The following is a 144,179-nucleotide window of genomic DNA, read 5'->3' on the forward strand; positions in this document are numbered from 1 at the left end:
AGCTTTTCACCCATTTTGGCAATCGATGCCAATGGGGGAGAAGTTTCAGAGAGTTTTGTGGAGGTTTCAGAGAGTTTTGTGGAGAAGTCTTTAGAGTTTTCTCCTTGCTTTGGTTTTGTTCCTAAGCATTTGCATCTCATACGCATGCTTTATTGGTTGTTGCATTGCATGGTGATGCATAATTCCTTGTATTAAACTCTCTTGAAAGTGATTGTCATCAATTACCAAAATGGGGGAGATTCAAAGAACATGCGGTGCCCCCATGTTTGGTTTTGGTAATTGATGACAATCTCTATGGACTAATGGTTGCCTTGAGTTATATTTGAAGGTTTTTGTCCATAGGCTTTTCTTGGAGTACATGTGTTGGTTTCAAGGAGAGTTTGTGTCGACCAAGGTGCTATTCAAGGAATTACCTAAAGATTGGTCTTGTGAGAGGTTGATCAAGACTAAGTCAAAGAGTGAATCAAGTTGACCAACCCACAAAGCGTAGAAGATGTACCGAGAGGGATCAAGTGATCCCATGGTATGGTAAGCATTGTCAATTACGCTTCGTGTACTAACCCATGGTCTTCATGAGGATTCTTTGTGAGGTTAGGTTGCGGTGTGCAAGTTCAAGTGGAGCATCACGAAGAGATCAAATGCTTGAAGCTTGCCGTCCTTTGTGGTGACAATGGACTTGTGAAGATGTGCGGAAGAGTGGCTCACCCATAGTGGAGTATGGGGGAGCAATCAACTAGTCTTCATCAAGTCAACCCAATCAAGAAAGGTGGTCCAACTTGAGGGAGTCAAGATCGTCTTCATCTAGCTCAAGTGGACCATGTGCAAGGCAAAGGTTTGCCCTTGATAGGTTTTCTATTTTACCGGTCTCATGATGGTAGTTGGGAGACTGGGTTATAGGATCGATTGCCGTACTATCAAGGGGGGCTCTCGATGAGTAGCTTGATCGTATCGTTCGCTGAGAGCTCAAACCATTGCATCCTTGCATCATCTTTCTTGGTTCTTGTTTGGTTCTCTTTGAGAGTCTTAGAGCTTTTGGTCATCTTGATGACAAGCTTAAGTTCATCGAAAACGGAGTTCGCTTGCATACTTTATGATGTTTTCGTTGTTGGAGGTTTTGCCGGTTCTTCTCGGTTGGAGGTTTCACTCCTCTATTTGTTGGCATACCTCCCCTGCCTCTTCTTACTATAACCAGTCGCTGTTTTGATGCTACTCGTCGTCTTATTTCCAACAAGCTTGAGTTTGCTCAATTCGGAGCTCATATGCAGAAGTTATGGCAGTTCTTGTTCTCTTGAGTGTGGTTTTGTCAGGGTCCGCGTTGTAAAGGTTTGGGTGGATTCATCACGTACACGTCTCCTTCTTTTCCCCTCCTTTCTTGGAGCTTCCTCCGTTTTCTTGCCTCCCTTGTGTGGCTGCCGCTGTTGGTTGCGGTAGTACTGCTCCCAGGAAAGCGGTAGTACCGTAGGCATCAGCGGTAGTACCGTGCAGTGGCACGGTAGTACCGCAGGTGCCCACGATAGTACCGCTCCCCTGGATCTGCACTACCGCTGCCCACCAGGCTAGTGCCGCCCCTTTGCGGTAGTAGGAGCGTATGTAATATTTTACATCCGCACCTACCGCGGTAGTACCGCTTTCGCCGTGCGGTAGTACCGCGCTATGTGGTCAGGCAGTAGTACCGCCCCTCGGCAGTACTACTGTGTCGGGTTTTTGCTACTTCCGTTTCTTTGCGGAAGTAGGCACGGAAGTTTCCCTTTTCCCCTGGCTGGGACTTTTGCCTCGCAGTAGTACCGCATGGGGGGCGCGGTAGTACCGCGCGTGCGGAAGTTCCGCCCCCAGCTCCTGTGCACCTGTTTATCGGTTCTGTGCTGGGGTTGCGGCAGTACCGTGGGTCGGTACGGTAGTACCGCACAACTGTGCGGTAGTACCGCTTGGATGCAAGCAGTAGTACCGCGCGGCCTTGCAGTAGTACCGCTGGCCAGGCGCGGTAGTACCGCTGGCCGCGGGCTGGTTGGTGGGTAACGGTTGGATTTTTTCCCACCTATAAAAGGGGGTCTTCTTCCCCAATGAACCTTATCCTTTTAGCTCGTGTTCTTCCCCCATTGTTGACCTTCTTCGAGCTTTCTAACTCTCAATCCCTCCAATGATTCTTGCTAGTTCTTGAGGGAAAAGAGAGAGGAGATCTAGATCCACGTTTCCACCAATCACTTTCTCCTCTTTGTGAGGGGAACACCTTGGATCTAGATCTTGGAGTTCTTGGTGTTCTCCTTCTTGTTCTTCCTCTCATTTTCCTCCCTAGCACTAGTTGCTTCCGTGGGATTTGAGCGAGAAGGACTTGGGCACTCTGTGTGCCCTTGCCATTGCATTTGGTGCATCGGTTTGAGTTCTCCACGGTGATACGTGGAAGTTTCAAGTTGAGAAGCTTATTACTCTTGGGTGCTTGGTATCCTTGAGCTTGTTCCTCTTGGGTGCTTGGGCGCCCTAGACGGTTGGTGGTGTTCGGAGCTCAATCATTGTGGTGTAAAGCTCCGGGCAAGCTTCGGGGTCTCCAATTAGGTTGTGGAGATCGCCCCGAGCAATTTGACGGGTACCGGTGACCGCCCCCAAGGGTTGCCAAAGTGTACGGGTTCGGTGACCGCCCCCAAGGGTTGCCATTTGTACGGGTTCGGTGACCGCCCTCAAGGGTCCCTTAGTGGAATCACGGCATCTTGCATTATGCGAGAGCGTGAGGAGATTACGGTGGCCCTAGTGGCTTCTTGTGGAGCATTGTGCCTCCACACCGCTCCAAACGAAGATTAGCATCCGCAAGGGTGTGAACTTCGGGATACATCGTCGTCTCCGCGTGCCTCGGTTATCTCTTACCCGAGCCCTTTACTTATGCACTTTACTTTGTAATAGCCATATTGTTTCTTGTCATATATCTTGCTATCACCTAAGTAGTTTATCTTGCTTAGCATAAGTTGTTGGTGCACATAGGTGAGCCTAGTTGTTTTAGGTTTTATGCTTGGCAAATTAACCGCTAGGTTTATTCCGCATTTGTTCAAGCCTAAATCGTAATTATTTTAAAGCGCCTATTCACCCCCCCTCTAGGCGACATCCACGATCTTTCACTCTTCCCTCTTGTTGCTATGCATCACCATGATCTTGCGTGTGCGTAGGATTTTTTTTTGAAATTATTACGTTCCCCAACAGATCAGGAATTGGTTTCAGTTGAAAATCCGACGATCCGGCCTAATTCTCCAACACACCTTTCGTTTCGCCGAACCAATGCCCATCAACCATGGCGTTCCAGAATTTCTAACTTGCCTTGTGTGATTGCCCATCCAATAACCTGTCCGGGTCTTCTCAAGTTTAGCTTGGGAATTCTTCTTTGCTCATAAAGAAAAAGATCTCCATTGCCAAAAAATGTCTGCAAGCACATTCCATCTCATGCAGCTCATTAAGTTCTTCTATTTTTCTTTCACAAACCTTCGGAAAACTTTTTTCTCCTTAAGATCAGAAGGTTCCTCCATGAAAGGATACTTGTTGAAATCCATCATGGCAGTATTTGCCTCACAATTGCTCTTGAACCATGCTTCAAGCTCAATAGAATTGGATCCATTCCAAATAGCGAGAATTAGGATTCTTGATCCCTCTCAATCTCTCTTTCAATTCGAGGATCCAGAGAGGTGTTTTCATAGTCATCTCCGAATATTTGCCATCTCGGAATATTTTCGATTTCATTTTTCTATGATATGTCCCCAAATAAGAATAGGATAGATATGTCAAAAGCAGGTCTGATTACACCTATTCCTAATCCTAAATAGAATGTAAGGACGTAGGGATTTCTATTTCCGCTTTCTCGGTCCGAGAAATGCATTGTTGGAACTGGATTGGAACGCCAAACAGCTCTAGATTCGAGGGTTTCCATTATAGCCGAACGCAAGGGAAAGATCATTTCTACTGATAGTCATAAGATACTTTTATCAAGTAGTGGGAAGCAGCCACCCTTTAAAGAGTGCGTAATAGCTCACTGATCGAGTGCCCTTGCGCTGAAGATGAACGGGGCTAAGCGATCTGCCGAAGCTGTGGGATGTCAAAATGCATCGGTAGGGGAGCGTTCCGCCTTAGAGGGAAGCAACCGCGAAAGCGGGGGTCGACGAAGCGGAAGCGAGAATGTCGGCTTGAGTAACGAAAACATTGGTGAGAATCCAATGCCCCGAAAACCCAAGGTTTCCTCCGCAAGGTTCGTCCACAGAGGGTGAGTCAGGGCCTAAGATCAGGCCGAAAGGCGTAGTCGATGGACAACAGGTCAATATTCCTGCCCACATTAGCTCCAAGACGCTGGTCTCTAACTAGAAAAGTAAATGCTTGAGCTTGAGAAGCTTCTGGCCCGGTGGGTCCATAAAACTCACTCGGATAAGCTGTATTATTGAACCATACAAAACAACAAGCGATAAAACCAAAGACAGATAAAGCAGCTAAACTATAAGATAAGTAAGCTTCTCCAGACCATACAACTGCACGGCGAAAATTCATGGGCGTTCTACTGGGCCCTACTCACTTGTTACACAACAACCGGTTAGAGGAAGAGCCAAGCAAGGGGGACAACGAGTAGGAGAAATGGAAGTTTGGGCTTTAGAAGGATTTGGTGTTGCTCATATTTTACAAGAGATACTTACTTATAAATCTGACCCTATAAATTCCTTTTTTCCTTTTCTTTTTTGTCCAGAATTGAACAAAAAAGAAATTATGGAAGATGTTTTCTTCCCCCATTAAGTCCGAGCCATAGAGTAAGAGTGAGATGAGTTTTCCAAATTCATCATAGACTTTCCCTATGGCTTGATAGAAGTAAGCAGCAAAGAGTCGTAACTTAAAGAAAAAAACGGACAGGGCCGACAGATTTACCTGATGTAAAGAAGATCCTAAAAGTCTCTGATTAGTCGACTCCAGCCCCCCCCCCCCCAAATAGTCCTATTTTTCCTCCACGTCGATAAGGAGCTAAAAGATCGACGACCTTAATACCTGTTTCAAAGATGGATAACTATAAATTATACGTCCCTTGCTTGAATCATAACGACTTACTTCAATTTTGACCCTATCCTCCATCAGTATTCGTATAGAACTAGACCGTATCTTTCCATTTCATTTTTAAAAAAGATAAAGAACCTATATTATAATTATAATATAATATGAGTTCTGTGATTAATTGTTTCGTCCATGAATGTGAAATCATAGATCGAACTGCCGAATTGGCAAAATTCTATTCTTTCTTAGCTAAACAGGTGGAAAATCTATCCAATTTGGTTATATTATATCATGGACTCGAAAAATGGATCTGAATTTGACTGAAATGCACGTGGATTGGCGGATTTCTAATAGTCGGTGCTGCTGCACATGCAGCAATTTTTATCCCGCAACGGAGCTTCCAAAAAATTTCTTTCCGAGTTAAATTTCTCAGTTTTATTAACCCGGGCGGCTCTTTATTATTGCTTTAAATTTGTAGTTCTTGTTTTAAGTTACAATTTTTAATTCTCTATTATTTTCTTGATACCAAGTTGTCGCTCCGCTACAATGTTCTCATGATGTACCGCCAAACTCATAGATGCAATGTCACAACACTTCTCATATGCTTTCTTCATCATCTTCGGGGTCCCGTTTTCCATGCTACATGAAATGGAACAAACCAAAACTCAACTCAAACCAAAACTCAATACAAACACAAAGCATAACTTATTTATAATGACCTAGGTTACATAATGTTTTCATTGGTTCAAATGACATAGGATACATAAATGATAAGGGTACATGCCATTACAGTCCAAATGACACTACATCACCATGTGTTTCAACCCCCTCTATTAGTCCATCAACAACACATCTTTGTCGTATGGCCCCGGGTTGCAACAAATGACATCATTTCTTTCACGGACCCAAGCCCAACGAGATGCCCGACTAGGTATCGCTGATGATGGTTGCCTAACTAGCCAGTCAATGATTTGGCCAGAGTTGTTAAAGTCCATCTCATTCACTTCATCCCTTGTGCCACACAATGCAATTTGCCTTGCAAAAGTGCGTCTATGAATTTTCTCTTCCTTCTTGAGATTGCTTATGTTTTTCTCTTTAGATTGGTATAACTTAACTTTGTCATCGTCGCACTTCGACACATAATATTTGAAAAATCTCTACAAGTCGCATTCAATGTATCGACGACTTTGACCCACAAGTCCATCTTTTCCTCAATGATTGCACGTTCACGCTTCACCGCCGCCTCCGCAGAAGTCTCAACAAAGATGACCGATCCCATCCTACAAGTCGAGGGATTACTATAACGGTCATCCAAGGCAAAAATCCTAACCGTCTCTTGCCAAAAACTATAACCCTAGGATTAGATCGAGCTACAATTCAAGAGGTAACTACTATAACGTTCGTGATATAGCCATTTACTGAAGCATAACCTTAACCCTAACCCTAACCTTAACCCTAACCATATCATTAAACCTAACCCTAACAAAACCCTAAATGATATTTCTTACTACCCAAACAATGCTAGTGACACAATACATTGCCAAAGCACAAACATTACCCTAAATGCTAATATACATTGATTTCACCACAACAAAATCATGGACTAGGGTTTCCAACAAAATGAGCAAAATGCATGATTTGAACCAACCAAATGAAGGGGGGATGGGAGAGGTACCTTGAGTGATGCAAATGCCCGCGATCCACCGGACGAATCTCAAGCAATGGAGGGGGATCTAGTGGGTGCTTGGGTGGGGGAGAAGAGGGGAGAGAGCTTGAGCTTGAAAGACGAATGGGTGAATGAGTGAGTGGGGAAGCAACACAACCCCAGTCCTCACAACCTTATCCAGGACCCTACCGCCAGACATCTCGACGGTATATTGCAATAGCCTGGCGGTAGGTCCCTTCATCACGTGTCCACGGCCGTTGCCTGGCAAACGATGTCAAGGAACCTACCGCCAGGAAGGGCGATGGTAGCATGTAGAACGCTACCGCCAGGTCCTCCAGCGGTAGTAAAAGAGTTAAATCTCGAAATTTCTCCAGACCAGGGTTAGATCCCGATTTTATACGCAAAAAGGTCAAACATTTGGAAGGCATATTGGAGGCGCGGAGATGCTTTTATAGGTTACAAAACAGAGCTCGGGACGGACCCCTTTTTGGCTTTGAACCCAGCCAAAAGGACCCCACCGGCCAGCGCCCCGTTCTGACCCCATCTCGTCCCCACTTCCACCCCCACCACTCCCACCATTTTCTCCGCCCCGCGTCACCTCCTCGCATCGTCGTCCTCCTCGCCACGGCGCGCCTCCTCTGGCTTTCCCGGAACCCTAGCCCCTTCGGTCCCGTCCATGAGATTTTCCCCGCCGGGCGTGCGGAGGCAACGGGTTCGCGCGCGTGCTGTCGCCTTAGTGCCCCCACCCCACCTCGCGCCCCGGACCCGGTCGTCGGCCGCCCCTCGACTTCGGCGATGTTCGAGGGCCACGTATGATCTCGATCTCTCTCCCTGTCCCGCTTCCCTCGTTTCTCTTCCGTCTTCGATTAGGACGAGGTTACGCACCATGCATGATCGAGCGGCAATTGGGTGCGTGCGTGTGCGTGCGTGTGTGTGTGTGTGTGGATTCCCACTGCAGCGGTGGTCATGTGCGATCGCGCTGCAGGTTTCGAGTAGTCGGACGCTGCGCAGTTGGTGCGGAACTATGGGGATTTCGGGTTGGTCTTGATGGGTTGCACGTTGTGTCCTTGGTGATCGGGACAGAGTTTGCGGTGACGGGGCAGGGGGGCCATATTTTTCCAAAAAATATTTCGTAGTTTTTGTCTGCTTAAGTTCCCATGGTGGAGATGCATTGCACTTATGTTGAACAAATCGATCGGATTGTCAGTTTGCCTGGCGCATTGTATCTCAAGTTATGGATGAAGAGTTTATAGTTATGGATTGATCGTACAACAGGGTGTTACATATGCTTAGCCTGTCTGTAATAAGTATAGTCACGAGTGTCACTTGAGCACCAGTACTTTTGTGGTCAAAGCTATGTTCTGGGCAATCATATTCTAAGTCTGCAACCATTCATTCTCCAAGGTTGCTCAGTGTCTTGACTTCTGCAACACTATGATATATAGTAGTAAACTAATAAACATTAGCAGTGCCAGTAAGAAAGTTATGCGGTGCTACAACCAGTTCTTGTCATGATCATCAGTTCTGCGAACCAGGCTAAATGGTTACAGACAATGGATAATATTCAATAAGGGAGAGAAAAATAACATACCAGCAATTTTAACCTGTCACATTGATGAGTGTCAGGACGTCTTGCTGATTCTGGAAATAGTCCACAGCTATTTGAAGCCCACCTGGCATATGTCGTAATTAATGAGATATATTGATGAATACAATCTTATTAAGTCCTTGCATAATTTTGTAACATTCCAAGTTTTTATCTGCCCTTTTGACGTATGACAAATATGCAAAGTAGCAGATTAGCACAACCATATCAATCCTGAATTTCTAAACCATTACTATTTTCTTATTCACTGAGTTTCATCCTTATATTAGTACTTAAAATTCTGAGGCATGAAGGAATTATATATTTTTAATTGCAGGTGCTGTTTTTGCTTCGCAAATATTTGGGTGAATATGTTGAAGGACTTTCTGTTGAAGCGCTTAGAATAAGTGTGTGGAAAGGTATATTTTTCTGACCATCTTTTTTGTTGTCTTTACCATCATCACTTGCTTGAATGAACTGCAGTTCTGATGTCTTTTGACTATTTCTTAGAATCTTACGTATGATGTTAGTTTTACCTTACTTACCGAATTCTCTGGTAGTGGCTTCGTATTCAGATCTAGATTGTTTGAGCTAGATTGGGGCTTGAATTCGCTCAGTTTGTTCGCCGAATTACGAACTCAAACAAACCTGATCAGAGCACAGCCACTGGCCAGTCTACACACAAATTGGGAGAGAAGTGACGTCTAACAGAGTTCTACGGTTGTACCTATGATGAGGGCCTATCGTGAGGGAAAGCTAACAGTAGCTTGACACTGGCGTCCAACGCCTGCCATGTCATGATGGGAACCTTACAGGGTCAGCTGGTGCGACCTGGCTGCATGCTTGGAGGACAGTCTCCTCCCCTCTGTGTGCCCGTGGGCTATCCTACACCAGGTGCACAAGTGGATACGTGTTCGGAGAGCTCTGCCATGGTGGATCTGGGGAGATTTTGGAGCAATACGAGTAGCTCTTTGAGGAATATGAGAGAAAGATGAGCAGCTCATGGAAAAGATGGCCTCCTGGGAAGCTGTGAGCAATGGGTTTTGGAGGCAGCATTAAGCTTTCGTGGATGTGTGAGGCACACATTTGGACTTTTGAGCATCAGTTTGGAATTTGTGATGTTTCAGTGGCTATTTCCTTCCTAATCATTTTGGAATTTGTTCCTGTAATCAATCTGCAGAACATGATGGGTCATGTGCTTTGCATTTTACCTGTCCAGTCCATAAAAAGTAAACCTTCTTTGCATTGGGGCAATTAGCAGCAGAAAAAAGGGCAGCCCGGTGCACGTAGCTCCCGCTTCCCAGGGTCTGAGGAAGGGTCCGACCACTTTGGGGTCTTCTGTATGCAGCCTTCCCGGACTCGAACCCGTGACCTCATGGTCACAAGGCAACAGCTTGACCGCTGCTCCAAGGGTCCCCTTTGGCAATTAGCAACAGAAATGATGGAAAATTTAATCAACTAAATACACAAACATAGATTTACAAATTGGGAACAATGATTGCTACTCGGAGTTTGCGAATCAGATTCATTGACATGAATCAGTCATCAGATTAACGAACCAGAGATGTATACCCCCCATCAAACTTGATTCACAAGTGGTGAATCGCGAACTGAATGAACAGCAGATCTTGCAACTATGATTCTTACATTGTACTTATAACCGTTGCAGTTGTGCTAATGCTTAAAATAACACCTATTCTTGTAATGCCAGTTGTATGTGATATCCTAGCACATCATCCTAAGGAGTAGTTTGTTATTGCAGTGCTAGGGCTCAGTAATCATAGAGAAAGCCGACTTCTTGTAAAGTATATCTCTTACATCTCCCAAGTGGAAAGCTGACAATCATTTAGCATGAAAAATACTAAAATAGCATGTGCAAGTGTTTTTGGGAAGCCATTGCAATGCCAAAATTACAGCCTAAGTCTAATTGAACAAAACAGTTGATAAAGTCAAGAGGCTGATGCTTCCCTACTCTGTTCAAAGAACACCCCACAAACACAACTTTCTGTGAACTAGGTATTTGCCAGTGCGTTGCTACGGGGTATAAATATTCTAGTCCATTAGCCCATAATTCTGTATTATATGATTGTGTAAATCAATATTTATCAAATTCTGTCATGTTTTTTAATCACTTATTGACTTGCCAAAGAAAATATAGTTTATTTGGTAAGTCAATAAAAGATGAGACAATTAAAGCGGTTTTCAAGGAATGATCATCAGAAAAAATATGGAATGTTGGACGAAGCACCCCGCCTGGCAGGAAAAGGAACACTATTCTTTTTTTAATTTAATAATAAAACAATGCCCATGTGTTGCAAAGGGATATAAATATTATAGTAAGTTAGCTTGTGATTTACCTGCCCATATTAATGTGATTGTGTAAATAACTGTTTATCAAATCCTACCCGTGATTTACCTCATGTTCTGGTGAGAAGTTTGGTAACTAAATTAAAGTGGAATTGGTTCAGAAGGTAAGTACATTAAGGTGATTGATTGTCATATGGGCAAGGTTGGATGAAGAAGTGGTGGGAATAAAGGTGAAACGGGAACCTTACATTCTCTTTAAGTAGTAGAGAAATAATAGGACAATGCCCGTGTGTTGCAATGGGATATACATATTCTAGTACCTTAACTTGCGATTACCTGCCTATATTAATGTGATTGCGTAAATAAATGTTTATCAAATCCTGTCCGTGATTTACCTTATGTTTTGATGAGAAGTTTGATAAGTAAATTAAAGTGGAATTGGTTCAGAAGGCAAGTAAATTAAGGTGATTGATTATCATATGGGGAAGGTTGGACGAGGAGGTGGTGGGAAGAAAGGTGAAATGGGAACCTTACATTCTTTTTAAGAAGTAGAGATATGCCTTCCAAAGCTTTGCTTTTGGCATCTGGATGTAAACAGTCGCTGAGGCAGTGTGACCAACCATTGGTAGCTCGTAGGTGTTGCAAAGCAGCACCCGTGTGAGCCCTTTGCTTTTCAGTCTAGTGTAGCTGGCCTTTGAGAGGTGTTGCATGCAGTTTATGCTGACACAATGTGATCAAGCTGCAACAGTTTGGCACATCAGAATCTGTAGGGGGTGCAATCACCATTTAATGACAATATTTGTGGTGTACATGATCCACGGTGCATGGTATCCTGCTTCAGAAATGCACAGTTGCCTGTAGCTTTCTACTATGGACACATGACATATAAGTTATCTTGTAGTTCATTATGCTATCATTTGTGTTGGAAATTTCAGCACATAACTGTGCCGTTGCACTACTGCTCTATGCATTGCTGTATTTACTCTGCTTGGATTTCTCTTTGAATAGGCGATGTCGTCCTTAAAGACTTGAAACTGAAGGCTGAAGCACTCAATTCTCTTCAGCTTCCAGTAACAGTGAAAGCTGGGTTTGTTGGCACCATAACATTGAAGGTATGTCTCTTGTTCCTTTTTGTTTATGAACTTGATTATTTTTGGGTAGAATGTTGTAGCACATTCGTACATTACATTACACATCTAATGTTTTCTTAAGCTATTGTGTCACAGTATTGTTACTTGAGCGTATCATATATTTTAGCACCTTATATATATTGGATAACTTGGCTCTTCAACAAAACCGTTTTTACTCCCCGCAAAAAATATGTTTATGAAATGTAAAATTATCTTCCGTGTCTGTCTAAGGTCAGAATGTATTATAGCAATCTCCCTGCTCATTCTCTCGAATGCATCACACCTAGCTAGTTGCTTAGTGTTTGACTAGTTCTACAGTCAGCAACTTTTTGTACTCCGTCCAGGTGCATAGGGCGCCTAAGGAAGGGCAGCGCAATCTAGGTGCGTGTAGATTGGACGCCGTGAAATTCTCCATGAAGAAAGCCAATCATCACGCGATTCTCTCCCTATAGTTAATCTCATATTAATTGCTGTGATGGTTGGACACCTATGTACTGGCTCACCACCCGTTTCTCCCTATTCTTCCAATCCTCTATGCATGCATGCAACAAGAATTAAATGCTAGAGGCAGATGATTGTCTTGTACGTGGAAAGGGGGGAGAGGGAAACTGAAAACGCTTCGTGTGGTGAGGAATGCATGTGAGCAATTAGTGCTAACAAACAAAAGGCGACTAATATATCTGGAATATTTGATTTTCGTAGGGCACCCTATGCACCTGGGTGGAGGGAGTGCATAGTTGAAATGTGTCCAAGAACTTGATGAAGTATATGTGGATTGCTCAACCTTCTCCATTAGTTTAGACTTTTGGTTCTACTGCTGGTGCATGAAACTAAATATGTATCAGAGCCAAGAGGTCTTGGGTTCAAGTCTTGGCTTTCGCAAATAATATAAAGAAATTGCTTGCCCTCTTTTTGTCCATGTTTAGGCCTTATCTAGCCACATGTGAGATGGAGTGTTGAATTATATGCAGATTGTCCAACCTTCTCCATTAGTTGGACTTTTGGTTCTACTGGTTGGTGCATGAATCTTAATAAAATAAGTACTCCCTCTGTTCTGTTTTTGTTATTGCCATTTGTATACCTGATTTGTACTACCGTAGTTCTTCCTCCGCGACAAGAAAAACGGGACAGAGGGAGTATATTTCTTTGGCATGAAGGTGCAGTGGCTGAGTGGTTGCTACAGGCTTTCAACTTATCAGTTGTGCAAACCGCTGTGCTAGGGTGTTTGTGTTCCATGTGTTGTGTGTATCGTCTGATCTTCAATCATAGCTCTTGTTGCCCAACTATGGAGCATCTCCTTCCGGGCCTGCCTTTGCTTTATGTCATATGTCTCAGTTGTTCATGCAAAATGTGATTTCTGATAGGTTCCATGGAAAAGCTTGGGTAAAGAACCAGTTATTGTTCTTATTGATCGTCTATTCATTCTTGCTCATCCTGCTCCTGATGGGCAAACTCTGAAGGTATTTTAAATTATATTGGCTGCAACCTTTTTATGCATGTCATTTTCTCATTGTTCCTTTATCTGAGTATATATTTGTGGTGGTTCTCTTTCTTTCATTAGGAAGAAGACAGAGAAAAGCTTTTTGAAGCCAAGCTTCAGCAGATTGAGGTTTGTTTCATTTTTCAACTTGCTAGTTCTCTTCTCCCGACACTCAAGACAATTATCTGTCAATTATACACCTGTACTCATATAAAGTTAACAAGGCAGTTCAAGACATGCTCCAGTTTCTCTTAGTTAAGATTTGAATTTTTTGCCTAAGTAAGAATGTGTGCTACCAGGCCTCTCATCTGATTTAGGTTGCCTATCTGTAGGATTTGGTCATGGTGATACGCTCCTAGTTTCTAATTTATGTCTTTATTAAGTTGTAGGGTATGTCTTTGCCATCTTCAGTTCCATGTGTATGTTACTTTCGATTTTATTCCATTCAATAAGACCATAATGCTCCTGAGGAAAAAATGCCATAACGAGCACCCGTCCGTAGTTGTAGAACAGGAGAACCAGAATTAGCTGTGAAGTACATATTATTGAGACCAGAATTATAGGGTCAATATTTGGAGATCATAGTTTTAGACAAACAAGAATATGTTAATAAATGCAATCTCATGTAATCAACATGGATGGAGGAAACAAATTGCACGGATATAGTGTATCTGTGTGGTTGTGGATGTTGCAATACTTGCTTTTAGTTGTGTTTTGTTTTTGGGAGTTGCTATATGTTTGTCGGATCACCTTTTTTTGAGCATGGATGCACCCAAGCTTCTAAGGCCTTGTACAATGCAGATGCCAGTCCGCCGGTGCTAGTTGTGCTGCTCCTCGGTAATTTTGTTGCTCCACAACGTAGAGTGCTTGGTGTGGGGTGCTAGCTGTGCTCTTCTTTTCCCTCCGCCGATGGATGCACTGATTTGAAGGGAGCAGTTATTATGCAAGCACCGGGCTGGCACCGAAGCAAAAGTTTGCTTCCGCCTCCTTTCTAAGCACCCGTGTAATCCAGTCTCAAGGAAAAAAACCAGGTTTTTTTCTCAGGCAGCTGTCTAAGCACCTGCCGTTGTACAGGGCCTAAGGAAACTTGGTCCCCCGCCAATCCCCTTGAAAGCACACCATAATCCTTTAAGTTGTGGCCTATTGAAACTAATCCCAGGTTATGGTGAATCGAGGTCCGCGAGCTGACAACCATGAGCCAACTATCAACTATGGTACTTACCCAGTGATGAGATAATGGGAACTGTTCCGGATCGAAAAAATTGGTTTTGAAGCAACATACATTATGTGAACTTATTGATGTTTTTCTTTCATTTTCTCTGCTGGTTTCTTGCATTCACGCATTTTTTGGACAATTTTTCTGCTGGTTTCTTGCATTCCTAAAGATTATAGCATAATAAGCTTCATGCGAGCAATTCAAATTCTAATGGATTTATCCGCAGGCTGCAGAGACAGCAACTCTTGAAGCGACAAGTAGGAGCTCAAAAGGAGGACCTGTAAGATCTCTTGTGCTTTTAACATGTCTGTTACTTTTATGTTTGTTGAATCGGGAGATGGGTACCTACAGACAGCAGCCTCGCTTCCTGTCTTGTTTCCTGCTTGAGTGTGTGTCTCAGATGTAGCGGCTCACACGGGAGAAGGGAAGAGGGGCTCCTCTTCTAGGTCAGCACCTCTCATGGGCTTGGGCCCAAGAGACAGATCTTGATGGGCTAGGGCCCATACCGGTTCAACACTCCCCCTCAAGATGGGTGGTAGATATCTATCATCCCCGTCTTGTCACACGCCAAGTTACAGTCCTTTGTTCCCAGTCCCTTTGTCAAGCAATCTGCAAACTGCTGCCCAGAGCTGACATGAGTAAAGCTGATGATCCCAGCATCTAGTTTCTCTTTAATGAAGAAGCGATCAATTTCCACATGCTTCGTCCTATCATGTTGAACTGGGTTATTAGCAATGGCTATAGCTGACTGATTGTCACACCACACTCTTAGGGGTCCCTTCCTCAAAAGTTTCAACTCGCATAGTAGGTGCTTCACCCAGAGCATATCACACAACCCTTGAGATAATGCTCTATATTCAGCTTCTGCTGTTGATCTAGACACAACAGTCTGTTTCTTGCTTCTCCATGACACCAAATTTCCTCCCACAAACACACAGTAGCCTGAAGTTGATCGTCTATCATCTTGACAGCTAGCCCAATCAGAGTCACTATAGCCATCCACCTCAAGATGTCCACTCTTCGCAAACCACAACCCTTTACCCGGAGTCCCCTTCAAGTATCTCAGGATTCTGTGAACAATATTAAGATGCCCACTCCTTGGTTCATGCATGTATCTGCTCACCACCCCCACGGCATACGTAATGTCAGGCCTGGTATGACACAAGTACAATAACCTTCCAACCAGCTTCTGATAATCTTCCTTATTCACTAGCTCACCTGATTGTGCTGTTATTTGATGATTTTGTTCAATCGGAGTAGGGGCTGCATGACATCCCATCATGCCCATGTCACTCAAAAGATCCAAGGTGTATTTTCGTTGGCACAAAGATATTCCCTTCTCTGTCCGAGCCACTTCTATGCCAAGGAAGTACTTTAGATTTCCCAAGTCTTTTACCTCAAACTCCTTGCTCAGACACCCCTTCACTCTCTTTATTTCCTCCTCATCATCTCCGGTGATGATGATATCATCAACATACACTGCAACAATGGTGATCTTCTTATCAATGTGTCTATAAAACACCGTGTGATCACCATTACATTGGCCATACCCCATATTCCAAACAGCTCGTCTGAACCTATCAAACCATGCCCTCGGCGATTGCTTCAGACCATACAAGGATTTCTTCAGCCTGCATACCTTCCACGTAGTCTGTTCTGTGCCAAAACCAGGCGGTATCTCCATGTATACCTCTTCTTTCAAGTCACCATGTAAGAAGGCATTCTTGACATCTAACTGGTGCAATTTCCACCCAAAGTTTGCAGCACACGGGACCAATACCCGTACCGTGTTCATCTTTGCAACTGGAGCAAATGTCTCATCATAGTCAATTCCATAAGTTTGACTATATCCTCTGGCGACCAATCTAGCCTTATACCGTTCCACCTTGCCCTCAGGATTCTGCTTCACAGTAAAAATCCACTTGCAACTCACTGCTTTCTTTCCTGCCGGCAATGTGGTCAGCACCCATGTCTTGTTTTTTTTCAATGCTTCTAACTCCTCTATCATCGATTCATGCCACTTCGGATCTTGCTTTGCAGCCTTCCAATCCTTAGGGATAGACACAGTTTGCAGAGAGGCAACAAACGCCTTATATGAAGGTGACAAAGCCTTGTAAGACACAAAATTGCCAATATCAAGGTCATCACAAGCATCATCCTTTGGCAGAGCCTTCCTTGCTACCTCACCCTTCCTTGCCGCTTCACGTGTAGGTTTTCGCAACGCAATGGGCAGCTCCACTGTGTCAGATGAGCTTGCCTCACTGCCTTGCTGCTCCCCCTGCACTCTTGCCTCACTGCCTTGCTGCTCCCCCTGCACTCTTGCCTCCCTGCCTTGCTGCTCCCCCTGCACTTGTGGTTGCCGTTGAGAGTACACCAGGGTATTCGTCTGCCATCGATCCCGAACAGGAACCTGGAGAGCACCAATCTTAAGTGTATCGACAGTTGGCTCGACATGAGCCTGCACATCATCATCAGTGATGGTACTAACCGGAATTGTACCCACTATTGGTTGAACTTGAGCGTGCACATCATTATCAGCGTTAATGTCCACAGAATCCCCGTGAGTATGAGACACATCCTTCTCCCCCTCTTGACCATCATGCACAGGGTGTAGGTGGTCAAGCTCTGCAAACAGCAGACTGAGATCAGTCGGCTCACCATAGAATGGCTCAGACTCCCTGAACGTAACGTCCATACTTCCAAACCTGCGTTTTTCAGAGGGACACCAACATTTATACCCCTGCTGACTAGACGAGTATCCCAAAAAAAACACACTTCACTGCCCGAGGATCAAGCTTGCCAACAGATGGTCGGTGATCATGAACAAAGCAGGTACTGCCAAACAACTTTGGCGGAACAACAAACTTATTATCTCCAACGATCAACTCAGACGGAGATTTCATGCCAAGTATCCTGGAAGGTGTCCGGTTGATCAAGTATGTGGCTGTCATAACTGCATCATCCCACAAGAACTTAGGCACATTCATGGTAAACATCAACGACCGAGCAACCTCAAGAACATGACGATTCTTTCGTTCGGCCACTCCATTCTGAGGGGGGGTGTCCGGACATGAAGTTTGATGAAGAATCCCATGGTCAGCCATGAAAGCCCCAAAAATGTTGTTCACATACTCCGTTCCATTGTCCGTCCTGAGCACCTTGACCTGTACCTGAAACTGGTTCTTTACAAGAGCATGGAAGTTCTGAAAACAGCTAAACACCTCATCCTTGTGACGCATCAAGTAAATCCAAGTCATGCGAGAATAGCAGTCAATAAAGGTAGCAAAATACTTCTTCCCATTCATTGACACCACTGGGCTAGTCCATACATCCGAATGAATAAGCATAAAGGAGATATGCTCCTGAGCCCCTTACTCACATATGAGGCCCGTGTGTGTTTTGCATATTCACAAGCATCACATGTCAGCTTGCCTTTGCCTATTCCACACATAACATCCGGAAATATTCTACTCATCTTATCAAAAGATACATGCCCCATCCTACAGTGATGGATCATCGCCTGCTTCTCCTTATCCTCCATGGTCGCAGCACACACCAAGTCCGGCTGCACCTCCTGGTCCATGTACCAGAGCCCCCTACGCCTGGTGCCAGTCCCAACCGTCTGGCTCGTCTGTCGCACCTGAATCAAGCAACCAAACTTGTCAAGGATCACACGACAGTCCATTTGATCAATGAGTGCACTGAAAGAGACCAAATTGACAGGAAAGGCTGGCACATGTAAAACTGACGATAGGTTAATGGTCGGAGTACACTTGACTGTACCAACCCCTATGACTGGTTGTTTTGTGCCATCAGCCGTTTGTATAGTGCCCGTGTGAGAGGGAGGATGCTTAGTGTAAGACTCGAACACACAGGAGTTACTAGCAACATGCTTAGATGCTCCAGAGTCAAGAACCCACTCTGGAGCACTCTCATTAGTAGCAAGAGATGCTCTTTCCGGATTACCTTCATCAGTGGAGGCCCAGTGAGCAAAGTCTCCATAGACAACATCATCTACATCTTTGCCTTTGGACGTCCCAGTGTCTCCTGCAACGGCCATGTGAGCCCTCTGACCCCCTGAGTGTCCTGAGTAGCCACCTCTGCCTCTAGAAGCCTGGCCCCATGAGGTCTCTGAGTATCCACCTCTGCCTCTAGCACTTCTACCTCTGCCTGTTCCCCCTCTGTTATATCCCCTGCCTCTGCCACGAGTTGGACATTCTCTCTTCCAGTGACCTACCTCCCCACAGATATGACATTTGGTGGGATCTCCCCACTCCATGCGCTCAGTGACTGCAAATGTCGAAGCTGGCACAACCTTCATGTCTGCATGCTCAAGGGATAGGCGCACCTCCTCTTGAGTCATCGCTGCAATAGCCTCGGGAATGGTAGGCAGACTAGGTTGGTGCAACAAGGAAGCCTTCCTGCCATCAAAACAACCTTTGAGGCCAGCCAAAAATTTCAGCACACGCCTGCGTGCCATCCACTTATGCCCTGACTCGATTGAAGCCGCGTCATAGAGTTCCAGGGGATCACAGTTATCCTGGTCAGCCCACAGAGCCTGCAGTTCTGCCACGTATGTCATCACTGACATGCCATCATCTTGGCGCAGCAACCTAATCTTGTCCTCAATCTGAGCAATGAGCATGACATTGCCCTTGCCAGAGTATTGAGTGGACAGAATCTTCCATATCTCAGCAGGTGAGGATAGCCCCTCCACAGAGCGTCCAATGGAGGGCATCACAGAGTTCAACAACCACACCATAAGTACAGAGTGGATGACCTTCCACCTCTTGCCCTCTGCACTACGCTTGTCCCCTGGTTCTACAACGGTGCCCAACAAATATCCATCAAGCTCCTTCTGCTCCACAGCCCACAAAGCCCTCCTGGACCAGCTCAAATAATTTGTTGCCCCCTCTAGCTTCATGTCCAGGAGCGACATTTCAAGCTTTTGAGCCACTTCCTGTCGAGGAACGATGGCCCCAGAGTTGGACTCCGCGAGGATCTTAGCGAGCTTCTCCAAAGCCTCGGCAAGACCAGTTGGTTCAGCCATCGTTTGACAGGATAAGCAGCAACAGCAAAACTCAGCCTCAGAGAGTCTTCTTTCCCAAGCAGCACCACCACCACCACCACAACACCAAGCTCACAACAGCAAGTCCACAGAGAAAAAAAAATCTCTGTAAAGCACACAAGTGGTCCAGCCCAGCCTCTTCCTGTTCCAGAATGAGCAGTCCAGCAGGCTGCACTTCTTTCTTCCTCTGCCGCAGCACCAAGAACCAGCCGCACAAGCACCAGCAGCTCAGCAAGCTTCCAGGAACAACACAAGGCAGCAGCAGCAGCTGCAGTTCCTCTTCTGTTCAGCAGCACCAACAGCAGCAGCTCCCCACCGCAGCCTGACTCGCACACAGCCCAAATCCGCCGCTGCCTTCTTCCTCCTCCTCTTCTTGCCGCAGCCGCCTGCACAGCCCGCAGCAGCCTTCCTCGGCCGCCCCCTCTGCAGCTAGCCACCCCAGGGACGCGAAGCAGGACAAGAGGAAGCAGCACCTTCCCGGCCGCGTCGCAGCTCCTCGAGCCCAGCCGCGCCGCCGCCGCACGCACCACAGCAGACCCGCCGCCCCGCGCACGCACGCAGCCTCCTTTCTCGCCTGACCCCGCTGGGCCCCACCGCCGCCTCTCCGGCGAGGGACTACGCCGTCACCGTCGTCGCCTGGCTCGATACCATGTTGAATCGGGAGATGGGTACCTACAGACAGCAGCCTCGCTTCCTGTCTTGTTTCCTGCGTGAGTGTGTGTCTCAGATGTAGCGGCTCACACGGGAGAAGGGAAGAGGGGCTCCTCTTCTAGGTCAGCACCTCTCATGGGCTTGGGCCCAAGAGACAGATCTTGATGGGCTAGGGCCCATACCGGTTCAACAATGTTACACAAGAGATGTTCTCTAATAGCGAACGGTTACAACAATTTGCAATAAATCATATTAGTGTAACATCTTGAAGCATATTGTCACCCCAGTTTTAGATGTCGAGGATGGATGTTTTTTTTCCTTCTCACAGTTGGAACGTTGCATCAGAGTGTATGATCGGTATGAGGACTTTATATAATAGTTCTTTCTCTGGAGGTGTTGCATCGGTCGGAGCATCTTATCTCAATGGACTATGTGCTAAGTCTGTCAATGACTTGCCGGCAGGCGACTGCACGACCACCTAATAACATTTAGATCATGAAAGGACGCCATTTTAGAGAATAGAAGTGTTGCCGATTTGTTTGTTACATTTTTCTCTTGAACATGAAATGCGATTACTGACATTTATCTGTCCTATTGTTTTGTACAGATTCCGTATATCTTTGTTGCTTGATTTTTGATAGTTGTCCTTGCATGCTGCAGATACCAGGTGGAAATTCATGGCTATACAATTTAATATCTACAATAATTGGAAATCTTAAAGTCACCATCAGCAACGTACACATCAGATATGAAGATTCTGTCAGGTTTGCTAAATCAGTGACAATTATTTTAGTTTTTGTTGTTCTGGATGTATTCTTTTTTTATTAATAGTTTATGTGTTTCTTCCTTCAGCAATGCTGGGCATCCATTTGCTTCTGGTTTCACTTTATCAAAACTTGCAGCTGTTACAGTTGATGAGGATGGTAATGAGACGTTTGATGCAGGTGTAGCATTAGATAAGCTGCGGAAGGTTAGAACAAATTTACATCGGAGAGTTTATCTTCTTTAAATCTTGGAATCTCGTTATACACTGTGTTGCAAGGTCTATAGTATGGTGATTGTTGAGACTAGATCTGGATTGTCCTTCACGAGCTTTAATTCATTATCATTGTTATGGTGCTCGCGCACAATTTTTTGTTGTTACGAGTGTGTCATCACTGTGGTACTTCTACAGCTAACAGGTGGCTGTCATTTCTGTGCGCTTATTTTGACATACTTTTTCACACAACTAGATGATACGCTGCGCGTTCCTGCAGGAACTTGTTAATAGAAATGTATAAATTGGTGTGTTAAAAACAATTAAAACTACTGCAAAAAGCAAACACAGGAGTGTTCTCAATTTATATTTAAATAAAAACAGTAAAACATACGAAGTATGTAACGAAATGGTGTTTAAAAAGATACTTCTGGACTGAAGGTATGCTCCAAGCGTCCAACACATATACCGTCCATGATAACAAAAAAAAAACTTATGACTAACATGCATGACTTGCTGATGTGGCATGGTTGCATGGATAGATTAATGCAAAAGATGTAACTTATCACTGACATGCAAGACTTGCTGTGTGGCATAGCTGCATGGCTAGGAAATATAGGTAGTAGGTTGCAACTATTTAGGAATGATTTAATCAGTTGATTTATACTCCCTCCGTCCCATAATATAAGAACGTTTTTGACACTAGTATAAGATAACGTGACATCCTACAAAGTTATTACCTATTTGGTTGGTTGCTTTTATTTTATTATTGTCTTAGTAGTTCAGACAATTATATTCTTGTGACATTAATTTTCACTCTATTTGGTCCATCTTTTAGTCGGTCGAACTGCATATGTTAGCCATCTACCACGATTCTGACAGCAATCCTTGGAAGCTCCCCAAGAAATGGGAGGATCTTAATCCTGGTGAATGGAGCGAGGTTGTTCCTTTTTTATATTAGAGCACAACCTTTCCTCGGTTCCTATTTGTTTCTTCTTTTCTCTAATGATCCTTCACAGGTATTTCAAGATGGCATCGATGATCGTCCTGGCAATTCTATTTGGGCGATGAATCGGAGATATTTGGTTTCCCCTATAAATGGAACCCTTAAATATAATCGACTTGGACAGCGGGAAAGAGGGGACCTGAACAATCCTCTAGAGAAAGCATCACTTGTCCTAAGTGATGTTTCTTTAACAGTTACTGAGGTAACCCTTCATTTATGCTTCATTGATATGTTTCAACTATGGTGTTGGCAAGTTACTTATCACTTGTAATCTGTTACTGTACCAGGCCCAGTATTATGATTGCATTAAACTGTTGGAAACATTTTCAAGATTCAGGACACGTGTTGATGTTTCTCACTTACGGCCTATTATGCCTGTTAAAGAGGATTGTCGTGCTTGGTGGCGTTATGCTGTGCTGGCTGGTCTGCGACAAAAGAAATTATGGTATATGTTACTCTTATAAGTTCTACATACATTTTCCCTGATACCATGAGATTTTGTATGTGCAAAGGAAGAAGTGAAAAAACAGAGCCTATATCTCTTATGCCACTAAACTCTTGAGATATGGATTGGATTTTTCACAAATTGAGATGGATTTGCATTTTATTATTACAGAAGATCAATTCCTCTATTCTGCACAATGAAGTACTTAGCTGTGTGGACTATCAAATGAGATACACACAGATGACTCAACACAATACATAGATCACTTCCTTTATGCAATGCGCATATTATGTGATAAATGCATATGTTTTGGTCATGGACATCAAGGCAATACATCTATTATGCACAATAACTCGGATGTTAATATGTTTTGATGCAATTTTTGTTTAAGCTTTCTATAAAGTTGAATTGTCATTCTGAAGTTTATTTCTCTTCTGTTCCCAGCTATTGGTTCTCATGGGAGAGAACTAGATATCTGTGCCAGCTTCGTCGTCGTTATGTTCAACTTTATGCCACCCTACTGCAGCAAGCACCTAGTGTTGATATTTATGAAATTCGGCAGATTGAGAAAATTCTAGACTCAAAAGTTATTATACTTTGGAGGTGTGCTAGTGCAGTATCTACTGAGGTTCTATGTTAGTTTGTCCTTAGTTTGAATTGATGTTCACTTGGTTATAATATTATGTATTTTCAGGTTGCTGGGTCATGCTAAAGTTGAAACCGTGAAATCTAAGGAAACATTGCATAAGAAGGGCTCCTCAAAGAGAAGATGGTGGCCTTTTGGATGGTCCGTAAAACAAATTGACACTAGTTAATCAAATCCATTAATATTCGTTGCTTCTGATTTTGAGATGCTAGGTAGCAAGGTTTTTAAGGTGGTAAGCCGTCTAAAGGTGGTCAACCCCCAGTGCGCTTAAGCGCTTGAGGCAGAAAAAGTGCCAGGGGTGTGCCTTACCGCTTAAGTGTGGCTTTATGAACACCTTAAAAACCACGCTAGCTAGTAGTCACTACCAAGTACTAACAAACACATCTTTTTTATGGCATCTTGTATTTTTTCTTCTGTAATGGTTTGCAGGTCTTCTGCATCATCTCTCCAACCGTCGCTCCCCTTTCTTTTAATATAAAAAGTGTTTGTTTTTCTTATCTTAAGGGTGAAAATAATGGTCTTCTCCTATTGGTCTAGGGTTTGGGCATGTCCTTGAGTCCTTTACTATTAAATAATACTCCCTCCGTTCCTAAATACAAGCCTTTTTAGAAATTTCAATATGGACTACGTACAGAGCAAAATGAGTGAATCTACACTCTAAAATATGTCTATATACATCCGTAAGTAGTCCGTATTGAAATCTCTAAAAAGGCTTATATTTAGAAACGGAGGGAGTATTACTTACCCCTAAGGGCTGTTTACAACAAGGCGGAGGAGATGCTGTGCCGTTGCTGCTATTTTTTTATATCCTTTCATCGCATTCATATTTTTCATCGCATTCACATTTTTCCAAGAAAACGCAAAAGCATTGCGTCTTGTTTAATTGTGTTGGTAGGAATAAAGTTAATCACACACCCAAGCATATCTTGTTCCTCAACCACTGTTCATCTGACAATCTTGCTCTTCCAACTCTGTGAACAGAAGAATATCCATATATATATAAACTAGTTTTAAACTCGTTGGAGCTTGTGTTATTGGCTGGCATTGCCTTTCTTTAGTTTGTGCTTGGTATCAAGGCCTAGTTGCAACCTACTTTTGTTGGAAGATGAAATCAAAACAGCTGGATGATATAGAGGATCAATATTCCTATTGTTAGCATGAGTTAATTCAGATCTGTACTATTGAATGCAAAAATAATAATCAATATCGTCCTCACATCTCAAGTATGCCTTTTTTCTTGTTCTAGGAACTCGGCTGGGTTGCCTTCTGAAGAAGGCGGCGGATTAGAACCACAGTTGGATGAGGAGCAGCTAACTAAAGAAGAGTGGCAGGCTATAAATAAATTGCTAAGTTACCAACCGGATGATGAACTATCATTTCCTGTTGAAAAGGTCTCACCAAACACAATCCGCTTCTTGGTGGATGTGTCTATTGGCCAAGCTGCTGCAAGGATCATCAATATTGGTCACACAGAGGTTATGTGTGGTAGATTTGAGCAGCTTCAAGTGGTCACCAGTTTGTATCCGAAGAGTACTCGATGTGATGTAACTTTAAGATATTGTGGTCTGTCATCCCCTGAAGGTTCTCTTGCTGAGGTCAGTGCATATCAAACTCTAACTACCCTAGGCCTTATATAGGAGGGGTATCTTGGCTGACAAGCCGACTCAAAGGAGATACCGTATGGACTCTCAAACTGATTCTAATATGGACTCTGCACGGCCGCACCTAATAGGAATTCGAACCTAATGAGGCAGTTTAGTAATAAAGGAATCCTAGCCATTTTGGGCCAGATCAGGGAGTGGTGCTGCCAGGCGGGGGCCTGCAGACCATATGTGGCTCCCCATGTAACAGCCTGTTTAAGTGCAAACTACAATTTGACACAATGCTCTATCTCATGTGAGGTGCTGGGCTGCTATCTGTCAGACAATTGCAAATTCTTGTCACATCACAGGCTTTTGTGGTTCTTAATTTTACTCATTTACTCATCAGCTTGTACGTCATTGGCTTTCATTAATGATATATGCTTTTACTTTGCATGACATCACATAGTCCTTATTATGTTGGATGAACCTCTTTATTCGAACATCTATGATATATGCCCTGCAGTGACACCTTGTTGGTTACTTTTTGCAGAGCGTCGTCTGTGAGGGGAAGACTAATGCTCTAGATGTCAGTTTTGTGCGCGCACCTATTGGCATGGATTTGGATTGGCAGTTTGTGGCAAAGATATCTCCATGCTATGTTACGGTACATATATGAACTTATGTTTTTGAATATTTCTGAAAGTAGACCCACCTCTTTATCATCGTCCCTTGTGAAGTCATGGTAAGGTTTTGAGTAAGCTCTAGATCTCAGCTTTGTGCAGGTGCACCTATTACCATGTGCTTCCTTTCAGGGGAGAGCATCCACATTGTATACATTTAGCTAGCCTAATATAAGGTACAAAAGTTCTTGGTAGGCACGAACCCTTGGACTGTCTTGACTCGAAAACTGAAACTCAGCGGTTATAGCCAGCTTCAACCCAATAGAATGTCATTTTCCATTTTTCTGCAACAACAACAACAACAACAACAACAACAACAACAACAACAAAGCCTTTAGTCCCAAACAAGTTGGGGTAGGCTATAGGTGAAACCCATAAGATCTCGCGACCAACTCATGTCTCTGGCACATGGATAGCAAGCTTCCACGCACCCCTGTCCTTAGCTAGTTCTTTGGTGATACTCCAATCCTCCAGGTCTCTCTTAACGGACTCCTCCCATGTCAAATTAGGTCTACCCCGACCTCTCTTGACATTCTCCGCACGCTTTAGCCGTCCGCTATGTACTGGAGCTTCTGGAGGTGCGCTGAATATGCCCAAACCATCTCAGACGATGTTGGACAAGCATCTCTTCAATTGGTGCTACCCCAACTCTATCTCGTATATCATCATTCTGGACTCGATCCTTCCTCGTGTGGCCACACATCCATCTCAACTACGCATCTCCGCCACACCTAACTGTTGAACATATCGCCTTTTAGTGGGCCACACTCAGCGCCATACAACATTGGGGGTCGAACTGCCGTCCTGTAGAACTTGCCTTTTAGGCCTCTTTTGGTTCATAGGATAGGATTATCGTAGGAATAGGAATTTTGTAGGAAATGAGATGGCATGTATCTCAAATCCTATGAGTAGGAATAGGAAACGAGATGTCATTTGGTTGATACCAAAGGAATTTTTCCATTGAGTCTAGGCTCATTTTTATTTTCCTATGAAATGTGGAGGATAGGAACCAATCCTATGTAGGAATAGGAATCTATTCCTATGAACCAAAGGGCTCTAAAGGAAAAAATCCTATAAGAATCCTATCCTCTAGGATTCCTATGAAATTCCTCCGAACCAAAGGAGGCCTTAGCTTTTGTGGCAGTCTCTTGTCACAGAGAATGCTAGAAGCTTGGTGCCACTTCATCCATCCGGCTTTGATTCGATGGTTCACATCTTCATCAATATCCCCATCCTCCTGCAGCATTGACCCCAAATATCGTAAGGTGTCCTTCTGAGGCACCACCTGCCCATCAAGGCTAACCTCCTCCTCACACCTAGTAGTACTGAACACATCATGTACTCGGTTTTAGTTCTACTAAGCCTAAACCCTTTCGATTCCAAGGTTTGTCTCCATAACTCGAACTTCCTATTTACCCCCGTCCAACTGTCGTCAACTAGCACCACATCATCCGCAAAGAGCATACACCATGGGATATCTCCTTGTATATCCCTTGTGACCTCATCCATCACCAAGGCAAAAAGATAAGGGCTCAAACCTGACCCCTGATCAACATCACTTGTTCGAACACTTGTCACAACATTATCGTACATGTCCTTGATGAGGGTAATGTACTTTGCTGGGACTTTGTGTTTCTCCAAGGCCCACCACATGATATTCCGCGGTATCTTATCATAGGCCTTCTCCAAGTCAATGAACACCATATACAAGTCCTTTTGCTTCCTATATCTTTCCATAAGTTGTCGTACTAAGAAAATGGCTTCCATGGTCGACCTCCCAGGCATGAAACCAAACTGATTTTTGGTCACGCTTGTCATTCTTCTTAAGCGGTGCTCAATGACTCTCTCCCATAGCTTCATTGTATGGCTCATCAGCTTAATTCCACGGTAATCAGTACAACTCTGCACATCCCCCTTGTTCTTGAAGATTGGTACTAATATGCTCCGTCTCCATTCTTTTGGCATCTTGTTTGCCCGAAAAATGAGGTTGAAAATCTTGGTTAGCCATACTATCGCTATGTCCCCGAGGCCTTTCCACACCTCAATGGGGATACAATCAGGGCCCATCGCCTTGCGTCCTTTCATCCTTTTTAAAGCCTCCTTGACTTCAGACTCCTGGATTCGCCGCACAAAACGCATGTTGGTCTCATCAAAGGAGTCGTCCAGTTCAATGGTAGAACTCTCATTCTCCCCATTGAACAGCTTGTCGAAGTACTCCCGCCATCTATGCTTAATCTCCTCGTCCTTCACTAGGAGTTGGTCTTCTCTGTCCTTGATGCATTTGACTTGCCTAATATCCCTCGTCTTCCTCTCTCGGATCTTGGCCATATTATAGATGTCCCTTTCGCCTTCCTTCGTGCCTTGTCGAAAAGAGCTGAAATTTTATTTGAATGCTCACGAAATTATGTGTTATTTACTAGCTGTGTGTGGAAACCCTAGTTCCCGTCTCCTTGTGTTGTCCGATGGATGGAGAATGGAGAGTGAGGAGTGAGGCTGGGGAGAGGAGAGATTTGTGGTTTGGGATTTATATATATATCCAGTGTTAGTTTCCCTGTAATTATATTTCCAACAACAGGGGTGGTCTGCTGATAGGGGGTGCATCCAGTGCTTCCAGTTTGGTAGCGACTATCAGCTTTTGGGTGTTTGTTGGTGCTTCTATTTCTAGGGGCAAAAACATAAGCTAAGGTCAAACAAATGCAACCCTAGGATGCCAAGACCCCCTTTTGGCCCAAGTGATCAGGCAGTGCCTGTCAGGCCATAAGCTGAATTTACCTGAAGAAGTTGACAGTACACCTGTTTCTGCGTTTCAGATCCAGTGCTGGTCGTTCATCTCGAATCCAACGGCTTTCCTGTCAATTTACCGGTTCGCCAAGTGTGATTCGCTCTCAGCCCTTGATCTCGCATCGGACGCCTCTCGGAAGTTGCCGCCTCGCTGTTCAACGTCCGGCAACCACTCTTCCTTTTCTGTTTTGCTTTTCACATGCTCCTTTGCTGTAATGGCTATAAAGCCCCTTTCCTCTTTCATTTGGGCTAATGTTTTGTTAATTGGGTTGTAACCCTAGCCGCCGTGGCGTGCTACAGCACTTCTCATCTCGAAACTCTAGCAAGTTTGCTTCGATTTACTCTTAAACTCTGCAATTCTTGCGTTTAGTTCAGTAGACCGACTCGGTTCCTGACAGTGCCCGCCATAGATTGTTGTTGTGCGTTACAAGAAATATGCTTTGCCGCATTTGCCGATGCCGTGATGAGTCAAAGAGGGATATCAAGTGGTAACATGTGGTAGAATGGCAGCACCGAAATGATTGTACGTAGGTATTTGAGGACATAATAGGTGGCATAGGACTAATAGGCACTTGGACTGTGGACAGACTTGCTCGTAGGGGTTTATCTCACCCGAGCTCTTGTCTACTATGCGATCGACAAGGAGGAGTTCATTGAACATGTCTTGAGCAGCTGTCTTCTCCAGGGAGAGCCCAGAAGTTGGTGCAGGCTGAGGTTGCTGTCAACTAGGGATGTAAATGGCGCAATAAAAGGCACCGCAGGACCGTTTGGTTAGCTCGATTGTTCATTTTCCTCAGAAAAAAAAATCTTTTTTGAACTGTTAGACCGATAATTGGACTTAAACAGGCTTAAACGGGACGCCGTTTACATCCCTACTGTCAACTGTCTTAGTTTAGTAGCTTTGGTTGTCGTTGTTGTTGCTGGCTCATATGTAATTTGGTGCTGTCTGTGTTAGTGTGTGGGGTTGTTCTTCTACAGTTATTCTTAATGCAATGATATGGAGCTCTCTTGTGTTTTGGAGAAAAAAAAAGTTATTTCTGGACTTTGTGGCTGGTAGTTGTTTGAAAGCCCTGCTTTCTTTCTGGCTGTTGATTTGCCTTTGATTTGTAACCCGATCGAATTTCAATTGTTTGGTAGGTTTTGAAGGGGAGTTACGAACGGTTTCTGGAGTTCATCAAACGGAGCAATGCTGTCAGCCCAACAGTGGCAATGGAGACAGCCACCGCTCTGCAAGTAAGTTCATATGTCCTTGTGACCCAGTTATGCAGTAGTAATATTTTGTTAGATGTTTTCTCCTTACTATTTGGATATAGTGGTAGGTGAAGTTGTAACGATTGCTTCAACCTTTTGAACTGCAGATTAAATTAGAGCAGGTTACACGTAGGGCTCAGGAGCAGCTTCAGATGGTACTGGAAGAGCAGAGCAGGTACATGTGTTGCCTTGTTGCCGTGCTCAGTCGTAATTACATTATAATACTCCCTCCGTTCCTATGCTTAAGGTTTATCTTTTTTGTGTTACTTCCGTTGGATAAGGGCGCATGCTGCGGTTTACCACCCTTTCTCCCCAAACTACCCCAAATCTTTTCGCTCATCTCTCTATCCTCGCGTACGAGTAACTGCATGCATGCAACATATCTTTTCCCGTCGTCTTCCTAGAAATCCCTGGAGTTCTCGCATGTTCCCGAGTGTGGTTGGAGGTGAAAAATTGAGCGCGGTAGGGGCATCTTTGGACAGTACAGTGAGGCAGGGCTCATTGTCCACCCTCCGGTCCATTGATGAGGCAGGGCGAGGAGGTGGCGTAGCTCGGTGGCGAGGCCAATGTTTTTAAGGCGGTAAGGCGACCGAAAGCAAGCATCCACCGCCCTGACGCCTAAGCGACGCCCAAGCGCCTTGACGCCTAGGCGGCACCTCAGTGCCTAAAGCGGGCATAATTGCAAGGCGCTGCCAGAGCGCTTTGCAGCCTAAGCGTCCAAGGCGGGACGCCTTAAAAACGATGCCGTGGACATCGGCACCGAGGACGCGCCCGAGCTGGCGGAGCTCGGCAGTCCATGGAGGTGGCAAATACTTGTACGAGGACGGAATTTTAATATAGAACTCAGTTCTCGCGTCAATTCGGTGAGGAGAAGAGAGCAGAAGGGGGGAATTGACCCTGCAGTTTGGTCTCTCCAATAGATGAACAGCTCCCAGCTCTCAGATTGGTCAAGCGTGGCCAAGGATGGATCAATCATAGTAATTACCATAATCCATCAGAGTGCATGGGCCATGCGAGAGCCACCGAGCGGAGTATGTGGTTTGGTCTAGGTGCATGGGGCGATGTGAGGGCGACGACTTGTGTGGCTTGCGAGGGAAAGGAGGGGGCACCTAAATTTGTTATTCTTTTTTATCTTTTGCTCATCATTTCCTGTGATATTTCTAGATTTGGACTTGAGATCGATTTGGATGCACCGAAAGTCAGGATTCCCTTAATCGGCAGTGAGCAATTTGTCCTGGATCTTGGTCATTTTACATTGCATACAAGAGTAAGTTTGAGCTTCAGTACTTGAATATAGCACACTCTTCTGCTGGTTTTTATGAACTGTTATGTTGAATTGTAGGATGGAACACGGGATGAAGAAAGACAGAGTTTGTATTCACGCTTTTATATTGCCGGCAGGGATATGGCTGCTTTTCTTGTTTGTGATGTAGCTGAAGGCATATATTCCGCACCAGAAAATCTGTCTCACAGTGTGCTCCCAGGTCCTACTGCTGATGCTAATCAGTTCTGTTCTCTTCTTGATCGCTGCGGAATGTCAGTGATAATTGACCAGGTAACATAGATGTCAGTCCTTTTGTTTTGAGTAGTTAACAATTTGGTAGACCCAATAATTCCAGTTTTTTCAATCTTACGCTGTCCCAATTAATGATCTGTTGACTTGAAATGTGGGAACCAATGTAGGTGGCGAATGACATGATTTCTTTATTCTATTTAAATGGAGCTATCTTTTGTTAACGCACTGCGGTTCTTTCATCAGATTGTCTTAGAATTTGTAGATGAGTTTATTGAAACTGACAACTGAGTTTATGAAGTTTGTTTAGGTGGTACATTAGAGATGACATAACTTTGTAAACACCCATTTGCCCTCGTTAAGTGGTGGTTACATGAGTAATGCGAGTAATTGCCGGACTAAACCTATTACTTGCTTTTCAAATTGAAGATGGCGGCAATGAATTCTTTGGGTACTTAAAAAGATATTTGCCAAGAAGCGCTGCTAGACAACAGGTATCATGCACTCAAATGGGGGTACAGGAAACCTTGCGCACCAACATTGGGCTATGGCTTAGATAAGCAAAGTTATCTTAGCTCGCTTTTCAGAAGTTAGTTGATTTGTTCGCAATAAATAAATTAGGTGGTTTGCTAAAATTATGTTAGTTTAGATTGAGTTTGCTAGGGGCAGCTCTATATGTGGGACTAGGAACATCTATATTTCCTTGGCAAGAAATAAACTATTATAAAAGAGAAGATCCGTCCCCACAAGACCTTACAAGTCCTACCGCACCTTCCCTGGATTTGGGCGTGATGCAGCTAAGGAGTGTGTCCTTTGTCCCATTACCAATTTCTACCTCATTCATTCGTTTTCTTGTGACACGTGTAGAGACTTTCTTGATATTTAGGTGTACATGGCTGTTCCAATATTAATGCAGTCTTTAGTCATTCACTAATTTTCTATGAAGCTAATATAAATGCATTCCCTGATGAATTCTGTATGCATGAAGATCAAAGTTCCACATCCGAGTTATCCATCGACCCGTGTTTCTTTTCAAGTACCCAATCTGGATATCCACTTCTCACCAAAAAGGTACTGCAAAATTGTCGAGCTGCTTGGTGTGGTTTACCAGTTGAAGGGGAACAATAATGAAGAATCGAGCAGCTATGAAAATGGTAATCTGGCGCCTTGGCATCCTGCTGATCTAACTGGTGATGCTAGAACTTTGGTTTGGAGGGTATGAAGTTACCCCTTTCTGTTTTAGTTCAGTGTTCTGCTACAATGGATTTATTCACTCAATTAACATGGCTTTTGTTTATTTTTTGGTGATGAAAAGGGTCTTGGCTATTCACTAGCTGAGTGGCATACCTGTTATGTTGTATTATCTGGGATGTATCTGTATATCTTGGAGTCAGAATTATCCCAAAATTACCAAAGGTGTTGTAGGTGCGTAATATCTTTTCCTAGTTTGTCCTCACACTGACAAACAAATGCATGATATTCCGTATATTTTTAGCATAGTAGAATGGATGTGTATTTGTTGGTGTTGGCCTTTCCGATAAATGAGTAGCAAATATTGTATTGTTGTTGTACTCCCTCCATTCCCAAATATAAGTATTTTTAGAGATTTCAACAAGGGACTACATACGGAGCAAAATGAGTGAATCTACACTCTAAAATATGTCTACATACATCCGTATGTTGTATGTACACTCTAAAATATGTCTACACTCTAAAATATGTCATGTTGTATTATCTGGGATGTATCTGTATATCTTGGAGTCAGAATTATCCCAAAATTACCAAAGGTGTTGTAGCTGCGTAATATCTTTTCCTAGTTTATCCTCACACTGACAAACAAATGCATGATATTCCGTATATTTTTAGCATAGTAGAATGGATGTGTATTTGTTGGTGTTGGCCTTTCCGATAAATGAGTAGCAAATATTGTATTGTTGTTGTACTCCCTCCGTTCCCAAATATAAGTATTTTTAGAGATTTCAACAAGGGACTATATACGGAGCAAAATGATTGAATCTACACTCTAAAATATGTCTACATACATCCGTATGTTGTAGTCCATTTGAAATGTCTAGAAAGACTTATATTTACGAGCGGAGGGAGTACTTCTTAAGTGGAATGAGATTTTAAGAGAAGTTCCGAAGGAATTGTAGAGGCAGGCAGGATTGTATTTCCTCGATTTTAGTATTTTTCTCCAATTTTGTTTTGGTAAAGTTAGAAGATAATATTATAAATGTAAGCTTTTGGTCCTATAATGGCATTGTTGCTCAAAATAGCACCCTTATTATTTTTTCAGGAACATTTTCACCTTTTTATTATTTACATGGGTAAAATATTTGATATTGCAGCATGGCAAGCCGGCAAGTATTTGACGTGCCATCAGCTAGTGTTGGTGGGTCTCTCTACAGTATTGCTGTGTGTTCTAGAGGTGCAGATATACAGAAGGTAATCTATTTAGCCTTCTCGCCGTTCTTTAACTTTGCGGACTTTTCTGTTACTACATATGATTGTTAGACTATCATGGGAATTCTGAAACAGCTTGTATTTTCTTGACTAAGAAACAGCTTGTAGTTGCAACAGAAAAAGAGCAAATGTTTAAGGCTCTGTAACAAAACAAAATACTCTATAATTTGCTTTGATATTGTAATATGTTCTATAACAGCCGGTTAGGTCAAAGGCTTGTCCTAACAAAACAAGAGTAGAGCCATCAGTAAGAATCTTATAGAATTTTGTATTTTTTAATCATAAACAGGACATTAGCACATATTCACTAATAAGATGACATGAAATCAATGGTTTTGTATTCGATTCTTTCTATTTCTTTTCTATCCTTCTATGCCAGCCCTAGCTTACCTTATTGAAGCCTCTCTGCCTACCCTAGCTTACCTTATTGAATGCCTTGCATTTGCTTTCTCGTCTCAATCCGATGAACGACGGATAGCCCAAATATTTATTTATGGTATCATGACATAAATCCTCCCTTCTTCCAATCTTCGGCCTTTACCTCTTTCCTTCTTTCGCTTGCATTGATGACTTCCATGACTTTCCAATCTTCATTCTAGTAGGTATCTAGCTTCATAGGTGAATAAAATTGGAATAGGGATGGAATTCTGTTCTAATGAGTTTGAATCATATTGACCAGGTCCAAAGAACACCTATCAACATCTACAACACCAAATAAGTTTCACTAGATTCACCATAAAATATGTTTTCATACTATACGTATTTGATGTTATAGATATTAGCACATTTTTCTATAGACTTGGTCAATCATAGATAAGTTTGACTTAGGACGAATTTAGAACTAAAATTAATTTGGATTGGAGAGAGTATTTGACAGATTAAGCAACTGGTATCTATAGCTTAAGCATTTGCGTTTTAAGTGATGAAGACAGTAGTTTCAGAACATGTTTAATATTAGTTACTAAGAGCATCTACAACAGGACTGGGCAGATCTGACCACGTGCCCGCGGATAGCGCTGGTGGATGCCTCCTCCATGGCAAAGCCACCGGGCTCAACCTCCATGCCCGGCGCGTACTCTGCCTCCTCCATGTCGTCCGACTCCTCCTTCGCCTCCTCCCATCATTTCCTCATCCTCCGGTACATCCTCCTGCTCCAGCGCAATTTAAGTGCATCTTGGCGGCGATCTCTGCTGGTGCTCGGGCGTGAGCATCTTGGAGTAGGTTATTTTCTTCTGGACCATGGCGACGACGAGGTCAGAGTGGAAGGGGAAGCAGACGGGGGGAGTGGTGTTGGTACAGACGAAAGGGAGGAGCGAAATGGGGGCGGCTAGGGTTTCCCTCGCAGTCCGGCTTAAATAGCCGGATTTCGGCCAGTTCTTTTGGCAGCTTAAAAAATAAGCCGCATCCTCCCCAGTTTTTTTTCATAAGCTGCCTCTTTTATTTATTGGAGCTTCTAAACTAGTTACGAATAACTAATTTAGAAGTCTGCACAAATTTAGGAGGCGGCTTATTTTTTAAGCTGCGGAGAGACAGATTTTTTAAGCCGCCCAAAAGAACTGACCCTTGGGCTCTCGGGCGGTGAGCCGGGGTGGCGACATGAATGCGTTCTCACAAAATCGGAGGAAGCTAGAGAAGTGGCGGACCGACGGGTTTTTTCGCGGGCCTGCCCATCAGCCTGACGTGCCTGGGCGTCCCCATATTCGTTTCACATATGGGCTGGGTTTGGGGGGGGGGGGGGGTGCCTGGACGTTTGGGCTGGGTATGGGCGATCCGGTTGGGTGGCCATTTTGTGACCGATCGGTGATTGGGCTGTTTGCCCGGACGTTTAGGGAGGGTTTGAGGGGTCTGGCTGTAGATGCTCTAAGTGCTTTTACTACCCTACTAGTAAAAGCGTACGTGCAATGCACCTTGATATCAGTTAGAAAATTAACTGCACATTGATATTGGACAGAAAATCAATTGCACGTTAATATTAGGCAGGATATCAATTTACGTGTTAATTACTTGGATAGTCTATATTTCGTATGTTATTAATTGCACGCTGAACATGTTGAGCGTCGCCATTGGAGCAATATAGGTCGTTGAATTGACACTGTTTCATGGCTGAGATTTGTTGGATCTGCCACTTTGGGTCTTTTTGTATTGGTATAGATATTCCATTATTTGTTAAGACTGTTGCCTTAATGTATTTTTCCAGTCCCTGTTCTCTTTTCATCTGAGCATTATTCCATTTGCAGGCACTAGAATCAACCAGCACACTGATAGTTGAATTTCATAATGAAATAGAGAAGGCCAATTGGATGAAAGTGCTTGTCCAAGCAACATATCGAGCTTCCGTAGGCCTTTCATTACTTAATAAATTTTGACATAACATGAGGTTTGTACTTGGTTTATCTTATGTTATTCCTCCTCTTTGCTTGTTGTAGGCACCTCCTGAGCTGAACATATTAGGAGATCCTTTCAGTTCTGCTCCAGAAACAAGCACTCCAAGGCTTAGCAGTTTGGGGTCAGTGGATCTCCTTGTGAATGGCTCTGTAATTGAAACAAAGTTTTCACTCTATGGAAAGGTAAACTTTTCATCCTTTTGCCACCTTAATGTGAAATGGGTGTCGTTTTTTAGTGGAAACAACTCTGGTGGAGGCTCCAACAAGTAAAATTTTGTTGTGAAAGGGAATATATTTACTCAGAGGGCAGCACACAGCTGAGGCTGAGGCTGTACCGTGGAGGAAAAGGAGGGGGGGGGGGGGGTACGAGGCTCTAGATAGAGCTGTATAAAGGAGTGAAGCCAGAACCAGAGTGGTGCCACAAGCCCGCAAGTGTCCATTCTCAGAAAGAGGTATATATTAAAAAGGAAAAGCCAAGAGTCTAGATTAGGCATGTTGAAGATTTTTGTGTTATGGGTGTGGTTAGTGCTCAGATCATTATGTGGATGGGAGAAGGATAGTTGGGTCTCTATAGAGACACCAGTTCGTAGATGAGAAGACCAAGAAGATAGGGAGGGAGTAAAAAATGCTGACTATTCACGTCTATGTGTAGCTGCTATTTTTGACTTTATATGTGCGCCACTAATGGCCACGACTGCAGATTCACATCGTGTTAATTCAGCTGTGTTTGTTCTGGTGCACTGATGTAGTTACTATTTAGGGTTAATTTGATAAATGCCATTCTTGCAGTTGAACAGAAAGAACAGAGATCCAGAAGAGCTTCTAATGTTAGAGCTCCTTGGGAATGGGGGAAAGGTATTTTGCTTCAGTCTTAGTCTTGCATTAAGAAACAAAGGCAAAACTAGAACTGTGCATCTTTAATCTACTCCGTCTGTTCTGTCCAAGCTTAACAACACTGACAAACGATAACTAGGGAAATGTTGTAACAATATTGTTGATTTTCAGACACACATTGTAAAGCAACAGTTCCTTTTAAAATCAACCTATATTGCGAAACAAAGAGTTACTTCCTCCGTCCCATAATATAAGAACGTTTTTGACACTAGTGTAGTGTTAAAAACATTCTTATATTTTGGGACAGAGGGAGTAGTATGCAGCATTCTTACTTTGATGTGTAAATTTTATGTCAATCACGTGCATAAAACATATTTTGTTATTGCTATTGGCCAGCAAGGTGTAGATTGTGCATTCTTTTTATATATTCTTGGATATCAGAGTCGATGTATCTATCGCTGAGAAACAGCCATTTTTGTCGAAGTTAATCCATAGTTACCTGATCTGCGATTCGTTCGGTTCACAATTCGAGTTTGCGGTTTGAATTCTCTACGTCATACGAATCGGGTTCGATATGGGGTATATACATCTCTGATTCACGAATTGGAGATCTGGTTCATGAACTTGCTCTCTCCGGTTTTGCATAGCTTACTGTAAGGTTCGCATGCAAATAGCCATCGAAGATCCTAGATCGATAATAAATGGAAAGTAGATAAAAATGTTGGTTGGTCCAGCCCAAACAGGCGTACGAGGCCATGACCTGCTGCTTCAGCTGCCTCTGATGACCTCCTTCTAACCTAATAATCCAGAGCTGCAGCCTCATGGGCTTTAGCATATCCTCGGTCGTTCTTTCTCCTGCTCATCCTCCATACGTGCATCTGCAGCAAGGAGGGGCTGCTGTTGCGCGACAACAACCAGCCTGCTGCCTGGTTTTTGCGACCATCTGTCGCGCCACCCACCGCGTTTATTCTGCCATCCAGTCGCCGCTCGCCAGCCACCACCTCTAGCCACCAAATCCATTTTCTGGTTCGATTAGAGTTCGACGAATCGGGCAGCGAATCCAGATCAAACAGAGCGAATTCGAACTCCGATCTGATTTGTTCGATCTAGATCGGAGTTCGAGGCCTCTCCCGGCGAGTCCGGTAACTATGAGTTAATCTCTCATACTTTACCAGCCTCTTCTTATTATGCTGGTTGGGACCGCTGCTTACAAGAAATCGGTTAATTGCACTTTGATGAATGTTCAAGGGAGTAAAATGGAACCATTACTAGAAAAACTATACGTTGTTTGTGTTGGCAAAAATATATTTCCTATTGTCAAAGGTTAGAGAACACAATAGCACTTAATAGTGTCTGGTAGAAAAACTGGAGTACTGTCGCTGTATCCATTGTTTTGAAACATTGCAGTACTCCCCTTTCAGTTCAGAGAGGAAGTGATATTGAAGTTATAAACCTGTTCCAGGTGAACTTTTTGAGACGGGAGACATCTAAAATATACCACTGCAAAACACAGTACCCGAAAGTGTACACCTGTTTTCTGTCCACTCATCTTGGCATTGCTGATCTGTTTGTGCTTCACATTTTTATGGTTCAGCAATTGTTGCACATTATGATTTACAAGTTTCCATCTTCATTTTGTCCCCAGCTCCAATACTTATTGTTTAGTTACTTTTGTAGGTTAATGTTGTTCAATCTTCTCGTGGTCTAAGTGTGAAAACAAAGCTGCATTCATTGAAGATAAAAGATGAGCTACATGGTCGTCTTTCAATGTCTACAAAGTATTTAGTATGTTCTGTTATCAATGAAGATTTGGAGTCCTTTCCTAAGAAAAATGAAGATTTGCCGCCTGAAGGTTCTTTTACACCTGACATGGAGGATCACCCCAAATCCTTCTCTGTGGAGGAAGATTCATTCATGGATGCATTGACAGATTTTACTTCTGACCAAAGTTTCAATCTCCCTGATCATGACATTCCATCAAACTCAATGTCTGATCTGAATGAGTACACTTTATGCTTTGATGGCGATCAGCAAAATTTGAAACCTACTGAAATTTTCTATGAGGCACAAGACAACAATGTCACTGATTTTGTTGTTCTTACATTTTTGAGTAGGACTCCAGACTCTTGCCTTTATGATGGTATAGATTCACAGGTAATTGGTTATTTCTGTGCTTTACAAAAGACATCTTCGTGTATTTGTCTTCTTATTATTCCAATGGTGCTGTAAGCAGGGTACCAGTTTTGCCTGGTAAAAGAATATTGGTCCATAAAGTTCCAATTTTAATTTGACTTTTCAGTCAGATTAATCGTCTTGCCCCAGAAAAGATTATCGGTCTAAACAATTCTTAATTCAATTTTGAATTTTCAAGTTGAAATTCTGAGAATATAGTTACTGTTCAATATATGTTCAAGCTAATGGCAGGAATATTGCCAAGCTAATTTATTTTTAGACAATGATTGCGAAGCTAATAAGGGCAGGTTGTATTGTGTAAAGTGAATTACCTTTTCACTATGGTAATAGATTACCTTTTCACCATGGTAAATAGATTGTAGAGCACAGAAAATATATATGCTAGCTATATTTGGGAGACTTTAAACAGGTTGCCAGTTGGTAACTAGTAACAGGCAGGGTCTGGGACGTATGCTTGGGTATCCTCTTTCTGTTTAATCCTTGGCTGTCAGTACCTTCCCTTCCACTAAAGCTTGTTGTTTACATGTTTTGCTCATTACAGATGAGTATCCGTATGTCTGCACTGGAGTTCTACTGTAACAGACCCACACTTGTTGCTCTTATCGAGTTTGGAGTTGATGTCAGCATGGTTAATTCTGTGCCAAAGAGTGACCCTGACATGGCAGGTGCAACACACAGTGCAATACCCACTGGGAAGGAACACACTGGCCGTACTGTTGTTAAAGGACTGTTAGGTTATGGAAAACGTCGAACTATTTTCAACATCAAAATGGATGTGGATCGGGTATCTATGTTTCTTAACAAGGAAGATGGTTCTCAGCTTGCGATGTTTGTGCAGGAGAAATTTCTGTTTGACCTGAAGGTGAGTTGAAGGTAGTATAGGGCCGAAGGATATTATTTATTTATCTTCTATATATCTCGGCATGCTATTTAGAATGTTTTCGATGGCTGGTGCTGTTTATAGGATGCTAGATTAATACAAAAACCAAAAATATTCCTTGAGATGACCATCCACGAGAACAGGAACAGGGGACATTCGTAGATTTCATACTTGACTGTTATTTCATTTACACATTTCTTTAATTGTCAGGTTCACCCGGGCTCATTTTCTATTGATGGTATGCTTGGTAATATGAGATTTTGTGACATGTCCCTCGGGCCAGATCATCGGTGGGGTTGGCTTTGTGATATACGGAAACCAGGTGTTGAGTCGCTTATAAAGGTAATATATATTGATGTACATGTCCAGTCATTTTCATGGCTTGGCGATAAATGTTCATCCCTGAATGGGGTACTCCTTCCATATTAATTTTCTGACTTTGTACTAAATCGGCGACAGTTAATATGGAACAGTGGGAGTACCAGATTAGCAGAGTAACAGTCTTCTCTTCAATCCTGAAGTACAGTGTGGCCATGTGTTACATATTTTACTTACAAACAAGATTCTAGCATGGTTGCCAGTATCAAAGCTCAATATGTTGTGTTCGCCGCCTGAAAAACTCGAGTCATAGTTTCTATTAGATTATGGAAGCGCCTAGGTTTATGTTAAGCATAGTTAGGTTAGCACTCTATTTCCTGCATTTTCACTGAGATGCAACCCAAATGCTAAGATCATTTGTCATTTTCATCTGCAAGCTTATAAAAGATGGAATTACATACTTAACCACACTTGGCCAGTAATTCACCTGCTAGGCCAAAGCACATTTACTTATTTATTACATGCATTAAGCAGAAGCTGGAGAAGTCCATGCATGAGCAAAGAAAGCAAAAAAAGAAAGAGACTTGAGGGATTGGAATGTACCTAAGGATTTGGCTCTTGATAGGACTATGGAAATCAGCAATCCATGTATCAGAACCTTAATTTACTTTCCTTCACTTTGTTTATGAAGCAGCACAAAGGTTGTGGAGGAGCAACTCCACCTTGCTGCTACAATGTGTACAGCACAAGTGTTGAAGGAACAACTTCAATGTGCTGCGCTAGATATCGCTCTAGAGGCGAATGTAGGCTGATAGGGCAGCAAGAGTTCAATCCAGAACTCCTAGGGCACAAGATCTACTCCAAGATCTTAGATAAGAATAACAAGTTCCATTATAGGTAGGGGTACATAGTCTGGGTACAAAGTAGAGGTGAGGACCTCTATTTGTAGGGCTTTGGGAATCCTTCACATACTTCTACTTATAGCTGGAATACTCTAGAAACATTATTTAAGGTTCACCATTCTACTCATAGCTACTCACAACTAGAAGACTCTAGAAAACAGTAGGTAGGATAAAGAAAAGAAAAGAAATACTAGACCACAACAGAAGTATCTAAAAGTAGCCAAACAGATTTGACATATGATTATATTTTCATGTTCCTCATCATTCTCCCCTGGTTGTTTGGAACTCGCCCTCGAGTTATCTTCATTGAGCGCTTCTTCTGGATGGTAGAGAGTCAAGTCCGCAACATTGAAAGTGTTGGAGATACCCATATCGCTTGGAAGATCTATCACATAAGCATTATCATTTATTTTCCTCACGATAGAGAAGGGTCCACACCTTCGCTGCCTAAGTTTCCCTTTAACACCTAAAGGCAGCCTCTCTTTTCGGAGGTAGACCATCACCTTATCACCGGCTTGGAATGATTTTGGCCTCCTTTTGCAATCAGCAAGCTGTTTATATTTCTGATTTTGTGCTTCCAAAGAACTGCGAATCTCTTCAAATAACTCGGTGTAATTATCAGCAAAGGACAATGCTGATTTTGAGTTTCCCCTTGATGGTAGCTTCACCAGGTCCACCACATGTGATGGAACTTTAGTGTAGACAATGGAAAAAGGGCTCCTTCCTGTGGATCTATGCTTGGAGTTATTGTAGGAGAATTCTGCAAGAGATAAAGCCAAATCCCATTGTCCCTTTCTTTCTCCACAAATGCAACGGATCAAATTACCCAAAAACTTGTTCACCACTTCCGTTTGTCCATCTGTTTGTGGATGAGCAGTGCTAGCAAATTTCAATTCAGTGTTGAATTGCTTCCACAAAGTGAGCCAAAATGCAGCAAGAAACTTGCTATCACGGTCTGAGACAATGGACCTTGGAACTCCATGAAGTCTGATCACTTCTCGAAAGAATAGGTTTGCCACATGATGAGCATCCGTTGTCTTGCGGCATGGGATGAAATGAGCCATCTTAGAGAATCTATCCACGACCACAAATACAACATCACTTCCTCGTCTTGTTCTTGGCAAGCCCAAGACGAAGTCCATAGAAATGTCCTCCCATGGAGCAACAGGAACAGGCAAAGGCATGTATAACCCTGTGTTCTGGACTTGGCCTTTGCAGGTCTGACATACGGGGCACCGTTGAATGAACTTTCCAGCATCTCTCTTTAGTTGTGGCCAAAAGTAGGGAGCTTCCAGGTTAGCGATAGTCTTGTCCCGTCCAACATGACCACTAAGATCACTTGAATGGAGCTCTCTAACCAGCTTGTCACGTAGAGAACTTCTTGGAATGCACAAATGATCATTTTTGAAGAGATATCCATCTTGCATCAAATAGTCATCACCTAATGGTTGGCCCCTTGCGTGCTTTACCCAAACATGGCGAAAGTCTTCGTCACCCTCATACAACTCCTTTATTTGATCCATGCCCGGAAGTTCAGCTTCAAAAGAAGTCAAGAGGCATGCACGACGACTCAAAGCATCGGCCACTCTGTTAGTTATTCCAGATTTATGCACGATGAGATAGTTAAATCTCTCCAGATATGCTGCCCATCTCGCTAGCATGTGGTCAACATGCTTTTGATTTCTAAAATGCTTCAAGGATTGATGGTCGCTATAAACAATGAAATCTTTAGGCAGCAAATAGACTTCCCAAGTTTTCAACGCTCTAAAAACGGCGTATAATTCTTGCTGATAGGTACTCCATTTCTGTCTAGCTTCACTTAACTTCTCACTAAAGAAAGCAATGGGCTTCCTTTCTTGAGATAGGAAGCTCCAATGCCCACTTGCATCACACTCCAACTCAAAAGTCTTGTTGAAATCAGGTAGTACCAAGACAGGAGCTTGTGATAGCTTTTGTTTAATCTCATTGAAACTAGCTTTAGCTGCTTCTATCCATTGGAACTTTCCTTTCTTCAAACACTCGGTAATTGGTGCCATGATAGTGCTGAAATTCTTCACAATTTGCCTATAGAAAGTTGCAAGGCCATGAAAGCTTCTTACCTCAGAAATGGTCTTAGGAGCTGGCCATTCTCTGATTGCTTCAACCTTAGAATCATCAACATGAATGCTGTCACATGTTATGACGAATCCTAGGAAAAGAAGTTGTGTTTGTAGGAAAACACATTTCTTCAAGTTGACGTAGAGCTCATTTTCCCTTAGTACTTCTAGCACCTTCCGAATGTGATCAAAGTGTTCATCCTCATCCTTGCTATAGATCAAGATGTCATCGAAATAGACCACAACAAAGTGGGATAAGAAGGGTCTAAGGACTTGATTCATTAAGTGCATAAAGGTACTTGGTGCATTTGAGAGTCCAAATGGCATGACTAGCCATTCAAACAACTCTTCCTTTGTCTTGAAGGCGGTCTTCCATTCATCCCCTGGTCTTATACGGATTTGATGATATCCACTTCTTAAATCTAGCTTTGTGAACACTCTTGCTCCACTAAGCTGATCCAACATATCATCCAGACGGGGAATAGGGAATCTATACCTTACGGTGATCTTGTTAACGGCTCTACTGTCCGTACACATGCGCCAAGATCCATCTTTCTTAGGCGCGAGCTGGGCTGGTACAGCACATGGGCTAATACTTTCTCGAATGTGCCCCTTTTGCAGCAATTCCTCCACTTTCTCCTTCAATATATCATGCTCCTTTGGGCTCATTCGATAGTGTGGAAGATTAGGAAGACTTGCTCCCGGAATTAAGTCAATTCTATGTTGAATTCCTCTCATCGGTGGCAAGCCATGTGGCTCCCCAAGTATGTTCTGAAGTTCTGCCAATAAACCACGTACCTTTGCTGGAATTTCAACAGTCAGGTGCTCTTCTCCTTTACAACAAGTGCAGCACACAAATCTGCCTCCTTCAAGTCTTCCCATAAACTCATGAGAGGTATGGGAGATAGTTAACATAGTTTTCCCCTCCTCCTTAGAGGTATTACCTTCGGTTTTGTTTGGTAAGATAATGATCTTTCTCTTGTTCCAAATGAAAGAGTAAGAATTTTCCTTGCCCTTGTGTGTAGTATCCACATCAAATTGCCAAGGCCTCCCAAGAAGAACATGGCTGACATCCATGTCAACCACATCACACAACACATTTGAGCGATAATGCTTACCCAAAGAAAGTGGCAGGTTGCATTGTTTGGTGATCCTCATATTAACTCCTTTCTTGATCCATCCAATAGTGTAGGGATTTGGATGATCATGGGTTTCAAGCTTTAAATGGTCCACCAACTTCTGGGAGATAAGATTCTCGCAGCTGCAACTATCAATCACTAGTTTGCATACCTTGCCATTCACCATGCATTTGCTCTCAAATATTTTCTTCCATTCTGTGTCATCGAGTTGTGGTGTGGAACATAGGAGACGCTGGATCACACATACCACTTCTTCACCTTCTTCTTGACAAACCTCTTGTCCGTCTACATCTTCACATTCGTATTCTTCCTCATCGCTTTCACCATCATGGATAGTCGTGTTAACAAATTTCCTTAGTGGGCAACCGCTGGATATGTGTCCCTCTTTACCACATTTATAGCACTTTGGGCCTTCATTTGCCTTACCCTTGCCTCTAGTTTGTTTCGGGATGGGCTGTTTTGTCTTTGGTGGAGTGGCCTTTTCTTCCACTCTATTAGGTTGGTTCCTAGATGAGCCTTCGGTATGAGGATATGGAGCCTTAGAGCATCTCCAGCCGTTCGTCCCCCCAGGACGCATAAAAATCGCCCCTGGGGGCGAGCCGGCGATACAATCGGCGCTGGGGGCGGTTTCGCGCCTAGTCGTCGCCCCCAGGTGCCGATATTGGCCCACTTTTCAGCCCCATTTCGGCGAATAAAGGGCCCATATGGGCGACAATAGGCCCATATTCGGCGTGGTTCGCCGTTGTTCGGCGTTCAATTATGCACATCAATTTTTTTATCACATATTTCATCACAGAAATATCAAATACTTTAACAAAGTAGTACAACAACAAATAGTTCAATACAAATTATATAGTTCAACAAATAAAAACTCATATTTCATCACACGTCGCGCCCGGCGTCGCCCTTGAGCCTCCATAGATGCTCTATCAGATCTTGCTGCAGTTGATGATGCACTTGTGGGTCTCGGATCTCCTGATGCATACTGAGATAGGCAATCCAGGTTGCCGGTAGCTGGTGATCAACTTCGGCTAGAGGACCCTGCCTGTAGTATGGTTCAGTGTCAAACACTGGGTCTTCTTGCTCGCTCTCGATGATCATGTTGTGTAAGATGACACAACAAGTCATAATCTCCCACATTTGATCTTTCGACCAGGTCTGAGCGGGGTACCGGACAACAGCAAATCGAGATTGGAGCACACCGAATGCCCACTCGACATCCTTCCTGCAAGCCTCCTGAACCTTCGCAAACCAGGCGTTCTTGCCTCCTGGCACAGGGTTTGAGATCGTCTTCACAAATGTCGACCATCTCGGATAGATGCCATCAGCTAGATAGTACCCCTTGTTGTAGTGCCGCCCATTGATCTCGAAGTTCATCGGAGGAGAATGACCTTCAACAAGCTTGGCAAAGACAGGAGAGCACTGCAGCACGTTGATGTCATTGTGAGTTCCTGGCATACCAAAGAAGGAGTGCCAAATCCAGAGGTCCTGTGTGGCCACTGCCTCAAGTACCACACTGCAACCGCCTTTGGCGCCTTTGTACATCCCCTGCCAAGCAAATGGGCAATTCTTCCATTTCCAATGCATGTAGTCGATGCTTCCAAGCATCCCAGGAAATCCTCTTGCTGCATTCTGTGCTAGGATCCGAGCAGTGTCTTCCGCATTGGGTGTTCTCAAGTATTGCGGTCCAAACACTGCCACCACTGCCTGACAGAACTTGTAGAAACACTCTATGCTGGTGGACTCGACCATGCGCCCATAGTCGTCGAGTGAATCACCGGGAGCTCCGTATGCAAGCATCCTCATCGCTGTCGTGCACTTCTGGATGGAGGTGAATCCAAGGGCGCCGGTGCAATCCATCTTGCACTTGAAGTAGTTGTCGAACTCCCGGATGGAATTCACAATCCTGAGGAAGAGCTTTCGGCTCATCCGATAACGGCGCCGAAATGTTTTCTCGCCGTGAAGTGGAGCATCGGCGAAGTAGTCGGAGTAGAGCATGCAGTAGCCTTCGAGACGATGCCGGTTCTTTGCTTTCACCCGCCCCGGCGCCAAGCCACCTCGCCGCGGCTTTTCATTGCTCGCCAGCAGCTGGGCGAGGGCGGCGAGCACCATGAGATGCTCTTCTTCCTGGACGTCGGCCTCGGCTTCCTCCTCCAGCAGTGCGGCGAGCGCTTCCTCGTCATCGGAGTCCATCGCCGAGGCAGGCAAATCGCCGAACACCTTGCGCCCGGTGGGCGTGTACCCGCTGCTAAACTGCCCCTCTGTGGTCGGAAACGGCGGCCGGAAACGCCCAGCTGCTGTTGGAGGGGCTGCCGCGGCGAAGCTTTGCTATTTTTCCGGCATGGAATGGCTATCTAGTGGTGAAAGGCGGCGGGCGGCGCTGGGATATAGCTACTGGCGGCCGAGGGCGCGGGGGTGGGAGGCGAGTCGGGGAAGAAAACCTTGACTTTTCCCCTGACGGCGTTGGCCAGCCGCGCTTTTCCCTTGCGCCGGAGCCCCCAACTTCCCCCCAGTGCGCCGGGTTCGGCCTGTGACCGCCGGGCGGAAAAAAGGGCCGAACCGGCGTTTTTCGGCGTCCTGGGGGCGCGACTGGGGCGTTTTTTTGGCGCCGGCGCCGAAAAAGTGGCCTGGGGGGGGGGCTGTTGGGGGCGCGGGTGGAGATGCTCTTAGTTGTCTTTCTCATCCTCACAAACCTCTCAAGCAGCACAAAGGTTGTGGAGGAGCAACTCCACCTTGCTGCTACAATGTGTACAGCACAAGTGTTGAAGGAACAGCTTCAACGTGCTGCGCTAGATATCGCTCTAGAGGCGAATGTAGGCTGATAGGGCAGCGAGAGTTCAATCCAGAACTCCTAGGGCACAAGATCTACTCCAAGATCTTAGATAAGAACAACAAGTTCTATTATAGGTAGGGGTACATAGTCTGGGTACAAAGTAGAGGTGAGGACCTCTATTTATAGGGCTTTGGGAAGCCTTCACATACTTCTACTTATAGCTGGAATACTCTAGAAACATTATTTAAGGTTCACCATTCTACTCATAGCTACTCACAACTAGAAGACTCTAGAAAACAGTAGGTAGGATAAAGAAAAGAAAAGAAATACTAGACCACAGCAGAAGTATCTAGAAGTAGCCAAACAGATTTGACATATGATTATATTTTTATGTTCCTCATCTATTGTTCCTCATCAGTTTACCTGTACTCTCTTCTTTTTGGGTTCTCACAGTTTTCTGTTGGGTTTCATCTCTAGGGTTACGTGGGGTATCCACTATAGCAGGCGTAAGCCCCAGCCTGTAGCAGGATAGGCTACGGCCAAGTAGGAGCAGCAGTACGGGTTACTTCCTTGCAGGATTGATTCCCTGATGGGAGGTATCAATTTGTAGTAGGAAGGTCTTTAGGAAGAGAAATAGAAGTTGGACTCTGAGAGGAGGCCTGTACGAGGAAACCCAAGCAATCAATAAAGTCAAGTCTATTTCCCCAAGCTATTCTTTTCCTCCTCTGTTACCCCCTCAACACCGGCAAGACACCTGCCCGGTGGATTTTCATCGGTCCTCAGGCACCTTCAGGCCATGGCTATGCGCTCCAACCCACGATCCTAACACCTAGCCTAACCCAACTTGCTTGGGACAAAAGGCTTCATTGTTGTTGTTGTTGTTGGTGGTGGTGGTGTTGTGACATCTGTTAATAACAGTATGGTAAATAGTTCTCTGTTATGTGGCTCGAATTACCTTTTAATCAAATGTGCAACTTTGAAATGGTTATGATTGCCACATATACTTGAAGTTCGATAATACATTTGTTTCTGGCAGCTGAAGCAGTAGAGTAATTTTTCTTTCCATTCTTTTGCAGTTTGCCTTCCAGTCTTATAGTGCCGACGATGATGACTATGAAGGTCATAATTACAGTCTGACTGGGCAGCTTTCTGCCGTCCGTATTGTCTTTCTTTATCGGTTTGTCCAGGAGGTATACATCACTAAGCCAAGTTGGATTATCTGATCTTCCATGATATGTATTTTTTGAAGTGCTTTTTTGTTTTGCAGTTTACTTCTTACTTCATGGAGCTTGCTACCCCTCACACTGAAGAAGCAATTAAGTTTATGGATAAAGTTGGAGGTTTTGAGTGGTTGATTCAGAAATATGAAATGGATGGTTCTTCTGCCATAAAGCTGGATCTTTCACTTGATACACCCATTATCATTGTCCCGAAGAATTCCCAGAGTGAAGAGTATGTCCATGCTTTACGTTCTTCAGTTTAATAATTCATTAGGACTGTTTCCATTAATTAATCTAATAGTCTAAAATAACTATGGCATACCACACTTGTGGGACAAAATTTTGGCAAACAGAAATGATGAGTCGTCGAGATAGCGACCTGTGAATTAGTCTAGACTAGCTAGGATTAGTCGTGGTTAATCGTTGACTACCATCATGTACCATGCGTTACAAATATTATCCTAGATACGAATATAGCACACACAAAATGCGTCAAGGGGACGCATGTACCATGAGTAAGGCAATGTTGACAAATAAAACAAAGGAGTTTAAACATATGAACCATCAGCCATGCCCATTAGCCATGAATGAATACTGAACAAGTCAACACATCATGTGTCACACAATGTTACAACAAATAGTTAAGTGGCATCAGCCTAAGTGCATAACAAATAAGTTCCTGACGGCATTATTCCCTAAGAAAAGTTCCTAAGGACATTATCAAAAGCAACAAAAGGCTGCACAATCCAGAAGTTTTCTCCAGTCCCCATTATTTCGCATCACATCCTTCGGCCTCGAGTCAAACATCTGGTTGCTCATCCAATCAAAATTCACCGGCTTCATGGCTTTGTCCAGCATCATTTTGTGTTTCTCCTCCTTTGTCGTCGTCGCTATCAATGTCCCAGTTGTCCATCTCATCTTTGCCCTCACCCATGATATCTTACTAGAAGGGTTAGGCGCGCTTCGCTGCACTGTTGGTGTTGTTGTGATTTCATAGTTTTTGTTTGTTATTTGGTTTGGCGCGTTGGGAAGATGATGGTGTTTTTTTTTATAATGCGGTGTCTTGGTGGGCTTTCTTGGCAGTGTGATTATGTGTTATCTGCTAACCAACCCATACTTGTGCGGTGAAGTTTCTTTACGCTGGTGGCCGCATGTATCATATTGGTGCTGCATTGTCACATGTTGGCGCCTTTTCTCATGGTAGTGCGAGGGTGCACAGGATTGATATGTTTTTTATAGGCTGCCTCTGCCGATTACTTCAACAAATCGTTTACCTGGTCAAAATCGTTAATCAAATCCAAAATTGAACACCTTAATTAATGGTGAACTAAATCCAAAATTGAACACCTCAATTGAATGGGAGGGATCCAAACATAGTGAATTAGAAGATTTTGCTACTACTCAACCTCTTCTTCAACAACTGTCTCCATCCTCTTCCTAAAACAAGTGATATGAGGGCCTATGGGTCTACTAGTATCACCACGAGCAGTCCTTGGGAAGTTCCGCCCTCTTAGGCGTCATTTGGTTTCACGGGATCCTGCCCGCTATTTCCCTGGTTAAGAAGCCCACATGGAAAGTTAGTCTCGATTTTCCTGCCGTAGCATTAGTTCATGCCCCGATCGATCCAATATCTCCGGGTTTCCCTCCCACGTCTCCCCACATCAGGAGAATTGTCCCCAGCCGCCGTTCGCGTTCTCTTCGCCTCCCACTTACGAAATCCGTAGGCTATGGCCCGACCTCCTCTGCCTTGGCCTTCCTGTTGGCAGTCTCCTCAACAACAGCACCCGCTTCGTCTTCTTCCAATCACGAGCAGCGGCCTCCCCTCCCCTGGGTGTTGCCAAAGAACCAAATGGAAAGGAGATCATCCCCATGGGAGAAGGGGATCCCCTGTGTCCGTGAAAATCCCCCACAGGGATTTGTTACCCTGGGTAGTCCTCCCCTCGCAACCAAACAAAGCCTTAGTGTTTCCGTAGCACCCATTTCTGAATAAACATCACGCCAAGTTAATTCATCACCATCATCGTCTAGGTGAACAGGTTCGGCATGAGCAAACCCATTCATTTTCCCACTGAAATTCCTCAAGGATTAGTAGCTCCTGAAATCTTGTTTTCATTCTCTCTTTGTATGGAATATACATGCTTATTCAGTTTCTTGTGCTCCAAATGATTTGTGGTATGGATCTGCAAGCACAAGTTTCATTAAGCAATGAAATGGCAGCTGCAATTAACATATGAAATGTACTCCAATTGCGCTCGCAGCCACCCGATGACGAACAACAAAGAGTTATGATTCTCTTTGCCAACGATTGGAGCTCGAAAGCAAGTCCACCATATGCATCCCACCAAGAAATTACAAAAATATCATGCATATGAAATCAAAGTTTAGACATTGCTCAAACTGATAAAAAATAAATTAATTATGCTTATATAAATCGTTGTGCTCCTCACTGCTGAAGAGACTTCTTATTTTCTTCTTACCCTTCGAGAAATCGGGAGAACACCAAAACTACTAGCGAAAAGCACTTTCACCTGGCTAGCACTTAGCAAGGTTAGTTTAGTTTGCTTGGAAGGGGAGCACATTCTTATTATGAGAAGGGGTCATTCGAGCCTATGGAAATAGGATACTCTGTTTACATAGAAATCCCTACGTCCTTACATTCTATTTAGGATTAGGAATAGGTGTAATCAGACCTGCTTTTGACATATCTATCCTATTCTTATTTGGGTACCATATGCACCTCTTTGGGCTTCTATTGTTCCTTTTATCTCGGTCTTTGATTGCCATTTTCTTTGAGAAGCAGCCTTCAACTCTCTCATTGTCGCAATGCTTATCTTGCTCTGGTGTTCATTCCTACCATCTTCTGTACCACATCATTGAAGATTGACCGCAAGTGTTGCAGCAAGCTTTTCTGTTTGTCTCTTTGATGTGATTTTTTCTTTTGCTTGGATTCAAGATCGATGATGCCCCATACAACATCTGCTCCATCTGTTGGTCCCATCTCTTTTCAACAGTATTTAGCACCTCTTTTTGTAAAGCAGGTTTCCCTTGCAAATCTTCTTTACCATCAGCAATCCTTAGAGCAATAAATAGTGGTTGTGAAGCTCTCATGCAATTCTCCACTAAAGTCTAAAAGGGCAGGGAAAGCACAGTTTTTTCACTCTTCCCCGATGGAGTTGGCTTGAATCTGTTAACAAAGACAGCTTCAAAGTAAGGAACGATGTTGCAAAACGAGCAACTGCAAGCCTCATAAGATCACCACCATTGGTCTTCTTCCTCATCAAATCAAGAATTCTTCACTGAAACTCCGGTATCTTCCTAACATCCACCAGCATGAGATCCAAGCAGTGGGCAGCACAAGGGGTCCCGAAAATATGAGGAGCCCTGCACCAATCTGTTCCAGAAGAGTCAGTAACACGACCTGCAGAACCTCATGGAAGATCTAGTAGCCGCAAGCAGATGCTGAAGTCCTGCAGCTGAAGAGGTCGGCTCAATGTGACTGTCCTTGCCGCATTAGGTGCAATGAGGACGAGGGCGGCTTGCACCTTGTGGAAGCCAGTAGAAGAGACGGAGCACTAAAGCGGGAACCATCCGGTGCGACAACGGTGTAGCAGGTGAACGGGCAATGATCACTGAGGGCACCTCCAACATACCTGGAGGCAGGCGGAGCGGCGGTGGTGTGACCTGGAGGTAGCCTAGGCATCGATCTGCTGGCGGCGGCGGCGACACACCCTAGGAGGCGGCAACGGCGGCCTGAGATGGTGGAGCTTCGAGGAGGAGAGGTGGCTTCGATCTAAGAGGCTTGGACTAGGAGCACGGTGCCCAGATGGGATTGTGACGGGAACTTCAATCTGGACACGGGCTTCGAGTTTGATGAGGTCGCGCTGTGGGCGGATGTGGAGATCAGCTCAGTCCAAGCGAGGAGGTTGCAATCAGGGGTTGGGAAAGCAGAAAATCAGGCAAAATAGACAAAACGAAACCGAGGTCGATCGAGAGAGGTGAGACTGGAAAATTTCCGCCATGGGAAAAATCCCCTAAGGGCCTCTTTGATTCACAGGATTCTCAAAATGCAGGAATAGAGTGTCATATTCCTCTTGTATCCTACAGGATTACAAAACTACAGGAATTTGGCTGGAAGAGTGTTTGATAGCACAGGAAAAACAAAGGAATTCTACCATGAGGTTTGAGTGGATGGAAAATTTCCTCCAAAATTTTGTACAAATGAATCCTATGGAAAAATTCCTAAGGGTTCCAATCCTGTGAATCAAACAGGTACTGTAGGAAAAAATCGTAAGGATCCAGATCCTACAGGATTACAAAACTACAGGAATTTGGCTGGAAGAGTGTTTGATAGCACAGGAAAAACAAAGGAATTCTACCATGAGGTTTGAGTGGATGGAAATTTTCCTCCAAAATGTAGTACAAGTGAATCCTATGGAAAAATTCCTAAGGGTTCCAATCCTGTGAATCAAACAGGCACTGTAGGAAAAAATCGCAAGGATCCAGATCCTCCGAAACCTTGGCTCATGATACCATACTAGAGCAACTTCACTGTATTGCACAGCCCAAGGGGCAAATATATAGGACAAGAGACTTGGAGTACAAGTAAGGAAATCTAGACTAATACGAATACTTACGGATACTCCTTAACAGCGTTAACGGCATTACGATGCAAGAAAGCATGCTATTTATCTCCACTGTAAGGAGCAATTTTACTGTTTTGAATAGCACAACGGGGCAAATATATAGTACAAGAGACTTGAAGTACTCCTTAATAACAATAACGGCATTATGATACAAGAAAGCATAATTTATCTTCACATCTTTCTGTAGCTATATACAACTGGATTTGGGGCAACTGAAAGTTAAAAATGATTTTAGTTGGCACGGAGGTGAAGAGAGTGACCCATCTGCTGTGCGTCTTGATGTTCTCCATGCTGAGGTATTTATTGGACTCAAACTAAATTGTTTAGTTTCCTCACCTGGGTTATTTATTCTCCTGCTTCAATAACATGCAAATAGATAAATGGAATCAACATGGCGGTTGGAGTCAATGGCACTCTCGGGAAGTGTATGATTCGAGAGGGTCATGGCATCAATGTAGGAGTGCGGCGTAGTCTGAGGGATGTTTTCCGAAAGGTCCCAATGCTCTCCATGAAAGTTCAGGTGATTAATTTGTTTTTCGTATAAAGTTTGGCTTGTTATCTCTTGCTTATTTGATCGCCATAGTTTTGTACTTTAGATCTGACATCTTGTTTTCTGGCCTGATTTTTATAGTGCAATCCTATTTGACACTGTATGCATGCTCTTGCTCTATTTATTTGTGCTCTTCACTCAATACTTGAAAAGTTAAACTAAAGCTCAAAGATAGTTCAGATGCTGAGTTTCCATCTCCAGAATACTTTTGTTATCTGTTGGATGCCAAAGTGACAATGATAAAGAAGGTACCAGAAGGTACCGGCAGCAATGGTTACTTGCTCAGCTTTATGTTGGCAGATGCATCAATGGAGAATATTTTATGAACTGTCCACCCCTATGTGGTTATAGCTGAAATCCAATATGTTTTTGTAATTCTATGTTCTTTTTTCTGCAGATAGGATTACTGCATGCTGTTATGTCGGATAAAGAATACAACGTCATCACAAGTTGTATTTCGACAAATCTATCGGAGACACCCAATCTTCCCCCCAGTTTCCGTGAAAACGTAAACCGGACAAAAGAGTCAATACGCCTACTTGCGGATAAAGTTAACCTTAATAACCATTTGATGCTTTCACGTACTGTTGTCATCATGACTGTGAATGTCCACTATGCTTTGCTAGAACTTTGCAATGGTCCAGATGCCGAGTCACCCCTCGCGGAACTTGCTGTGAGTATCCTTTAAGAGTTACGCGACTTGTCTTGTAGGGGAAAGAATCAATGAGATTGTTTATCACTGGTCCTGTAAATATTTCATATTATGTGTCCCGCACATTTTTAATGCCTGTTCAAGCTTTTATGCAATGTATTTTTTAACCCTGATAGCATGTTGGTTACTGTCATACATTTCTTTTTCTGCAGCTAGAAGGTTTATGGGTTTCTTACAGGACAACTTCACTGTTTGAGATGGATCTATATTTGTCTATACTTAAACTTTCGATTCGTGATATCCGCCCAGATACAAAGTCTGAGATGCGCTTGATGCTTGGATCTTATTCAGAGACTTCTAAGCTGAACACACCAGACCCTTCATCAGATGGGGGGGTTTCTAACCTAACCATGCTGATACTAGATTATCGATGGCGTTCTTCCTTCAAATCGTTTGTTATAAGAGTCCAACAGCCTCACATACTTGTTGTCCTGGATTTTCTGCTTCCAGTAGTTGAGTATTTTGTGCCTTCCATAGGTACAATAACAGGCAGAGAGGAAAGTCTGGACCCAAAAAATGACCCTCTTATGACCTCAAATGACATTGTACTTTGTGGGCCTGTTTTCTTACAGAGAGAGAATGTTATTCAACTCTCTCCTGAGAGGCAACTAATAGTTGATGGTTGCGATATTGATGAGTTTACTTATGATGGCTGTGGAGGCACCGTATCATTATGTGAAGAGCTTGACAAGAAGGGGCAGTTACACTCTGAGACTATAATCATTGTTGGGCGGGGTAAAAAGCTAAGATTCAAAAATGTCAAAATTGAGGTGCATGCTCAGTGAACTTGTGATTTGCTTAATTTTCTTCCTTTAACATAACTCTTATGGTTTTGAATGATGTCCTAATTTTTGACTCATACCATTGCTATGTACCCTAACTTCATACTTTTTTGTATGTATACAAGAATGGTGCATTACTGAGGAAGTGTGTTTACTTGAACACTGGAAGCAGCTATTCAATCTCTGCTGAAGATGGTGTCGAGGTTTCAGTGTTGGAAACTTCTTTTAATAACGATGAAGACAATCGTTTCCAAAGTGAAGAATACAATAGACAATTCAATGCACTTCAGCCTGCTGCCGGTTCACCTTCAAACCAAATGTTGAATTTTACATTTGAAGCGCAGGTATGAGTACACTGACTTTAGAAGTTATATCAATTCCCTGGCAAACATGCACCATTGTGCATTCAATTGGGTCCGCCTGTTAGTTAAATGCTACTTTAAGTCTTATACTTTTGGATTTGCTATTAACCGTTAGCCGTTTTTGTGCATACCACTGACACTCTTTAGCAATCCATATGCTGGTATCTCAAAAGTGATAGACGTACGTGTATCAGTGGCAGTCTGAAGAGCTGCATGCTAAAAGCAGTCCCATTTCTAGAAGTTCTGGTTACAGTTAGATGGTTTAAGAGGTTTGGTAATGGCCCACGCTAGAGGCCGATCCTGGAGCAACAGTGCTTCTCGTCCTGGAGCAACAGGTACATTAGTTTTGTTTGCCGGATGTTCGCTCCCAGGGAACTCGTCTTCCATCTGGATCTTGCTAGATGGCAGGTTGCTTCCTCCAGAGAATGAGTGTGGAAGAAATTGGAGCACTGCTATTTGGTAATAGAGCATGAGGTGAAGGCAGGGTTTCTAGGCATGGCAGGCACACGTGACCAGTCTTGACCGTGAATTCCTTGGCTACTAGCCCCAGACTTGGCGCATGCTGAGGCTTCCTGTGCAGGACGTTGCAGGATGCTGGTCATCAAGTGAATGTTGGTGGCCATGGATGGCACTGCAAAATCTTAATTACAATTTGAAGTGCTATCTGTACTTAATCTTTTATTCCCTCTTGAATACACATGAGATCTGTGTATCATTGCATTACTGACAGTTTAAAACTACAACCATACACACCAGCGACAGCAAGGTGAGACTTCGACCAAAGCAAATAAACTACTAGACAGCCTTGGTAGACAGTAGCCTCAAGCGCGCTAATCTCCTAGCTGCTGCCAAAATCCAGAGATGTCCTTCCTCCAGTATTTGCTTAAGGATCAGCTGCACATTAGGTTAGTCTCCATTGAGTACACAATCATTCCTATGTTACCACATCATCCAAGTACCCATCATGATCAAATTGTGTTAGTATTAATCCGAGGCGCATAGTAGATCATCCGAGGACCAAGCAATCACACGAGCACGACACCGAGATTTGTTAACGAGGTTCACCATGGTGGCTACATCCCTGGGTCCTGACTATGGGCGCTCCTCTCCATGACACCGCTACAATACCGCACCCCGGCCGCCCGGGCCCCAGCACACGACGCCGGCTCCCCTGCGTGTGTGTGCTATTATGTTGGCATAGGTTACATCTTGTGTCTACCTTCTCATTATATAAGAGTCCTAAGATACAGGTGTCCTATTCGAACATGTCTTTGTACCCTATGTACACAAAGTCCAAATTCAAATCCAATTGTAACCTACCTTGTACAAATATTCAACACAATTTTAACAAACTCCACCTTGACGAATATTCTTCACCACCTTGGGTTCATCCATGCGTCGAACCTCCGTGTACATTGGACTTGAGATTATATCATGCTCAGGTCACTACGCTCTCCTGAATCCACCTGTTCTCCACCAAGCACTTAATCTTTCACATTTACATATTTGCTTCATAAAGCTCTCAAGCTTCCTAATCATCAATTTTTTTTTCCTTAAACCATTAACAGGAATAACAACATGTATTCCTATCTTGAAACAGGCTTCACCCCGCTTTATAGATTACAGGTCCAAGTGCAGGAAAAGTAAAGATAACTGCTGGGGCAACAGCACAAACATGCCCTAAAAGAAAAGAGGAAAAAACCCACCAAGTGTCCGGTAGATCAGTGACTATGAGGCATAGGAAGAAGTTGTCCTCTCAGTCATTGCGTCCAACATGCCGCCAAGCCGGTCCCGGTCCCACTGTCTAGAGAGTGGGTGCCAGTGCTGCAGAAAGGCTAGAAATTTGAAAATAGAATCAGTGGCCCGCCGTAAGAAAACACACTCAACATGGTACATGGTACATATATGCATGAAACCCCTCATCCAACATGGTAATACGAAATGGTATAATAAGCCTAATATATATCTAACGTCCACCAACTGTCATGTTCAGGAGATGCATCTTCGACCAGAGGTCCAGGATTCAGTGTGTGCACATTTTCTTTAACTCATAACAGTTGTAGTTTGCCAGTGATCTATTGAGTTGGGGGCATACAGATTCCTTGTGGTATGATTTCTTGATGGTGCACATTTTTATTTGGGAATGTGCAGGTTGTCTCGCCAGAATTTACTTTTTATGACAGTTCAAAGTTAACAATGGATGATTCCTTGCACATCGAGAAGCTTCTTCGTGCCAAGATGGATTTCAGTTTCATGTTTGTCTTTTCTCTCTAGTTCCACTACTAAACCATTTTTTTCGTTTATGTCACTGTAGACCTACTAGTTTGTCTCCTTACTGATATAAACTCTTACATGTAAACAGGTATGCTTCAAAAGAAAAAGACATATGGGCTCGATCGGTCGTTAAAGACCTGACAATAGAAGCTGGTTCCGGTCTTCTTGTTCTTGAGCCAGTAGATTTTTCCTGGAAATATACTTCAGTCAGTGAAAAGACAAACATAATATTGACATCTTCAGAAATATGCATCCATCTTTCTCTCGGTGTTGCTTCTCTCATGCTCAAACTGCAAAATCAGACCCTTGCAGCTTTGCAGTTTGGCAATATTAACCCACTGGTCTCTTGCACCAACTTTAAGCGAGTTTGGGCGTCACCAGAAGGTACTTGTGTGTTAGTTCATTTAGTTTTTGTTGCAAGACACATTAGTGTTTTTTTTTGTTTCTTTTTGTTCAACTGGTTACACCCCCTGTTAATTTAATTGATCAATCATATATTGTAGGTGATCTACCTGGTTACAATCTCACCTTCTGGAGGCCACAAGCTCCTTCGAATTATGTTATTTTGGGTGATTGTGTGTCCTCAAGGTAATTTTCCCTCTGAGAACTGCCACCTGGTGACAATATTTTTCTGTTGTGAAGTGTGCGCTGGGTATTAGTAGCACTGTACCAGCAACTTTGATAGTCATATCAGTCTGTGCGCTCAGTGACCCAGATAAACACTAGGATTGGCATGCGACTGAATGCAGCTACTTTCTAGAGTTCTTGCTTCTCCAACAATCGGCTATATCTGGATTGGTAGCACATCCAGAATCAGTGCCATTCAGATCATTCTTCCGCTGTGAAATGTAGGTCTGATGCAGAGTATCATGCCATTGGTCTGAAATAGAGCCACCGCACAGTCCGGCAGTGCATTCTTTGGCGCAAGAACAGACAAGTCTGGTTGGTCCAGAAGGTTTCGTTCGAGGCACAGGCGCCGATCAGCCAGTCTGGTCGGTCGGACCAGATAGTCTTGTCGGCCCAGAAGGTCGAGGCCGACATACAGGCACTCACGGGACTGTTCGGTAGTGCAAATTTTGCCCTGCTCCTCCTTCTCTTCTTTGAATCTCTGCTCCTCGCTTGGGACTTGGCCTGCCTTCCTTTCTTCTCCATGGTGCATGCCTTCGTACCTAACCATGCATATCATTTCGGCTTGAGGTAGTAGCTATGTCTCATCCAAATGAATCAGGAGTTCAAGTAGGAGTGAAGTCACCTCGGTTTCAATGGCATGTTGTCATACCCGTGCATGTAGCTGCACCAGGCTTAGTTGTCATGGGCTGTGGCTCAATTGGTCTTGGGCGTGTGCTGGCGCTGGAGATGATAAAAGAATCAGCGACACCAGAAGGGAGGCATCAATCAGAACAGAACAGGCCCACTTCTTCTTCCTCGGCTCACTCCTACCCCTCGTGGCCAGACGAGTATATCTCCCCCATGTATCCTCTCTTGCTCTTCTATCCTTGATCTATGCTTCTCCCATCCTTTAGTTATCTTCTCTGGATTATATCCCCTCAGTGATCCTAGGTTTGATGAATTTGATTCATACACCCGGGACACTTGTATCAACCTATTTGTGCTGTTCGGTATCAATTTGTTACGTCCTGACTCAGGGTTGTGACAAACGTGCGCGAGATCTTGTAACTGGTCCACTTGGAGCTTGAGGGCTTTGGATCCATGGCGGTACCCATGGGGTGCTCCGCATCAAATTTCCATCTTGAAGTTATTCTTGTCATCGAGCTACTCCAGACTAGATTCCTGTGAGGGGGCCTCTTATGAACACATTGCTTCTTAGGATCACTTGCACTTGGCAACTTGAGCACATTTGCTAACTCTTTTTTTTTAAGTGTATTAGTTCATGTTGGTCATCCAAGATAATGTCTTCAAAGATTGTCCTCAAGCTGAGTGTGGCAACGAATTGATGGATGAGTTAATCATTCCAGTCTTGTTGCATATGCTCATGAGGTGATAATTCCAACCATGTAGCAATCCACATGAAGTGAATTCCTCAATGGATTGGCACTACTAGCGCCCTTCATCTCTGTTAGATCCGAGCCAAGTCTTATGCTCACCACAAGCTGGCGTAGCCCCTACCACATGACCTTTTGTAGTACAAGCGTGCCCTATCTGAAAGTTCTAGGCTTGTAGTGACTAATCACGCAATTTTGAAACCAAATATGGGCTTTGAAGTGCAGTTCTTGAAGATTTGTACGAATAAATGTGAAATTGGATAGATGGATTACTCATTGACCAGAGGAATTGAATGGAGGAGGTCAGTTTCCTTGCTCGCCCTAACTTGGCGGAGCAATTGTGACGGGGGCGACCGATGGAGAAGAATGCCGGTTCCAGCGAGGATTCCAACGAGGCGATGGGCCAGAAAGGAGCATGGAGAGGGTCGAAATCTACGACAGGGGCGAAAGAGCTTGAGCAGTATGGGCATGAAGGAGTGTGGGATTAAACCCTAAACTAGTGTACGGGTAGCTAAATGAGTTTAGTTCACGCTATGTCCGGTAGCACCAAGTAACTTCAGTGCTGAAGTACTAGGCAAAGACTTGGCGAAAATTTCACTGAGTCGTTGGGCACTTCTAGGGCTGACGTCACCCAGTGAGATAGGAGTTTTAGATTCGAATTCCGTGCTTTATCACATTCGTAATCCGGTAGTTCTTGATATGAGTTTTAGATTTGAATTTCCGTGCTTTATCAAATTCCAAATTTGTAATCCGGTAGTTCCTGGTAGGAATGCTATGTACTTCCTCTGTAAAGAAATATAAGAGTGTTTAGAACATTAGTTCTCAGTGCAACAAAGATATTCAAATTTTCAACTTCTTTTGGTAGTTCCGTGATAAATATTGCGAGTCGAGCTGTCGGGGTATTAACTTGTGGATTAACCAAGATTAGTTAGGATTGGTTGCGACTGATTGTTAGCTAATGGTTGACTACAATGTGTTATAAATACTATACTACTTCCTCTGTTCCTAAATATTTGTCTTTTTAGATATTTCAAATGGACTACCACATACGGATGTATATAGACATATTTTAGAGTGTAAATTCACTCATTTTGCTCCGTATGTAGTCACTTGTTGAAATCTCTAGAAAGACAAATATTTAGCAACGGAGGGAGTAGACACTAATATAACAATACCTGCTGCCATACATGACCATTTACCCCTTACAGCAAGTGGCCTTGGCCTTCACGTCCCCACGAAGCAATGGCGCCAACAACCTGAAAGACAAAGCGGCAAAGGAAGACAATGTTGACAAATAAAAAAAAGAATTTCAGCATATCATCAGCGATGAATGAATACAAAACAATCGCATCATCCAAGTGCAACATTACAACATATAATTAATTAGAATAAATGCATCACACAAACGGCAACATTCCAACATATAATTAAGTGGTCTTGGGGCAAGTGCATATACACTTCAACACCCCCTCTCACATGTGACATGGGAAGTCAACACATGAACAGTCTCGTTGCTCTCCCTGGTCGCTCCGCCCGTAGGCTTAGCGTGCTTCACTCGTGTTGCTCTGCCTCGTCCGTCAGCTTGCCGCCCCGCCCCGCCAGCTCCGGCACCGCTAGGCCACTGCTCGCCCGCCCTTCTTCTCAGCCAACCGCCTCCACGATCTGGTGTCAGGGCCGCGTGCCGCTGCTCTGGGCATTGACTTGGTGTGGAATGGTTGTAGATTGGCGCCTCTGTTCTTTTTCTTTTTGGGCTTCGACTACTATTTTGGGCGTTGAGTACTCTTGGGTTTTCGACTGATAGCTTCCCACATGCCCAAGTCTTATGTAAATATTACGCCCCATGGGCTATGCAATAGAGATAAGTTGCATCCATAACAACAACAACAAAGCCGTAAGATCTCGAAACCTAGTCATGGGTGTTAGGAAATATGCAACTTGTATTCCCATCAGGAACATAGTAAGAAGTGGTAAGATTCTCGACTAGCAACAGAAAGAGGAGTACCATCAACAGTGAGTACATGGACAGGAAAATCAAGTGATCTAAGAGAGGACAAATTGGATGAATGAGAAGACATGTGAAAAGAAGCTCTGGAGTCCAGAACCCATAAGGATGTACCCTGACTGTGTGGAGGGTGGTTGCTCAATGCGGGAAGTATCAGTTACAGAACCAGCTGTACCCGTCGAAGAAGAGCCTGAAGCGGCAAGCAGACGCTTAAGTATCAGAATATCCTGCTCAGTCAAGGTGGAGGCTGAAGATGTCGAAGTAGAAGTCCCCGAAGCTGATCTCCGCGCCTTACGCATGTGTCGCTTCTTCTGGAAGCACTGATACTCAACATGACCATCCTGTTTACAGTAGTCACAGTGAGGACGAGAGCGACCTTGACTGCTAGTAGGAGTGGGCAAGAGCGACGGAGCACTGGAGTGGGGAGTAGTCGGTGCAGCATGCGGTACAGTAGAAGCTCGAGTAGCAAGCACATAGGGAACCTCGAGTAAACCAGCACCACGTAAGCGAGTCTCCTCAGCACGAATCTCAGAAAGCGCCTCCATGAGAGAAATACGGCCACGAGCAAACAACTGAGCGCGCCGGGGCTCAAACTCCTTGCGGAGCTGAGACAAGAACTCGTAGACACGATGGAACTCCAAATCAGCCTGCACAGCCTGGCAACACTGGCAAGTACGACAACGAGCAGTGCGGAGAGAATCAAGCTAACGCCAGAGAGCAGAACTCTGTGCATAGAAATCATCAACAGTGGAGTCACTCTGCTGAAGAGCATGCTCCTGGCGAACCATAGACAAGTATAAGGCATCACCAGAAGGCTGATAACGCTGGGTCCACATCTCAAATACAGTAGGGAGGCCCAGGAGCTCAGAGGCAAACTAAGGCAGAACACTAGCACTGAGAACAGCGGCGGCATGAGCATCATCATCAAGCCACCGAGTGTAAGTAGACAGAGCCTCATGATAAGTGTGAAGAGCGTCCTCATAAACCAAACCCTGCTCATCATAAGCACGAACAACAGCGTCATCAGCAAGCTTAGCCGCATCCTTCGCAGCCTGATTAGCATCTGCAGCAAGAACCGATGGCGTCGGCGGAGTAGGGGCCACAAGAGGAACTGGGCGTCGTGGACAGGCGACCTCGCGAGAAAGAACGCCCCAGAGACGAATGCCACGCATATGAATGCGCATGAAGCCGACGAACTCGATGTAGTTGGTACCATCAAAGATCACCGAACGACGAGGAACTGCAACGTAGCCTGGCGATGTAGACATTGTGCCCTTCCTTTTTTTAAAGCACCAACAAGCACTGACGCGAGTACCAAAGGATCCCAACGAGAACCGCAGAGAGCCGGCGCTAGCAACAGGAGACGGCTGCAGAAAACCGGCGGTAGCGGCGATGAAAAGCAGCACGCACTCGGGAGACACCAACAGATCGGGGCAAGCCCGTTTGACCAGGACAGGACGAGCACGCACGCGGATGGAAATGCTCCTGCATTCGTGCTTGGCTCGATCGAAAGAACGGCGGGAGGGTAGCTGTCTGCGCGATCCGAGCGGGACGGCAACGGTCTTCGCGATCGGGATGGGCGGATGGATCGATCCTTGGAAGGAGCAGGCTGAGCGTTGACCTACAGGAGATTGGAGCGGACGTGGAGAGTTGGCGGCAAGAGATAAACAACGGTGGCTACAGAGGAGAGTGGCGACGCGGGTTGGATCAATAGCATGAGTTACAGCGTGCAAAAAATTAACCTAGCTCTAATACCATGTTAGGAAATATGCAACTTGTATTCCCATGGGGCCATAGGCAAGTATATATACATGTACAGTTGCAGGAAATATGCAGAAACCCCCTTATACAATGGGGTAAATACAAAAGGCTACATGGCTATATATATAGTACTCTAACAATGGGCACGTGAGAAGGCCATGGCTAGTTCTTTGATGATATTTCAGTCCTTCAAGTCTCTCTTTATGGAACCCTCCCATATCAAGTTTGGCCTACCCCAGGCTTCTCTTGACATTATCAGCATGCCTTAATCTTCCACTATGAAGCCTTCCGTTGTATATGTCCAAACCATCTCAGATGATGTTAGACAAGCTTCTTTTCAATTGATGCTACCTCAACTCTATTATATCATCATTCTGGACCCTTTCCTTTCTTGTGTGGCCGCATATCCATCTCAGCATGTGCATTATGTGTCGCACATCACAGGTCGAATAGCCTCCTATAGAGCCTGCCTTTTAGCTTTTGTGACACTCTCTTGTCACAGAGGACGCCAAAGCTTGATGCTAGTTTATCCATATGGCCTCGATTCATGGCTCACATCTTCATCAATATCACCATCCTTCTGCAAGATAGACCCTAAATGTTGAAAGGTGTCCTTCTGAGTTACCACCTGGCCATCAAGGCTAACCTCCTCGTGCTTAGTAGTACTGAAACTGCACCTCATGTACTCAGTCTTAGTTCTACTAAGCTTAAAACCTTTTGATTGTAAAGTTTGTATAAATAAACTTCAAAAGATTGTATAAATGATACATTCCGTGGCCTTGGCCAACAACATGTTGAGTGTGTCAATCAGCAACACAAACAATATCACGAAAAGCGGGTCGCCTCGCCGGAGGCCCTTGTGGTGCCAAACCGGCGGCCCTGGCTCACCATTGATGGCAATCCACTCATGGAAGTGCGGGCCAAAGCCAACCTTAGCAGTACCTCGTAGAGAAACGCCCAAGACAGCTAGTCGCGCGAGGCTCCCCCAACTGGTGCAAGTATCAACATGAAGTTATCATTGATGCAACGTTTCGAGATGAATGTGCACTGGTTCCCCTCGACCAACGCCCCCAATCTCGGCGACAACTTGGTGGCCAGGATTTTGGCTACGAGCTTCACGAAGATGTGAATTAGGCTAATCCGTCGGGCCGACCGGCCGAGCCGTCTGGCCTCTTGGGCAGCAGGATTAGGAGGGCCTGATTCAGAGCCTCAAACACCCGCGCCCACATAAGAGTGCAACTTGGCGAAAGCATCCATGACATCGTCCTTCACGGTTGATGTAGGGTGGAACCCTATACGGCCGATCTTTCATGGAAGAAGTGGATCCCGTGATGAACACGAAGAACACAAAGGGGAAAACATGAAGGGAACACAAAAGAAATACTCAGACCAACGAGATTAGTTCACACATGTGCTAGATCCATGAACACAAAGGGAGATACCAGATCCAAAGTCAACAAGGGACGATACACGGTAACCGGTTCTTCTCCAAAGGAGGTCTTGATGGGGCCACCCAAAAGGGGGTCTTGAATCCAAGGGGATCTTCTCCAAAGAGGGGCCGCGGTCTCTCTCATGGAGTAGATCCGTAATGGATGAGCAAAGCTCTTTCTCTAATGATATACTACTTTGCTAACCCTAAAACGTAGGTAGGAGAAGAGTATATATAGTCAAGGTGGGCGAAGGGGTACACGGGCCTCGGGCCCTTTCACTGTGCGCAGATAGGGGAGGTCGGACATCCGGGCGTCGGGCCGGATGTCCGGGCTTTCACGAGGGGCCGGATGTCCGGGTTGGGGTGGCCAGTTGTCCGGGCTGAAGTGGTTCAGCTTCGGTTATGTTCTATGACGGGCGTCGGATTTCCGGGCAGTGGCCGGATGTCCTTGGCCGGGGCCGGATGTCCGGGTCTTGTAGCTTCGGCCGCTGGACCGTTGTTGTAGTCTCCAGTGGTTGGATGTCCGGGGCTGGGGCCGGATGTCCGGGCCCTGGAGCTGCCTTCTCCTTTCGTTGGTTCTCTTCATCCGTGGACTTGGCGGCTTGTCTGTCTTCACGTGCATCTTCGGGAGGGTCCTCTTGGTACCTAATCATGCACAACATCTCGGACTTAGGTACTAGCCATGTCTCGAGAGGATCATATGTAATATCACTAAGGAGAGAAGTCACCTCGGTCTCGAGAGCTCTAGCTCTAGCTCGAGTCATAGGTCCTCTTGGCACTTCGTGAGACGATGGTAGGTCCATGGGGATGACCGTAGGATGCTTCGCATCATCTCCCCTCCCTTGGGAAAGATCCGACCTCGGATCAAAATCTTCATCATCATGGTAGGGAGAGAGATCTTTGACGTTGAAGATGTCGCTCACGGAGTACTTGTCGCGTGGAATGTCGATCTTGTAGGCGTTGTTGTTGTAGCGTTCAAGCACCTTGAAGGGTCTATCCGCTCGTGGTCGAAGTTTGGACTTGCGTTCGTGGGGGAAGCAGTCCTTGCAGAGGTGTAGCCACACAAGACCTCCAATGTTGAACACCATGGGGTGCTTGTTGATGTTGAGCTTGGTCGCAAGTCGTTGTACTTGGCGCTCAATGGTGTGCCTTGTACCTTCATGCATCTTCTTAAGATAGTTGACTCGGGCACTCGCGTCCATATTCGTGCGCTCTTGTAGTGGTAGAGGGAGAATGTCCAATGGTGACAATGGGTTGAAACCGTAAACAACCTCAAAGGGGGACTCGCCGGTAGTTGAGTGTCTTGTGTGGTTGTAGGCGTACTCGGCGATAGTAGACACTCCTCCCACTCCTTGATGTTCTTCTTGATTAGCACGCGAAGTAGAGCGGAGAGTGTGCGGTTGTTCACCTCCGTTTGGCCGTCGGTTTGTGGATGGTACGCCGTGGAGAAGAGTAGCTTGATTCCGAGCTGGGTGCATAGGGTCTTCCAAAAGTAACTCAAGAACTCGATGTCGCGGTCCGAGACAATCGCCTTTGGCACTCCATGTAGTCGTAAGATTTCTCTACAAAAGAGATTGGCAACATGTGCCATCTTAGAGAATCGGTCCACAACACCAAATACCGCATCCTTTCCATTTCTAGTTCTAGGCAATCCAAGTACAAAATCCATGCTAATATCTTCCCATGGTTGATATGGAATTGGGAGAGGCATTTAAAGGCCATGGGATTGAGCTTTAGACTTAGCTTTGCGACATGTAGAGCATTGGTTGGTGAAGCGGTTGACGTCGCGGAACATCTTGGGCCAATAATAGTTCTTGGAGAGCGTAGCGAATGTCTTGTCGCGTCCAAAATGTTCCATTAGTCCCCCTCCATGAGATTTCTGCAAAAGCAACAAACGAAGAGAAGACTCGGGGATGCAAAGTTTGTTAGCTCTCATAAGATATCCATCTTTGATGTAATAACGATCCCAAGAGGTATGCGTCGAACACTTGGCATAAGGAATATCAAAAGTAGGATCATGCGCATACAAGTCTTTTATGTGCTCAAAGCCAATGACATCCAATTCAAGTTGAGTAACAAGCATGCATATGCGGGAAAGAGCGTCCACCACAACATTTTCCTTACCTTTAATGTACTTGATGACATAAGGAAAAGACTCAATGAATTCACTCCATTTAGCATGACGCTTGTTCAACTTAGTTTGACCCTTAAGGTATTTAAGCGTTTCATAATTAGTATGAATGACAAATTCATGAGGGCGAAGATAATGTTCCCATTCATGCAAAACTCACACTAAAGCATATAACTCTTTGTCATAGATGGGGTAATGGAGTTGCGTTCTGGGAAGTTTCTCACTAAAATAAGCTATGGGGCGCTTCTCTTGCGTTAACACACCTCCTATGCCATTATCACTAGCATCGCAATGAATTTCAAAGGGTTTGTCAAAGTTGGGTAATGCAAGCACAGGAGCATGAGTAAGCAAATTTTTAAGCTCATTGAATGCGGTACCTTGGGATGGTCCCCAAACAAAGGGTGCATTCTTCTTGCTCAAAGCATGCAAAGGTGAAGCAATGGTACTAAAGTCCTTCACAAATCTGCGGTAGAAACCGGCTAAACCAAGGAAGCTACGCACTTGATGCAAGTTGGTTGGTTGTGGCCAAGTTTTAATAGCATTGATCTTAGAGTCATCAATATGAACACCCTTAGGGGATACAACAAAACCCAAGAAAACGAGCTTATCAACGCCAAAAAGGCATTTTTCCATGTTAGCATAGAGACGCTCTTTTTGAAGAGTTTGCAAAACGGTTTGAACATGGGTGACATGATCTTTGAGAGATTTGCTATAAATAAGGATATCGTTGAAGTAGACCACAACAAACTCACCAATGTAAGGATGAAACACATAATTCATAAGACGCATGAAAGTACCCGGTGCTTCCGATAAACCCATAGGCATGACTAAACACTCATACAAACCAAACTTTTTTTTGAAAGCGATTTTCCATTCATCACCCTCTTGTATGCGGAAAAAATAGTGGCACCACTAAGTTCATCAAGCATATCATCAAGGCGTGGAATGGGGTACCTATATCGAACGGTGATAGCATTGATAGGTTTACAATCGAAACACATGCGAAAGCTACCGTCTTTTTTGGCACAAGAACGGAAAAAATAGTGGCACCACTAAGTTCATCAAGCATATCATCAAGGCGTGGAATGGGGTACCTATATCGAACGGTGATAGCATTGATAAGTTTACAATCGGAACACATGCGAAAGCTACCGTCTCTTTTTGGCACAAGAATGACCGGAACGGCACAAGGACTCAAACTTTCCCATACATGTCCATGGTCTATGAGATGTTTGACTTGCCTTTGTATTTCTTTGGTTTCTTTGGGGTTGATGCGGTAGGGAGCTTTGTTTGGAAGTGGTGCTCCGGGGATGAGGTCGATGCGGTGCTCGATGCCTCGTAGTGGAGGTAGACCCAGAGATAGCTCGTCGGGGAAAACATCTTGAAATTCTGCAAAAGAGAAGACAACACTAAAGGTAGAGTGTGAGAGGTGTTAGCTTTTGGTGCCTCGTCCTTGTACAAAAGGATATAGTGTAGCACACTAGATGGGTTCTCACACACTTCTCTTATCTCACGTTTGATGGCAAATAGAACTAGGTTCATCTTTTCGCTCATTGTGGAGTCACTCAATTTGGGCTTGTGGCGCTCACTCTCTTTTTGGTGGTTCGCTATCTCACTATTCTCTCCACGATGGGTGGCTTGCTTGTCGGCGATCATTTGGCTTGGAGACATAGGGCGAAGTACGTACTCCTTTCCTTTCATCTTGAAGATGTAGTGGTTCGTTCGGCCGTTGTGGATGACACCTCTATCAAATTGCCATGGTCGTCTGAGAAGAAGGTGGCAAACGGTCATTGGAATGACATCACATTTCAAAGTGTCTTTGTAAGCTTCGATTTTGAAGGAGACTTGCACTCTATGCTCGACTTGGATAGTGCCGGAGTCGCTTAGCCATTGAACTTTGTAGGGGTGTGGGTGCTTCGTCTTGAGCAATTGGAGCTTGGAGCAAAGTTCTTCACTTGCTAAGTTATGGCAACTCCCTCCATCGATGATGACCTTGACGGACCTTCCATTGATGCCGGCCTTGGTATGAAAGATATGACATCTTAGGTCTTCTTGTTGATGTTGGAGAGTCAAGACCTTTGAGACAACTAGAGCAGGGCTTGAATCTTTATCACAAAAGACTTGTTCCTCTTAATCATTCACTTGCCGGTGCATGGCGACTTGCTCAAGTGCTTCCGTTTCTCCTTCATTCATGGAGTCGTATGTACCATCGTCGTTGAGGATCATGGTTCGCTTGTTGGTACACTCAAAGGACTTGTGGCCTCGGCCTCCTCATGTGAAGCATTTGAAGGAACTTATCTTGACGGTCTCATTGGTTGGGGTTGATGACGATGAAGCTCTCGGCTTGAAGTTGCTTGTAGTAGGATGATGACTTGAAGTTGTCGAAGTTTTCTTAGAACTCGACTTGTCGTTGTTGCTTGTAGAAGGCTTGGTTGATGTAGAAGGTGTTGGAGTCGTTGAAGCTTGGGTGTTGGAGAAACCATAGGACTTGGATGAGAACTTGGCATACTTGAAGTCATCTTGCACTTGACGTTCCGCCTTGGTAGCTTGATGCACTAGCTCGATGAGGTTTGAGTATGGTTGGAAGTCGGCGATCTTCTTGATAGGGTGATTGAGTCCATTCAAGAAACGTGCCATAGTTTGCTCATTATCTTCCGTGGCATTGGCTCGTATCATTGCAATCTTCATTTCCTTATAATATTCTTCAACGCTCTTGGTTCCTTGCTTGAGTAGTTGGAGTTTCTTGAAGAGGTCGCGGTTGTAGTAGGTTGGCACGAAGCGTGCTCTCATGACATCCTTCATTTGTGCCCAAGTAGTGATGGGTGGTTCACCTTTTGCCTCTTGGCGCTCAATGACTTGTTCCCACCAAATGAGGATATAGTCTTGGAACTCAAGGGATGCCATCGCGATCTTCTTCTCTTCGTCATAGTTGTGCAAGCGGAAGATTTTGCCGACCTTCAATGCCCATGAAAGGTACTCTTCGGGGTCATTGCTTCCATTGAACTTGGGCATGGTGAACTTTAGCTTGCCGTAGCGTCGCTCTTCATTGTGTTCGGGTCGTGGATGATGACGTCCTTGACGAGGAGGATCGTCTCTCACACCTTGCTCTTGTCGTGGAGGATTTCCAATGTCTTCTTGTGCTTGTTGAACTTGATGTTCTTGGCGAGCTTGTGGAGGAACTTGTCGAGCTTGACGTTGCACGCGAGCTTCTTCGCGAAGCGCTTCTTGATGTTCACGAGCTTGTCGGCCTCGGTTGGCTACGGCTCGACTTGATTCTCGGAGGGCTTGTTGCGCCTCAAGTGCTTGAGCTTCTCGCAATTGTTGTTCTTGACGTTGTGCCTCTGCATCTTGTACTTCTTGGTGTAGTCGCGCTCGCTCTTCCTCTTCGTGTCGGCGTTGGCGTTGCCGTTCTCGTGCTTGCGCAAAGGTAGCTTGGTTTTGACGATGTCGTTGTTCTTGAGAGTTGTTGTCGTGTAGAGGGTTGCGGTTGGCTTGACAATCTTGGCGCGCGGCACAACGAAGAGTATTTGATGTCGGTGTACTTGAGCCGAAGATGGTGTAGTCGGAGTGTCGACTTGAGCGGCTCCGTCTTGATGAGGATGAAGTGAAAGAAGAGCGGTTGAGCAGGATGAGCAAAGCTCTTTCTCTAATGAGCTACTACTTTGCTAACCCTAAAATGTAAGTAGGAGAAGAGTGTATATAGTCAAGGTGGGCGAAGGGTACACGCGCCTCGGGCCCTTTCACTGTGCGCAGACAGGGGAGGCCGGACGTCCGGGCATCGGGCTGGATGTCCGGGCTTTCACGAGTGGCCGGATGTCCGGGCTTTCACGAGTGGCCGGATGTCCATGCTGAAGTGGTTCAGCTTCGGGTATGTTCTGTGACGGGCGCCGGATTTCCGGGCAGTGGCCGGATGTCCGGGCTGGAGCGGGGCCGGATGTCCAGGCCCTGGAGCTGCCTTCTTCTTCTTTCGTTGGTTCTCTTCATCCGTGGACTTGGCGGCTTGTCCGTCTTCACGTGCATCTTCGGGAGGGTCCTCTTGGTACCTAATCATGCACAACATCTCGGACTTAGGTAGTAGCCATGTCTCGAGAGGATCATATGTAATATCACTAAGGAGAGAAGTCACCTCGGTCTCGAGAGCTCTAGCTCTAGCTCGAGTCATAGGTCCTCTTGGCACTTCGTGAGACGATGGTAGGTTCATAGGGATGACCGTAGGATGCTCCGCATCAACGGTCCCCCAACAGGCCTGAAGGAACTCCGCCGTGAATTTGTCCGGTCTCGGCGCCATCCCTAGCGGCATCCGACGCACCACCTCCCATACCTCCATAAAGGGGGCATCAAGGTTCGCCAAGTCTTGCGAGCGTGATCCTAGGACGTCTAAGGTTCAGCGAGGCTGCTCAGGAGGCCTTGGCCATGGGATGTAATACAAACAAGTTGCTCCTCTTAACAGTTGTGTGAAATGGAGGAGTTTAGTGATATACCAGGCCAGGTTTTAGAAAATCAGATCCAGCATGGTCTGATAACCAAGCTATGTTAAGAACAGCTTTTTCAGTCCAGGAAGCCACTTAATATAAGTGGGGTTTCAAAACCTGGCAGTAACTACATGCAAGACTTGCCTACACCTTAAGATTATCATAAATGAGGGACATGTAGTTATAAATTCTACTTTGTTATTTCCATAATCCATTGTCTCAACTAGCAGTTACAATAAGGTTCATAATAACAATGCCCATTGGCCTATTTCACCTTTTTTTTGTTAGTTCTATCCCTATTCTGTTTGGCAGAGAAGCTAAAGAAAAATGCATTAGTTTCTACTGTGTTCTAAGACATAAAAAATGTTGAGTATAAAATATGCAATAGTATTTCAGTTCTGTGAGAAGTATGTCAGCAACCGTGACCGTCAGGAGGGAACAGCGAAGGAATAGGGGCTGTAATCACAGCAGGCTAGCTTTAGTATTCTAGTTCTGGGCCTTGGGCCGTGTGCGGTGTAATGGTCAGCGGGCCGTGGCCGCGCGAGCGGTGTGTACTTATAGACCAGGGTTCAGTCGAGCAAGACAGCGAATCTGTAACAGGATAGTCGCCCAGTCTAATTCCCCATTCCCCATTTCTTTCTTCTACCTCACGTAAACTCCATCTCTGTAATAAAATTCAAATTCAGAGTGGTTTATCTAGTGATTGTGATCCTTACCTAGTAAGGTCATCACAGTTGGTATCAGATTCGGGCGATCGGCGGCGGGGAGGCGAATTGGGCTCGTCGGCGCTTCGGTTGGGCTCTCCCGTAAAATCCCGGCTCGTCGAGGGAGTTTGCGGAGGCGGTGGGTCTGGTGCTTCGTTCCAGCACCGGCGGTGGAGAGCAATCAGGGCGGCGGAGATCATTCGGCAGCGGATCCAGGTACGCGCTCGGTTTCCCGGTGATTTTCAGCTGGGTGTAAAATTCCGAGGCGGCAACCAAATTGGCGCTGCAGTGGAGGCGTGGGAGATCGGTTGCAGAGGACAGGGCGCGTGCGGAGACGGTCAGCGGCGCCCCGGTACTCGCTGACCTGGGCGGCGGTAGATCCAGGGGGCACCACGGCTCCTCCCAAGGCCAGTGTGCAGACAGAGTTGGTCCTAGGCTCCATGGAGGCATTTGAGACAAGGGTGATGCAGAGGCTGGAGGTGCTATCAGGTTTGGGAGACAAAATCGGCCGCATCGATGAATTGTTCACCAGGATAGAAGAATTGGATCAGAAGTTCAACACGCAGGTGGAACGCATCGATGTGATTCAGAGCAATGTCAATTTGACTATGAAATCCATTGGAGAGGTAAGGCAGGACTAGATGGCAGCAGCCCGTGATCAGTTACACAAACAGGCGTCACCCACAGTTTCACCAGCGGGGAACGAAGGCATATTGGGGTCACCCCCGCAAATAACATCGCAACTGAGGAACCAAGCACCGATACCCAATGCGCCGCCAGTTCAGAACAAGTCCCAGCCCAATTTGGATAAGCAGAAGGAGGCGTTTGTGTCTGATTGTCAGGATCAGCATCCGCGTAGACCGTGGATGCCCAAAATGGACTTCCCTCGTTTTGATGGCACTGACGTGCGAATTTGGCTCGATGGATGCGAAGCTTATTTCTCACTGTATGAAATTCCGGAGTTCTTCAGAGTCACATCAGCTTCCCTGCATTTGTATGGTGATGCGGCCAATTGGTTTCATGCGTATAAACTGACTCATCAGTGGCCTAATTGGCATGAGTTTCGCTCTGCTGTGATGTCAGAGTTTGATGTCAACGTGCATAGACACAAAATGAAAGAGTTGATGATGCTTAAACAGTCTGGGTCAGTGGCTGAGTACAAAAGAGAGTTTACGCAATTAACTTACCAGTTGCTGCTGTATGAAAACACAGTTAGTGACACATTCCTGGTAATTAGGTTTGTGTTGGGTCTGAGAGAGGAGTTGAGAGCTGCGGTGGAGATGCAAATACCAGCTACAATCAGCGAAGCTGCGATGTATGCTGGTATTCAGGAAGAGGTCTTGGCCAGAAGCAAACATCTTAAATGGACAAACCACAAAGCAATGGGTCCAAAAAAACTGATTACAAGGCTCAACCAGTGGTGGTAGGAGATCTATGGAAAGCTAGACAGCTCAAAGAATTCAGAAGGGCCAATGGGTTGTGTTTCAGTTGTGGGGACAAATACATGCCGGGCCATTTGTGCACTAAAACTGCACCTCAAGGGGCTGTTCAAGCAATGCAAGGGGCAGATCCTGACATCCTATCGGATGAGTTACTAGATGCTATTGTGGAACAAGAAACTGCTCTGGCAGACATGCAGATTTCAGTCAATGCACTGTCAGAAGCTGATCATCCCCAGACTGTTAGGTTGAGAGCCCTGATTGGCAATCAGGTGGTGTTAATTTTACTTGATAATTTTACTTGATTCTGGGAGCAATCATAGTTTCATTGATTCTCAAATATTATCTAGAGTTCAAGTCACTCCTCAGAAGTTGCAATCACCATGGCCAGTAAAAGTAGCAAATGGAGAGAGGCTGCAGTGTTCTGCGTTTGTGCCGGAAATGCATTGGTGGGTACAGGGGCATACCTTCAGTTATCCTCTGAAGGTATTGGACCTGGGAGGGTATGATATGATACTTGGTATGGACTGGTTGGAGCAATGGGGAGAAATGACTTGTCAGTGGAAGGAAAAATGGGTCAGATTTAACTATCAGGATCAACTCATTACTCTGCAAGGAATTACTAAAAGCGACAAACCCGGTTTACAAGAATTGTCAGTGGAACAGGCCATGAGATGGCATAGAGGGAATGACATTTGGGCCACTGCCTTGCTGGTCCCTGTTCATAACACTAAAAGCAACACAATCCATCCAGAAGTTCAAGTTGTCATTGATGAGTTTGCTGATGTGTTTAATGATCCAAAGTCTTTGCCTCCCACTAGACCCCTGGATCACGCTATCCATCTCATACCTGGAGCAGTACCAGTGAATGTCAGGCCATATAGGTACTCTCCCTTGCAAAAGGATGAAATTGAGAAACAAGTGGCAGAAATGTTAGAAGCTGGCTTGATTACACCTAGTGTCAGTCCTTTTGCCTCTCCTGTGTTGCTAGTCAAGAAGAAGGATGGCACTTGGAGGTTTTGTGTGGATTACAGAAAGTTAAATTCCATTACTGTCAAAAGTAGGTTTCCAATGCCAATTATGGATGAACTACTGGATGAACTTGCAGGCGCTAAATGGTTTACCAAGTTGGATTTAAAAGCTGGCTACCACCAGATCAGAATTTGGTTTAGCCACTGCACCTGGAACTTTTCAAGGAGTAATGAACTGGTGTTTTTCCAAAGGAAACAGGAAGTGTGTGGTCATTTTCATGGATGACATACTGGTGTTCAGTGAGTCCTTGGAGGAACATGTCAACCACTTGAGAGAGGTGTTCCAAGTGTTGAGAGAAAATCAGTTCTATGCCAAACTCAGTAAGTGCACCTTTGCCCAGCAGAAACTGGAATATCTGGGGCATATTATCTCTGATGAGGGGGTAGCTACAGACCATGAGAAAACTAAAGTGATGATGGATTGGCCTGTACCCCAAAATGTAACGGAACTGAGTGGGTTTCTAGGTCTAACCGGATACTATAGGAAGTTTGTCAGGCACTATGGCATTATTGCAAAACCACTAACTCAGTTACTGCAGAAAAACAGCTTTGCTTGGTCCGATGAGGCCCATCTGGCATTCGACAAGTTGAAATTGGCCATGTCCACCACTCCAGTGCTTGGTTTGCCCGATTTCAACAAACAATTTACAATTGAAACTGATGCTTGCTCCACTGGGATAGGAGCAGTTCTCATACAAGATGCTCACCCTGTGGCCTTCTACAGCAAAGCTCTGGGCATCAAAAATCAGCAGCTATCAATTTATGAGAAGGAGTTTTTGGCGATCATGATGGCAGTAGAAAAATGGAGAGCATATGTCCAGAGAGGACCCTTCATTATTAAGACAGATCATCAGAGTTTGTGTCAACTGGGAGATCAAGTGTTGACTTCTGACTTGCAGGGGAAAGCAATGACCAAACTGGTGGGGCTGCAATTCCAATTCCAATACAAAAAGGGTAGTGAAAATACGTGGCTGATGCCTTGTCTAGAGTGGGTCACTTGTTGGCTATCACCACAACTTCACGGAGTCAGCCAGTATGGTTGCAAGAGGTATTGAACTCATATGAAGTGGACCCTCAAGCCCAACAACTGTTGCAGCAGCTGGCAATAGCTAATGACAATGTGGAAGGATTTTCCTTGCAACAAGGGATTATTAAGATGCAAGACCGAATTTGGATAGGGGCAAATTCTGCTCTTAAAACAAAGCTCATTTCGGCCTTCCATGCAAGTGCTCTTGGGGGCCACTCGGGTATATAGGCCACCTTCTAGAGATTGCACAAGTTGTTTGCTTGGTTTGGGTTAAAAGCTGATGTCACTGAGTTTGTGCAACAATGTGATGTTTGTCAAAAAGCTAAGCATGAACACTGCAAATATCCCGGGTTGCTGAACCCTCTACCAGTTCCTGAAGGACCCTGGCAACATGTAGCTATGGATTTCGTTGAAGGGCTTCCCAAGTCCGCTGGCTACAGCGTGATACTAGTGGTGGTGGACAGATATACCAAGTATGCCCACTTTATTCCTCTCAGACATCCATTTTCTGCTCCGGTGGTAGCAAAAGTTTTTTTAGAAACTATTGTGAAGCTGCATGGACTTTCTCACACAATAGTTTCTGATAGGGATAAAAAATTTACAAGTCATTTCTGGAAAGACTTGTTTAAGCTGTGGGACACCAAGCTGCACATGACAACAGCGTATCACCCACAGACCGATGGTCAGAGTGAAAGGGTCAACCAGTGTTTGGAGATGTATTTAAGATGTGCAGTGCATGACACTCCTCATAAATGGCACAATTGGCTGCCTCTGGCTGAGTTTTGGTATGACACCAACTTCCATACTGCCTTGGGATGCTCACCGTTCAAGGCCTTATATGGGTACAGTCCTACCTATGGGTTTTTCTCTTCTCTCCTCTAGTCTGACAATGTGGAAGTGGAACAATGGTTGAGAGAACACCAAGCTCATTTTGCTTTGCTAAAAGCCAATTTGATGAAAGCACAAGCAAAGATGAAGCATTTTGCTGACAGGCACAGATCGGACAGATCATTCTCAGTGCGGGAGGTGGTGTATCTGAAACTGCAGCCATACGCCCAACACACAGTGGTCAATCGTCCTTGTCCCAAACTTGCTTACAAATACTATGGCCCTTTTGAAATTCTGGAACGAATTGGACCATCAGCATATAAACTACAATTACCAGAAAAGGCTCTCATTCATCCTGTGTTTCATGTGTCTCAACTAAAGGAGCACCGGCCAGACCACACTCCTGTGTTTTCAGATTTGCCAACGCCAGTGGATTTATCAGTGGCCAATGTAGTCCCTGAGAAGGTGTTGGACAGGAAAATGGTCAAGAAAGGCAATGCAGTGCATGTGCAAGTACTCATGCAATGGTCGGGACTGTCCGAAGAAACGGCAACATGGGAGGACTATGAGGTTTTGAAGAGGAGATACCATGCTGGATCTTCAGAGGGAGGCACTGTCAGCAACCGTGACCGTCAGGAGGGAACAACGAAGGAATAGGGGCTGTAATCACAGCAGGCTAGCTTTAGTATTCTAGTTCTGGGCCTTGGGCCGTGTGCGGTGTAATGGTCAGCGGGCCGTGGCCGCGCGAGCGGTGTGTACTTATAGACCAGGGTTCAGTCGAGCAAGACAGCGAATCTGTAACAGGATAGTCGCCCAGTCTAATTCCCCATTCCCCATTTCTTTCTTCTACCTCACGTAAACTCCATCTCTGTAATAAAATTCAAATTCAGAGTGGTTTATCTAGTGATTGTGATCCTTACCTAGTAAGGTCATCACAAAGTAATATGTACATTTTTTAGACAGTTCGCTGATCTGGTTGCTATCTTTCCCCTTTAACCTTTCATCTTTCTCCTGCTAATGCTAATATAATGTTTGACTTTGCCTTTTCAGGTCTGTGCCACCTTCTCAGGTTGTGGTTGCTTTAAGCAACACCTATGGCCGTGTGCGGAAACCTCTTGGCTTTAGGCTTGTACATACATTACCTGGATCTCTAGACTTAGTGGATTCCAAGAAGTCAAATGAGCAAAATGACTGTTCAATCTGGGTTCCTGTGCCGCCGCGTGGATACTTAGCTCTAGGATGTGTGGTAAATAGTGGAAATCAGCCACCTTCCAATAATGTTGTGTACTGCCTTCGTTCTGATCTAGTGACTTCTGCGACATTTTCAGACTGCATACACACACTCTCGTCTGCTCCTGGGTAATGACACCATCATTCTTTGTTATTTGGCCTGCCATTGTGTTGTTTGATTGTTTCACCTCATGAAAAGAGTTTCTAGAACCTACCTAGAGTTTGAATGAAAACACCAACAGTGGTATCATGGATTCACCTTTTATCCTTTTTCTGCAGAATACTTTCTGGATTTAGCATCTGGCGTGTGGACAATGTGATTGGCACATTCCATGCACACAGTTCTGCAAACCAACCCAGTAGAACAGAAGCTCTTGATTTGCATCATGTTCTGCTAAGGAATCCAAATTGCTATATCATTAAAGATCTGGCTGCAGATTCTCCTGTTCGGAGTGACCAGCCAACTGATCAATTAAGTAATCCTAAGAGTACTTCTGGGTGGGATGTTGTTAGAACTTTGTCAAGACCAAGTAGCTATTGCACGTCTACTCCACATTTTGAAAGAATATGGTGGGATAAAGGTGGCGACTCAAGGAGGCCATTTTCAATATGGCGGCCATTACCTCGTTTCGGCTTCGCTCCAGTTGGCGACTGTATAACTGAAGGGTAATGATTTCTTAATATAGATATATAGTTTTCAAATACTCCGTGCTTTCTGATACTTGTTCACATATTTCATGATTCTTTCAGGCTTGAACCACCTACTCTTGGCATTCTTTTCAAGTGTGACGACAAGATAGTTTCTGAAAAGCCTGTACGATTCATGAAAGTAGCACAAATTGACAAAAAGGGCATTGATGACATATTCTTGTGGTATCCAGTGGCGCCTCCTGGATATGCTTCTCTTGGATGTGTTGTGACAAAAACAGATGAGATGCCAAGCAAGGATTCCATTTGCTGCCCTAAGTTGGGTTTGGTGAATCAAGCAAATATCTCAGAGGACCCTATCTCAAGGTCTTCCAGCTCAAAGGGACCTAACTGCTGGAGCATCTGGAAAGTTGGAAATCAGGTTATCTGTTATGTTTGAATCAATTTCTTTATACATTATTAGCTCATGGTTGTATGAATCCAACACTCTGTGATGTTTTAGGGATGTACTTTCCTTGCACGGCCTGATCTGAAAAAACCATCAGCTCGATTGGCATACAGTATTGCAGATCATGCTAAGCCAAAGGCACCTGACAATGTTACTGCTGAGTTGAAGCTGGGATCTTTGTCAATCAGCATCCTAGACAGCTCGTGTGGAATGGTGCGTAGGCATGCTAAATTATGTTTCTTGAAATGGAAAGAAATTGTTGAAATATTTGTATTTTCTAGTTACATAATTTCTGAATATTTAGGTCACACCAATTTTCGACACTACAATCTCGAGTATAAATCTTGCAACACATGGGAGATTTGAGACAATTAATGTCGTGTTGATCTGTTCAATTGCTGCATCCACATTCAATAGACACTTGGAAGCATGGGAACCTTTGGTTGAGCCATTTGATGGAATATTCAAGTAAGTTCTACTTGACTGTTTCTTGTTTCCATCCACCTGACAAAATTATACTGTTCTGACAAATTCACTGTTTCTGCACTACATTATATTTGTTCAATCTTTATTTTAGGTTGGAAACATATGATACCAGTGAGCACCCTCCTTCCAAAGTTGGTAAGAGGATTCGTGTTTCTGCAACAAGTCCTCTAAATGTCAACCTGAGTTCTGCAAATCTTGATTTGCTTATCGAAACTTTAATTTCATGGCGAAGACAAATTGATCTTGAAAATAGATCATCAATCAGAAATGAGGTTTCATCTATCATTTCAACTACTTGACTATTGCTGCTTTTTGTAAACTTCCTGTAATGATTTATATTCTCTCTCCACCTGTTTTTCAGGATTCTTTGGAAAATTTAAAAATAGCTGACAATTTGTCCAGTTCTGCGTTGGATGAAGATGATTTCCAGAGGGTAGTTTTCGAGAACAAATTAGGATGTGATGTTTATCTTAAGAAACAAGAAGATACTGAAAACACCATTCAGCTATTACAGCATGACAATCAAATTTCACTGTTGATGCCGCCTGCGAGGTTTTCCGATAAGCTAAATGTATTGTCAAATTCTACGGAAGCAAGATATTATGTTGTCATACAGATCTTTGAGTCCAAGGTCATACTTATACTTATGTTATGCTTTGCGCAGGCAACTTCTCAGTATGGCACTCACAGTATGTTTTTTCTACATGACAGGGCTTGCCTATCGTAGATGATGGCAATGATCATAGCTACTTCTGTGCTCTGCGCTTGCTCATAGGAAGTCAGACTTCTGATCAGTACAAGGTATTCCCACAGAGTGCCAGGACAAGATGCGTAAATCCTGTGAAAACAGCTGAGTTACAGACACATCATGCTAAGTGGAATGAACATTTTATATTTGAAGTTCCAGAACAGGTAATTTTTCAGTAGTGGTTTCAGTGAAATTTATTTGATGATTCACCCTTTTAATGGAAATCTATGGTGGGACGAGCCCCACATTGCTTTAGAGAGCGACATGTTGTTAATAGAGCAGTCCCTATAAGGGAGAGAGATATGCATGCATGCATAATCTTACACCTCGCTTTGACATCATCAACAATAATTGCTAAATTTGATTTATTGAAATGATTTATCTCACAAACTGTTAATCAGATTAGTGATATGTCTTCACTGGCGAGTTCGTGTTGACGAGGTGATGTAGGGTGGAACCCTAGATGGCCGATCTTTCACGAAAGGAGCGGATCCCGCGAAGAACACGAGGGGAAACACGAGGGGAGAATCACGAGGGGAACACAAGAGAACACTCAAACCAACAAGTATGATCACACATGTGCTAGAACCTCGAAACACAAAGAGATACAAGATCCGAATCCAAGAAAGGACGATACATAGGATAACCGGTTCTTCTCCGTGAGGTCTTGATGGGGCCGCCCAAGAGGGGGTCTTGAATCCAAGGTGGATCTTCTCCGAAGAGGGGCCGCGGTCTCTCTCAAGGAGTAGATGCGTATGGATGAGCGAAGCTCTATCTCTCAAATGAGCTATCACAACGCTAACCCTAACGAGGAGGAGGTGGAGGAGTATATATAGTCTAGGGACACGAAGGGGTAAGTGGGGGATACATGGGCCTCGGGCCCGACAGGTACCAGACGTCTGGTGGCTCGCGAGGGTCCGGTCGTCCGATACTTGTCGGACGTCCGGCGTTTTGGCTCGGTTGAGGTGGCGCCGGATTTCCGGAGACGATCGGGCGTCCGGTCGCTGGAGTGTGTCGGACGTCCGGTACTTGTCGGATGTCTGGCCGCTGTAGCTTCCGTTGGCTGGCCCTTCTTGCTGGATGAGTGCCCAGGCGTCGGACGTCCGGCGTTGCCCGGTCGTCCGGTGGCTGAAGACTTCGGGCAGCTTCTTCTCTTGGTCCTTGTACTTGGCGTCCTTGCTAGCTCTTCCGTTGGATGTGGTGGCTCCGTGGCTTTCCTCTAAGTACCTGATCATGCATAGCACACACGTTGGAGGTAGTAGCCATGTCTCACATGTAGAAAGTGAAAGTTCGGAGAGGAGCGAGTTCACCTTGTGTCCAATGGCGTATGTTCGAGGTCTCGTCATATGTCCTCTTGGGGCTTGGAGAGTAGTCGGAGTGTACATGGGGATGAACGTGGGATGCTCCGCATCACGAGGGCTTCAAAATAAGATCCTTATTGGCATGTTTAGATGATTTTTTGTCGCCACCAGTTACCAGATTATAGTGCGTGGTTACCATATTTAGCAACACACAGTTTCCACAATAACATGAATGGTCACCAGGCAATAATTTACATGTGTTATTAGGCATTCCATTCCTTTTGTACAGCTACAAAGTGAGTTTTTCAAATATTACAAGTATAAAATGATAATATGTCATAAAAGTAGTATGGTGCAAGTCTTAGACTAATAGAGAATGGCATCCCATCATCTGATAACTAAGTGTATTTAAATCTGGTAAGTGAAACTAATCTGGTAACTGCTGGTGAAAAAAGTTGTCAAAACATATCGATATTGGATCTAGTTTCGAAGATCTCGCCACGGTGAAACCAACAGGGAAAGCGGATCATCAATCGGATTAATGGTTTGAGAAATAAAAGTTTTCTAGTGTAGTCCTCACATAAGACACCATGGGCACGTCCCCCCACATAGCACAGTCATTCTTTTTATGCCTGTCTTGTAGTACCGTGGCCAGATCATAGTGTAATAACTTCTCATAGCCTAGTAGGCCTGGCCGGACCTTATTATATCTCATTCGTGAAATATTTCGCATCTTCTTGTATGAGTGTATTAGTAGGATTGCATTAATTGTTATTTCCTGGGCTTTGCAGGCATCAGCTAATTTAGAGATTGAGGTAACAAATTTGGCATCAAAGGCTGGCAAAGGTAATTTTATAATAAAAACTGTATGGCATTTAGCAGCTTCCTCTTGATTTTTTGTTCATATTTCCTGTCAAATCCATTTATAAGATCATTATGTATTTCTTATTGGTTGTTTCTTCTTAACAGCAAAATACTGATTCCATTTTTCTAACTTCCAATTTTTTCTTTGCCTCTTTCCTTCGGAACTACCCGTTTGCCTACTATCTGTTATATGTGAACTAAATCTTACACTTGCATGGGAAATTTGGCTACTAGAGAGTAATGTTTAGGATTTGAATAACACCCTTCATTCATTTGTAAGGTGAAGTACTTGGTTCTTTGTCAATCCCTATTGGAAGGGGAACAACAACATTGAAACGAGCTGCTTCTATCAGAATCCTTCAGCAAGCTGCTGATGTCAAGCGAGTAATGACATGTCCTCTTACTGGGAAGGTAGTTCTTTTGTTTTGTAGAACTTGCTGAGCTATTTTGACAATGTTAAAAAAAACTTTTTTTAATTTATATTAAATTTGCTCATCAGTTAGCATCCTTAATTACTTGTTTAATTTATATTACATCAACTTAAGCATATTTAACATTTTGTAGGCCACAGGACTCGATGAGGGAGACAGGAAAGGCTGTGGTGCTTTAGTACTTTCATGTTGTTACATAGAACGATCTACTCAAACAGACTTCCAGAGCTGGAAAGATAGCATAAGCAATGCAGAGACTGGTTTCTGTGTAGGGCTTACCCCAGATGGTCCATGGGAAAGTTTTACTGCAGTTTTACCACTGTCAATCATCCCAAAATCACTTAATAGTAATCACTTTGCGTTTGAGATCACCATGAAAAATGGAAAGAAACATGCAACTTTGAGGTCCCTTGCTGTTATTGCTAATGATTCTGACATAAAACTTGAAGTTTCTGTATGTCCCATAAACAACCTTAATAGCTCCATGATAAATGATAAATCAACCAGTTCCACCAACAACGTTGATGAAGTATTTGAAAACCAGTGGTACCAACCCATTTCAGGATGGACAAGTAACCATTCTAGTGATCATGGAATTGAGTTGGGCCAATGGAGCACCAAGGACTGCTCTTACTCATCCAAGGTAATTTCTTTTGGGCCTGTTGATCAAGGAAATCAATCTTTCCTTTATTTGAGGAAATATACATTATATTTGGTTTTAGGTTATGCAAAAAATGACATATTATAACAAAAGTTATTAGCTTCTAATCTAACAAAACTATGCAACTTATTATGAAGGCATTCTTTGAACCTCGTCTTCCACCTGATTGGAAGTGGACTTCACCATGGAAAATCGAAAAATCTACTTCTGTAGATTGTGATGGATGGGCGTATGCTGCTGATATTCGAAACTTAAACTGGCCGTCATCCTGGAGATCTTCTAAATCACCACATGACTATGTTAGACGAAGGTGTTGGGTACGTACGAGGCAGCTATTGCAAGAACAAAGTGTGGAAATAGCTAGGAATGTAGTTGCTATTGTGGATCCATATTCATCTACAGCGTTGCCTTGGACAGCCATGATCAAAGATATGGATTTGTGCTTGCAAGTTCGGCCTTTTTCTGTAAAATCAGACGAATCATACAATTGGAGTCAGGTTCTTTCACTAGGTTGTGGCAGCCTACCTAAGCAGCAGCAGTCTTCACTTTCTAGGCAAAGCACCATGAAACAATCATCTGTTCCATCAAAGAATTCTGTTCTTAGGCTTGCTGAGCTCGAGAAAAAAGATGTTCTTTCATACTGCTCCCCTCTTGTTGGTATCAAACAATATTTCTGGCTTAGTGTTGGAGTTGATGCTTCCATTGTTCATACGGACTTAAATATGCCTGTTTACGACTGGAAGTTCTCTTTCAATTCAATTCTTAGACTTGAAAATAAGCTTCCATATGAAGCTGAGTATTCTATTTGGGAGAAGTCAGCTGAAGGTAATATGGTTGAAAGGCAGCATGGTATTGTATCGTCAGGTGGAAGCGCATTCATTTATTCAGCAGATATTCGGAAATCCATTTATCTCACACTGTTTGTTCAAAATGACTGGATTTTAGAAAAGGTAATGCATTTGTGTCTGTGTAGAACATTTCCAAACCAAACTAATGGATCATGGTTCTTCTTATGATAGTGTAGTTAGAGATCTATAGCACATAGGTGTGATAAATCCGCTGGTTTCTGGAATACGCTTTGTACTATCCTGCTGTTCCCATCTCTTTTTCTTCTTACCAGACAGATCACTAATTTATGTTACCTGCCTTGCATGTATACTTACTTGAGGGATTACAGTAATTTTTCCATTTCTCATTCCTTTTAGGATGCTGAACTGATAATGGACTTGCTGTCCCTGGAACACGTTTCTTCTTTCTGGATGGTTCAGAAACGAACCCAGAGGTTTGAAGCTTTTATTCTTTCAGCTTTTCCTAGTAGAATTTCACGAACAGTAATTTGAGTACAACCAAGATGTAGTTTTTGCATTTCATCTTTTCTTCCGATGGTGTCCAAACAAACAACCTATGTAGCCACAGTATTTTTTGCATTTTGTTTTGGGAAATGCCGCATCACATTTGTTGCCATATGTTACACAATTCTGTACAACTTGAATTTGAGCCCATTCATAACGTTTGGTTTACTGAAGCCCTCTACTCTCTGATTACATGATATTCATATCAATATATGCCACACCGGCTGGTTGTGAAGGTGCATTAGCTTGTATTGTTCTTTTGGGATCCATTTAAAATTCTCCATAACAGTTTGATCTAGCAATCTAGCATCCACTCTTGCGTTTTCTTGCATAAAAACTTATTTTCAGTATAGAAAAAACCTACATGATCTGGTCAAAATACTCCCTCCGCCCCGAATTACTTGTCGTAGAAATGGATGTATTATAGAATTAAAAATACGTCTAGATACATCCATTTATGCGACAAGTAATTCTGGACGGAGGGAGTATGTGACCTGTTTCTTCTTTTGAAAGAAAAATAGGTGACCTTTTGGATTTAGTTTGTAGTCAATCACTTTCCTAACTACTCCCTCCGTCCCAAAATAAGTGACTCAACTTTGTACTACATCAGTAACATATATATTGCGTTCAAAATAGCCTATACTCCCTCCGTCCGGAAATACTTGTCATCAAAATGGATAAAAAGAGATGTATCTAGAACTAAAATACATCTAGATACATCCCCTTTGATCCATTTTGATGACAAGTATTTCCGGATGGAGGGAGTATTTATCAACAAATATCCAAACACCATATATTTTGAGTAAAAACAGTACATATTTATTGATAGGCGCGCTAGATTGATAATACTTGACTGAGTGTTCTATATTTTTTTAATGTTAACTATGATTATGGACTCAATTGTTTAGTATTTCTAATGTTTTTCGCTTGTGTATCAAATTAGGAAATTGCGTGTTAGCGTTGAACATGATCTGGGAGCAAGTGATGCTGCACCAAAGACGATAAGATTATTTGTTCCATATTGGATAAAAAACAATTCTTCCATTCCACTAGCTTATCGTGTTGTGGAAATTGAACAAGCAGTAAATGCAGATGCAGACTCACTGTGCAGACCGGACTCACTCAGTAGACCAGACTCATTGAGCAGAGTGGCTAAATCTTCAAAATTTTCCCTCAGATATTCTTCAAAGTCCCTTGTCAGAAGAGGCAGCGTATCACAGAAAAACACACAAATATTAGAAGTTATCGAAGATTGTGCTATGAACTATATAATGCTTTCACCACAGGATTATGTGAACAGCTCGACACATACGCGCGAGTCTCGGGATAACACCTTCCGCCCGGCACAGGTTGCGATTTGTGTGGCTGTTGGAAGATGTAAACAGTACAGTATTGGAGTGTCCCTATTTGAGCTCGAGAACAAGGTTGACAATGCTATATTACACACATTTGATTATGCTTTTATGCACTACACTTTGCTGATTCAGTGCCATTTATCTGGTGCAGGAGAATGTCGATGTTAAAGCATTTGGTTCTGATGGATCATATTATTGGTTCTCAGTTCAACTGAAGATGGCTTCAGATAGGACTAAGGTTTGAATATTCATGTGTTATTTTCTCCATGTTGTAGTTCATTTATGTAAATTTGAGTCCGTGGTCGTATATTGGCCTGTAGAATTTATTGGGTGCCAAGTTCACTTGCCATATTTTTAGTTCTGTTCTGATTTATACTATTGCCGTACGGAATTTGGAACTAGGAACAAAGACCTATTTTAATTTACAAGATTAAAATGCAGACACTCCCATGGTAAGTAATTGTCATAGTTGCCTCTCATTCATCTATTCCCTTGCCTCGGGCAGCATTGGATAGTGATATGTAGTCAAAGAAGGTTTAGCTCAGTATATCAGTAAATATATAAGTTGGAGACAATAAATTGATATCCTGATGCATGCTGGGACCATAAAAAAGTAAAGAACAGTTCTTTTAGTAGCTATGCTTTATCTCAAACAAAATGCGCTAGGACAAATGTTTCCATGGTGTTGCTAGCGAATTCGCCATCTGGTGTTCAGCCGGAGCTTTGGCGCTTCGGGAACTTTTTATATGGGTTACTTACCTCGGACAATAGGCTCGTCCTTGGTCTGAGTTTTGTTCGTATTGTTTTCTGTGTGGTGTGAGTTCTTAGTTTGTTCCTTAGGGGTCCGCCTTGAGGTGTGTTTGGGTTGAGGGAGTTTCTGCCCTCACCCTTGTACATATTTCTTTCTTCTTGATGAAATAATACGCAGCTCTCCTGCGTGTTTGAGAAAAAAAAATCTCAAACAAAATCAGTATGCAAGGGTTTCTAGGATATAAAGCTCACTGTATTGGTAAGAATGTGTTCATATTTAACCGCAGAGTCTATTTATATCTGTTACAATTACACTTCATATCTTCACTCTTTTTCGAGAAAACGCAAATGGCTTTTGCGTTTCATTGCATTGGAAAGAGAGGGAATTTACATCCTCCTAGGAGGCAGTTTTACACAGCCGTCAGGGGCTCAGTGGACATCCCAGGATGATGGCAAAATGACCCTGAGCCCTTGAGCTCCGGCCTTTGCCCAACATCGGGCCTCGTCCTTGATCGTGTCTAGAAGCTCATTGAGCGAGGGGCTAACATGGTCAAAAACGCACGCGTTCCTATGTTTCCAGATCATCCACGACACCAAGAGCGCTGCGGATTTCAGCGCCTTGCGTAGAGTGGGCGGTGTGAACTCCTTCGCACGCAGCCATCAGTCCATAAGCGAATCATCGTGCTCGGGCGTCGGCGCCGGCAAGCGTAGCCAAGATAGGACCTCGTGCCATGTCTGCCTGGTGAATGGGCATGTGAGCATTAAGTGCCTGATCGTCTCCGGTTCCTGGTGGCACAGCAGGCACCGCGGGTGGTGCTGCAGGCCGCGGCGCGTGAGCCGCTCAGCAGTCCAGCGGCGGTCTTGGCAAGCCAGCCAATGGAAGAACTTCACTCTAGGCGGTGCCCAGGTCCTCCAAATGAGCTTCCAGGAGTGGCAGCCCATCGCTCCATGGAATGTTGCCCGGTAGCATGACTGGGCCATGTATGTGCCACTGGTGGTCCAGCTCCAAAGTAGCTTGTCCGGCTCGTTGGACAGCTGGATGTGCTGCACCAAGTGCCAAAGCTTGAGATACTGACCGATCTCAGGAAGGCCGAGCAGATCTTGGATGTCACGCGCCCAGCCATTGTTGGTCATGGCCTCCGCCACCGTTCTTGTCTTCCGGCGCTGCTTTGGGATGCACTGAAAGAGCACGGGCACGAGCTCACGAACGCCCTGGCCACCAAGCCAGCGATCTTCCCCAAAAAGTGCGGTCCTTCCATCCCCGAGGGCCATGGTCGTCGAGGCGTAAAAGAGCGCGCGCTCCTCCGAGGTGAATTGCAGGTCCAGCCCTTGCCATGCTCTGTCCGTGTCTGTGCGCGCAAGCCATAGCCAGCGCAACCGTAGCGAGAGCCCTGTGCGCTCCAGGTCCCGGACGCCCAACCCGCCATACTCAAGCGGTCGGCAAACCCGGCGCCAGTTCACGTGGCAGTGACCACCGTGGGCATCCACACGGCCGGCCCATAGGAACCCACGCTGGATCTTCTCGAGCTGCTTTAAGGTTATTTTTGCTGGATCCACTGTGGGCATTCACTCTTTAGCTATTTCTTTTACCCTTTTCAGATTATTTTTGTTGGTTTTGTTAACTGCCTTCGAACTGTGAACCTTGACTCAAGTTATTCTGTGTGAGATTGTTAGTACTTGTTTCTAATAGAATGTTATTGTGATATGGAATCAGCTGCCCCTTCTCTATGATGAAGTGCTACTGCTTACACAGAGCTTAACTCTGGATCATGTAGTTTAGGCCAGGAGACTTGTGCTGGTGCATGTTTTTTGGTTCAGATACCATCATTATCAAGATACTTTCGTCCTGCATGGCAAGTGTATACTCCGGCCTGAAAACATGCTACTTGGATGACCTTTGCCTTCCATGACCAGTGTTTGAGTGTTACACATGCCTGCAGTATTGGCATTCCTGTTAATTATCCAATTTTATTTCTATGTTCGGTCAATTGTGCTTTAACATTAAAAGGAATCTTTTGAGGCAATGCTATGTATGTATGCCACTGTATGCCTTTTCTTTTTCTCTTGAATAATATCTCACAGTATGATTTAAGTAAAGAATTTAGAAAAATGTTCTACTAATGCAGGTAGTGAATTTTCTTCCGCGTGCACTTTTTATTAATAGAACTGGGAGAAGTATTATTTTATCAGAGTATCATAGTGAGGTTGAGGAGCATTTACATCCAACTGATCCTCCAAAAGTGTTCCAATGGCGTTCAGAATTTGGAAACGAATTTTTAAAGGTTATTATCTTTGAACTGGTACCTTTTACATACTTCGTGCTAATGTTTAGTTTCTTAAGTTATTTGTTTTCTTTACCTTTCTCCATTTTGTATTCTTGCAGTTGCGGATGGAGGGATACAAATGGAGTACACCATTTAGCATTGATGCTAATGGAGTTATGTGTGTGCTCATGAACAGTGTTACAGGAAATGATCAAGTTTTTGTGAGGGTAAATGTTAGAAGTGGAACAAAAAGTTCACGTTATGAAGTTGTATTTCAACTTGCTTGCTGGTCCAGCCCGTACAGGTACAGCTACTTGTCATATTTATGTCAATATCTCTTACACTTGATAAACAAATTAAAAATCACGTACACAGGGTGGAGAATCGCTCCATGTTCTTGCCTGTACGATTTCGTCAAGTTGGTGGTGATGATTATGCTTGGCGTAGTCTACCTCCAAATTCATCAGCTTCCTTCTTCTGGGAGGATCTTGGCAGAAGGCGTCTGTTGGAGGTATTGGTAGATGGAACTGATGCTACGAGCTCTATGACATATGATATTGATGCCATCATGGATCACCAGCCACTAGCTACCTCAAGTGGGCTTAAGAAGGCCTTACGTATCACTGTTGTCAAGGAAGGCAAATTGCATGTTACACAAATTAGTGATTGGTTGCCAGAGAATAGAACTCGAGGACAGATAACTGAAAGACTATTATCACCAATCTTTCAGCCATCAGAGGTCGACTGTGGGCAGTCATCTCAAGATCTTGATAGTGAATTTCATGTTACTTTGGAACTAACAGAGCTGGGCATATCCATAATTGACCATATGCCTGAGGAAGTTCTTTACCTCTCAGTGCAGCAATTATTACTTGCTTACTCATCTGGAATGGGTTCTGGAATCAATAGGTATGATCTACTGTCGGCCTTTTGCTTTATTACTTTCTCACTGCTATTTTTCTCGTTTTCTCACATTCCTCTATGATTAGATGTTTTAAGTACTCTTTCAATGGTAGGTTTAAAGTGCGAATGCACTGGATTCAAGTGGACAATCAATTGCCTTTTGTTTCAATGCCTGTCCTCTTTTGTCCTCAGAAGATGGACAATCAATCAGACCATGTGCTCAAGTTCTCTATGACGATGCAGACCAATAATTCTCTAGATTTTTGTGTTTATCCATATATTGGTGTGCAGGTGAGCTGATTTGTTTTAACATGGTTTATCAGGAAATGGTCTTTGGATTCCCACAGCTATTTTAGTTATAATTTTACAGGCTTGTCATAGCTTGTACTATCTAGTAGAGATTTAGTTTTTTTCCCCTGTAATCTTGACTGCTGCATTCTGGATAGTTATTGTGCTATACCCGAGTGATCATGTAGATATTATGATGTCGTCAATATTCTTTTCCAGTAACAGCTGTGTATGTTTTCAGGTTCCTGAGAATTGTGTGTTTTTTGTTAACATCCATGAGCCGATTATTTGGCGCCTCCACGAGATGGTTCAACACCTTAAAATTGATAGGATATCTACCTCTCAGCCTTCAGCTGTTTCAATTGATCCTATTCTGAGAATAGGGTATGCAATTTGCCGCATCTTAATAGTTTTTCCTTTTTTTTTTCTTCCCTGCTGTTAATACTGAATCTTCTTTTATAGGCTTCTGAATATCTCTGAAGTCCGCTTTAGAGTATCAATGGCAATGTCCCCAACCCAAAGGCCAAGAGGAGTTCTTGGGTTCTGGTCATCCTTGATGACTGCATTGGGGAACATGGAACACATGCCGGTAGGGCAGGGTTTTAATTTTTTATCTGTATCTTCATCTTTCATGCAATACTCATAATTCATTAACTTTTCTCTAGTTCTACAAACTGGCAATGTTTATGCTTCTGTAGTTAATTATTTTCTATTGCTAATCTTTTTTCTTAAATGTACAAGGTCCGTATAGCTCAAAGGTACCGTGAGGAGTTGTGCATGCGACAAAGTGCACTAATGAACTCTGCTATATCTAACATCCAAAAAGATCTTCTTAGCCAACCTCTTCAACTACTTTCTGGTGTTGATATTCTTGGCAATGCCAGTAGTGCTTTGAGTAACATGAGCAAGGGTATAGCAGCACTGTCCATGGACAAGAAATTCATTCAGGGCCGGATGAGACAGGTACATCAATGATTGTTCCTATGTTCATATGCGTGTGACAAAACTGGTGCGAGTTGTACCTAAAACAAATTGCAATGCTGCTGCTGTGTTTTCTCCAGGATAGCAAAGGCGTCGAAGATTTTGGTGATGTCATACGAGATGGAGGTGGGGCTCTCGCGAAGGGAATCTTCAGAGGTGTCACGGGCATATTGACAAAGCCCATCGAGGGTGCAAAATCTTCTGGTGTTGAGGGCTTTGTACAGGGAGTTGGAAAAGGCTTAATTGGTGCAGCTGCTCAGCCAGTGAGTGGAGTTCTTGATCTTCTGTCGAAAACCACTGAAGGTGCAAATGCTGTAAAATTGAAAATATCATCAGCTATAATGGCTGAGGAGCAGTTGCTGCGTAGACGTCTCCCCCGAGCAATTGGTGGTGATAGCTTGATCTATCCTTATGACGAGTATAAAGCAGCTGGCCAGGTAATTAGTTGTCTCTCTATACAGGCCTTGATGTATTTGAATAGCATTTTCTGAATGATATATTTTCCTTTTTTTTGTTTGTGTGTGTGTGTGTGGGATTATGAAGGCTGTCTTGCAGTTAGCTGAATCTGGTACGTTTCTTGGCCAAGTTGACCTTTTTAAAGTGCGAGGAAAGTTTGCATCTACTGATGCTTATGAGGACCATTTCATACTTCCCAAGGGGAAAATTCTCTTAGTTACGCACAGAAGAGTATTGTTACTTCAGGTGAGACGGGTTTACACTCCAGTTACACTATGTTTAACAATTATTCAGTCAAAATCATTATATGTTTGGTTTCAGGTACCGATGATGACCCAGAGAAAGTTCAATCCTGCAAAGGATCCATGCTCGGTAATCTGGGATGTATTATGGGATGATCTTGTCACATTGGAGACTACTCATGGGAAAAAAGATGCTCCTGGATCCTTGCCTTCAAAGCTTATTTTGTATTTGAAGGCTAAGCCTGCGAATTCGAGGGAAGCTGTTCATTTGATCAAGTGTAATCGTGGTTCTGATCAAGCGACTATCATTTACTCAGCAATTGATAAAGTCTATAGAACCTATGGCCCAAATGCAATCAAGGTACACAAAATCTTAAATACAAATGACATGTACACGTAATCACACAGCATGCCTAGTTCCAGACTAAATAGAAAATGGTTAAACTTCATGTTAATACCAAACTTTCTGTGGAGTGTGCTTAACATTGCCCGATTTAATTTAGTTAAATTTGGACCAAAGCTGAACGATTTCTGTCAACTTTCTTTAGGAATTACTGAGATGGAAGGTACCAAAGCCATATGCCCCTCGCAATACCAACCGTCACACTGTTCAAGATTTATCATTTGCATAGATGATATTGATCATGCAAAAGGTCAAGAAACATTATATACACTTGTGATGTTCCAGATGGGCTGCGTTTGAGTACCCATACCTGCTAAAGCAAAGGTATTGACACTTAACTGCTCTTGTGTTGCACACCATCATTTGAGTAAAATCAAGCTTGTTTGAGTAAAATTTGGATTGCTAAATGATTAATTGACCTTGTAGCCCCGTTGTTTCTCTATCATGAGCTTTGAGTGTTATAATTTTAAAACTGGAGCTAAAAGGCATATTCAGCTTGAGTTCTGAAAACTTCCCTGACAACTGGTATAAGTGGATCTTGCTAGAGTTATATTATGTTCCATGTATAGCCTGTATAGTTCCCCGTAGTATGAGGGGTTTCCTGCATATTTACCACCTGTACATGTATATGTCCTGGGGGTATATAGTCTTTGGCCATTGCCCCCAGGAAATACAAGTTGCTATTTCCCTAACAGATCTATCATATGGTATATATGTGCCTGCAAGCACTGAGAAATCATAGAAGTTTTAGTCTTAAATATACTACTCCCTCCGATCCGTATTAATCGTCGCAGCTTTAGTCCAACTTGGGAGCATCTCCGTATTTCCTTTTCTTGTGGTGTAATGTTAATCCAGACGACTATAATTCTTTGTCTGGTATCATCTTCCTGACAGCACTGCCACATAATTAAGTTTGAAGGCTCCTCAAAATCTAGAATGTAGCTGTGACATTTTTTCTTTGAGGAATCGTTTGTTTCGATTGGTGTTGGCATCAGATGATGTAGTATGATTCATATTGAGCTTATGTTTTGCAGGTATTAGTTGGCTTGCAGCCCGCGTAGTTGCTAATGGATTGAAGTCGCTAAAGTAAAATAAGATATCATTTCTTGCTCGATTTAAGTGGTGATTTCCTTCCACAGCTACGGCTCTTACCTACAGGTGGGTACTACTGGCAAAGGAGAACCTGTCCACTCCGGCTAGAAAAACGGAAAGCCTTTTTCTTACTAGTTTGATTTCTACTCCATTGGATGCTCGAGGCTCAAGAAGAAAATTGGAAAAAACAACTTGTTTACAGGTATATGTTAGGATGTCAGGATAGCTGGTGGTGGCTCTTATTGATTACATGTACATAGCCTTTTTGTGATGTGAAGCCAGAGCATTTTCTTTAAGCAGAACTAGATGACCCTTTATGCCCTTTGCGCAAAAATCAGTTGTAGCCGTGAAGACAAGTAACCTATAACCTATGAACAGTTATGTTTTACGAATGACCCATGGAGGTGTTTGGTTCCCTACATGACTATGAATAAGCAACAAAGAAGCCGAGCAAACTATATGAAATAAATTTCAACTAGCATAATTTATATGAAATAAATTTTAACAGACGTAGTTTATTTAAAAGGTAAGCAAACCATTACAATGAATTTCTTAGCAAACTCGAACGCTCATACATGAAATATGGTTCATTCATTTGGCTGGTGCATGTGAGCCCGTCATGTAATAGGATACATGAAATATGTTTTGTTAAAAAGGCTTTTGCCCCACTTTATATATAAACCAGCAACCATCAACAACTCAATACAAACTTATGCCATTCCAACACATGCACACACCCAACCAGCAATCATCAACAACTCAGTACATACTTATGCCATTCCAACACATGCACACACCCAAGGTGGATACACTGGCGCTGAGCGTAGCAACAACCCCACCCCTACCACTACAAGAGCTATTGGGGTCCTTAATCATGAACATGCCATTGTAAAGAGATGAAGCTACCGACGATAACTCATGGGCTTCAAAGTGGTGCCTTCGGGGAAGGATATGACGCTAGAGTGCTGTCAACGCTCGAACTAAGGATCAGGGTTTTTCCTAGAGCAACACGATGGGCAATGAGGACTGCAGCGACGCCTTCAAGAAGGGAATGAACATCGTTGTCGCTGACCTGCCTGAAGACAACAGATTTTCACCTTGACCCAACACTCATCGCCCTTGGCATATGTGTGACTGCCACACCACCGCCATCGATCGTCACATGCCCTGGCCGCCACGGCGGGCACATAGCCATGGCCATCGGGTAGCACCTAAGCACGAGCTCCTCCCATGACCCCGCGCTCCTACCACCAGAGCCTCCGTCCCGGCCTGCAAGACCACCCCACCCCCATCAACATGGACCACTTACGTTGAGGCCGGAAAATCAGTCCATTTTGGTATATCTGGAGCCTCGCTAGCTGTACCAGGGCAGGGGGAGGCCACCAGCAGCTGCTAGCCACGCCGCATCCGTCGTGCCATTTCTTGAACCGAGGCCAGCCACCCTTGGCAACAGCAAGATCCAGAGCGCCCCTGCCACCAAGGCTAGCCAAAGGCGAGAAGCGCTGAGCTGCCATGTTCCACCGTCAGACGCACCATTAACCGTAGAGCTGAATGCCTCATGAATCATGAGGAGGGGGGCGCTACCCTGACCAATCAAGAGGGCCTCGGTCAGGGCAGCTGCCTGCGGCACCGCGAGGTTAAATCTGGACGAGCCATCGCGACTGTCGTCCCCAACCTCGGCCCGCACTACCACCACCCATTGCCGCTCGCACTAGATCTAGCCGTGCCGGACCATGCCGTCGTTGTCTCTGGCACCCCAGCGCGCCTGCCACCTGGCCGTTCATCGCGGGGAGGCAGCGCTGCCCGCCGTGCCACCGTGGAGCCCAGTCGCAGCGCCATGTTCTGGCCCGGGACACTGGCCTGTGCTAACACCACCCGAGCAAGAAGACACAGGGGGCCCACTGTCGCCGGCAACGACAAGGCAACGCCTCCATGGAGGGAACGACCCACACAACATCGCCGCTGCCCAATCTGGTCGGATTTTGGGTTTTCACCCGGGAAAGGAAATGGAGGTGGGGAGAAGGAGACCACGACACCGCCTCCAAGAAGGAAACGTCACCCAAGGCCGACGTCGTTGTCGGGCCGAGCCAGGCGGCCAGGGGTTTCCCCCGGTCCCGATCTGCACCACCAGCCCCAAACTTCACCGGATCCAGCGACCAGCTGCGGGATAACAGGCGCACAGGGGGGAGGGAGCGAAGTGGGGGCGGCAAACCTCCAGATTTGGCGAGGAAGGAGGCCTCCACACTTAGCCACCAGGCGCCGACGCCCCACCGCCCCCGCAGTCGAGGATGTCGGCCAGAGCCCTCCGCGAGCACTGTTCAGGGCTAGAACGGCGCCGTCGCGCGGGCATGGGTCGCCGCCCCTAGGATCCAGATCCTCCAAAGCCGGAGCGACGAGGGCCTCACCGCCACTGTCACTGGCGGTCGTGCGGGCTTGCCCGGCGACCACCTTAGGTGGCGACGAGGAGGGGGAGGAGGAGTGGGGGAGGCAGCGCTCGGGAACCCTAGCCGTCGCGCGAGTTGCCCAGGCAGGCGACGCAGGGGCCGAAAAGGAGGGGAAGTCGTCACTACCCTATTCCATCGATAATAAGGATCCTTAATGTATTTCTTCGTCGGATTCGCAAGACACCGTTTCGTCAGCATCGTGCCCCTGCTGATTAAGGCGAGCTTTTATCTCCTTTAAGTTGATGGGTGCGCCGACGTTGAAAACGCCGGCACGGTCAATGACATTCTTGTTGAGGATGGTAACAAACTTGAGCTGGATGTGTCTAAACTCATCTCTACTATCTCTTGGGCTAATTTCCTCCATTTTCTTTCCCCATGCGATGACGTCAGAGTTCTTTTAAGGCGTCCAGTGTGACGCCCCCGATTCAACCGTACACTAATCATACACGTAAACGTGTACGATGAAGATCAGAGACTCACGGGAAGATATCACAACACAACTCTACAAATAAAATAAGTCATACAAGCATCATATTACAAGCCAGGGGCCTCAAGGGCTCAAATACAAGAGCTCGATCTTCATCGTACACTAGAGGCAATAATAAATTGATTATTATTATATTTCCTTGTTCATGATAATCGTTTATTATCCATGCTAGAATTGTATTGATAGGAAACTCAGATACATGTGTGGATACATAGACAACACCATGTCCCTAGTAAGCCTCTAGTTGACTAGCTCGTTGATCAATAGATGGTTACGGTTTCCTGACCATGGACATTGGATGTCATTGATAACGGGATCACATCATTAGGAGAATGATGTGATGGACAAGACCCAATCCTAAGCCTAGCACAAAGATCGTGTAGTTCGTATGCTAAAGCTTTTCTAATGTCAAGTATCATTTTCTTAGACCATGAGATTGTGCAACTCCCGGATACCGTAGGAGTGCTTTGGGTGTGCCAAACGTCACAACGTAACTGGGTGGCTATAAAGGTACACTACAGGTATCTCCGAAAGTGTCTGTTGGGTTGGCACGAATCGAGACTGGGATTTGTCACTCCGTGTAAACGGAGAGGTATCTCTGGGCCCACTCGGTAGGACATCATCATAATGTGCACAATGTGATCAAGGAGTTGATCACGGGATGATGTGTTACGGAACGAGTAAAAGAGACTTGCCGGTAACGAGATTGAACAAGGTATCGGGATACCGACGATCGAATCTCGGGCAAGTATCGTACCGCTAGACAAAGGGAATTGTATACGGGATTGATTAAGTCCTTGACATCGTGGTTCATCCGATGAGATCATCGTGGAACATGTGGGAGCCAACATGGGTATCCAGATCCCGCTGTTGGTTATTGACCGGAGAGTCATCTCGGTCATGTCTGCATGTCTCCCGAACCCGTAGGGTCTACACACTTAAGGTTCGGTGACGCTAGGGTTATAGAGATATTAGTATGCGGTAACCTGCAAGTTGTTCGGAATCCCGGATGAGATCCCGGACGTCACGAGGAGTTCCGGAATGGTCCGGAGGTAAAGAATTATATATAGGAAGTGCTATTTCGGCAATCGGGACAAGTTTCGGGGTCATCGGTATTGTACCGGGACCACCGGAAGGGTCCCGGGGGTCCACCGGGTGGGGCCACCTGCCCCGGGGGGCCACATGGGCTGTAGGGGGTGCGCCTTGGCCTATATGGGCCAAGGGCACCAGCCCCAAGAGGCCCATGCGCCAAGAGAGAGGGAAAGGGGAGAGTCCTAAAGGGGGAAGGCACCTCCGAGGTGCCTTGGGGAGGATGGACTCCTCCCCCCCATGGCCGCACCCTTCCTTGGAGGAAGGGGCAAGGCTGCGCCCTCCCCCTCTCCCTTGGCCCTATATATAGTGGGGGAAAGAGAGGGCAATCCAATCTAAGGCCTGGCGCCTCCCTCTCCCTCCCGTGACACATCTCCCTCCTCCCGCAGCGCTTAGCGAAGCCCTGTTGGAATCCCGCTACTTCCACCACCACGCCGTCGTGCTGTTGGATCTCCGTCAACCTCTCCTTCCCCCTTGCTGGATCAATAAGGAGGAGACGTCGCTGCTCCGTACGTGTGTTGAACGCGGAGGCGCCGTCCGTTCGACGCTAGGATCATCGGTGATTTGGATCACGGCGAGTACGACTCCATCAACCCCGTTCTCTTGAACGCTTCCGCGCGCGATCTACAAGGGTATGTAGATCCACTCCTCCCTCGTTGCTAGATGACTCCATAGATAGATCTTGGTGACACGTAGGAAAATTTTGAATTTATGCTACGTTCCCCAACAGTGGCATCATGAGCTAGGTCTATGCGTAGTTTCTATGCACGAGTAGAACACAAAGTAGTTGTGGGCGTTGATTTTGTTCAATATGCTTGCCGTTACTAGTCTTATCTTGATTCGGCGGCATCGTGGGATGAAGCGGTCCGGACCGACCTTACACGTACTCTTACGTGAGACTGGTTCCACCGACTGACATGCACTAGTTGCATAAGGTGGCTAGCGGGTGTCTGTCTCTCCCACTTTAGTCGGATCGGATTCGATGAAAAGGGTCCTTATGAAGGGTAAATAGCAATTGGCATATCACGTTGTGGTCTTTGCGTAGGTAAGAAACATTCTTGCTAGAAACCCATAGCAGCCACGTAAAACATGCAAACAACAATTAGAGGACGTCTAATTTGTTTTTGCAGGGTATGCTATGTGATGTGATATGGCCAAAAGGATGTGATGAATGATATATGTGATGTATGAGATTGATCATGTTCTTGTAATAGGAATCACGACTTGCATGTCGATGAGTATGACAACCGGCAGGAGCCATAGGAGTTGTCGTAATTTATTTATGACCTGCGTGTCAACATAAACGTCATGTAATTACTTTACTTTATTGCTAACCGTTAGCTGTAGTAGTAGAAGTAATAGTTGACGAGACAACTTCAAGAAGACACGATGATGGAGATCATGATGATGGAGATCATGGTGTCATGCCGGTGACGATGATGATCATGGAGCCCCGAAGATGGAGATCAAAAGGAGCAATATGATATTGGCCATATCATGTCACTATTTGATTGCATGTGATGTTTATCATGTTTATGCATCTTGTTTACTTAGAACGACGGTAGTAAATAAGATGATCCCTTACAACAATTTCAAGAAGTGTTCTCCCCTAATGTGCACCGTTGCTAAAGTTCGTCGTTTCGAAGCACCACGTGATGATCGGGTGTGATAGATCCTTACGTTCACATACAACGGGTGTAAGACAGTTTTACACATGCAAAACACTTAGGGTTAACTTGACGAGCCTAGCATGTACAGACATGGCCTCGGAACACAAGAGACCGAAAGGTCGAGCATGAGTCGTATAGAAAATACGATCAACATGAAGATGTTCACCGATGTTGACTAGTCCGTCTCACGTGATGATCGGACACGGCCTAGTTGACTCGGATCATGTAATCACTCAGATGACTAGAGGGATGTCTATCTGAGTGGGAGTTCATAAGATGAACTTAATTATCCTGAACATAGTCAAAAGGTCTTCGCAAATTATGTCATAGCTCGCGCTTTAGTTCTACTGTTTAGTTATGTTCCTAGAGAAAATTTAGTTAAAAGTTGATAGTAGCAATTATGCGGACTAGGTCCATAAACTGAGGATTGTCCTCATTGCTTCATAGAAGGCTTATGTCCTTAATGCACCGCTCAGTGTGCTGAACCTCGAACGTTGTCTGTGGATGTTGCGAACATCTGACATACACATTTAGATAACTACATGATAGTTCAGTTAAACGGTTTAGAGTTGAGGCACCAAAGACGTTTTTCGAAACGTCGCGGAACATATGAGATGTTTCGAGGGCTGAAATTGGGATTTCAGGCTCGTGCCCACGTCAAGAGGTATAAGACCTCCGACGATTTTCTTAGCCTGCAAACTAAGGAGAAAAGCTCAATTGTTGTGCTTGTGCTTAGATTGTCTGAGTACAACAATCATTTGAATCAAGTGGGAGTTGATCTTCCAAATAAGATAGTGATGTTTCTCCGAACTCATTACCACCAAGCTGCTAGAGCTTCGTGATGAACTATAATATATCAGGGACATATATGATGATCCTTGAGATATTCGCGATGTTTGACACCGCGAAAGTAGAAATCAAGAAGGAGCATCAATTGTTGATGGTTGGTGAAACCACTAGTTTCAAGAAGGGCAAGGGAACAAAGGGATACTTCTTGAAACGGCAATTCAGCTGCTGCTCTAGTGAAGAAACCCAAGGTTGAACCCAAACCCGAGACTGAGTGCTTCTGTAATAAGGGGAACAGCCACTGGAGCAGAATTACCCTAGATACTTGGTAGATGAGAAGGCTGGCAAGGTCGATAGAAGTATATTGGATATACATTGTGTTAATGTGTACTTTACTAGTACTCCTAGTAGCACCAGGGTATTTGATACCGGTTCGGTTGCTAAGTATTAGTAACTCAAAATAAAAGCTACGGAATAAACGGAGACTAGCTAAAGGTGAGATGACGATATGTGTTGGAAGTATTTCCAAGGTTGATCAAATATCGTACGCTCCCTCTACCATCGAGATTGGTGTTTGCGTTGAGCATAGACATGATTGGATTATGTCTATCGCAATACGGTTATTCATTTAAGGAAAATAATGGTTACTCTGTTTATTTGAATAATACCTTCAATGGTCTTACACCTAAAATGAATGGTTTTGTTGAATCTCGATCGTAGTGATACACATGTTCATGCCAAAAGATAAAAGATAGTAATGATAGTACCACCTACTTGTGGCACTGCCACGTAAGTCATATCGGTATAAAACGCATGAAGAAGCTCCATGTTGATGGATCTTTGGGCTCACTCGTTTTTGAAAGGTTTGAGACATGCGAACCATGTCTATTGGTGTATATGCATGAAGAAACTCCATGCAAATGGACCGTTTGGACTCACTTGATTTTGAATCACTTGAGACATGCAAATCATACCACATGGGTAAGATGACTGAAAGCCTCGTTTTTAGTAAAATGGAACTAGAAAGCAACTTGTTGGAAGTAATACATTTTGATGTGTGCAGTCCAATGAGTGCTGAGGCATGTAGTGGATATCGTTATGTTCTTACTTCACAGATGATTTGAGTAGATATTGAGTACATTTACTTGATGAATCACGAGTCTGAATTATTGAAAGGTTCAAGTAATTTCATGGTGAAGTTGAAAGATCGTCGTGACAAGAGGATAAAATATCTATGATATGATCATAGAGATGAATATCTGAATTACGAGTTTGGCACAGAATTGAGACATTGTGGAAATTGCTTCACAACTAATACAGCCTGGAACACCATAGTGTGATGGTGTGTCCGAACATCATAACTGCACCCTATTGGATATGATGCATACCATGATGTCTCTTATCGAATTACCACGATAGTTTATGGGTTAGGCATTAGAGACAACCACATTCACTTTAAATAGGGCACCACGTAATTCTGATGAGATGACACCGTATGAACTATGGTTTAGAGAAACCTAAGCTGTCTTTTCTTAAAGTTTGGGGCTGCGACGCTTATGTGAAAAAGTTTCAGGCTGATAAGCTCGAACCCAAAGCGGATAAATGCATCTTCATAGGACACCCAGAACAGTTGGGTATACCTCCTGTCTCAGATCCGAAAGCAATAAGGGATTGTTTCTGGAATCGGGTCCTTTCTCGAGGAAAAGTTTCTCTCGAAAGAATTGAGTGGGAGGATGGTGGAGACTTGATGAGGTTATTAAACCGTCTCTTCAACTAGTGTGTGGCAGGGCACAGGAAGTTGTTCCTGTGGCACCTACACCAATTGAAGTGGAAGCTTATGATAGTGATCATGAAACTTCAGATCAAGTCACTACCAAACCTTGTGGGATGACAAGGATGCGTACTACTTCAGAGTGGTACGTAATCCTATCTTGGAAGTCATGTTGCTAGACAACAATGAACCTACGAGCTATGGAGAAGCGATGGTGGGCCCGAATTCCGATAAATGGCTCGAGGCCATAAAATCCGAGAGAGGATCCATGTATGGAAACAAAGTGTAGACTTTGACAGAACAGCTCGATGGTCGTGAGGCTATTGAGTACAGATGGATTTTAAAAGGAAGACGGACAATGATGGTAAATGTCACCATTAAAAGGCTCGACTTGTCGTTAAGATGTTTTTCGACAAGTTCAAGGAGTTGACTACGATGAGACTTTCTCACTCGCAGCGATGCTAAGAGTCTGTTGGAATTATATTATCGATTACTGCATTATTTATGAAATCTTGCAGATAGGATATCAAAACATTGTTTCCTCGACGATTTTTGAGGAAAGGTTGTATGTGATACAACCGGAAGGTTTTGTCAATCCTGAAAGATGCTAATAAGTATGCAAAAGCTCCAGCAATCCTTCTGAGGACTGGAGTAAGCATCTCGGAGTTGGAATGTACGCTTTGATGAGATGATCAAAGATTTTGGGTGTATACAAAGTTTATGAGAAACTTGTATTTCCAAAGAAGTGAGTGGGAGCACTATAGAATTTCTGATGATGTTGTTGACATATTATGGATCAGAAATGATGTAGATTTTCTAGAAAGCATATAGGGTTATTTGGAAAGTGTTTTTCAATGGAAAGCCTGGATTAAGCTACTTAAACATTGAGCATCAAGATCTATAAGGATAGATCAAAACGCTTAATGGTACTTTCAAATGAGCACATACCTTGACATGATCTTGAAGGTGTTCAAGATGGACCAGTCAAAGAAGGAGTTCTTGCCTGAGTTGTAAGGTATGAAGTTAAGACTTAAAGCTCGACCACGGCAGAAGAAAGAGGAAGGACGAAGGTCGTCCCCTATGCTTTTATCATAGGCTCTCTACAGTATGCTATGCTGTGTACCGCACCTACAGTGTGCCTTGCCATGAGTCAGTCAAGGGGTACAAGAGTGATCCAAGAATGGATCACAGGACAGCGGTCAAAGTTATCCTTAGTAACTAGTGGACTAAGGAATTTTCTCGATTATGGAGGTGGTAAAAGAGTTCATCGTAAAGGGTTACGCCGATGCAAGCTTTGACACTAATCCAGATTATTCTGAGTAGTAAACTGGATTCGTATAGTAGAACAGTTATTTGAAATGGCTCCAAATATAGCGTAGTAGCTGCATCTACAAGATGACATAAGATTTGCAAAGTACATACGGATCTGAAAGATTCAGACCCGTTGACTAAAACCTCTCTCACAAGCAACATGATCAAACCCAGAACTCATTGAGTGTTAATCACATAGTGATGTGAACTAGATTATTGACTCTATTAAACTCTTTGGATGTTGGTCACATGGCGATGTGACCCGTGCGTGTTAATCACATGGCGATGTGAACTAGATTATTGACTCTAGTGCAAGTCGGAGACTGTTGGAAATATGCCCTAGAGGCAATAATAAATTGATTATTATTATATTTCCTTGTTCATGATAATCGTTTATTATCCATGCTAGAATTGTATTGATAGGAAACTCAGATACATGTGTGGATACATAGACAACACCATGTCCCTAGTAAGCCTCTAGTTGACTAGCTCGTTGATCAATAGATGGTTACGGTTTCCTGACCATGGACATTGGATGTCATTGATAACGGGATCACATCATTAGGAGAATGATGTGATGGACAAGACCCAATCCTAAGCCTAGCACAAAGATCGTGTAGTTCGTATGCTAAAGCTTTTCTAATGTCAAGTATCATTTCCTTAGACCATGAGATTGTGCAACTCCCGGATACCGTAGGAGTGCTTTGGGTGTGCCAAACGTCACAACGTAACTGGGTGGCTATAAAGGTACACTACAGGTATCTCCGAAAGTGTCTGTTGGGTTGGCACGAATCGAGACTGGGATTTGTCACTCCGTGTAAACGGAGAGGTATCTCTGGGCCCACTCGGTAGGACATCATCATAATGTGCACAATGTGATCAAGGAGTTGATCATGGGATGATGTGTTACGGAACGAGTAAAAGAGACTTGCCAGTAACGAGATTGAACAAGGTATCGGGATACCGACGATCGAATCTCGGGCAAGTATCGTACCGCTAGACAAAGGGAATTGTATACGGGATTGATTAAGTCCTTGACATCGTGGTTCATCCGATGAGATCATCGTGGAACATGTGGGAGCCAACATGGGTATCCAGATCCCGCTGTTGGTTATTGACCGGAGAGTCATCTCGGTCATGTCTGCATGTCTCCCGAACCCGTAGGGTCTACACACTTAAGGTTCGGTGACGCTAGGGTTATAGAGATATTAGTATGCGGTAACCCGAAAGTTGTTCGGAATCCCGGATGAGATCCCGGACGTCACGAGGAGTTCCGGAATGGTCCGGAGGTAAAGAATTATATATAGGAAGTGCTATTTCGGCCATCGGGACAAGTTTCGGGGTCATCGGTATTGTACCGGGACCACCAGAAGGGTCCCGGGGGTCCACCGGGTGGGGCCACCTGCCCCGGGGGGCCACATGGGCTGTAGGGGGTGCGCCTTGGCCTATATGGGCCAAGGGCACCAGCCCCAAGAGGCCCATGCGCCAAGAGAGAGGGAAAGGGGAGAGTCCTAAAGGGGGAAGGCACCTCCGAGGTGCCTTGGGGAGGATGGACTCCTCCCCCCCTTGGCCGCACCCTTCCTTGGAGGAAGGGGCAAGGCTGCGCCCTCCCCCTCTCCCTTGGCCCTATATATAGTGGGGGAAAGAGAGGGCAATCCAATCTAAGGCCTGGCGCCTCCCTCTCCCTCCCGTGACACATCTCCCTCCTCCCGCAGCGCTTAGCGAAGCCCTGTTGGAATCCCGCTACTTCCACCACCACGCCGTCGTGCTGTTGGATCTCCATCAACCTCTCCTTCCCCCTTGCTGGATCAAGAAGGAGGAGACGTCGCTGCTCCGTACGTGTGTTGAACGCGGAGGTGCCGTCCGTTCGGCGCTAGGATCATCGGTGATTTGGATCACGGCGAGTACGACTCCATCAACCCCGTTCTCTTGAACGCTTCCGCACGCGATCTACAAGGGTATGTAGATCCACTCCTCCCTCGTTGCTAGATGACTCCATAGATAGATCTTGGTGACATGTAGGAAAATTTTGAATTTATGCTACGTTCCCCAACAGTATCTGGCACTTGGAAGGGTGTGTTTTATTAAGTATCCGGCTCTAGTTGTCATAAGGTCAAGGTACAACTCCAGGTCGTCCTTTTACCGAGGGACACGACTATTCAAATAGATAAAATTCCCTGCACAGATGAACCTCATTTCCCAACACGCTCGATCCCCTTTGTCCGGACACACTTTTCTGGGTCATGCCCGGCCTCGGAAGATTAACACGTCGCAGCCCTACCTAGGCACGACAGAGAGGTCAGCACGCCGGTCTAAATCCTATGGCGCAGGGGTCTGGCCCATCACCCATTGCACACCTGCACGTTGCGTATGCGGCCGGCGAGCAGACCTAGCCTCCCTTATACAAGAGCAGACATTCCAGTCCAACCCGGCGCGCGCCGCTTAGTCGCTGACGTCACGAAGGCTTTGGCTGATACAACGACGTCGAGTGCCCATAACTGTTCCCGCGTAGTTGGTTAGTGCGTATAGGCCAATGGCCAGACTCAGATCAAATACCAAGATCTCGTTAAACGTGTTATGTTGAAATAACCGCGGACGCCGACCAGGGCCAGGCCCACCTCTCTCCTAGGTGGTCTCAACCTACCCTATCGCTCCGCCACAAAGATCCACTCAGAGGGCCGTCAGGACAAAGGTCCTTTCAGCCCCCAATCCGTGAATCACTCGCGGGTACTCTACGAGCCGACCCGGCTTTAGTCACCACATGTATCATGTATAAGTATATAGTATATACCCGTGATCACCTCCCGAGTGATCACGGCCCGATAGTATAGCATGGCAGACGGACACGAATGTAGGGCCACTGATGATAAACTAGCATCCTATACTAAGCATTAGGATTGCAGGTAAAGGTATCAATAATAGTAGCAAGGACATGCTATGCATCAAGATAGGATTAAAGGAAAGCAGTAACATGCTACACTACTCTAATGCAAGAAGTAGAGAGAAGAGTAGGTGATATCTGGTGATCAAAGGGGGGGGGCTTGCCTGGTTGCTCTGGCAAGTAAGGGGTCATCAACAACGTAGTCGATCGGGGCACCAGCAACGACGTCAGTCTCGTAGTCCACCGGAGAGAAGAGGGGGAAGAAACAATGAATACAATGCAAACAGATGCATAGCGATGCATGGCATGACAAGTAGCGGTGCTAGGGATGCCCTAACGTGGTATGAGGTGATACCGGTGAAGGGGGGAAACATCCAGAAAATATCCCTGGTGTTTCGCGTTTTCGAACAGATGAATCGGAGGGGGAAAGTTGCGTGTTCGCTATGCTAGGGTTGTGTGGCGGACAAACGGGCGGCGTATCCGGATTCATCTCGTCGTTCCGAGCAACTTTCATGTACAAGGTATTTTCATACGAATTATGGATTATTTTATATTAATTTTTAAAGATTTAAATCATTTTTAGGATTAGCAGAATTAATTAAATTAGAAAATACAATTATGACGTCAGCATGATGTCGGCATGACGTCAGCGTTCAACTCTGACCGTTGACCGGTCAATCTGAGATGTGGGTCCCACTCGTCATAGGTTGTTAACCAATTAACAATAGCAGGTTAATTAGGTTTAATTAAACTAGATTAATTAAGTTAATTAATTAATTAATTTTTTATTTATTATTATTATTGTTATTATTATTTATTTATTTTCTTTTTTTATAACGTTCTAGGGCGTGGGCCCCAACGTCAGTGGCCTGGGGGGGGGGTAGCGGGAGAGGCGAGCGGGTTAACGGACGAGCACCCGTGCGAGGGCACGGGGCATCAGGGGCGCCGGCGAGGCCATGACGCCGTCCGGGGAGGGGCGTGGCCAAGCCGAGGCGGCGACAACCGGAGTGGGGAGCTGCGGGATGAGGCCGCGACGGGGGTAGGGCGATAGGGGCGCGCGTGGGGCGGCAAGGCGAGCGGCGGGAGCGAAGCAGCAGGAGGCGGCCGAGGGCGCGGCCACGGGCGCAGGGAGTTAGCGCGGGGGAAGGAGGCGCGTGGGCACGGGCGGTCTCCGACGGGTGTGAGAGGATGACGCAAGGCGGTTGCGGGGATTGGCCGGCGCATCAGTGCGGCGTACGGCGAGGCGAGGCGGGACCATGCGGTCGCTGGCGGCCGAGGTTCGCGCGCGGTCGGTGGTGACGAGCGCGAAGTCGACCGTGGCGGCTACGGCATCTACGGCGATGGATTCGGCAGTGAGGGGTGGGGAAAACGAGCGGGGGCTCACATCGGTGTTGTAGGGGTCAGCAGCGGGCTCGGGGAGGGTCAAGGTGGCCGGAGACGACGACGAGGGCAGCGGCGTTCGAGAAGGGAGACGAGTCGGGGAGGCGTCGATCCGCTTGATGCGCTGACTCCGAGCTCCATCCGGGGCTTGTAGCCGACGTGGAGGAGGCCGGTGGAGCTGTTGGACGCGTCGGCGTGGTGAGGGAGGGGTCGAGGCCGCAACAACGGCGCTGACGATGCTCCGGCAGAGAGAACCAAGAGGGAGAGACCCGAGCGAGGGGGGAATATCTGGGGCTGACGAGGACGAGGCTGAGGGGGAGACTTATCCCCTCGGCGGCGTGGGTGGTTCGAGTGGGCCGGCCTGCCCAACCAGCTGGATGGCTAGCTGGACCACGAGGCCCACTAGGGGGTGGCCTTTTCTTTTCTTTTTATTTTTTTATTTGCCTTTGTTTCCTATTTAAAAGAGTTACTGAATTATTTTTGTTAAATGTGGCACTTCGCACAAAAATAGATAGGAACAAAGTGAAATTGCACAAAAAGTTTGGGGTCAGAAGGAGTTGGCTAACCATTTTTAGAAATTGGAAAGGCCAATTTAATTATTGTTGGACCACAAGATAAAATCCTAGGGGCATTTTGGGAACTCAAATGAGGTTGGTTCCAATATGACAAATATCCAGGGATTATTTGCCACACTTTGAACATTTTAGTTTTCATGTTTGGCAATTTGAATTTTGGACTTTTATTTGAATTTGAAATTTGAACCGGTTTCGAACCAACGTGAGTTTAACAACAGTAATCATGATGATGTGGCATCATTAGGAGGGAATTACTGTAGCTTAATTATCCGGGCGTCACAATTCTCCTCCACTACAAGAAATCTCGTCCCGAGATTTAAGAGGCGTAAGGGGGAAGGTTCTAGTTATGAAATTCTAGCGAGTGTTCTCGGTCTTAGTTGCTCTCCTCGAAGTGGTCGATCCATAACGCTGATGTTTTCATACTTCAGCCTGAGGTCATCATGATGGAGTCGGCATCCTTTATTCCGGAACTCCATCGTACCTACGAAAAGGATAAGGGGTAGCTTCGGAAGAACGAAACTCTACAAGGTTGTTATCCGGCGTATAACTCAGGGAATGTGGCAGAAAGTAACTCTCGGGTTGAAACTTAAGAAAATATCGAGAACAAGTAAGAAGGTATAATAAGAAGTTTCAAGCGGGTAGGCCATCGTTCGATGCCTAATCAGAAGGTGGAAGGGGTTCAGAGCAATGGGCATAAGTATTGCGTTTGATACCAGAATAGACCAATATGAAGGTGGCTCACGAAATACATACGAAACCAAGCGCAAGGGGGTAACTTTGAAACATGGATGTAAAGAAGAGTCAGGTTTCGGTCCTGTGGAACTGTGGGTTATGGGCCCACCTTGTGGGTTAAAAGTAGAAGGAGCGGAGACATCTTGCACGGTTATGATAGCAAGGCACGTCAGAGAATAACCTGTCAGTTATGTTGGCAACCACATTGGTACCAAGGGCGAGGGACGAAGAGAACCATTTTCCTGCTCGTTGAATGAGGTAGACCAATAGGCAAAGTTCTCGTCCATCGGTGGTTACCGGAATGTCATCAACGATAGTAACAGGGTTATACTTGACAAGGTTGTACAACGAGGTGTTTACATAAGCAGGGAAATATTATTGCTTATATCATATAGATCACAAGAAAGGTTAAACAAAACAATGGAAAGGAAAATGTGATTCTCAGATTAAACAGAAGAATGGAAAGGAAAATGTGATTAAACACATATTTCACGGGTATATCCTTCCCAAGGACAAGCATAGCATGATATCCATGACATGATATAATGTAGAAAACTCTTTGGGTAGGAGAGAGAAATTTCATGACATTACCCATACAACGGTGTTTGGATAATTGAGCAGGAAACATTTAGCATTGGCTTCAAATGTTATCGTTGAAAATCGTAATACTATAGACATGCTTCGAGATAGCATTGACATGGTCAACGGGTGAAGACCAGACTTTGGAAATACAAAGGATCCATCATGAATAACTTGTAGAATAATTCTTACAATTTCCTCATGGAAGAATGGTTAATTTTGCCAAAAAGGAAGAACCATAACAATGGTCCTTCGGCCAGGTGTGCTAGGTATGACATCACCTTACCGGGCTATATGAATACCAATGTTATGACTCTTGGAAGATGTTCGAACCATCATATGTAACCAAGATTCAGATTTGATTGGCGTTAGGATACCTCAGACTCAGGATGCCTGGGAAGAAAAAGGTGCGACACAAATTGAAGAGATGACATTGTAAGATCCTCGGGAAATGAAATATGGAAGCGAGCTCCTAAACAAGAGTTCATCATTAAATCACGGAGAGGATGAGGAGGTGGCTCATGGACTCGGCGACAATTCAGTGAGGTTTCCAAAAAGATGGATTTCCACAATTATGTGAACAAGGAGATAATCTTGATCATACCAAAGTAGATAATGAAGCATGTTCGAGGAGAACATCCACGATTTAACATTGAATGAAAGTGCACCTGGAGATATGGAGAAAGTAGCACAATCAATGTTAGAATGCTGATTCAAAAACCAACAGACTCAGAATGAAACTATCGACCATTAACTTCAAAGCAATAGGGTTGTTAGAAGTTTGAATTCAGACATCATAGTCTAATTGTCGGTCTTCCGGTTATAAACAACACGGGGACCAAGAAAGAATGGTGATGGTGAGAAGTATCACTATTTCAAGAATTCTTAAGGCGTGGAGTAATCCTCACAACATCCTTGACGTAAAAGACAGTAATACTTCAAGGTAGAGCATAACCTAAGCTAGATAGCAAGGAAATCAAGGTACAACACAAAACATGAACACGTTTGTGTTGGGGAAGACAAGAATGTTGTCGATGATAACACAAATCATTGAGGGGAAAGGATGGTATTTCCCATCATGAATTCGATTGATATCCTGGAAGAGCTCAGAATGTTGATGATGATCATGACACAATTGTCAAGAGATTTCATGAAGATGTACTCGGTCGGCGATGACATCAAGTCAAAGGAATGATGAAGCGAAAGGTTATTGGAACCACGGGTAGGACACAAACTCAAAATCAAGTTTGTTGTTCAAGGAGAAGTGATATGACAAGGAAGATCGACGTAAGATTAGCTCATCGTCGAAAATTGTGCTCCGAGAAAAAGGACCAGGTAGCACAATGATGATGACATGACGACCTTGGATACGACCAAAAATATTGCATACATGCATATTTGTCAGGTGATTTCTAGTGCAAACTATTCAATAATCTATTTATGTTATCCAGAACAAAAATACTTCACACACTTTTGTGTTTTATCTAATTGCAGGTGTATGAGACATTTGTACAATCCACATATGAAGATAAAGGAAAAGGAGAAGTTTAGGTTCTGTTCAAAAAGTCCTCTCACGTCACTTTTGGGCTAAGAGAAGATAGAGTCCAAGTCTCTCACGTTCTGCATTCAGATTCAGACTGCAGAGACATACCTGACTCAAAACGTCAACAACTTTTTCATACGGACTCCGAATTAGGTGATTCTTTTTTTGTTGGAAAGTAGATTTCGTGCTCTTTCCAACCCAATTGGAATCACCTTCAAATTAGTCCGGAGCATTGAGATATCGATGAAACAATCCGATGCTGCAGCAGAATCCGAGTCAAACAACAAGTCCAAAGGTGTTGCACCACCTCCACTTGGGCCCATGAGCCTTGTACGACCTAGGGTTAGTTTTAGGCTGCCTTGGGACGTCCTCCCACCTCCTTGGCCGCCACCCCTTGCTCCTATATAAGTAGATCCATCTAGTAGCTTTTTCCTTGGGTTTTGTTTAAATTAAAAGTTTGACATAGCTGCAACTTCACATACTTCGTTTGTGTCCAACGACCAGACCAAGACGTCACAGAACCCCACCTTCATTAATAAAGCTTTTCCTCTTTTATTCGTAATATCGAGATTGCAATCTTAGTTTCTTGCTTGCTCTTCGTTTGCTCGCAGGAAATAGACCCTCGTGGTCAGGTTGATCGTGCTCCAGCGTGGTCAATAACCCTCAGAAGTTGGTTTAGCGATTGCTAAGGCACGACGTCTTCGCACGTTCGTAGTCGGATCGTCAAAGTTGACTCCCATAGAAAACGATATCTATCTCATTGAAACATCGAGACACTTTCGCCTCTATCAAGTGGTATCAGTTTTTAGGTTGCTCGGTGAGAATTTCCAGTTTTTCCTAGATTAGATTCATTTTCTTACCTATTGTCTAAGAAATAGGCACAAAAAAGTTAGATCTATTCATCCTTTGTCCAAGACAGTCTGAGCCTTTACAATTTTCTTTTCATTGCTTGCATAGTTGAATTATCGGTTGCATCGTCGTGTCAAGTTGCTGGTCTTAGTGTCTAGTTCGTTTAGAGTTTCGAGTTCTGTTCACATTAGTCACGCCGTCGCTGCATCGTTATCCCTTCCGCTGTCCACCACCCATCCATCAATTTCCTCCACGTTCTACCCACCGTCCATTGTCATAATCATAGTTGAGATCATTCCCATCTTCGCTTGATCCAATCTACATCTTATCTAGTTTGTTTTGGAAAGAGGGAGAGAGAAAAAAAGACAGAAAAAAACGAGAGAAAAAAGTAAAAAAAGTTAGAGAAAAAAAGAAAGAAAAAAAGTGTGAGGAAAAAAAGAGAGGAGAAAAAAAATTCGGATCTATGTAGACTCAATCTCGTAGTTGAATTCGGATTGGAATCTGTTTTGTGCACTGTTCAGTAAAATAGGCATAACTTCCTCATACGAAGTCCGTTTTGGCTCCACGAGTACTCAAATGAAAGCTAGCGATGAGCCGCATCTAAATAGTTGCAGAAGCTTTTTCAATATTTGGCACCTCAAAATGGGCTTCTAAATAGGTCTTTTTGCCCTCCGAAGTTCACGAACACAGCTTATTCCAGTTTTTCAGGCCAGTTTTAGAATTTTTTTGACTCCTCATATCAACTCGGAATTGAGTGATTCCTTTTGCGTTTGAAAGCTTGAGTCAATACCATTCTTGAAAAAATTATCAAAAAAATTGGCACAAACTTTTCCAAAGGAAAGTTGGAGAGAAAGTTGTTGATATATCCTGCTTGGCTGTTGTTCCACATCATTATGTTTACGGCTATTGTGATCTTCACTTATATTTTGCTGTCCAGAGCTACTTCATATCCTTTATTGATGCTAGTTGTGCTATGGCCTGACCTCATTAGTGTTCTAGGCTCGCGTCTCTAGTCCGGTCTAGCCTACGACCAACACAGTAATGTCGTTGAGCGTTTATTCAACATTGCATCTTTGAATTGATCATTGCTAATCTTTTGCTACTATATATAGCCAACCCAGCTCCACATATTTCTACACCGTGTATACGTACGTTCCCCTGGCAATCGGTTTACTCAATCTTCAGAGTTATTTGACACCGCTGGTTGCCGATCACCACCTGCTGCATTGTAACACCCCGGATGTAACTTTCCCAATTTGTACTCCAACTCTTGCCGTTTCCGGCGTTAAGTTAATTTATTTTTTTCGGGTTCGGGTTTTTGTCTCCGTGTGTTGTTATCATTGTCATGCATCTCATATCATGTCATCATGTGCATTGCATTTGCATACCTGTTCGTCTCATGCATTCGAGCATTTTTCCCGTTGTCCGTTTTGCATTCCGGCGCTTCGTTCTCCTCCGATGGTCATTTCTAACTTTCTTTCGTGTGTGGGGTTTAAACATTTCCGGATTGGACCGAGACTTACCAAGCGGCCTTGGTTTACTACCGATAGACCGCCTGTCAAGTTTCGTATCATTTGGATTTCGTTTGATACTCCAACGGTTAACCGAGGGACCGAAAGGCCTCGCGTGTGTTGCAGCCCAACACCCCTCCAATTTGGTCCAAAACCCACCTAAACCTGCTCCATCTTCTAGAGCGTTCGATCACGATCGCGTGGCCGAAAACCACACCTCATTTGGACTCTCCTAGCTCCTCCTATGCCTATTTAAAGTCTCCTCCCCGAAATTCCGGATCTTCTCCTACCCTAACCCTAGCCCTTTCTTCATCCGCGCGCCGGACGTGTCTGCTGGCGCCGGACAAAAATCGCCGCCGCCGCCCGCACCAGTGGCGTCCCGCCACGTGGCACCGCCGCCTGCCGCCGCCCGAGGCCCGCGAAGCCCGCTCGGGGCCCCCGCGAGCCCACTGCCGCCGCCGCCGATCCTCGCCCGCGCCGCGCCCTTCTTCTCCGCGGCCGACGCCGCCCCTCCTCGCCGGACTCCGCCGCCCCGCCGTGCCGCACCCCGACGCCGGCCACCGCGACGCCGGCCGGACCTCGCCGCCGCGCGCCCGCGCCGCGGGAGCCGAGCCCCGCCGCCGTCCGCACCGGTCCGGCCCCGGATCCGGTCGGATTCGTCCTCCCCGGCCGCCCCCCGCGTCATCTCCGGCGATCCCCGCTGTTTTCCGGCGAACAGGAGCTCATCCCCGGCGATCCTCGATTTCCGCGCTCGGCCGATCCGGATCTGAAAATATCTCGTTCGGGTTGACTTTTCCCCTCCTAACCCTAGCCCATATGCTCATGTTCATAGCCTCGTAACTTTGCATCCGTAGCTCCGATTCATGCATATAGCATATCAAAATGTTCATCTCAGAGAGTACATCATTTCATTCCATTGCATCATTTTCATTTGAGTTCATCTTGATGCCCGAAATGCTGTTAGAAGAGGGCTACTTGAGTTAATTGTCAGATCTGCTGCTCCATTTAGGTTTTTGTCATTTTTGCCATGATTAATGTGTGCATGATATGCCCTGATGCTCTACATATGTTTTGTTAAGGGTTTTGTCATCTTTCCAGAGGTGCAACCCATGTATTTTTGTGATGTGTGTGGTGACTAGCACAAGCTTGCAAAGTGGTGCACTTGGTAATTCTGTTTTCAGGGACTTAGCAATTCCACTAAGTCCTTGAGCTGTTTATCTCATGATGCCATATGTTCATGTTGTTTCCTAGTGATCCGTGCCTCTTTTGAGGATGATTAGTAAGGATGTTTTGTTAATCTTGTAGTGCTCTATACCTTCATGTCTTTTTTTGCAATTATGGAGCACCCTAGCTTGAGTCAATCGAGCTCTACTTTTGCTACTTTGTGAATCTGGGTAGATTGTCAACTTGTTTGCAATTTTGCCGATGATGTTGTAGTTGATCCGTGCATGCTATGCTATTGTTCTTGCCATGTCTAGCTTGCATTTTGTGCTTTCTTGATGAATGTATGCTTATCTTTTTATGACTTGCACCGTAGCGAGTGCAACGAGCTCGTAAACATGCCTACTTGAGTTATGTTTTCAGCATGCTCCAGTTTTCACTAAGTCTGAAAACGGATTATGTTTTTGCTATGTTCACATGCTTGCAATTGTATTTTCTGGTCCTTTTTGGCTCAAGGTCACTAAGGGACTTTTGTTAAGCTCTTTGAGTAGCTCCATGCCATGCTTTACTTTGCCATGTTCAGGTCCTGTAGCATGTAGTTTTGTTGCTCCGAAGAGGGCTACCTGATCTGAAATTCCAGACAAGTGTTAATTTCACTAAGTCCGAGATCTGTTTACCATATGCATTTTTGCCATGCTTGTTTGAACCTGCTAATGGATGAATTGACCATAGCTCAGTGCTAGACTTTTGTTAAGCTTCTTGAATGCATTCCTGCCATGTATTTTGTTGTCTTGTTTGAGTGCTATAGCATGTTCATCTCATTGCATTTAGATGGCTACTTGCTATAAATCGCAGACCGGTGTCAATTTTGAATCGCTTGCCATTTCCAAACCGTAACTCCGATTCCGGCGTTCTTTATATCGTTTTCAAGCGATTTCATCTTATCTTTCCAGTGGCACACTTGGATTTCCAAGTTGAGGCCAGGTTCATGCATTTCCTGTCATATCTTGCATTTTGCATCCCGCATCGCATCCCGCATAGCATATCATCTTTGCATCGTGTTGTTTGAGTTTGCACGTGGTTGATTGTATCCTTGTTGCTTGTTTGTCTTGTTTGGGTAGAGCTGGGAGACGAGTTCGCTAACGAGGAGCCCGTTGAGTTTGCTTTCGAGGATCCAGTCAACTCTGACAACTGTGCAAGCAAGATGATCATACCCTCGAAATCACTACTATCTTTGCTATGCTAGTTTGCTCGCTTTTTTTTTCTATGCCATTGCTACGATGCCTACCACTTGCTTTCAAGCCTCCCAAATTGCCATGTCAAACCTCTAACCCACCATGTCCTAGCAAACCGTTGATTGGCTATGTTACCGCTTTGCTCAGCCCCTCTTATAGAGTTGATAGTTGCAGGTGAAGATTGAAGGCCGTTCCTTGTTGGAACATTTATTTACTGTTGGGATATCATTATATTGCTATGTTATCTTAATGCATCTATATACTTGGTAAAGGGTGGAAGGCTCGGCCTCTCGCCTAGTGTTTTGTTCCACTCTTGCCGCCCTAGTTTCCGTCATATCGGTGTTATGTTCCCGGATTTTGCGTTCCTTACGCGGTTGGGTTATAATGGGAACCCCTTGATAGTTCGCCTTGATTAAAGCTTTTCCAGCAATGCCCAACATTGGTTTTACCATTCGCCACCTAGCCTCTTTTCCCTTGGGTTTCCGGAGCCCGAGGGTCATCTTATTTAACCCCCCCTGGGCCAGTGCTCCTCTGAGTGTTGGTCCGACCGAGTAGACTGCGGGGCCACCTCGGGGCAACTTGAGGGTTGGTTTTACTCGTAGGATGTCTCATCTGAGTGTGCCCTGAGAAAGAGATATGTGCAGCTACTATCAGGATTTGTCGGCACATTCGGGCGGTGTTGCTGGTCTTGTTTTAACCTGTCGAAATGTCTTGAAGAACCGAGATACCGAGTCTGATCGGAACGTCTTGGGAGGAGGTATATTCCTTCGTTGACCGTGAGAGCTTGTCATGGGCTAAGTTGGGACTCCCCTGCAGGGATTTGAACTTTCGAAAGCCGTGCCCGGGGTTATGGGCAGATGGGAATTTGTTAATGTTCGGTTGTAGATAACTTGAACCTTAACTTAATTAAAATGAATCAACTGAGTGTGTTACCGTGATGGCCTCTTCTCGGCGGAGTCCGGGAAGTGGACACGGTATTGGAGTAATGTTTGCGCAGGTTTCTCTCTAGTTTCTCGCTCATGCTTTGCCTCCTCTTCTCGCTCTCTTTTGCGAATAAGGTAGCCACCATATATGCTAGTCGCTTGCTGCAGCTCCACATATTTACCTTTGCTTACCTATAAGCTTAAATAGTCTTGATCGCGAGGGTGCGAGATTGCTGAGTCCCTGTGGCTCACAGATTGCAATTACACCAGATGCAGGGCCTGATGATTCCGCTCCAGGAGACGCACTTGAGCTCAAGTGGGAGTTCGATGAAGACTCTCAACGTTACTATGTTTCCTTTCCCGATGATCAGTAGTGGTGCCCAGTTGGGGGTGATTGGGACCGTGTCGCATGTTGGGTTATCTTTTATTTTGGCGCCGTAGTCGGGCCATGAGTGTTTGGATGATGTAATGTTATTTATGTACTTGATTGACGTGGCGAGTGTAAGCCAACTATGTTATCTCCCCTTTTATGATATATATTACATGGGATGTTGTGAAGATTGCCTAACTTGCGACATATGCCTTCAATGCGATTATGCCTCTAAGTCGTGCCTCGACACGTGGGAGATATAGTCGCATCGAGGGTGTTACATGCATGGTAAGAACTTGTAAGATATTGAGATTTGCTATACTGTGAGCATTTTACCACCACTTCCAAGTAGTTCATAGGAACATTTTTTTGGATTTTGTTTCTTGTTTCTACTAATCATGACAGGATCCAGAGTCAATTCATGGGCTTTGTCGATCGTGGGAGACGTGCCACCACCTTTGCAAATACCACAACCGTCACAAGAGGTGCACAAACATCCAAATGCACATGACCAGGTTAATGTATCTATACCACCATTTAATGGCCGTTTTAGACCTGCTTTATATATTGAATGGGAGTTCAACATAAAAAATATATTTGCTTCCCATAATTTTGATGAACATAAAAAGGTAAAGGTTACAGTTGGTTCTTTCACTGGTTATGCTTTGGTTTGGTGGAGTGAATATTGTCGGTTACACCCTGATTATATACCTACTACTTGGGATGATTTGAAACTTGCCATGCGACATATTTTCATTCCCGCTTATTATACTCGCGACATGATTAATAAGTTGCAACATTTAAAACAAGGTAGTGACACTGTAACAAAATATTATGATGATTTACAAACTACCTTGTTGCATTCCTTTTTAGAAGAAAGTGACGATGATTTTATGGATAGATTTGGAGAGGATTAAACGTGATATTCAAGAGATATTAATTCATGAAGAGTGTTATCCTATGAACCATTTGTTTCGTCTTGCTTGCAAAGCTGAACAGGAAATAAAACGACGTGTTGCCCACGAGGAGAACAAGCGCACGGTGCACATTCCAATAGTTGATATGATTGTTCCTTCAACTACTAGGCATACTATGACAACCACATCCGTTGTTGTGAGGACTACATCACCTCCACCATGTGACACATCGCCCCCGAGAGTCGCTACATCATCTGAGTTGATCATAAGAGGTAATGACAAAGGTACTGATCTTCCATCTCTACATGAGAATGACGAATGCCTTGTCAATTTGAATGCACCATCTGATGAGCTACCCACTACTTTGATCATACCACCTATTTTAGAGGACCATGTTGATAATTTGACTTTGCCATGTGATCAAACAACTGAAATACCAACAATTTTGAGTGCACCCATTGAATTAACTGTTGATGCAAAAGAACCAATGTTTAATCATTTTGGTATGACCTCTAATCTTGGTGATGATTCTGTGTCCAATGACTTATTGCATGTTTGCTTATTTAAGCATGTCGTCGCATGTAAATTTGATGCAAGTAAGATTTATTCACCAATGTTGGGATGGTTTAATGATGAATATTTTCAATCTTTTGATACAAATAAGAGCTTCACTTATATGTACAAACTGAGTTGCAATATTTTCATGCCTTCTACTTGTGATAATTTTTTGGCTTTAGATTTTATGAACTACGAAAGTTACTCATGTATACATGTGTCATATGTGTCAAAATCAAGGGAAGTAAAAATGGATGACATATACATATACAACATGTACACCTTGTCTCTTTTGTTAGCCACATTTCAGATTAAGCAACGCCGAGGACGGCTTTGTTTTCAAGAAAGGGGAGGATGATGAGGACATGACTACCTTGGATACAACCAAAAATATTGCATACATGCATATTTGTCAGGTGATTTCTAGTGCAAACTATTCAATAATCTATTTATGTTATCCAGAACAAAAATACTTCACACACTTTTGTGTTTTGTCTAATTGCAGGTGTATGAGACATTTGTACAATCCACATATGAAGATAAGGGAAAAGGAGAAGTTTAGGTTCTGTTCAAAAAGTCCTCTCACGTCACTTTTGGGCCAAGAGAAGATAGAGTCCAAGTCTCTCACGTTCTGCATTCAGATTCGGACTGCACAGACATACCTGACTCAAAATGTCAACAACTTTTTCATACAGACTCCGAATTGGGTGATTCTTTTTTTGTTGGAAAGCAGATTTCGTGCTCTTTCCAACCCAATTGGAATCACCTTCAAATTCGTCCGGAGCATTGAGATATCGACGAAACAATCTAACGCTACAGCAGAATCCGAGTCAAACAACAAGTCCAAAGGTGTTGCACCACCTCCACTTGGGCCCATGAGCCTTGTACGACCTAGGGTTAGTTTTAGGCTGCCTTGGGATGTCCTCCCACCTCCTTGGCCGCCACCCCTTGCTCCTATATAAGTAGATTCATCTAGTAGCTTTTTCCTTGGGTTTTGTTTAAATTAAAAGTTTGACATAGCTGCAACTTCACGTACTTCGTTTGTGTCCAACGACCAGACCAAGACGTCACAGAACCCCACCTTCATTAATAAAGCTTTTCCTCTTTTATTCGTAATATCGAGATTGCAAGCTTAGTTTCTTGCTTGTTCTTCGTTTGCTCGCAGGAAATAGACCCTCGTGGTCAGGTTGATCGTGCTCCAGTGTGGTCAATAACCCTCGGAAGTTGGTTTAGCGATTGCTAAGGCGCGACGTCTTCGCACGTTCATAGTCGGATCGTCAAAGTCGACTCTCACAGAAAACGATATCTATCTCATCGGAATATCGGGACACTTTCGCCTCTATCATACAATTAAAATTTAGCACGATAATGATATAGCCGATCTAGCTAGGAATGACTTGAAGGATTATTAAACTCATAAACAACGAAAATTACTTAGAGTTAATGAATCGGATTATGGACTCGATTCACTATCAGTGTCCCTGAGTGTCTAACAACTCAGAACCTGGGCGAAAAATTGGAATCGGTGAGAAATAATACTTGAAGAAGAACTCATAAGAAGTGATATGGTTCTGTGATTTTATCGAGATACCATGGGGTAATACTCGAAGGTAGAACACAATAGAGGTTGCAGAGGTGTATTGATCTGTAGAAGACAAGTGCTTTAACTAGTCCGAGAAATGGAATCAAGGAGAAATTATGATCGGAACCACGATTGCAAAGGATCAATTCACAGATACCAAATGATAATATATCAAGGGAATAGTTATTATTACAAGAAGCTTCCATAATAGGATATACATTGTGTCCATGGGCATGAACACAAAGTTCAAGGTCGACTCCCACTTGCTCAATGTACAACCTTCCATTCACCTCTCGCTTTTTCGGAAATGGCAATAGTTGTTGAAAGTTTTACCTGGTGCAATACCAGATAAGTATGACCCGTGAAATCTTTCGGGTTCACACAGATTAAGGAAGGCATAGGTTAACCCCATCGGGGCATTGTAGAAACATATACCACAAACTTCAGGAGTAAATAACACAAGCTCGAAAGTAGAGCATGGTTGACAAAGCAGAGGATACAATTTACCAAAGGCATTATATATCCGAGGAAAGGCTCACATGCTTATTGAATATGAAGGATGTTATCAGATAAAATCCAACAAAGGATCTGGTGGTCGACAAGGGATCTGACGTGAGCATCGGTACTCAACTAGAGGAAGAAGAATGCAAGGAGATCAGATTATGGAAACAACTGACTAACTCAAAGCTCAAATGCAAAGGAATTATGATTTCAAAATCAAGGGATCAGAAGCAAACACTCTGATTAAGGATGGATAAGTTGAATAGCCTTAGGGATACAATCGATGGCAATTTGATTGGTCGAGATCCAACTCATGTTTAAAATGCGTCTGAGCCAGCAGGATGAATTCTAGGATCTGATTGAGGATTGCGTGCATTCGCAACATATTGTATCAATGGGCTCAAAATGATAGTGGCAAGGGATGCCAATAAGATTACTATACTTATGGGATTAACCATAATGCAAGCAAGCAAGAATTTCAAGAGCAATAAGATGTTGAGGATTTTCGGAAGATCAAATAGTATTTCGAAGACTTTGGTGAAACACATGAACAATTGGGAGAAAAAAATCCTCGCTGTGTCTGAGAATTAATTTATAGGTGTATTCAGGTGACAAGAAACTGCAAGGCAGTAGGCACAAGGATTCTTGGAACAACATCAAGTATTTCAGGGTATCTTGTAATAACAAGATCAACATGGGATGATTGAATGAATGGAAAGTGTACGTGGTTATCCATAGGGTTTATCGATGGAATGGAATTGCAAAAGCGATGGCACAAAGTCACGGGAGAACATCTGAGAGTATTGTCAGAATCTTCTGTTGCAGTAGGCGATCATCTGTAATAAGGGGCTCTCCGGAAGGAAGTAATTACGAGAACCTAGAGTTAGAGTTAGCAAAATCTTTTAACCCGAATAGAAGAGAGATCAGAGTCCCAGAGTATAGATGAGGAATAAAAGATCCCAATACCACCCAAATGGCGACGTGGGCCCATAAGACACACAACCATGTTAGTAAAAGTTTTGCAATGTCTAGACTCAACTTCGGCCAAGGAGTGTGGCAGAGGGATTCCTAGAGGCAGTCGGCTCTGATACCAACTTGTGACGGATTCAAATCATACACTAATCATACACGCAAACATGTACGATGAAGATCTGGGACTCACGAGAAGATATCACAACACAACTCTACAAATAAAATAAGTCATACAAGCATCATATTACAAGCCAGGGGCCTCGAGGGCTCGAATACAAGAGCTCGATTATAGATGAGTCGACGGAAGCAACAATATCTAAGTACAGACATAAGTTAAACAAGTTTGCCTTAAGAAGGCTAGCAAAAACTGGGATACATATCGAAAGAGGCACATGCCTCCTACCTGGGATCCTCCTAAACTACTCCTGGTCGTCGCCAGCGGCCTGCACGTAGTAGTAGGCACCTCCAGTGTAGTAGGAGTCGTCGTCGACGGTGGCGTCTGGCTCCTGGACTCCGTCGTTTGGTCGCAACAATCGGGTATAGAAAGGGGGAAAGGGGGGAGCAAAGCAACCGTGAGTACTCATCCAAAGTACTCGCAAGCAAGGAACTGCACTACATATGCATTGGTATCAATGAAAGGGGGTAGTATATGTGGACTGAACTACAGAATGCCGGAATAAGAGGGGGATAGCTAGTCCTGTCGAAGACTACGCTTCTGGCCGCCTCCATCTTGCAACATGTAGAAGAGAGTAGATGGTAAGTTCACCAAGTAAAATCGCATAGCATAACCCTACCCCGTGATCCTCCCCTCGTCGCCCTATGAGAGAGCGATCATCGGTTGTATCTGGCACTTGGAAGGGTGTGTTTTTATTAAGTATCCAGTTCTAGTTTTCATAAGGTCAAGGTACAACTTCGGGTCATCCTTTTACTGAGGGACACAGCTATTCGAATAGATAAACTTCCCTGCACGGATGCACCACATTTCCCAACACGCTCGATCCCCTTTGTCCGGACACACTTTTTTGGGTCATGCCCGGCCTCGGAAGATGAACACGTCGCAGCCCTACCTAGGCACAACAGAGAGGTCAGCACGCCGGTCTAAATCCTATGGCACAGGGGTCTAGGCCCATCGCCCATTGCACGCCTGCATGTTGCGTACGCGGCCGGCGAGCAGACCTAGCCTCCCTTATGCAAGAGCAGCCGTTCCACTCCAACCCGGCGCGCGCCGCTCAGTCGCTGACGTCATGAAGGCTTCGGCTGATACCACGACGTCGAGTGCCCATAACTGTTCCCGCGTAGTTGGTTAGTGCGTATAGGCAAGTGGCCAGACTCAGATCAAATACCAAGATCTCGTTAAGCATGTTATGTTGAAATAACCACGGACACCGACGAGGGCCAGGCCCACCTCTCTCCTAGATGGTCTCAATCTATCCTGTCGCTCCGCCACAAAGATCCACTCAGAGGGCCGTCAGGACAAAGGTCCTTTCAGCCCCCAATCCGTGAATCACTCGCGGGTACTCTACGAGCCGACCCGACTTTAGTCACCACATGTATCATGTATAAGTATATAGTGTATACCTGTGATCACCTCCCGAGTGATCACGGCCCGATAGTATAGCATGGCAGACGGACAAGAATGTAGGGCCACTGATGATAAACTAGCATCCTATACTAAGCATTAGGATTGCAGGTAAAGGTATCATAGTAGCAAGGACAGGCTATGCATCAGGATAGGATTAACGGAAAGTAGTAACATGCTACACTACTCTAATGCAAGAAGTAGAGAGAAGAGTAGGCGATATATGGTGATCAAAGGGGGGGGGGCTTGCCTGGTTGCTTGGCAAGTAAGGGTCATCAACAACGTAGTCGATTGGGGCACCAGCAGCGGCGTCAGTCTCGTAGTCTACCGGAGAGAAGAGGGAGAAGAAACAATGAATACAATGCAAACAGATGCATAGCGATGCATGACATGACAAGTAGCGGTGCTAGGGGTGCCCTAACGCGGTATGAGGTGATACCGGTGAAGGGGGGAAACATCCGGCAAAACATCCCCGGTGTTTCGCGTTTTCGGACAAATGAATCAGAGGGGGAAAGTTGCGTGTTCGCTATGCTAGGGTTGTGTGGCGGACGAACGGGCTGCGTATCCGAATTCGTCTCGTCGTTCCGAGCAACTTTCATGTACAAAGTATTTTCATCCGAGTTACAGATTATTTTATATTATTTTTTAAAGATTTAAATCATTTTTAGGATTAGCAGAATTAATTAAATTAGAAAATACAATTATGACGTTAGCATGATGTCGGCATGACGTAAGCGGTCAACTCTGACCATTGACCGGTTAATCTGACATGTGGGCCCCACTCGTCATAGGCTGTTAACCAATTAACAGTAGTTAGTTTTATTAGCAGGTTAATTAGGTTTAATTAAACTAGATTAATTAAGTTAATTAATATTTTAATTATTATTAATTATTATTATTATTTTAATTATTTTTTCTTTTTTAATAACATTTTGGGGCGTGGGCCCCAACGTCAGTGGCCCTGGGGGGGGGGGGGGGGGGTTAAGCGGGCGACGGGCGAGCGCCCGTGCGAGGGCACGGGGCATCAGGGGCACCGACGAGGCCACGACGCCGTCCGGGGAGGGGCGTGGCCAGGCCGAGGCGGCGACGACTGGAGTGGGGAGCTGCAGGATGAGGCCGCGGCGGGGGTAGGGCGATAGGGGCGCGCGTGGGGCAGCAAGGCGAGCGGCGGTAGCGAAGCAGCAGGAGGCGGCCGAGGGCGCGGCCACGGGCGCAGGGAGTTAGCACGGGGGAAGGAGGCGCGTGGGGACGGGCGGTCTCCGACGGGTGCGAGAGGACGACGCAAGGCGGTTGCGGGGATTGGTCGGCGCATCAGCGTGCCGTACGGCGAGGCGAGGCGGGACCGTGCGATCGTTGGCGGCGGAGGTTCACGCGCGGTCGGTGGGTGACGAGTGCGAAGTCGACCGCGGCGGCTACGACATCTACGACAATGGATTCGACAGTGAGGGGATGGGGAAAACGAGCGGGGCCTCACATCGGTGTTGTAGGGGTCGGCAGCGGGCTCGCGGAGGGTCGAGGTGGCCGGAGACGACGACGAGGGCAGCGGCATTCGAGAAGGGAGACGAGTCGGGGAGGCGTCGATCCGCTTGATGCGCCAACTCCGAGCTCCATCCGGGGCTTGTAGCCGATGTGGAGGAGGCTGGTGGAGCCGCTGGACGCGTCCGCGTGGTGAGGGAGGGGTCGAGGCCGCAGCAACGGCGCCGGCGGCGCTCCAGCAGAGAGAACTGAGAGGGAGAGAGCCGAGCGAGGGGGGAGGGGATATCTGGGGATGACGAGGCCGAGGACGAGGGGGAGACTTATCCCCTTGGCGGCGTGGGTGGTTCGAGTGGGCCGGCCTGGCCGACCAGCTGGATGGCCAGCTGGGCCACGAGGCCCACTAGGGGGGGTGGCCTTTTCTTTTCTTTTATTTTTTTGATTTGCCTTCGTTTCCTATTTAAAAGAGCTACTGAATTATTTTTGTTAAATGTGGCACTTCGCACAAAAATAGATAGGAACAAAGTGAAGTTGCAAAAAAAGTTTGGGGTCAGAAGGAGTTGGCTAACCATTTTTAGAAATTAGAAAGGCCAATTTAATTATTGTTGGACCACAAGATAAAATTCTAGGGGCATTTTGGGAACTGAAATGAGGTTGGTTCCAACATGACAAATATCCAGGGATTATTTGCCACACTTTGAACATTTTAGTTTTCATGTTTGTCAATTTGAATTTTGGACTTTGATTTGAATTTGAATTTTGAACCGGTTTCGAACCAACGTGAGTTTAACAACAGTAATCATGGTGATGTGGCATCATTAGGAGGGAATTACTGTAGCTTAATTATCCGGACGTCACATCCAGCCTCTCGTTTGTACAAAAGTCAATTTTGTGGTTGAAGCGTACCGCTTTAAATTTGTGGAACTTATGATATCTGTCTCTGATCAATCCTCCCCGGCTAGTATAATCGACGAGTGCTTCATCGAGAACCTTCTTGATGCCTCTGTAGTCTTTCTTCACTTTCCTTGTCGAATCCAAGAAATAAGTTTCGGTAAACTTTGGGTACTAACGATGAGGACACAATGTTCTTTGCGTAAAAAGTAGAGAAAAACCAATTATTCTCGAGTATATAATGTTTTGATGTGGAAGCAGAACGAGATTGTACGAAAGAATAGTGTGTACCGAGAATCAAATGACTTACTTCGGATAGTAGGGAAGTAGAAGACAATCTTTTTCCATGTTGGCAAGCATGAGGTCTGTTAGGTAGTTCCTCATAGCTTGACGGCAACCAGGGAGATTGACATTGGTCTTGTGCATGAGGTAGGGGTCCCTTACCGTGACAACCTTGTTGAGCTCACATTTGGCAATGTAGGCGCTATTGATTGCCATTGGCGTATTAAGGAAGGACCAAGCTTGTATAGGTGGAATAGGTTGAAGATGTCTTCGAATGGCATATAGAACTTGACCGCCGGGAAAATGTCGCACAAACCAATATTAGGTGGCACCATCACTGTGAAAACAGGGCGATGTTCACCTGCATGAGAAAATGCCTTCTCCCTACAGAGAATTGTGTCATGCAGAACCCTCAATTCTGTCTGCGGAAGATCGCTGAGAGTGCATTTGCTAGCGTCGCATTGAGTGTGTTTGGACTCAACAACGGTCCCATGGATGGTGGCACTTGTGTGTTTGGTGGCGTGAAGTCCTTGATCGTTGAACAGACTCTTATGGCAAAGAACAACATGTTGATCAGCTTGGACAGTAGGAGGCACAGAGAATGCTTGGACGGGATCTCTTCTGGTATTCGTCAACCAAGAAGAATCGATTGACAAGTAGTTCATCATTATTTACTTGGTCCTAAATGACATTCACATTGTTGTTATGGACTTCAGGTTGACTCTGCTGACCCAAAGGAGATGGTCCTTGACACGTCTTGCCATTGTTCATCTGTTGCGAGCTTGTTCGGATTGGACGTTTCCTAGCCGAATTTGATTCTCCAGCCACATCATTGGCCAACATAAGCACTGTCCAAAGGTAAGTTGGCTATCCACACCCGAAGGTTGTATCGGAGGATCAATATCATTGTAACCATTTAAGACAACATACAACTCAACTTTGAAGGCCCCCTCAGACATCTGCACTTCGTGCATGATTGCATCTTTGAGGCAAATGATCGAGCCGATTGCAACTTTACTCAACTCACCATTCACATGGGTTAAGAGATTGCACGAAGTGTCTTCCGTAAGAGCATCAAGAGTAGCCATGGCGATGGGTTGCTAATGAAAGAGACAGAAGGGCTACTATCCTTGGGCGATGCTTCGATGGCAATGTTTACTAGTTCGCCATTTTTGATCCATTGCTTGACGCACTCGATTATTGAAGGCAACATGGCTTCGGCATGGGATTGGCTTTGCGTGTTGATGCGTGCTTCAATGCCGGCAGTTGCTGCGGCTGTGGCCACAATTATTTTCTGTTTGATGGTCTACTTGTTGGCTCTCCTTCTTTGCCGTTGCTGCTCGCGGTCTTCGACATAATGATGCTCCCATTTGGCTCCACATCTTGCGCCGTTCACACGGCCACCCGCTGGTGGATGCAACGGGTCCTTGCTGAGGTCACATTGATCGACCGGTTAAGAGGAGTGTTCCACCTGGCTGTGGACCCTTGAGCGCTTTGAGGTTTCGCATGCTGCCTTGCTAGTTCTTCTTCAAGTCTTCTAGTTTGGTGATCGGCGGAAAATTCACTGACTTATAATCATAATGGCACCGGCCCCTGACATAGTTATATTTGAGGGGTCTTTGAATTGCTCGAAGTGGTTTGGGATGCCCTTTGTTGCAAGTATAGCATCCTGCTTGTCCCACACGGGCTTCTTCCCAACAAAACCGCGACTTCCGAGGGTGTGGTTACTTAATGTGTTTGATCTCATGTCCTTCACCCATGTCGACTGGCTCTGCACCACAGGGTTCTCCGTATTTTTGCATCTTGAAAATGTTCTGGTCGTCTTCACTAATGGTAGGCCACTTCTTCTTGATCATGGAGTAATCTTCATGAACCTCTTTTCTTGTGGCTAATTTCCAAGAACTCCAATTATTTGATAACTTATGGATTGCATGGTTGTTCACCTGATTCTTTGTGTACGATAGGTTGTCGTACTTGCCAGGAAACTTAAATCTAGCATGCACCCTTCCTATGAGGAGTTTTCGCAGATTATGTTTGCCTCAATCACTTATATTGGACTCATTGATGTAGCAGACTTCTCGAAGGATGACACCTAGGGCGTTGCCGTAGTGAGATGCAACCTTCGGCGAACAAATCGGCTCACTAGTGGAGTTAACTCGAGTGACCACAAGCTTGTCAGTGCCAATAACATTTTAGCTCTAGGTTTCCACTACTTCTTGGTTTTTGGAGCATCCTCCACCTCCACCTCCACCTCATCCTCAACACAATACTCCCGTGCCTTGGAAGGATCTGAAGCTGTTCGGACACTTATAGAAAAGTGAACTCCAATCCAGGATCCCTCGAAAAGTGAAGTGAACTAGCCAGGTAGAGCAGTCAGGTTAGGAAAAGAGTCTTTCATGTCAAGGTGAACATAGACAAACAAGGTTAGTTTGTTTTCCTTAATTCTTTGAGAAAAGACTCGTTGCTGGAACCGAGAGCAATGGCTCTGCACAATAGCGTTCTTTCTGACCTTCAACCGAGAAATTCCATACCTTCCACCGACATTCATATCATCTTTAGCAGTACCAGCGCCCTTATCAGGATTACTATCCTCACCAGGAATATCTTTGTAGCCACTGCCTCTCACATAGTGGTCATCCAAATTTATCTCCTCTTGCTGAAGATCTTCATCATAATCGTCATTTCCTTGCGTGCCCGTAAATGTTGCTTCACTCGTGTTCATATGTGTCAAAGAAGAGCCCACGTCGGACATCTACAAACAAATAGGACATATACTTAATTCGTATACAAAATACAAAATTTTGGCATGACCTTTGCTAAAAATAGGACATATTGGTTGCCAGAAATTTGATGAAACAGAAACTAATCAACGTTTCGACAAAACATTGGCAACCCTATACAATCCTTGCAAAAGAATCATCAACTACAATACATGATTTCAACCACATTTCCTCATTTTCAAACCAAAACACTTTGGTTAATTTTGTTAATTTTTGTGGGGAATATTTGAATTATTTTCAAACCACACAACAAATTCCAGAATATTTGGAGCAACCAAATTTAATGGTAAATTTTAAAGTCCAACTCAAATACATTTGTGATTTAATTCATTGATCATAAATGTCATGAAAAAATGTGCATCATCTGTGGTTAGGGTTTTCACCTTTTCCATGAAAAATGAACATTTTTGAAGGGCATTTTGGGTTCATTGAAAAATATTTTAAGTTGAACCTATTTGAATTTTTTTGGTGCCATGGTTTGGATCATTCCCCAATTCAAATTTAAATGAAATTTAAACATGATGCAAGCATGACTAGGTAGTCTAGGTGCATACTAGACTAGGGATGTGACAACTCGCCCCCACTCAGAAAGAATCTCATGCCGAGATTCAGAAGGCGTAGGAAAAAGAGTGGGGTACTCCAGTCGAAGATGATCCTCTCGTTCCCAAGTATTTCTGATAAGGATCAACGTGATGATCCTACAATTTTTCCCGATCTTTCACCGCAAGACAATTAGATAGCAAACCTTCTAATCACGGGATGGATCCATGCAACCTGAAGATGAGGAAACGAATCCAACAAGAAACGTGAAGATGAACAACACGCCTCTAACCTTGGCACGATAATCATTGATCACACAAGAACCTTCATGCAATCATCACATTATTCAATAAACAGTAGTGTCGTCCCTGGAGGGATGATTCACCAGGTGGACACAATGTTCAAAACTCAATCTAAAAATTTGACCCCCTCTAAACCTAGCCACCGGCCTCCTTATATAGGCATCTAGAAAACTAGTTTGTTGGACCGGACCACACCGAAACACACAAAAAAATAATTCTAAGTGGCCCATAACATGACCTGGAAATAAAAATAGATAAAACTGAAACTGACCAAGTACATGGTTCGGTCACCCCCTTTGGCACACCTCTAACTTGGAGGAGTCCTGAATATGGGCTTCACCTCCTCCTTCAACGGAACAACATGAGGTACTGGGATGCCCTCATCATCCTCGCCCCCTTGAAAATGCGTTGTTCTGAACGCTGGAGGGTCTTCTCTAATGAGTGGCCTCAAATCAGCAACAATGGCACGCTTCGTTGCCATCTGCAAGTCTCGCTAACCTGCCACACCACCTCCTCCCTCTCGGCTAGCTGTACTTGTCACAGCAGGTGGCACCACCTTCCGTCGCCACATAAGCTTGGACTTAGGCACCACCACCTTCTTTTTCTCCCATGTCGATAGAGCTCGCTGTCGCTGAACATGGAACTTCTTTGTACAACCCTGCAAAATAGGAGCAATGCCTGGGCCACACAATTGACGAACACATCCATCTTTGCCTATGTGCATACGCATAGCTGCTCCAACAAATATCCGCCTAATTGGTCCGACAAACATGCGGTCTACTACCCGCCCCTTCATATGCGTCGAGACACGAGCAGCACAACTATCATCTATCTGAACACCTTGGCAGACACAAATTGGAAGTGTAGGACTAGCTGCAATCTTTGTCATCTCACCACTAAGAGGCTTGGCATCAACGACTTGTCACCAACATGCACAATTGGCTTGTCATTGACAGGCATGGCTAAAACCATATCAGTACTGACACTCCTCCCATCATGCTCCTCCTTCGGAAGCTGAACCATCCTTTGTTGTGGCTTGGCCTTATGCACTTTCTCCTTGAGCACCACCAACACCACATCAGACTTGATATGATCATCTGTCATAGGCTTTCAACGTTCGTTGTTTGCCATCTTGCGAAAATGTATATGTATTTTCTCTCCCAGCATGGATAACATTGTGATCATACTGCCATGGATGCCCAAGTAACAATCCACACACCTCCAATGGCAATACATCACATTCACCTCGCATGGATAACATTGTGATCATACTAACATGGACGCCCAAGTAACAATCCACACACCTCCAATGGCAATACATCACATTCCACCTCATCAGCATACTCACCAAGTTTAAATGGCACACGTGCCTTATGTGTAACCTTCAGCATACCACAACTATCCAACCACTCTAGATGCTTAGGTTCAGGAATACGCCAAGTGGACAACCGCAAAGATGCCACCATTGTCTTGCTTATGCCATTGGTACAACTACCACCGTCAATCATCAACTTGCACGCCTTTCCCTTGATCATGCACTGAGTTTGAAATAAATTCCAATGATGGCCTTTATCAACTGTCATGCAGGCATCACCATGTACCCACTTGAGTTGCACATTTAGCCCAATCAATGGCACGATATCATCCACTGAGATCGTGCCAACATTAGCCTTGTCTTTCTTAGAACCAGTATGTGTTGTCGTTGCCTCGTTTTCATCGTTAACATCACCTATCTTCACCACGCATGTGTCCTTGGAAATTACCTTCATGGAATGCTGCATAGTATGTGCGGGAAAAACTATAGTAGGATTTTTTAATTCCGCCTGCATCTCTTTAATGATCTTTTGTATATCAGCTATCTCAGTCCGAGCATGTTCCTTAGGCTTCTCATCCAGCTGAGAAAACCATGTCGAAGGCATCTTCCCGATCCGGCCAACAGAAAATAAAATCGCAGTTTCCTTTTTGTTACCACGAGCCTGACTCTACCGTGAGTTGGTTTCCAAACGGACAAGGGGACTTTCTCTCTCTTGCCATAACTAATTAGGATTTAACGAATTTAAAAATCCGGCAAGCTGATCACAAAACTCCAAAACTAACTAGTACTCCATAACATACCAACCAAATCGCTCTGCTTCCTAAAAATCCGGAGTCAGAGAAAAACAAAGTGTCCTTCCTATCCGAGCGACCAAACCTCGCCGAGATCGCAAGGAAAATTAATGGCACCGACGCCCTCAATTTGATCTGACTAGAAGACAAACTCCCCGCCGAGACGCAGATCCAAGCGCACTCGACCCTCGTGAATTTGCCGCCACTAATCTCCTCGCCAAACGACAATTTGCATTGTGATCGACAAGAACTCTCTGTAGAACATGGCAGCAACGATGCAATCTCAACAGGATGAACTCGCGGTGAGAAACCTAGTAATCTAATACCACTTGATAAAGGATCAACGTGATGATCCTACAGTTTTTCTGATCTTTCACTGCAAGACAATTAGATAGCAAACCTTCTAATCATGGGACCAATCCACACAACCTGAAGATGAGGAAAGGAATCCAGCAAGCAACGTGAAGATGAACAACACGCCTCTAACCTTGGCACGATAATCCTTGATCACACAAGAACCTTCATGCAATCATCACATTATTCGATAAACAACAACAATCATCACATTATTCGATAAACACCAACGTCGTCCCCGGAGGGATGATTCACCAGGTGGACACAATGTTCAAAACTCAATCTAAAAATTTTACCCCCTCTAAACCTAGCCACCGGCTCCTTATATAGGCATCTAGAAAACTAGTCGGTTGGACCGGCCCACACCGAAACACACAAAATAAAAATCCTAAGTGGCCCATAACATGACGTGGAAATAAAAATAGATAAAACTGGAACCGACCAAGTACATGGTTCCGTCACCCCCTTTGGCATACCTCTAACTTGTAGGGCTCCTGAAGTTGGGCTTCACCTCCTCCTTCAATGGAACAACACGAGGTACTGGGATGCCCTCATCAATCTCTCTCTCAGAATGATGAGACCATCGAACCTTGAGAAACTTGATGTTCCGACGTCAAGCGATACGTTATGCCTGATCAAGAATATGAACAGGTTACTCTCGATATGTGAGGTTATCTTGTAGATTAAGCGTTTCATGGTCCACTCTGCGGATGGGATCCGTGAAGCAACGCCTGAGTTGAGAGACATGGAAGACATCACGGGCTCAGGAAAGATGTGGGGGTAGTTCCAATTGGTAGGAAACCTCTCCTTGTTTAGCGAGAATGCAGAAAGGACCGATGTAACGAGGAGCCCACACTACAAAAAAGGACACATCCATGACACTTTGGGCCGAACATAATTTTTTCTATCATGCCTATGACACTTCTATGACGATAATTGTGATAAAACCCGGTATCATCATAGATGTGGTGGGCTCCTACTTCTATGACAAAAAATCATGACAGAAAATGGGATTTTCTTCCTGGGCGGGTCAGAGACTTAGCTGCATGAAATTCTTTGGGCCATCCATGACGGAAAAAACCGTGGTAAAAGCGAGGATGAGGAAAATATCGGGGAGTTCCCGGTTGCGGTGGGTGGTCGGGGCCGAGCAATGCACGGAGGTTTGCACATTTCTCTCGTACAAGTATGTGCATGTGTGCGAGGCGTTGGGCTCTAACTGAACCAGAGCGAGGCATTCGCTTACTGAACCCGAGCGATTACACTGGCTACACGTTACTGAACCCGAGCGATCGATCGATCCCTGGCTGTTAACTGAACCCGATCGAGCGATTCCTTCTCTACTACTACTAACTGAAGCCGATCGAACCTGCTGCCTCTTGATGAATAGTAAGCATTGTTGTGGGTTGGATGGATAGTTCCCGGTGGGGGTTGGATGAACATGGCCCCGTGATAGTAGAGGCGGTTGCTGCTGGATGAACAGGACCCCGATCGAGCCGGTTGGGGTGGATGAACAGGACCCCGTGGAGGGCTGGTTGAACAGTAGCCGGTGGAGGCTGGATGAACAGGACCCCGTGGAGGGCTGGTTGAACAGTAGCTAGTGGAGGCTGGATGAACATGAGCCTGTGGATGAACAGTAGCTGGTGGAGGCAGGAGGGAGACGCTGTGGATGAACAGTCATAGGTGGAGGCTGGAGGATGTCGACGGTGGATGAACAATAGCCTGTGGAGGCTGGAGCGAGGCAGTAGACGGTGGATGAACAGTAGCTCGTGGAGTCCCATTTTGTGGTACGCCACACCCCTCCCGATGAACAGGACCCCGTTTCGACCGTAGGTCGAAGAGAAGTTCGTTTCCTCCGTTTTGCGATACGCCACACCCCTCCCAATGAAAAGGACCCTGTTTCGACCGTAGGAGGTCAAAGAGAAGTCCGTTTCCTCCGTTTTGCGGTATGCCAGACCCCTCCCGATGAACAGGATCCTATTTCGACCGTAGGCGATCGAACAAAAGGCCATTTCCTTCGTTCCGGGGTACGCTAGGCCTCGTTTCGGCTGTTCCGTCCAAGCTGGTTGGTTCCCGATGAACAAGATGCATTCTGTTCCCTCCCGATGAACACGACACATTTTCTCTGTTTCGACCCAGCCGGTTGGCTGCCTATGAATATGACGTCGTTGCTGCCCTCCGCTGCCTCTCCATGTACACGAGCCCTGGCCATACATATGCACGAGTAGGCGTTCGAGACCCCGCCCGTATGTACTTACGTGGCCGTATTTACTTTCTTGCACCCTGTTGTATGTACGTGTACACGATATAGACGGGACTACGTGACATGCTACGTCCGCGCCTCTACTACGACACGTGCGCTTCCTTACTTGGCCACGGTTCATCGCTGCAGCCTGCAGGCAGACCGATCAACAAGTATGTACGTACACGTTCGCGACCAGACAGACAAACCTACGTACGGTTTGACCGGGTGGGTCCCAGATGTCAGGGTGGTAAGGAGGCACTTCCTTGCATGCGAAGATATAGCTGGTTGGTCCCAGCTGTCAGGGGGAGAATCTTATTTTTTGCCCGTAATATGGACGCACTTCCTTGCGTGCGAAGATGTAGCTGGTCGATCCCAGCAGTCAGGGGGGAAACATTTTTTTCGCGAAATACGATGGCCTGTCCGGTGGGTCCCTGCTGTCAGGTGGAGGAACCATTATTTTGCGCGTAATAAGGAGGCACTTCCTTGTTGCGGCCGTGGACCCAGCTGTCAGCCTCTCCACGTACAGTCCTCTTCTGATGGAAGTCGTTTCTTGACCACATTGACCACGCCGCACCGAGAGCACCAAGGCTGTGGACGACGCCGAGGCCTAGGAAGGGGACGACACGGAGACGGGGAAGACACAGCGGTGGACGCCCCCGTGGAGAGGAGTACGAGGGTTGACTGGTTCGGCTATGGTGTGAGGCTGTCGTCGCCGCAGAATAATAGGGATTGTGGGTAAGTAGAGGGATGGCCTGGCCAGAGGTTGGAGTAGGGTGGGCGGTGAGGCCTGCGCGACAAGAGAGCCGGCCACGGGAGGCTGGAGCAGGCAGCACGACTGGTGCTGGTTTGGGCGGCTGGAGCAAGAAGACCACAGGTTGAAGAAGCACTACGGCCGTTGGATGGACATCGTACGGTCACTGGAGCTAGAACCATATGGACAATAGTAACCTCACATTCAGCAGGAAGAATATGACAATTCTAGTGTTTTCATGGTTGACTACATATCGTTCCAGCGTTATTGTCTTCAATCGAATGTCATGAGAAGTGAGAAAATCCTAGTGCTTACGAATCCACCGATTGGTTATATGTTTCTTACCCCATCTTGTTGCCTAAATAGACATGAAGATTGAACACAGTTAAGGTCTAAAAAAAGAGTGTCGAAAGAGCAACAACTGAACGGTTAATTCTAGTACACTATATGCGGGCTTCCAATGTGCGTGAAATTATACCTTTATATACAACTTCTCCAGATATGGAAAGCATTGTAGAAAGCCAATAATCTTGTTCAGATCAAAACTATTCATTTGTATATATAAGATCTTGATAGAATCCAGCACCATTGATAGGCTATCCATGGAGAAACTCTTCATTGAGCATAGAACATAATATTAGTACAAAATGTGTACTCCAAGATGATATATAACTTATGCGCAGAAATTTAAAATGCAGCTTATGGTTACAAGTGTAGATGATAATATACAGTACGTGAAGAACTATGGGGCCAAACACCATCTTGAAATGAGCACAGAGATCGTGTATTACACCCAAGGTCTCCAGTTTAGGCTCACAAACGATGATTATTTGCGACGGTGAATAACTAGAATCAAGGATCAACCTTAGAAGTGAAGGGGCATCTTGGATGATGAGCTACCTTCCGTCAAAAGAAATTCCAATTCTTACAAGGTTAGACGACTTTATTTGGAGACAACCGATTCAAACTGTGAAAACAAGCACCAAGCATTCCAGGGCAGGGCAACTGGAGTGGATGATGCTGTGCAATGATGCCTCTAATATACGAACCCGCACAAGTGAAAGTTTTTTGAGAAATGGGAGTCGAAGGTTTAGTACAAGATTGTCTGGTAGGTAGCACAACGCAAAGGTGGGGATGTGGAGAGAGGAGGAAAACCACGAGATGGACATCGGTGCTCAGGGCACAAGTACATGGTGTTCGGTATCTGGTAGGTGTTTTCCTGGGAATAGTAGAACTCAAGTAGCTGTAGTTCTATGAATTCAAGGGATTTCAGCCAGGCGTCCACCGTGCAAGGCATGGTATGCTTGCTCAGGTAGCATGACGGGATGCAGAGACTTTGAACAGAGCCCTGGTGGGAGGAGATGATGGCTCTAGGGAGTCCAAAATCATTAAAGAGAGATAGCTGACGACAGTCGATATTAAGGGGCACGGCGTGACATAGAGGGCGCCACCGAATTGAGAGGACTTGGGTGTGGAGCAATCCTTGGTGGGAAGAAGCGAGATTATCTCCCCAAGGATGGCGTCCGGGAGATCGCTGATGCGGTCCACCCGAGATTCTATGGGTTCCTGGGATCCGGTGGGGGCGGGCTCGCGCTTCTTCCCGCGCCGCCGAGTGCTGGATCTACAACAGGCGTCACCGCTAGTGGGAGCCTCATCTTCTTGGCGCTGGGGTCAGCAGACTCCATTTTCCTCGAGGGTGTCGCATCGAGCTCACGAATTTGAGCAGAGTAACGAATGACGAGCCTAATTGTAGTGCGAGTGAAGAAGAAAGGGAGCTGGGGTTTTTCTTTAGTAGTGAGGAAGAAGGGGAGCTGGGGTTTTCTATAGGAGTGAGGTTAGGAATTTGGGGGTACAAGTGAAGCGAGCTGACGTGAGGTGGGTGGAGTGAGGAGGAAGAAGAGCACCCAAGTTTTTTGGGGGGCGGTGTGCTGGGTGTGGGTAGCGCCTCTCATTAAGTAAATATATGGGCTTTTGAATTGATTTTCTAGGGTGGATGGGCTGTTTTATCTTCGGCCCAGAGAAACAATTACTACTAGTACAGTGGAGACACTCTACAGCTACCCAGAAGAACAATTACTACTAGTATAGTGGATACACTACCGCTTCTGGCTCCTTCGAGGTCATCGAAATGTCTCCCTCTACTGAATGCCGTTTTACTTTGGTTCACCGATATGCGGGCCATGCAGCACGCGAGCCCAAATGCCATCCACCAAATAAGAAGGCAGTATGCAAGCGGAGAGTCACCCCGGTCGTAGCGCGGCAGTAACGAGCCGTCATATCACAAAACCCCACCTCCCCGCAGTCTAAGTTTGACGGACGAAGCAACCATCATTTCACTCTTCGTTGGATCCCTTCTCCCTCACCATCTTCAAGAAAGCCAACACTCGCATCTGCCATTGTTCTTCTCTCCCAATGAAGGGAAGGTAAGTGGATCCATGATGTTGGTATATTTTCGTCCAGAAAAAAAAGAACTTTTGCAAAGCAGTAACCTATCCTCACTCTATTTTTTGTTTCATTGTCATTGCGATTGTGTTTTCCTTTTAGTTGTCTCCTAGTATTCGTCAGTTTCATGATGGACCAAGGAGAACCAGGAAAAGATCTGCCGATGTTGGAGTAGACGTGGGAGGCTGATCCCCATGAGACAGAGAGCTCTAAGAAGATGGATGCAGCCACTGAGCCAACCCAAGATACGCTCACGACCACTACTGAGATGGTCAATGCCCCGTTTGAGGTTACAACCCCTGTGGCCCTGCAGGAGCAGTTTTCCCCCCTTCGAGGATGTGCCCCCCCCCACTGAGCTGCCCAAGGTGATTTTCTTCTTTGCCGATCTCGATTGTGGTTTTCCATCTAAGTATGTGGTGATAAACAATGCAAAATTTTATTAGCTTCGATCCCATGCTACCTTCCTTGTCATGCATACTTTTGACTCTACATAGTGGTTATAACTTGTGTTTCTTATATTGGAAAGTAATTCAAAATTTGTTTCTGTTTCAATTAGAGTCCTGATGCAGACATGAATTGTGTGGTTGTACATGTCACTCGCTATGAGGCGGATGACCTGAATATACGCACTGGGAAAACAGAGTTCTTAGGCTGTTAGATCTTGGAAGCCATTTGCACTTATACCAATGTCGAGATGTATTCCAGCATCACTGTTGTCAGGCATGTTGTCCAGGGTGTACTGAAGCACAAGAAGTTCAAAGATATTCCTTCGTTTGTGAGGCATACTATTCTTGTCAAGCTTACGCAGGAAGATGACGTAGCATGCCTTCACAAACAAGTTTATGAGTGGCAAGGCCACAAGGTTATCTTCAGGAAGGTTCACATGATTGAGCTGCTGCCGGACCTCCTTGATGATGTTCATAACAAGGTCCGTCTTGTGTCCATCCCAAATTAGATCGAGGCATGAAATAGTTGCCCTAGCTAGTGTTTAATAGTAGTTTGGATTGTGTCTAATTATCCAAATCTTGCCTATTATAGGGCCCTCTAGGACTAGTACTCTGTTTGAATCTGTCTATGGGAACTGCTGCTACTTTTGTGTGCCCGTGAATCATGTGAGAACCATCCTAATTGTCGCCGAAACAGATGTGTCCTCACTAGTTTTTTCATGTAATATGGCATGGTAAGACATAAGTTGTCACGCTTTATCATACGAGCAGTGTGTGTTTGATGAAATAGAGTACTCGTTCGAGAACTGTGCGCCGACATATACATAGGGTACGTAAGGCTGGTTAAGTACTTGTAAACACTATTGGTGCTACCCCACTTGTAAGCAGTTGTGCAAGACATGACACATTGGCTCAGCTCACTTCAACACTAGAAAAGTCGGCTATCGACCAGCTAACAATCAATAATCTGTTGTCTGACATATAAGCAAATATGTATCTTGTTATAGTGGTTCATGTAGTTAACTGAGGCCATAATGTAAATTCCAAACGTTCACACGCCAGTCCAGCATGCATGTGGAACATTCACATTAAAATCGGCTTCATAAAATACCTGAAAAGCACAAGTTAAGAAAATTTATACATCTCAGTGATTCATAGAACATAACAAACATATACTAGTTCACAGCAAAAGACAAAGTTGTGAGAAGGTTTAGAAATCAGGAAAAATCAAGCAAGGCTTCTCTGAGCAAAGGGCCTCCCTAGGCAGGCTTTAATTCCTGGAGTTCACTCTGGTTTTTCTTGTTGCCACCATCCAGGGTTAGGTTCTCTCATTCCAAAATAACCAATTATAATTGTGTTCTCAGTTGGAATGCTGAACTGAACCATGTAGTGTACTGACCATCTAAACTTCTCGTGCAGTTCCACTAAATTTAAGCACCACTATTTGCATAAATAAGAAGACCACAATGCCTCTTGTCCGCGCACCTGTCCCAAAATCCTCTGTGCAGTCGTGCCAGCTTGTCCTCGGTCCATGGATGAACTGGGAGAACGTGCATTCTCGACTAGGATGCAGTTGTTTTCGCTCGTCCCTGCACTGCAATCAGGAAGTAAATCGTACAAATCAGCTTCTTTCAGATTGTGTTGGTCATTCTACCTAGTTACTACCAATGTAGGAATACCTGGAAGATGGGTGGTTAGACGACGACAGCTAGGAATAGCCATCTCATTTTGTGCAGTTCTAGTAAAACTGAAGTGTGTACTTTTGATTGCGCAGATAGAAACGATATGGAGACAGACATCCCTATTTGCGCAAATATGAAATACGGTTATTTAAACAGTGACCGTTATTTGCAGTGGCATATGATTAACAACATCTATTGTGTTATAATTGGCACTACATTGACAGTATGAAAGTGCCCTTAAGTAAGAAGTAGCATCACATCACATCAACACTGCCACTAGATTAACATGCAGAACAATAGCATTAGTATAACATGTAGAACAATAGCATTAGTATTACTTTCATGAGAGTAACACATGGCCAGTAAATGCGCAATCAAATTTGTGCATTTCCACTGGGATGAAGCAATGTTAGCGGTGTGAGAGTTAAGTGTAACTGCAAAAACACAATTCATGGGAAATAAAGCAAGACAGAAGCACTTCATAAAATGGTGGTGGCATTACTTCAATTTATCGATGACACTAGACCATTACTTAATAGTGACATTAGGTGGCATTGCTTCAATTATCGACGACACTAGACCATTACTTAATAGTGACATTAGGTGGCATTGCTTAATGCTTCATGTGATTTTACATTAACAGTAGCGATATGGGTGTAGGAACAACATGGGCATAAAGTGGTGAGGCAGATGTGGTTGCCGAGAGCGGCAAACACTCAGGCAGCATGTCCGCATTTGTCCCATTTTTATCTCCTTGGCGACATTTTCCTATGTGAGCATAGGAAATCTAGACCTGCTTGTTCTCATTTGTGTTGTCCCCCAACACCCCTCACTTTCTTTCCTTTTTCGACCAAGAGACAGGTCCACTACCCCCCACCCTTCACCATCCACCATGCTTTCTTTGCCTTTTCAACCAAGAGACCGGTCGGGTAGCCAGCATCTACCATTTCCCCCGTTTCCTATTAGAACCAAGTCCTAGATTCATGCTACAGCTTTCCCACTTACTTCCTTGTTTGAACCAACTCTTAGATTCTACTGCATAAACTAGCTTTACCTCTAATAATAGTAAAAGTCTAGGTGGCTTTGGAACACCCGACAGAAGTAGAAAAAGATCCACACGTAGCCACGTGGGGATCTGGGGCAGTAGAGCAAGGTGGGTTTCGAAGGAATATATACCTGAGGGTCGTCGGCATGTGGCAAAGACGGCGTCGGGAGGCCGCATCTTGTCACAATACCGTAGGGAGGAAGAAGGGGTCGGAGGCCCTCCCGAGCCGGCGCTGTCTCAGAGAGAATGGCACGACCGCCGATCAGGACGCGCGGGCAGCTGTTGGTCTCCTCGCTGCCGACGACCGCGTGAATGATGCACCTACACTCCTGCCCTAGTCGAGGTGGTCCGGCCGGATATGTGACCAGCCGTGAGAGAGAGAGAGAGAGAGAGAGAGGCCACCTATGTCTTGCTTAGATCTGGAGAGCACGAGAGAGTGAAAGAGGGGAACCTTAGTAAAGCAAGCGCTGAGGCTCCTGCTTATGTATATAGTGGAGTGATTTTGTTGTACCAGCCGTTATTAAATTGCATATGCGTGAACCACTATTTTCATTTAAAGTTCAAGTAAAAATAAAATTCGATCAATAATGTGCCACCGCATCCAGTACGCACTATACTGTATCATTCACGTGCGGTCCCCGACCCTCCATCAAGTTGAAAACTAGACTAGTCAAAATATCAATTGGGATGCCTCTTTGTAAACAAATGCGTTCCTAGCTTCAAAAAAAGTGCTCCTAAGTGTACCCACAAGTGGGTGTGAGATAACTAGTGTGTGCGTGCATCGCTTCTCTTCGTGAGAGTACAATATACTACGCCCAAAGAACGTTCACCACAAGTGTAATAGTATAAGTGTGTGATGTCTGAGTTAAACTAAAAGGTGTGCGACGTCTTTTATTTTTTAGAAGTTCTGAGGGCAGGGTGTGAAGAGCACATCTGTGTGTGACGTCTACCTATAGATAGACGGTGGGTGCGAGAGGACTCGAGAGAGTCGTGAATCATGAGGTTGCGTGTGTGCGTGAGAGAGAGGGGGCACGTATCAATGCAATGCATGTGTCCGTAAATCATATCTGACAAACATTCACCACAAGCCATTTCCTGACGAACCCGTAAGAACCGTTAGGTCGGCATCCGACTGTGTCAGTTTTGCCATGGCATTTAACTGAACAGCCACTCCCCCGACACATTAGTCTTCCACGTGAGTGTTAGCAACTGCCGTATGCTCCTCCCTCTGTTCCAAAATGTAGTGCATATAGCTTTATTGAAAATTCAAACCTCGCAAACTTTTATCGAGTTTTCATATACCAAAACGCACATATAGTATATATCATTTCATTCATCTTCGAGAGGTAACTATAAAGATGGGGGAGGAGTGTACAAAGAAAGACCGTCGTATCACCTGCAGCAATTTCAACCATCCTTTGGTGTGGAGGAATATCATAGGAACTCTATATGATATGATTTTTATAGGATTTTTCCTTTAGAGCCAATTGGTTTATAGGAATGTATTCATATACTCCACATTTCAAAGGAAAATAAACATGATATCATTTTTATAGCTTTAGAGCCATTTGGTTCATATGAATGGATTCCTATACTCCCACAATTTCAAAGGAAAATAAACATTAGCGTATATTCAATAGAAAAGTTCCTATGATGTGAACCAAATTACATCTCTTTTTTAATCCCTCCTCATAGGAATTGAGATACATGTCATCTCTAGATTCAATAAAAAAGTTCATATGATGTGAACCAAATGACATCTCTTTTCTAAGCCCCCCTCATAGGAATTGAGATGCATGTCATCTCTAGATTCAATAGAAAGGTTCCGATGATGTGAACCAAATGACATCTCTTTTCCAATGCCTACTTATAGGAATTGAGATACATGTCATATATTTCCCTACAACTTCCATATATACATCTTCTATTCTAAATAGCTAGTACAACCGACTAGTAGCTTTTTTCCTGGACATGCAACTATGGCACATGAACACGTCATGCATGCAAGTCATAAATCACATTGTTTTTGCACTCTATGCATGCAAGCACCACATCATCAATTCGTGCATGTTACTCATAAGTTATTTCTTGCATTAGATTTTGTATTGACAATGTATGTGTTGGTCACGTGCACACATATGTAGTTCACATTCACATTTTTGTTAGAAATGTCATTCTTTTAACTGCAATTCATTTTTTCTCTTTGTATTACATTTTCATTTTAAGCATGCATTCAATTCCCATTAGTTATAGATGTTTTTGGAGGAACTTTTATGCATTATTTTGAGTTTCAAATTTCACGCAGCCGCAGGTATATCAAAATGCGGGGCCCATGCGTCATTGCCTTTCGGTCGAACCTACGTACACAATTTTTTGTACGTATATCTCCACTAGTCCCCGAACTAAAAATGCTGCCTCATTCCCGTAAAACCAAGCGACCCATCCGTATTAAGGCGTCGACTCAAACTCAATCCCTCTCCCATTTACTACACCATGGCCCCACACGCTGTAGTACTCCTACAAACCCCACCCGCCGCACGCATCATCAGTTTTCTTCAAGAGGACGAGGGAGAAGCAGATTTGTAGTGGAGGCTCCTACCCTAGGGTTCCATAGGTAGCTGCCGCACGCATCATTGGTTTTCTCTTTTCTTTATGCTCTTCCGCCCTAGAGTGAAATGACGGTTGCTTCGTCTATCCAGCTTAATGTGGGAAAGGTGGGGCTTTATGATTTGACCCCTCATCACTCATTTACTACTACCACGATGCTACGACCGGGATGCCTCCAAGTCCAACCGCTACTCTGAACTGTAATTTGGTGCATCGCATGTGGAACAAGACAGTGGATGGGCCACATGTCGGCCAAAGGGGTCCTATTAAGTGTGTCGCCATTTCGTGTGCGGACTGACCCTGCTTGAGTTGCTACGCCAACACGATAGGAGCAGCCTACCACTTGTTTTTGCTCCTTGGTGAATCCCGACTATATTGATCTAAAAAGATACTACTCCCTCTGTCTCGGTTTATAGGGCGTGCACGTAGCTCTAGGTCATCCATTGACTAACTAAATATGAGTTACTATGCCACAAAAAGTATATCATTGGATTCTTAAGCGGATGTAGTTTCTAAACACATATTGTTCATCACATATAATACATATATAGCTAGTTAAATTCTCAACCTAGAACGACATGCATGCCCTGTAAACCGAGACAGAGGAAGTAGTAAAAATGAGGTGATTTGTAACGCCCCGTATGTAACCTGCCATATTTGTATTCCAACTCTTGCCATTTCCGGCACTAAGTTATGATATTTCCTCGTTGTCGGGTTTTTGTCTCCGTGTTGCTTTTGTCTTTGTCATGCATCTCATATCATGCCATCATGTGCATCGCATTTGCATACGTGTTTGTTTCATGCATCCGAGCATTTTCCCCGTGTCCGTTTTACATTCCGGCGCTCCTATGTCCTCCGGTGCCCCCTTTTGTCTCTTTTTCGTGTGCGGGTTTTAAACGTTCTCGGATTGGACCGAGACTTGCCAAGCGGCCTTGGTTTACTACCGGTAGACCGCCTGTCAAGTTTCGTGCCATTTGGACTTCGTTGATACTCCAACGGTTAACCGAGGAACCATAAAGGCCTCGTCTGTGTTGTAGCCCAACACCTCTCCAAAGTGGCCCAAAGCCCAGCTAAACCCCCTCCATCACCTCGGTCGTTCGATCACGATCGCGTGGCCGAACACCGTGCTCAATTTGGATCCTCCTAGCTCCTCCTATGTATAAAAAGGCATCTCCCCCGAAAATCCCGGATCATTCCACCCCTAACCCTAGTCTCCTTCCCCTCTCCGCGCCGGACGTGTCCGTCCGCCGCTGGACACGCCGCGCCGCCGCTCGTGTCCAACCACGGGGCGCCACGTGTCGCCGCCCAGCCATCCATCGCGCCGGCCCGCCTGGCCCGTGGCTGGCCCTCTCCGCGCCCCGACTCGGGCCGCGCCCCGCCGCCCATCGCCCGCACCGACCGCCGCCCTCCGCCGGCACCGGCCGCCGCCCTCCGCCGGCACTGACCGCCGCCACCTTGCTGGCTCCGCCGCACGCCGGCGTCACCGAGTTCCTCCGCCGCCTGCGCCTCCTCGAGCTCCGGCACCCTCTCCCTCACACTCCGGCCGCTGTCTTCTTCTTCCCCGTCAAGTCCGGCGACGAGCCCCGGCGAACT

The 144,179-nt window shown here is 44.8% G+C and overlaps 2 protein-coding genes and 2 pseudogenes across 2 annotated transcripts; 2 read left to right on the forward strand and 2 right to left on the reverse strand.

The window, feature by feature from the left end:
• The first annotated feature begins 7,206 nt into the window (after positions 1–7,206).
• Positions 7,207–93,637, forward strand: LOC125512571 (calcium-dependent lipid-binding family protein). Its single transcript, XM_048677665.2, has 65 exons — positions 7,207–7,477; positions 8,590–8,671; positions 11,568–11,671; positions 13,054–13,149; positions 13,251–13,298; positions 14,612–14,665; positions 20,765–20,868; positions 20,957–21,074; positions 21,919–22,020; positions 22,100–22,288; positions 22,374–22,531; positions 22,976–23,134; positions 23,226–23,318; positions 24,424–24,772; positions 25,311–25,424; positions 29,359–29,454; positions 29,580–29,647; positions 30,637–30,739; positions 30,815–31,027; positions 31,974–32,201; positions 32,301–32,410; positions 33,334–33,430; positions 35,686–35,784; positions 35,875–36,015; positions 36,622–36,687; positions 38,344–38,820; positions 39,401–39,721; positions 39,950–40,081; positions 48,044–48,157; positions 48,235–48,419; positions 53,018–53,126; positions 53,207–53,350; positions 53,778–54,053; positions 54,245–54,862; positions 55,000–55,218; positions 57,388–57,491; positions 57,599–57,894; positions 58,014–58,098; positions 77,388–77,696; positions 77,847–78,233; positions 78,318–78,636; positions 78,718–78,876; positions 78,968–79,131; positions 79,241–79,421; positions 79,511–79,780; positions 79,861–80,061; positions 81,990–82,044; positions 82,343–82,473; positions 82,627–83,136; positions 83,292–84,104; positions 84,360–84,436; positions 85,450–85,930; positions 86,013–86,099; positions 88,738–88,893; positions 88,995–89,179; positions 89,251–89,784; positions 89,892–90,069; positions 90,308–90,450; positions 90,529–90,655; positions 90,808–91,029; positions 91,128–91,484; positions 91,591–91,749; positions 91,825–92,106; positions 92,294–92,472; positions 93,183–93,637. Exons 1-64 carry the CDS (start codon positions 7,463–7,465, stop codon positions 92,375–92,377), a joined length of 12,657 nt encoding a protein of 4,218 aa, XP_048533622.2. The 5' UTR covers positions 7,207–7,462; the 3' UTR covers positions 92,378–92,472; positions 93,183–93,637.
• On the reverse strand, positions 17,849–20,270 carry LOC147965036 (uncharacterized). The gene is made up of 2 exons (XM_087527861.1): positions 18,352–20,270; positions 17,849–18,025 (listed from the first exon to the last, which is right to left on the reverse strand). The coding sequence occupies exons 1-2, from the start codon at positions 19,433–19,435 to the stop codon at positions 17,982–17,984; spliced, it is 1,128 nt and encodes a 375-aa protein (XP_087383987.1). The 5' UTR covers positions 19,436–20,270; the 3' UTR covers positions 17,849–17,981.
• LOC147965037 (uncharacterized) lies at positions 70,372–77,379 on the forward strand (annotated as a pseudogene).
• Positions 87,041–87,883, reverse strand: LOC147965038 (uncharacterized; annotated as a pseudogene).
• Positions 93,638–144,179: the final 50,542 nt, after the last annotated feature.

The sequence above is a fragment of the Triticum urartu genome, chromosome 6A (assembly GCF_056163025.1).
Source record: "Triticum urartu cultivar PI428250 chromosome 6A, HENAU_Tu73, whole genome shotgun sequence".
NCBI lineage: Eukaryota > Viridiplantae > Streptophyta > Magnoliopsida > Poales > Poaceae > Triticum > Triticum urartu.

Excerpts from the sequence above, each read along its gene's own strand:
- LOC125512571 (XM_048677665.2), top strand. Across the intron at positions 39,722-39,949 it reads AATTTCTGTTTGACCTGAAG|GTTCACCCGGGCTCATTTTC; the intron begins GTGAGTTGAAGG and ends TTTAATTGTCAG. Across the intron at positions 79,781-79,860 it reads TACAGATCTTTGAGTCCAAG|GGCTTGCCTATCGTAGATGA; the intron begins GTCATACTTATA and ends TCTACATGACAG.
- LOC147965036 (XM_087527861.1), bottom strand. The coding sequence starts at position 19,435 with ATGGCTGAACCAACTGGTCTTGCCGAGGCTTTGGAGAAGCTCGCTAAG. Across the intron at positions 18,026-18,351 it reads CTGGGCCTCCACTGATGAAG|GTGCGACAGACGAGCCAGAC; the intron begins GTAATCCGGAAA and ends TGCTTGATTCAG.